At 43.5% G+C, this 144,179-nt stretch overlaps 1 protein-coding gene across 4 annotated transcripts; it reads right to left on the bottom strand.

Annotated features, from left to right (window-relative positions):
* Positions 1–58,751: 58,751 nt before the first annotated feature.
* LHX9 (LIM homeobox 9) lies at positions 58,752–127,399 on the bottom strand. 4 transcript variants are annotated; one of them, XM_086954860.1, is made up of 6 exons: positions 127,244–127,399; positions 109,425–109,704; positions 105,062–105,264; positions 99,907–100,265; positions 67,716–67,912; positions 64,730–66,357 (listed from the first exon to the last, which is right to left on the bottom strand). In XM_086954860.1, the coding sequence occupies exons 2-6, from the start codon at positions 109,599–109,601 to the stop codon at positions 66,094–66,096; spliced, it is 1,200 nt and encodes a 399-aa protein (XP_086810986.1). In that variant the 5' UTR covers positions 109,602–109,704; positions 127,244–127,399; the 3' UTR covers positions 64,730–66,093. The 4 variants fall into 4 exon arrangements, with proteins under 4 accessions (XP_086811003.1, XP_086811013.1, XP_086810986.1 ...); XM_086954877.1 differs by lacking the exons at positions 64,730–66,357; positions 127,244–127,399 and adding an exon at positions 58,752–60,070 and having other exon boundaries at positions 109,425–109,899; XM_086954887.1 differs by lacking the exons at positions 64,730–66,357; positions 127,244–127,399 and adding an exon at positions 58,752–60,070 and having other exon boundaries at positions 99,907–100,262; positions 109,425–109,899.
* Positions 127,400–144,179: the final 16,780 nt, after the last annotated feature.

Here is a 144,179-nt window from a genome sequence, read left to right as displayed (position 1 = left end):
CCAAGAATTTGCAGACTTCCCTTTGGGTTTTCGGAGGATTCATGTTAAGAATCGCTGAAATTCCTTCCTGTGACACTTTTCTCGCTCCTTACTCAAAGTGATGTTCTAAGTACAAGACGTCTGTTCTGCAAAACAGTAACTTAGTCGGTGATAGTTTATGTCTGTTCTCTGCTACGTGGTTCAAAAGTGCAATGGTATCAATTCTGCAAGCTTCTTTTGTCTTTGACACAACCAGTAGGTCGTCAATGTACTGCACTAGCACTGAATGATTTGGTATTACCAAAGACTCAAGATTCTTTTTAAGTATGTGGTTAAAGAGAGGGGCTCTCTACATACCCTTGTGGGACTCAGCACCATGCCAAAACATGACTGCATAACAGAAAACAGAAAGATACTGACTATCTTCATGCAGTGGAATTCATCATCATCATCATCATTTGTAGAGCACGTGGTTACACCAAATGGTGTGTCCCCGCGCTGAAACAAAAAAAACAGGAGGTGAGCGGAACTTGGTAAGAGTGGACGGATTTAAGAGAGGGACCTGAAAAGCCATGCTTTCAAATCTTTGATGAAGGCTCGTTAAGTAGAGCAAGCCTTCAGGGGGAGCAGAAGAGAATCCATGTTTTTGCAGCTACATAGCTGAACGAGCGAGCGCCCATTCTAGCCCTGCAGACTTCAGGGACTCTTGCTTGCAGGGTTCTACATGATCGCAGAGCCCGAGATGGGCAGTAAGGTGTAATGAGAGCTTGCAGGTAGCTGCGTCCCTTGTTCCTGTAATTTTGTGGCAGTAACACATTACCTTAAAAATAACTCTCTTTTCCACTGGAAGCCAATGTAAGTTAGCCAGAGCTTTTGAGACAGACAATTTCTTGGGAAGACCTAAAAGCAGATGAGCTGCAGCGTTCTAAATATGCTGGAGTCTTGTCAGGCTTCCTTTGTTGGCGCCTAAATAAAGGGCATTCCTGTAGTCCAAATGTGCTGTGATCAGAGCATGAACAATGGTCTTTCTGGCAGGTATCGGCAGGAGCTCAATTAATTTCCTTAGCATTTTAAGAATGCCAAAGCACTTTCCAGCAACTACTCTGAGGATCAAAGTAGAGATTTGAATCAAACCAGATCTCAAGATTTATTGTTGTAATTTTGGGCAGGGGGACCTGACCTAATGCATTTGGCCACCATGCTGATGACCATATAGAAGGGGCCCTTCCTACAACCAGTACCTCGTCTCATTGCCATTTAGCTTGAGGCAACGGTTGGCCATCCATGTTGCTAGCTCTTCCAAGCAGGCAGATAATCAGGCTGCAGTGGCTACTCAGTCTTGGGAGAGTGTGACTATAAGTTGCGTGTCATCCGCATATAACACGATAGTCACCTGGTGACATTCCACAATCTCTGCTGTTGGGCCCATGTAGAGATTGAAAGAGGTTGAGCTTAAAATGGAGCCCTGAGGCACGCCTTGTGTTAAAGGCATGCTTTCTGAAAGGAAAGGTTTGTGGGAAACCTGGAAACTCTGTTTGTGTAGGTATGAGCATATCCAGCAGAGTGCTGGGCCTGCAATCCTGCAGCTGCCGAGCCTTTGAGCAAGGAGGTAGTGACAGACGGTGTTCAAGGCCGCACTTAAGTCCAGAAGGACTAGTGCTGCCATCCAAACTGCATCCGCACATTACCTTAGCGTTACAGTGGCTAATGAGAGAGCCCATTCTGTCGAGTAGGATGGGCTGAATCCCGAATGGGTTGAATGATAAAGATCATTTGTGATGATAAAGTCAGTAAGTTGTTTGCTAACCCCCTTCTTAGCTAGTTTGTCAATTGTTAGCAGTAATGAGATCGGATGTAATTTATCAAGAGACATATGATCACTAGAAGGATTTTTTGTAAGGCTATGACAGTGGTATGTTTCCATTTTAATGGAACGTCACCAGAATTAAAAGAGAAAGCAAATAGTTGTTTTAAAGATGGAGTAATCATGTTACATCCTTGTATTAAGGGCTTGGGCGGGGCCGGATCGAAGGGTGAGCCTGATTTAATACTGTGAGCAAATTATTCCAAGCTGGCAGTGTTGGGGACTGTAAATTCTTAAAAGCTGCAGATGTTGTCAGAGTCCATTGGTAAAGCCTCAAGACTCAAAGGGGTTCTAGGCTCCAGGGAAAATGATTCATAGATTTTGGCCAATTATGATGCGAAATAATTCGCAATCAAGTTGCAGTTTTCTTCAGGCGCAGTGGGGGTTCTCTTGTTTGATCTAAGGATGACAGTGATTTCAAAATGGAGTGGAGTTCCTTTGAGGAATTATTGGCCGTTTCTATTTTGCTTGTATAGAAATCACATCTGGTTTTTCTGATTAGAGCATGATATTTTTTGAGTTCGTCTTTGTATATGTTTAAACTGACCGGATTATAGTCTCTTCTCCATATCCGCTCCCGGTGTTTACATGCCTTTTTCACTGCTTGAAGTTGGTCTGTGAACCAGGGGGCTGATTGCTTAGCTCACAGGTTTGGATTCCCTGATGACCATGGTACAGTTTCCTCCACTGCTGATCTAATCCATTCTTCACTTTGGCAGTTAGCTGCGTTAACATTATTGTCTAGTTGATAAGGGCCGTAATAAAGGTTGTGGAATTCATTGAATTCCATTTACTGCTTCTGAGCCCTTGATCCTTTAGGTTGTTTGAAGGTATCCTTGAGCCTGCGATGCTAAAAGGGACAGCGTAATGGTATGACCAAAGGGTCACTTGAGGCTCCTTGACTCTTAGATCGGAAAAATTAGTGCTGTCTTTGGGTCATATTAACTGTCCCAATTCATTGGTAAGTGTTATTGCATGGGGGCACGATTATCCTGAAATGCATACTCAGGTCTCCTAAGACTAATAGTTTAGTGTGGCGTAAAGCTGGTTGAGTAATCTTTTTTTTTTTTTTTTTTTTAAATCTTTTTTATTGAATAGAGCAAAAGGAGAGCCAAAGGTACAAAACATGGCAAATTTTAGAATTCAAAAATCACACATTTCAACTAAATTTCGAATACATTTCTCAAATAGCAAGCAAGAGATAAAAAAAGTTAAAAAGTTAGAAGCAATATACGGAGATAAAAGGAGGGTTCATCGTGATAGAAAAAGTCAGCCCATTGCAGAGTTAAACATTCCCCCCCAACCCCCTCCAGGGCATTAAGTACATCAGCAAAAACGTACAAAGCTGCAATAAAGTGCAAATGCAAAAGTACCAAAAGTACAAAAGAGTACTATCTTTAAAAGTGCAAAGTGCAATCCGATATGGAAAAAGGTGCTAGTACATGTAAATGTCCTGGAAATCAGATAATAGACTGTAAATGAGGAAACATCCCCTCACAATTCTCTTCACGAATCAACCTCCCTTTATTGCTTCTAGAGCCTCAAAATATTTCCAGTTCCTTTCAAATCTCCCAACAGCTCCCACTCTACCCGCATAAGCCCTTTCAAAATAACATATTCTCCTCATTTTAATGAACCATTTTAAGTGTAACGGAATCTCGCTGGACTTCCAGTTTTGAAGAATTAAGGAGCGAGCAACTGCGCAGGAAATAAATATAAATACCTCTTCTGCTTTATTAAACCTACTCCTATCTTTGGATATACCGAACAAGGCTACCTCTGCTGATGGTAAGATAGGTTTCCCAATAGCCTGTTCGATATCAGCAAATATTCCCTTCCAGAAAGTTTCTAACTGGTGGCAAGAAAAAAAAATATGATGCCATCCTCCCTGGCTACTAGCCATACATCTGAAGCATTTATTCTCAGTTCCGGGAAACATCCTTTCCAAAGCCTCCGGTGTATAATATGCTAACCAGCGAGACAGAAAGCACATCCTTTTATAGTTGGCAGCTCGCAATGATCTATTCCCCAACTCACAAATGACCTCCCAATCCTTTATGGAAAAGTTACATTGTGTAGCTAGATTTATTTTCTCAAGATGACTATCTACTAAAACATTTTGATTTGAACAATGAAGCATCTTATACCAGTAACCGATACCTACACTCATTCTATCATACAAGGCTGTTAATATGCTATTAGGGGGATTAAACAGGCCACTTATCTCTTTTCTGATAAAATCAGCAATCTGCATATATTCAAAAAAAGTCGGATGTAATGAACCATTTATTCTAGCGGTTACCTCCTGCCAACTAATTACCCTGTTTTGGATTACAAAATGTCTTAGCTCTCTGAAGCCACAAAGTTCCCAAGATCTAATATGATTCAGGCTTAGAGGGAGGCCTATTTGCATACATTCTTTCAAGCTTAGATAATGAGAGCTATTAGTGCCATATTTTCTGAAAAGGAGCGACATTCTTGAGGCATATTCTCTTAAAGTTTTGTATCTAGACCTCTTTGGGAGCCTTGCAATTTTTAAAAAAACTGGAATTTGAGAGTCTACCTCTTGTAGCATTCTTGTAAGAAAAAAATTATCTCTTGTTTGATTATTCCTCAATAATCCTGCCAATATATCAAGAAATGCAGCTTCATAGTAGGTCCTTAAATGGGGTAGAGCTAAGCCTCCTTGTTCAGCTGGAAGTTGTAATACTGGAAGTTTAACTCTTGAAGTTTTCTTTCCCCATATAAAGCCTCTCAGCATTGTTTCGAGTTCTTTAAAAAATGTTAAATTAATTTTAATGGGCACGTTACTGAACAAAAAAATAAGTAAAGGCAACACCGACATCTTGATTAAAGAGACCCTACCTATAATTGATAGTGGGAGAAGAAGCCAGTGATCTAAAAGGCTCTGAATTTTGTTCTTCGTCCTGATATAATTCATAGAATAGAGCATATCATATTCGGTGGTGACATATATGCCCAGATATCTAATTGGATCATCTCTTACAGCTTGGGCCTGTAGATCATCAGGGAGAAAAAGAGGATCAGTATTTAGTGCAAGAACCTCTGTTTTTTTGGGATTTACTTTATACCCCCCTATCTTTTCATAATTATTGAACTCTCTCATCAAATTTTCAATATTTTCCTTTATGGGTGATAGATATAAAATAATATCGTCAGCAAACAACTTTAATTTGGACATGCCAACTAAAGGGGGCTGAATAGCCACGTTGTCCCTAATCCTAATCACTAAAGGTTCGATAAAAAAAGTAAAAAGCAACGGGGACAACGGGCAGCCCTGCCTTGTGCCCCTGTTTACCTTGATCTTACCAGCCTGTTTCATATTGATTATTACTTGGGCCGATGCTCCCTTATAGATGTTATAAAGCATCTTAATAATTGAGGCTGGAAAACCAAATTGACCGAGAGAGTAGAATAATGCAGCCCAATTCACTAAGTCAAACGCTTTTTCCGCGTCCATCATCAATATACAGGCTGGGGTCGAATTAATATTAAAGTAGTCTAATGCTTGTATTAGGAACTCGGTGTTTGCTGACATATAGCGACCTGCAATAAACCCAGACTGGTCCTGATGAATGACCTCCTGAGCAGCAAAGACAAATCTCTCAGCCCATATCTTCATAAGGATTTTGTAATCCGAATTTAGAAGACTAATCGGTCTGTATGAATTAACATCATACTCATTTTTATCTTTTTTAAGAAAGCATATAATTGTAGATTCCTTAAACTCGGCGGGGACGTACCCGCCTAGCCTAATATAATTATATAACTTTTTTAAGGGAGTTGCTAATTCTCCAAAAAAAACCTTATAAAATTCTATTGGAAATCCGTCCTGACCGGAAGCTTTTCCCCCTGAGGTTGCCTTTATGCAGTTTTGAATTTCAGTGGTATTTATTTCCAGACTAATTTGATTAATCCGACTTTCGGAGATTTTGGGGATTTGTATATCTGCAAAATAGTCCTGAATCATTGTATCCTCTACCTGGTATTCCGTAGAGTAGATTTTCTCAAAATGATCCAGGAAGATGTTTGAGATCTTGTCTCTATCCTCCTCCTCCAGCCCACTCTGGGGATCGCGAATTTTCCCTATCAGTGAGGACTCCTGCTTTTTTCTGGTAGAGTTAGCTAATAGTTTCCCTACCAACTGGCTGTCTTCATAGACCTTTTGTTGAAAGGCTTTCGAGCTGTTAATCTCTTCCACGACAAAATAATCCCGAAGAAGAGTTTTAGCCTGCTCTAGCTTGCTTGAATGATGTTGAAGCTGCAATGCATATTCCCTCTCTACATCTGCTTGAAGCATAGCTATTTTTAACTTTCTTTCATTTGCCTTAGCGCTAGTATATGCAATAATCTGGGCGCGTGCTGAAGCTTTGAATCCGCCCCAAACAGAAAAGGGTTCAGCTGTATTGTCATTTATTACAAAGTATTGTATAATCCAATCTCTGAATTGTGAAACCCAGTCCTGGTTCTGTAAGAGGGTGCGGTCCAGCTGCCACCTGGGGCACGTCTCATCTACTCCTCTCAATTCTAATTCTAATTCAATTCTAGCGTGGTCTGAAAATGGATTGCATCCAATTACAGCTCTTAAAATCAAAAAAGATCTAGATATTAAAAAAAAATCTATTCTGGATGCAGTGCGGAACCGGTTGGAATAGCATGTGAAAGATTCAATTTCAGGATTTCTATAACGCCACGGATCTCTTAATTGATATTCACGTAAGAGTGCTTCAAAAAAACATTTTGTTTTGGGTTTTAGCTGTTTCTTTTTCTTGTTAGAAGTATCTCTTGACAGGTCTTGGATAAAATTAAAATCTCCTCCTAGAATTATCTGTCCTGGAACGCCCCTCAAAGATTCATAAATTTCTGACAGACCGGTAATATCGTCGTGGATGGGGCCATAATAGTTGACAAAATTTATAATTTTATTTTGCAGTTTGGCAGTCACCCAGATCCACCTGCCCTTAACGTCTCTATGGACCTGGAGAATTTCCCAGGCAAGATCCCTTGAGAAGTAAATAGCAACCCCTCTCTGGGCCACCCCTGCTGATGAGAAAAATACTTTAGAAAAGTAACTAGGAATAAACAACTTCGGACTATTAGACTTCAAATGAGTCTCCTGAAAGAAGACCACCTGAGGTCTAATAAAAATTATCCATTTCAGCAATGCCCCATACTTCTGTTTGTTTAACATTCCATTAGCATTGATTGACAGGATATTACAAGTGTTGCTTTTCATCTGAAAGAATATTTTATCACAGCTGCGTACCTATTAGCAAAACTAAGATTAGAGAAGTAACCAATGCTCATATTCTTTTTTAATGCATTTACCCCCTCCCTCCCCCACCCTCCCCAGGAATGTGGAAGACCCCCTCCCTTCCACGCTGGCCACATTCCTCCCACTCCTTCTGAACTGGGTGTCCTTTTGTTACACCCTTAGTAACCCAGGGATCCGTTTCCGCCCCATGCAGATATTATACATTATTCATGCAAGTGGGAAAAGAAAGAAGAAAAAAATATATATATATAAGCAAAATTAGGCCGAGTTAAATTTTCCCCTTTTCCGACCTAGTTCCTGAAGAAATCTCTTCCAGAAAAGAGTGAGCTTCATCTATGTCCGTAAACAGATAGAAATTTCCTTTAACCAGGACCTTCAATTTTGACTGCTGAGCGATTGAGGCTTGAGCACCATTTGCCTTGAATAAGTGTAAGATTTTCACAAATTCTTTTCTTCTTTTTGCCGCTGCTGCAGTCATGTCAGAGAAGATCCTGCATTTTACAGTTTCTGATACTGCAAATTGACGATGTTGGAAAGCTTTTGATAGGATCTTCTCCTTGATCCTGTAATCAGCAAAATTCAAAAGAATAGTTCTTGGAAATGGAGAATTAGGGAAGCGCTGAGCCGGGACCCGATGGGCTCTTGTTATTGTCAGATCTCCCTCGAATTCAGGTAGGACTGTCTGGTGAATAAAAGAATCAACCCACTGAACGGGATCGGAGCCCTCTGTTCCTTCCGGAACCCCTACGATCCTTAGGTTAGACCTTCTAGAATGATTTTCAAGCTCCTCTAACTTGTTTTCAAGGGCATTCTTCTTCTTCGCTGCCTCCTTTGACTCTCCGGCAAACAGGTTCATTTTATCTTCGAGTGTAGAGATCCTTGTCTCTGCCTCCTGCAGTCTTTTTGGGATTCCCAGCATGGATTCCTCAAATTTATCCATTCTTAGTTGAAGGGCAGCTATCTCCACTTGCTGGTTATGTTTGATTTCTCGAATTTCATCTAGAATCAAGTTCAACATTTCACGGATGCCCAGCTGATATCTTGCCTCAGAACTCTCTTCCAAACATACAAAATTATCTCCCCCTACTAAAGGATTTATTGTTGGGCCTGAATTATTCTCGCCAGAACACAACTGTACTTTATTCCCCTCTGTATTTGGGGGTCCCAGTACCTCGCTTTGTTTAGCTAAAGACGGGGAACAGATTTGCGTGTGGCCCGCCCCATTCAGAGACTCTTGTGTATTTCTAGAAGGTTGTAAATCACTTAAAAGAAGAGGCACAGGTATCTTGTCATGACAAATTTCTTTGGACACGTCATTAGATATTGTGGTTGATGAAATGGCTGGAGCTACGGCAACGGAGGGCTGCGTGGAGAGAGACTTTGGAGTGGTTTTTTTCGCAAAAAGAGGATAGTCTTTAACCTCCTTTCCTCCTTTACCATTTTTATTTTTTACCTCTCTTACTTGAGGTGACATTTCCGGTGCTGATTCTACAGTGCCGGCCAGTAATTCTACTTCCATCTCTGGCTCAGGCTCTGGCTCTGGCTCTAGCTCAAGTTCTTGATCTGACTGTACCACTAAGTCATTGCTCTCTTGCGAGACTATCCTAGCCTTTTTTATCTCTTTGGGGTTAGAAGGAGTAGGCAATTCATCCTCTGAAGATTCCGGTAGCGTATCCTCGGTTGAGCTTTCCCCTCCAGCTTTACCTTTGCCTCGATCATTCCCCTTGGCTGCCTTACGAGAGGACTTTTTAGCTTGGGCTAGGCGTGTTCTCGCTTTCTGACGGGCAGCCAGTTCGGCTTTGCTGGTCTTCACAACCTCCTCGCCTTCCCTTTGAGGTTTGCCCATTTTCACGGATATATATATATATATATATATATATATTTTTTTTTGTCCAAGAAAGCCAAAAAAAATTAAAAAAAATAAAAAAAAAAAAAAAACTTTAAAAAAAAAAAAAAAAAAAACACCCCTGTGCAGGCTTCTTTCCCCACCAGACCCGTTTCTACTCCTGGCACAGCGGGTTCGATTCTCTTAACCAGCCACTTAACAAGTCATTGCTCCTGGAAGAGATTTTCACCAGAATCCTTTCTTTTTTTTTATTTTATTTATTTATTTATTTTTTTTTCTCCAACCAGGGGATGTCTTTTTTTCCCCTTCTTCCCAAAAAAGGCTCAAAAGGCTCAAAAAGGCTCAAAAGGCTCAGAACGATAGATTCAGGGATGCTGCATTGACCCAGTAGCTGTAGCTGCAGACCCGACTTACAATCAGCAGGGCAGCGCAAAGCAGTGATTCAGTACATCACTCGGCAGGAATCTGTCTATAGAAAAAAACCCCGAAGAAATCTGCCCCTGGATTCTAGTGGCTTGTAGCTAGAGATACTTTGGAGCCTTGTGACGTGAGCCATCAGCCTCGACCCTCGGGCAAGCAACCTCGAGCAGGTGAGCAGATGAGCAACGAGAAAGGAGGCAGTGTCCGAGGCAGTGTCCGAGACAAGCAGGCAGTTTGGAGCACACTGAGGGAGACAGCAATGCCGGCTGCAGTGCCGGGATCCAGGACCCAGGGGAGCATCAAACAACGAGCAGCAACTCGCAAAAAGAACAAATATACCGCGGCACTCACGGCGGTTTGTAGCAGGCGTCTCACATCCTTAAACGATATGCTGTAATCTTTTCTTTCAGCTCACAAAAGTCGCCAGAGCAGCATCCCCCCGTCTTGGCCGCGGCGTTTCAAAACAGCGATCTTGCAGTCCACCATTCGAGGGGCGGGGTCACAGTCCCTGGGTCACGGGAGGCTATGCGGAGGCGTGGAGCTCCGCAGCCGCCATCCTGAGTAATCTTATCTGCTAGTCTCGCTATAAAATGTGAGGTAGGCCCAGGTCGACGGTAAATTAAGAATCCTGTGATAGCGGTGTTTCCAGCCAAGGTTCGTACAAAAGAGACAACTTCACAGTCGTCGATTTTGGCTTACTTGATAGAGTATCTCAATGATAATTTATAGGCAATGGCTATCTCGCCACCTCTTTTTAAGATTAAAGCCTGTCTTAAAATGTCATAGCCTGCCAGAGGCGTGTCTCGAATATCAGGGGCAGAGGTGTTACTTAGCCACATTTCCATTAAAAAGAGGGAATCAGGTGGTTGCTCCTCAATACGTTCTGCTAGTTCAATCAATCAATCAGGTGTTTTTTTTAAGTCCTCTACTCACCTGTGAGGGTCTCAAGGCGATGGAGGGGGGGCGCAGCTCCGGATCAACGAGGAGCCAGTCTTGAGGCTCTTCCTGAAGGTGTGCAGGGTAGGGGAGCATCTGATGTTGACTGGGAACTTGTTCCAGGCCTTTGCCGTGATGTGGGTGAAGGCTTTTCCCCCTGCTCTGGTTCTGCGATGCGTGGGGTTTCCGCTAGGCTGAGGTCGGCGGAGTGGTGGTTTCTTTTGGTAAATGGAAAGATACTCTTTTGTTGAGTTATTTGGGTCCGATGTTGTGGGGGATTCGTAGGCGTGGGTGAGTAGCTTGAGGGTTACTCTCTTCTCTACAGGGAGCCAGTGGAGGGATCATGTGCTCAAGTCGTGGAGTTCTGAGGATGAGTCGGCCGTGGTGTTCTGGATGGTCAGGAGTTTGTGAAGGAGGGATTTGATGATTCCGACATAGAGGGCATTACCGTAGTCCAGTCTGCTGGTTACGAGTGTGTGGGTGACAGTCTTTCTGACTTCGGGGGGGATCCAATTGAAGGTCCTGAGGAGGATGCGGAGGGAGTTGAAGCAGGTGGAGGCGACAGTGTTGATCTGGCGGGTCATGGTGAGTGAGGAGTCTAGGATGATGCCGAGGTTCCGGGCATGGTCCATTGGGGTGGGTGGGTTTCTGAGGACGGAGGGCTACCAGTTTTTGTCCCAAGCAGAGGGAAAGGGGCAAAGGACGAGGACCTCCAAGTTGAGCTTTAGGCAGCTGTTGCTCATCCAGGCTGAAACGTCCTTCATTCCTTCCTGGAAGCTAAGTCTGGTGTTTCAGGGTTCTTCGTGAGGGAGAGGATGCGCTGGGTCTCATCGGCATAGGATACTATACTGAGCCCATGTTGTTTGACAATGGCGGCGAGGGGGTCCATGTAGATGTTGAAGAGCGTGGGGCTAAGCGATAATCCTTGGGGTACTCCCCAGTTGATCCCTGTATTTTCGGAGAGGAAAGGTGGGAGTCTGATCCTTTGGGTTTTGGGTTATGCGGTCAAAAAAGGAGCGGGTCCAATCGAGGGCGGTACCACGTATGCCGGCATAGTGGAGTCTGGCTGCATAAGTGTGGTGGGAAAAGGTGTTGAAGGCTGCAGAAAGGTCTACCAAGATGAGGGCTACGGTATGGCCGATTAGCATGCGGATGTCGTCAGTGGCCGTGAGAAGGGCAGTCTCGTGCAGTGGTTATTGCGGAATCCGGCCTGGGAGGAGTCGAGGATGGAGTTCTCTATGATGAAGGTGGTTAGCTGGGCATTGATGAATCTCTTGATTTTCAAAATAATACAGATACATAACTAAGAGAGAAATACTCAAATAAAAACAAAAATAAAGGAATAAAAGAAAGACAGTGCATTGTCCATATCGACAATATTACAGGAGCTCTCGCAATAGCAGGAGCCAACAGCATTTCCATATAACAGCATTGTAAACCATATTAAAGAAAGAGCACGTGCATTGGCAAGTAGATACAAGGCCATCAATGCAAGGAACCTACAATAGATGACTGCTATCACATAGTGCTACACAATATCAATACATAACACAATAGCATTGACATTGACCCCGGCTAATATTGCACCTTCAATTTGAGCCAGTATCGTTGACAGCATCAATATCACCTCCAGGCTCACCAGACCATTCCCGAGCACAATCAACAAAGTGCCTCCATATTTCCTTATGCCTAGAGGCAGGCGGCATGAGCTCCCAGAACGTAGCTAATTGCGTCTGGCCATAGGTGACCTCTTTGATCCAACTCACAATAGCGGGTTTTCTCTTCCTACCCCACAGCTGGGCTATTTGGCGCTTGGCGAAAAGTAGCAGTAGCGCATGCAATTTGCGTTTCTTTGCGTGTGTGTCTTTCACGTAGCCTAACAGAGCCAGTAGCGGGGATGGAGATAGTGGCAGCTCCAAGATTTGGTTTATGGCCTCAAATATCGCAAACCAGTATTCAGTGACAAGCAGACAGGCCCACGCCATGTGTAAAAAGGTGGCGGCGGCTGTCCCGCAGCGCCAGCAACAGTCATCCTCCCTCAATCCCATTCTGTGTAGGCTAATGGGTGTCCGGTGTAGAAATGTTAAATGAATTAATCTGAATTTATAGTTAGGTGACAGGTCGGTCATTTGGGCACAGCAGTATGACCACTGGTCATCAGTCAAGAGGGAAGGCATCTCGGCAGACCATTTATGGCGAGCGTTAGAAGTAGTCACAGGGGCATCTTTTTGCATGGACGTGTACAGTCTGGTGATGAGCTAACATGAAGACGGTGTCCGCTAGAGGTTGTCCAGAGCGTTTAGCGGGGCTGACTGGGAGGGGAAATCACTATGTAGTGCCTTGCATGCGGCCCGAAGTTTATGATACAAAATGCCTCAACAAAGGGCACTGTTTGGCCTTCCTCAGCAACTGGGCGTCCCCTGAACATTCCCTCTGTGTATAGGTCAGCAAAGGTATGTAAAGCCAGCTTCTGTGCGACCCTATCACTTAGCTCATCTGTGACATTGGGTAACATAGGATTATGTTCAAATGGAATAAAGGGGGCATATAGAACCCTCGCTCTCGCCTTCTCCGCAGGTCATCCCAAGCCCACCGCAGGGTCTCAGTTGTGTCAATGTCTTCTCTAGGCCGCTTATAGAATTGATAAATATTTACCCTAAGAGGAACAGGTGCCACTGCGTCCGCCTCCACCGCCACGAGAGGCTGAAATGGTGTTGGATGCACCCAATAATGCAGGAATAGCGCCTGCGTACATAATGCGTAAAATTTCATGTTGGGCACACCTAGCCCCCCCTGGCCATTCGCCCAAACCAAAGAGATCAATAGAGATTGTAGGGACTTGAAAAATGGGCTAGTGAGTATCAGTGGCAAGTTTATGAAAAGATACAAAAATTTTGGCAAGATAATCATTTTTACTAGTGCGATTTTACCTGCCAGGGATAGCGGAAGTTTAGACCACAATGCTACCTTTTCTTTCAACCAGACCATAGCCCTCCCAAAATTAAAATTCCAAAGGTCTTGTAGGTCTCAGCTAATCCAGATGCCCAAATACTTCACATGGTCTTGTTCCCATTTTAACAGGAATTCCAACGTCACCGCTTTGGTGTTGTCTGTTAAGGGGAATATCACTGATTTCGCCCAATTTATATTCACTCCAGATAGCCCACCAAATTTAATGAAATCCTGCACCACAATATTGAGATTATGCTCGGGGTTGTGAATATATAATGTTATGTTGTCTGGATAAAGAGAAATCAACAAACTCCGCGCACCGAAGCCTATCCCCTTATCAGTGTGGTGTTGCCGGATGCGCGCAGCCAAAGGCTCCATCGCGATGGCGAACAGCAACGGCGAAAGCAGGCAGCCTTGCCTCATGCCACGCATAAACTTGAAGGGGTCAGACACAATATTATTCACCCGCACCCTGGCCATAGGTTCAATATACAATAATTTAATTCACTGGAGAAACAAGGGGCCGAAACTAATCCGCTCCAAAATTTTGAATAAGAACGACAACTCAAGCGAATTAAAAGCTTTTGTCACATCAAGGAACACCACCGACGCCTGTACATCGGGATGTAAATAAGCAAGACAGAAAACACCGTCCTGAGGTTATGTGAGGTATATCTCCCAGGAATGAATCCCGATTGATCCAGCAGAGCTATTATGGTAAGTAAAGGCTGCAACCTGTTCGCTATCAACCTAGCCAGAATCTTTACATCAATGTTGATGAGCAATAGGGGCCTATATGAGTTCAAATTGGTTTCAAACTTGTCAGGCTTTAGCAAGGTGACAATGATTGCTTTGCACATAGAGCTCGGTAAAATACCAGTATCATGCGCTTCACCATATACTGCTAAGAGTCTGGGGGCTAGTTCCTCCACATACGTTTTATAGAAGGCGGTAGTCAGGCCGTCAGACCCGGGGACCTTGTCAAGGGTAGGCTATTGATAACATCAGTGACAACCTCGACCGTGAAGGGTAAGTGCATGTATTCCCCATAGCGATCATTGAACCATACGAGGGCCAGGGAGTTTAAGCACTCTTGCATGCCTTCGGGGTTTTCAGATTGCATAGCAGTGTACAAATGAGCATGAAAAGAAGAGAACTCCTGTAGAATAGCCAAGGATCCCCTAACCGTTTGTCCATCCTCACCCACTAGTTCAGGTACTTAGGCCATAGAGCGGGGCTCAAAGCATACTGGAAAGGGTACGACCGGGCCTGTCACCTTCGCCATACCGACGAGCCTCCGCATATTTCCCCAAGAATTTCACTTCCCTCTCGGCCTCTTCCTCGTATTCTAACAGTTTAACCTTGAGGTTTGCCAGGAGGCCTGAGTCACCGTCAATAATGATCATACCCTCCATTTCTTTAATCTGTGCCTCCAATTTGGAAATGGTGGTTCTAATAGCTTTAAGTACTCCCGCCTGCCTAGAAATTCACTGCCCCTTAATGACCACCTTAAACGCCTCCCACAGCGAGGCCTTGGTGTCAACAGAGCCCGTGTTAAGCGCAAAGTAGTCAACTATATCAGAGCATATCTCCTCCTTAAATGCCTCATCAAGAAGCGCATGCTGAGGGAGCCTCCAGGAGAATTGTCCACGTGTGGTACCAGGGAGAGACAGTGTCAGCAGACAGGGCGAATGATCAGAAATGGTCATCGGCAAGTGTCTAGAGTCCACCACCCAGCTAGCCACATCCTGAGACATTAACCAGTAATCAAGACAGGACCAGGCACGGTGGTGCCCAGAGAAACACGTTCCCTCTCTGAGCAGTGGGTTGCGGAGGCGCCAGATGTCAACCATGTCCCCGTCGTGAAGGAAGGTGTTCAACACCTTGCTAGATGCAGGGTGGTGCGTTCTCGCCATTCCCTGTCTGTCCAAGTCGTTGTCAAGGATGGCATTAAAGTCGCTCCCCCACAAAACGGTGGTGCAGCCAGTGGCCCTAACCTTTGCCCAGAGTTCTTGAAAAAAATCGGGGGAGTCAGTGTTCGGCCCATATACCACGACAATGGTGAGCAAAAAAAAAACTAGCTGACCCAACATGATGATGTAGCGACCATCTGGGTCAATGTGAAGTTCCCTTTCCCTCCAATCTAAACCTCTCTTTACCAGCGCCGCCACCCCTCTAGAATAATTAGAGTAGACAAATGCATATGTGGCGCCCCAGCGTCTGTGGTGGAGTTAAGCGGAAGACTGGGACCGAAGGTGTGTTTCCTGTAATAAGCAGAGATCCATATTGTGTCTAGTGAGATATGCGTGCACAAGCCTAGATTTTCTACTGTCATTCAGACCACGTATTTTCCATGTCAAGCAATTCACTTGTGTCTCGTGAATAATGAGATCATATGTAAAAAGATGCTACATCTGGACCAGCATGTGTGTGGCTCTGTCACAATTGCAATCAACATCACATTACATGTCAATGCACAGAAGAAACAAAAACCCTCTCCCCTTTTTTGCCCCCCACCCACATCAACCCCCCAATCAGGTTGAAGCATGACCCCCCATAGAACAGAACATAGCATCTGAAAGGAAAATCTCCCATGGGGACGAGAGAAAGCCGGCCTACTCCCCTACCGCAGCAGGGTGGCCGAGATACTGCAAAGGACAAGACCTGCAACATGGCAAACTTTGAGGATGGAGCGGCATACAAACCATGGACAAGAGCATCATAACTTAGCCTGCCGTTACAATCAGACACAGTACCACCCCCCCCCAACCCTCGGATCCCTCTCAACAACAACAGTACCTGGCAAATGCACTACGATGAAAAAGAGTGCGGCTTAAGACGAACGTTGACATATCACAGTGATGATTGCTGGCCGATAGAAGTAAGTCAACACAGCAGAGGTCTGCAACATCATATCTAACCATTTGACCCGATACTTATATGGGCATAGAAGAGGAGGCGCAGCACAAATTGCAAACAGGTAAAAACAGCAATGCTTGTGTAGAAAAAGAACAGCACCAATGTCCAGACAGTACAAAGCAACACAAGCTACATCATCAGTCATTATCACTTAGCTGTAGCGAGATGGCAGCGTCGGATCTGGGGCTGGATTTGCCACGCCTGCCACCAACATGTTTAGTGAACTTCAGGGCAGATTTGGCATCGGTGAAGAAGTGAGCGGAACCCTCATAGGATACTTTAAGTTTGGCAGGGTAGAGAAGGGAGTACGGATCTGCGCCTGGAGAAGAATCTTTTTCACCTGTAAAAATTCTCGTCTAGCTGCTTGTACTGCGGGGTGAAGTCCGGATAAAAGGTGATCTGGTTGCCTTGGTGTGGTATTTGCCCCATGTTGCAAGCTTGATATAGTACCACATCACGGTCTTGGTAATTCAGTAATCTGTCCAATATTGGCTGCGGAGTGGCTCCGACAGGCGGCTTGGCTCCCAAAGTACGATGGGCCCTCTCCACCACGAACACCGGCGAGAGGTGTGCATCAAGCAGATCCAGCAGTAAGTCCATTACGAATACCTCCATCTTCGTGATCGCCATCATCTCCGGGATTCCAGTGATGCGTAGATTGTTCCGACGCGATCTGGCTTCCAAATCCTCGTTTTTGGCTCTAATCACGGATAAGAGATGATCCATTTGCGACAGCTAGTCTTTCGTTTCCACCTGAGAATCATGGAGGTCGGACTGTTTATTTTCAAGGACATCCAGCCGATGTTCGTGGACTCCCACCTGTGTCTTCACTGACTCCATCTGGTACGTCAGGGTATCCAATTTAGCATCAATGGTACGCAGACTGGACCACATTTCCAACATTTTGTACGTATGTCCTCACCCTGATCTCCTTGATGCCCCCCAGTTGCGCCTCCCGTGGACGATTCCAAGTCCAATTCCATATGTCTGGTGGAACGGCGCTCCTCAAAACTTATTTTAAGCTGCTTGGGGTCTAGTTTCCCCATACCTAGGCGGTGCTGTTGCAATATCTACAGGCATACAAGATGGCCAGGCAGGACCATCATTGCAGAAGGCAAACAGGACAGGGCCCCTTCAAATGCACAGTCAATGCTTTCACGCTACAGGCGCCAAACCCGACCGCCACATGGCCGGCAGGAGCTGCGATGAGCCACAAACAGTTGCCTAAACCAACCCACTGTCAGGGTTCCAGTCCAAATGAAGTGGTGAATGCCAGGGGGAACCAGCCAGTGTCACACCACAGGGATGGTGGGGGAGTAGGGAGTCAACGCCAGCCTTTCACAACTCTCCAGTCAAATTACTCGACACTACGCCGTCCCAGCAGGAGCCAGGATAGCATGGGTGGGCAGATGGGTGGTCAGGCACAGCACGATCTCTCCAGGGTCAGCTAGGCCTCTGACTCACAATGCTCTTCCCTTTGATGGCGGTGGAGCTGAAATGGGGGCCAGTCAGAAGCAAAAGGGCCGGTTATGTGGTGCAAGCAGCCCACGCAAAAACTTCACGTCTCCCCCCTACCACATCGCCATCCAGGCCTCCAGCCCACACAATATCAGGTGGCCACGTAACAACCTCAAGTGAGGTGGCTCAGGATTTCCAATGCGGGCACTGTCCTCTGTAAAACGGCAGCCGACGGGCTGAGACGCGCGCCTTCCCCCAACTGGCGCCTAAGAGAGCCACGCGTGTCCATTCCCAAAGTGAAGCTCACTTAACGAGTCATCCGCGCTGCACCTCCCGACATAGCCAAAAGTACAGACCTCCATGTAGGGACTGCCTCCCAGGAATGGGCCGGCACTTTCGTGGCACCTCGTCCGACCGGTCACGGTGTCCTCCACAACAATGGCGCCACAGTAGAGCCGTGTCAGCAAGTAGGAGTTGGGATCACACTCTGCAAGCAAGGATGGCTGCCGAAACCCGACTTCGCATAACACCACAAATCGGTACCGTTGACAGTGCAGGTCGCGTCTCCAGGCCACTGACTGAGCACTGTCCTCAAGTGGAAGGGAGCAGCCGCATTCAAGTTCCACCGCGTGATGTCAGAGCCCGATCGCGGGCCTTCAGAGCAGCCAACTCGGCAGGTAGGCGGATGAGATGGCCAGGATTTCCTGTGCTGATGACCAATGCTAAGATATTCACTGGGTCATGTATAGCGCAGCGTTTTGTCCCCTTAATGTATTCGGATCGATGCAGGATATTGTCTCGGCTGGCAGAGCTCGCTTACAGAGCAGCCAATCCGCAGCACGGCAAGCCATGCCCCCCTCTCTCTCGGTGACTTTGGCTGTGAAGGGAAGGAGAGAAATGGTACGGTAGTTTTTCAGGTCCGCCGGGTCAACCAAGGGTTTCTTGAGAAGGGGCTTGACTCTCTGCCTGCTTTCAGTCGTCTGGGAAAATGCCAGATTCGAAGGAGGCATTGATGGTGAGGCATAGTTTGAGTGCTATGACAGCGTCTGCTCTGTGGTAGATGTGCAGCGGGCAGGGATCCGTGGGGGCTTCAGAGTAGGTGGTCTTCATGGTCATGGTAAAATCTTTTGAGGTGACCGGAGTCCAGGTGGTGATGGTGGGATGGCTGTCCTTGTTGGGGTGGGGGTGGTTTCTGGAGTCTGTTAACTGGAATAGTCATAAAGGGCCTTGATTTTCAGGTGGAAGTAAGAGCTGAGCTTGTTGCAGTGGTCCTAGGATGGAGTGATGTCTGTGGCTTCAGTAGGGGGTCTGGTGAACCGCTGGATGATGTTGAAGAGTTCCTTTGCGTTACTGGCTTCGGTGTGGATTTTGTTCTGGATGAAGGTCCTCTTAGCATCTCTTATGTGTATGTGTTGGTGGTATTCAGTCATGGCATTCTTGTAGGTGTTCTAGTCTCTGGTGGTTTTGCTGTTTCTGTTTGCAGGCACGTCTGGCTTCTTGGAGGTCGGTGGCGAACCTAGTGGCCTTCAGGGGGCGTTGTCTGTTGGGGTGGCAGAGGGGTGATCCAGTGGTTTAGTTCTTTGGCTGTGGAGTTGTCGTCGGTCGTGGCGGTAGGGGGGTCGTGGGTGAGAGTGAAGTTGAGGTGCTCCTCTGTGACCTTGCTCCACTTCCTGCGAGGCAGCCTTGTGTGAGGTGGTGGTATTGAAGGAGAAGTGAATGCAGTGGTGGTCTGACAAGAGGGGCTGCAAGGTGTGGCTGAAGTGGATGTTGGATCCCCCTGCAAAGATGGGGTCGCGGATGTGTCTAGCTTTGTGGGTGGGAGTGGTGATGAGCTGCTTCAGTCGAGTTTGGCAAGGTTGTCCAGGGGGGGCAGTGTATTCGGGGTCGCTGTGGTTGTCAAGGTGGAATTTTAGGTTTCCGATACGTACGTTGTCCATGAAGCTGAAGGTGTGGGGTATGATGAGGTCTATGATGGGGTGGCAAAAGAGGTGCAGGGCCGAGTAGCTGGTCTGGACCTGGAAGTGGAGGTGCTTGGTGTTGGAGAGAGGGTCATTCATGCTGGAGGTAGAGAGTCAGAGGGAGCTCTTGTGTGCAATGGTGAGTCCTTCTCTTGGGCTGTGGGGTCGTTCCCTCCTCTGTATCTTGTTTCCGTCAAGAATGGTGGTGGCGATGTCGGGGGCGGAGGGGGTGTTGGTCCAGGTTTCCATGAAGAAGGCGACGTCTGGCGAGAGGGTGTTGAGGGGGTCCCAGATCTCTATGGCGTGTCTGTGCAGGGAGAGCACATTGAGGAAGATGCACTTCAGGGCTTCGTGTTGCGGGTCTGGCGTGGGTGTGGCGGTCATGCAGGTGCTGTCGATGGTGAAGGGTTGTCTGCAGTGTTGGCAGGCGAATTGGCCGTGTGTGGTGTTCAGCATCGACCATTGTCAGTTGTTGCTTCTTCCGGGGTTTAGTGCGAGGGCAGCTGAGTCGTATCGGTGGATGGTCGGAGAACCAGGGTCCCTCGTGCTGGTCGTGGTCGGGTTGTGGACGGGCGCAGATGGGCTTGCCTTTGGCGCACCCACTGCGTGTGTCCACTGCACGGCCACCATTATGTATGGAAGGTGGGAGGGAGTTGCAGCTGGGAGGCGGAAGTGGGGAATCAGCGGGGGAGGAGCAGCAGCGGGAAGAGAATGGGAAGTAAAAAAACAAGTAGAAAAACACGGCAAACAACAGAAAGAACAGACACAGTACAGTACAGGAAAGAAAAACGGGCACATTACAGCAAACGAAAAAGTAGAGAAAAAAAGGCACAATACAGAAATAGAAAACAAAATACAAGTTCCTGCTTATATTTGCTTAGCGATCTACAATTAAGTAGGATGGCATGGAATACAATTTGTTTAAGCAGGGGCCGCTTGGGCGGTTGAAATTTAAATTTATAATGTGGACACTCCGCTTGGGAAGGTTCCCCAGTTAGATCCCTCATTAGGTCCCTTGAACAGCTAGGTGTTGTCTCCGGTCTTAGGCTTCTAAGAAGTTTAGCGGAGTAAATAATCCTAGGTTGGGTCATGAAACTTGCAAGGTTTGTGGCCCCTGGCACCGGCCGGATGGGGGCAGATGGGCTTGGAGTCCTAGCCTGTTGCGCACGTCCACACCACTTGCATGCAGAAGTAGCTGCCTCCTGTCTCCAGGGGCGTGGCCCAGTCACACCAGTCCGAGAGCAGGGCGGGTGGGGAGAACATATACCAAACCCTCCTCTCGAGGCAGGAACAGGTAAGGGCGGGGAGAAAAGTCAAAACTGAGCCCGGCAACTCCGGCACTAAGTGGTTACAAGGAAAATAAAATGAAAGAGAGACAGGCACTTCCCAGCAAGGAATGCTACAAGGAACATAAAGTTTAAAATCATAGTGAACCACACATTAAAACACTCGACTCCGAGTGGTGCCGTCACTCAGTGGAGAGTGGGATTTCACTTAAGATTACTCCGCTCTTCCCAGTGGTTTTTAAACTTGCCCGATAGAAAACTGATGTGTAAATGTATCCTCTCCTGATGAGTGAGGACTTGTCCATTGAATTGAGAGACACTGTGTTACTGGAAGTCTGGGACCTTACAGTAAAGATATCCGACTAATTAAAACCAATTGAGAAAAATGCCTGACATAAGTTGATAACAGAAAGCCATTCAACTTCGCATGGAATTTGGCACAATTATACCACTGGATTCGGTGCCACGGAACAAAATGGAACAACTATCAAATTCACCCTAGGCAAATCCTGCAAAACACAATACTTGCCATTCAGCTTTTTAAAGCTCATAATGGGAGAGTTACATGGACTTCCTATTATCTCCATTAAGATCCCTTGCTCAATCATGGAATCAATAACAGGAGTAATTCCACAATAGTATCTGGAGTCGAATTGTATTGTGGGATTCTTGGAAATTCAGCATTTCGTTTGACAGTGATTCGGACTGGTTCAACACCCTTGATTAGTCCGATATCTTTACTGTAAGGTCCCAGACTTACGGTAACACGGTGTCCCTCAATTTAATGAACAAATCCTCACTCGTCAGGAGAGGATACATTCACACATCAGTTTTCGGTCCACAACGTCCAAAAACGCCACCCGCATACACCATCAACTGATCCGAAAGGCCAAGAAAACCGCCTTCAAGGAACGACTAGATAACAACGCCCACAACAGCAAGGAACTTTTCAACATCGTCAAGGAATTCACCAATCCCTCGGCCAACTCCAACGACATCACCGCCTCTCAAGCCCTCTCCGACTCCCTAGCCTCATTCTTCCACAACAAAATTGCAGACATCCACAACAGCTTCGACAACCAACCCGGAGACCAACCCACCCAACCATCTGCTGGACCTTCACCACCCTCGAACATCCTTAATGACTGGAACCCAATCTCCACTGAGGACACTATCCGCCTGATGAACTCCATCCACTCAGGATCCCCCACAGACCCATGCCCTCACCACATCTTCAACAAAGCAGACTCCATCATAGCACCACACCTCCGAGACGTCATCAACTGCTCCCTCAACTCCGCCACCTTCCCGGAGAGCTGGAAACACACTGAACTCAGCGCCCTTCTGAAAAAACCCACAGCGGACCCCACCGAACTCAAAAACTACCGTCCCATTTCGCTCCTTCCATTCCCGGCCAAAGTCATCGAGAAAGCTGTCAACAACCAGCTCGCCGCCTTCCTCGAAGCCAACAACTCCCTCGACTCCTCACAGTCCGGCTTCCGAGCCAAACACAGCACTGAAACCGCCCTCATCGCAGCAACAGACGACATTCGAACTCTACTGGACAATGGAGACACAGTCGCCCTCATCCTCCTCGACCTCTCCGCAGCCTTTGACACAGTCTGCCATAACACCCTCCTACAGCGCCTCAGAAACATTGGAATCCAAGGAAAAGCACTAGAATGGATCACCTCGTTCCTCACCGGAAGAACCCAGAGAGTCCGCCTTCCACCATTCAAGTCAGAGGCCACTGAAGTCATCTGCGGCGTACCACAAGGATCTTCACTCAGCCCCACCCTTTTCAACGTATACATAAGCCCCCTCGCGGCCATCGCCCGCCAACACAACCTAAACATCATCTCCTACGCGGATGACACTCAACTGATCCTATCACTCACCAATGACCCTAGCACCGCCAAAACCAACCTACATGAAGGAATGAAAGAAGTAGCCGAATGGATGAAACACAGCCGTCTGAAACTGAACTCTGATAAAACAGAAGTCCTCATCTTAGGTTCCTCCCCCTCCGCTTGGGACGACTCTTGGTGGCCAGAAGCCCTTGGAAAAGCACCCATCCCAACAGACCACGCACGGAACCTAGGCGTCATCCTGGATTCCTCACTTTCAATGAACAGACAAGTCAACGCCGTCTCCTCATCCTGCTTCAACATTCTTCGCATGCTCAAAAAAACATTTTGTTGGATCCCCACCGAAACTAGAAAAACGGTCACCCACGCACTGGTCACGAGCCGCCTGGACTACGGAAACACCCTATACGCCGGGACTACCGCTAAACTTCAGAAAAAACTTCAACGAATCCAAAACGCCTCTGCCAGGCTCATATTAGACATCCCGCGCAAAGAACATATCTCTGGCCACCTGAAAAACCTCCACTGGCTTCCCGTCAATAAGAGGATCACTTTCCGGCTCCTAACCCACGCACACAAAGCACTCTACGAAATCGGACCAGAATGCCTCAACTCACGACTGTCCTTCTACACCCCCTCCCGCCAACTTCGATCTTCCACCCAAGCCCTTGCCACTGTTCCTCGCATCAACAAGACCACCATGGGAGGTAGATCCTTCTCCTACCTGGCATCTAAAACCTGGAACTCTCTTCCCACTTACCTTCGCCTTACCCAGAACCACCTAGCATTCAGAAAGCAACTTAAAACGTGGATATTTGACAAGTAACTCCCCACCCCTTCTTAAGCGCCTTGAGACCCTCTGGGTATGTAGTGCGCTATATAAATTCTTTGACTTGACTTGACTTGACTTCATGTGAGTGAAATTCAATACCTTTTGGTGTGCAGTAAATAGAACAATTTAACTTTGACAGCAAGTCACGTCCAAGCAGATTCACTGGACTTGTATCAAACACCACAAATCGATGTCGATCCTCAAAGGACCCTATTTTAAATGTGACAGGTTCTGAAATTGGGGTGGATAACTTTTGTAACTCCTACAGCTCGGATACTTTCTTCTGAGAGGGGTAGGTTAGGAACCTCTGTTGTTCTTACAGTAGAGTGGGCAGCACCAGTGTCAACAAGTAATGAGACATGATTCCCATCCACTTCTCCATCCACATAGGGCCCATTCTGGTCTTCCTGTAAGGCTGCATCAATCACACAGTCCTCCTCCCCCCTCAGGCACGGTCAGGGTGACAGGCCCTGGTCACAATTGTCTTATGTGAATCATGTACAGTTGTGATACATTCTGGTTCTGGAACACATTTCTTTTTAACTGCTGATTCTGATTTCCATTGTATCTAAGGGCCTATACATTCGATTGAGGCATAGGAGCTTGGGGTATTTGCATTGACTGAGATACATTATTTTGCATTCTGTGACTTTTTTTCTATTGAGCCTGTGTCATGTTATTTCCTTAAGACTGTGTATGTTGTACATTCTGCATCTGATTCCCTACATTATTTACAATTGACTTACACTCCCATTTCCAATGTCCAACTTTTCTGCAAGCATGACATGGATTCGTTTTCTTCAGAAGCAACACATCAATACTGGTTCTTTGATCTACTGGATTACTATGACCTCAACCTTGTGAAGGAAAATTCTATTGCTGTAAACCATTTACACCCTGCATCATTAGAACTTTATTATATCATCCCTTTATATGAGCTGTGTTGTCAAAAGCCATCTAATTCCCACCTTTCTGCATTGCTCTTTTCTGGGCAACCATCAACTTTTTTTAAAGTTTCTTGTGCTTCATCTCAATCTCATCCCCACAAACCTTTGCTCAAAGCAAAATCTTGTCCAATGATTTGCTCTGCCAACAAAGCAATTGCTGTTGAATCACGTTAGAAATCTCAGGTCTCAAACCTTGCACACATCTGTAAACAAAATGTTCCATATCTTTATCAGCTATACTGCCTAAGCCACTGTATTATTTGAAAGCCTGTACTAATCTCTCATAATAGGCATATACTATCTCCTTTAGTTCCTGGTTTGTTCCATCAATCTGTTGCCAATCAATCTCCTTAGGGAAAATCTTAGTCTTCAAGTGATCTATTACCTGCTGGTAGTTCTTCAATATCATTGGAGAAGCTGCTCCTGATCTGGGATCTCTTTCTGGTTCTGTCTCAGGTCAATCCACAGTAACTTTGCATTTGACCCTCAAATCACCTGGAACCACAATGTCAAACAGAGTATTCAAATCAATCAACAAAACCTTAAAAAGTTTCACAAATCTTCTCACTCTGTTTCTACCATTCCACTGGAGTTGCTGTTAATTTCAGGTAATCATTTGTGAAAGACAAAATATCGGGCCTTGTCCATGGTACATGGGCAAAACCTCCCTCAAGTACTTCTGTCATTGGGAACATCTGTATTTCTCCTACACCTCCATCCAAAACATCAGCTGATGACTGAGCCCTCACTCGTTTTGTTTGCTTCTTTTTCGACCATCTACATTCACCTTTCTTACTATCTCACTCCTTTTCTTAATCAATGCCATTATTTCCTTGATCTGCAACTTCATTCCAGGAACTCTCAAGTTCAGAATATCCTTTTCACTAAAGTGTAATCTGTATGACTTTTAGAAACGCTTTGATGTTTGAATGTCTATGTCATATTTTTGAGCCAATTCAGTCAACTTTCCATGTGTTAATCTTGCTCATCTAGTAATGACTTTACAGAGAAACAATAGTTCCTTATCCTGGTATGTATCTAATCATGATGGACTAATTGTTCCCGCAGTAATTTCTTCCAATTCTACCATTTACCTGCTCACATCGATCGCTTTTCTTTTTTCCTGAACTGGATTTTGAATCAAACTTGAATTTGGAACTGAAATCGAAGCTGGAGCTGATAAAGAAACCAGAGCTTGTGCTGGAAATTAATCTAAATTCAGAACTGGAGCTGAAACTGAAATGTTTTCATCATTCTGGTTATTAATTAGGGACTATATCCTTTAAGCCGTTCCTCAAATTCTTGAGGAGTAAATACTAAGTGCTCTCTTAGAGTATTTAAATTAAATATTCCATTGCTTAAATTTGCACTCTTTCCAGGTTGCATATTTAATACAGATGTATCTGAAACTACATTTCTTATTGACACAGCCATATCAGAAGCATGGTATGTGCTATCAGGAGCTTCAGTCGGTCTGGGGCATTAAAAGGGTGGACACCTCTGAAATATTCTGCATTTCGGGTCACATTGAGACTGACTCGGAATGTAACTCACATTTCTAGCATCTGCAGCAGAATTGCTGAGAGTTGGAACCATAAGTGTCTGAAGCAGTGATCTTTTCAGCTCTACTGGACTACTATGTGCAGTTTATTCCCAGAAGGTACATCATTACAATATGACCTTCACCACAGAGGAAAATAGTCCTCTGATGGATGTTTCTCGGCAGATAGGAGAGGTGAGTATCTAAACCACACACATTTGCCACCCAATGAGGACCATTAATTGGTGACTAACTTACAAATGTTTGATCAAGTTCAAATATACCACCCTGAGGACCATGCTATAAAAATACAATATTACAATGGGAAGAACCAGTCTCCTAAAGAAATTCAGTCTAACGAGGATTATACACAAAATAAAAGAAGCAGAACTTTATGTTCTAAAAAGATGCACAGATTTTCCCTACAACACATTTAAAGCTAATAGAATATACAACGCAGTTCAATAAAAGAATATCAGGACACAATAATGGAGTCAGGCAATTTAGATATTTTATTATTGTATTAATGATTCGAAATCCATACATATAAGCAATTTCTTAAATTTCTCAGTCAAGAATAATGCAGAATGTAGTACTAGACTACACATTTAGCCAGAGATTCAAATCCAAAGAGAATGGTTTAAAACAGATATTAGATACGAGATGACAGATTCCTGCCACCATTAAAGGTAGAAGGATAGTTCAGTTTTCTAACAGCATCTAAAATTCTAGAGTCAAAGAGGGTAAAGGATTAAGGTAGAGTCCCTCTAAGGGTGAGTCCATGAACATGGAAAAAAAGGAAAAATAAGCAAAATCAAGAAGTTCAGAAAAAGAAGTATTCCAGATCAACTGCTCATAGCAGTGGTGTCGGCAAAATAGAATATCAAAGGATGGTTATAAATTAATCATAGGAAAGCATTTATCTGTCTCTCATTGAAAGGAAAAATCAAAAATGATGCATTGCAGGGTCCCATATCGTTGTGAATCAGAAATGGTTGTGAGTATTGGTGATGCAAGGGCTGAGAATTTTGATGGTGTAAGCATTGCCTCTCCTTTGGGGTTTCTTCTTTTATAGTCTCTATGACACCTTAGGTAATGTGATATCCCACCACGGTAGACAGTCAATCACATGATTAGTTTACGTATGAAATTACTAAATACATTCTGTTATTCTCACATACTTTCTCATGCTGTACATGAGAGTGACTTGGCTTTCCAGGTCTCACAGTCGAATATATGATTTTTCAACGATTTCAAGTTCCACACATGGCATAACCACGCGAATTTTACATCGCAAGTGGCTTTACCACGCTGGAATTTACAACGAAGGATTGTACCACGTCTTACCTGCACGTCTTTCTCCAGCAGCCCTTACTTCCATCTACCATGGAAACAAGCGTCAAAACACCTCTTCCAAAATAAAAAAAGGACTTCTATTTTGACGTACACTGCACGTCTTTGGGGGAGGCTCTTTCCTTTTACTTCATTAATACCACAGAGCAATTTTTTTTTTAAATCTAACTCGCTCCTTAATTGTTGTTATTTTTTGGGGGGGAGAACCCCCCAACCCCCCTAGCCCCCCTCCCAACCCTCCCCCAGCCTCCCCAGCACGACTGGACAGAATACCACGTCTCCCCCCAACCCACGCTGAACGTACTTTCGTGGTAAAGACGGTCGTGGAAGGCACACACATTGAAAAAACGTTTGCGTGGTAAGTGTACCGTGGTAAACGTTATGCGTGGGGATGCCTTCGTAGTAAATGATGTTTCCCCTCACAGTCTTGTCAACAGTAAGACTAAACAATGTAACTGTCTACGAAGTCGGGTTGGAGTTGACTTTCCAACATAGCCATTCTATGTGAACTTTGAAAGAATGTGCTTTAAACGTTAAGATGAAACATATACAGAACAAATAAAGCAACATTTGCTAAAATGCAGAAGAACTATTATGCTTGCTGACGGAAAATTACAGCTTAGGAAAGAACACGTTTAAAAGGTCTTAAATGCATACATCATCTTTCAATGAATTAAGCTCAATTAGAATCAAATATAATGCATCAAATCATAATTTCATAATAAGAGAAGGATTATAACTGTTTCACCAATGCATTATTACATGAAATTGATAAATGCTAGTTCTGGTCTACAGCCACAATTTTTTCAACATCCGTTCGTGTAATTTTGTCTTAAAAAATAATATTACTAAAATTGTTTCTAACTTGTTATTGCCTCTTCTATCACATCTATAAATTTCAAGTTCCTAACTTTTTTTAACATATTTTTGTTGGCACTTGGAATGGAATGGAAGAGCATTTATAGAGCGCATGGCTTCCCGGAGGCCTCCCAGCGCTAAGTCACCGACACAGGGAGTCAGGGAGTTAGGGAAAGAGTAGGGTCTTGAGTTGCTTCCGGAAAGTCATGTGGTCCGAGATTATGCGAAGGAAGAGGGGCAGGGAATTCCAGAGTCTGGAGGCATTATAGGAGAAGAGTCTGCCCCCACTCCTGGATCTCTTGATTCTAGGAGTCTCTGCCAGGTGAAGATCATCTGATCAAAGGTTCCGACTCTCTTTATACGGATGGATCATGGTGGCGATCATGGGTGGGCTGAGTCCATGCAATGCTTTGTGTACAAGGCACAAAGCCTTAAACCTGATCCGCTCTTGAACCAGGAGCCAGTGGAGGGTGCGGAGTGCCGGTCTGGCCGACAGCCTGTTGGGGGTACCTGTCAGCAGCATTGCTGCACTATTTTGGACGGTTTGAAGTTTCCTGACTGCCGAGATGGGAGCGCCTAAATACAGTGCGTTCCCATAATCCAATATGGAGAGTATAAGGGATTAGACCATTACTTTCTTTGCCATCGGTAGAAGGAGGGACAGGATCTTTCGTGCCATTCTCAGGAGACCGTAGCACAGAGCTGCTGTTTTCCTGACTTGGGTCCTGAGACTGAGATCCTTGTCCAGCCACACTCCAAGACTCTTAATTTCTGATTTTGGGGTGGGGGCAGGGCCCATGCTAGGGGGCCACATCAGACTGGGGATAAAACTAGTGGGATTGCCCAGGATCATAATCTCGGTTTTTCCTCCATTAAGTTTGAGCTGGGACTCATCCATCCAGTTTGAGATGACACTCAGGCAAGAGTAAAGGGTATGGATTCCTTGATCAGATTGATTGATCCCTACCACCAGCTGAGTATCATCAGCGTAGGTGACTATACGAATCCCTTGAGGGTCAATGACATCTGCTAATGGGGACATGTAAATATTAAAAAGGGTAGGGCTAAGCGAGGAGCCCTGAGTCACCCCGCACTGAAGCAGCTTAGGTTTGGAAACAGTGTTTTCATCAAAGACCTGATAAGATTTGCATAGATTCTATCGCACCCCGGTGTATCTTCATCGATTGGGACTGAGTCCGGAGGACTCCTGCAGGCGATGCTCGGCACCTGCCGCGGACTTTGCTTATCTGTCCTGGCTTTGCCTGGGAGTGCAGGGTTTTGGATGGAGGTCTGCTCTACAGTAACTGAAATCACCGGCGCCGCCGTGGACCCGGACCCCCCTCCTTTGTCTCCTCTGATTTGTCAAACCGTGCCCAGACGCTTCTCGTCGGCTAATTGCTATGCTCCTGCTGCTGGCGAGGCGCAGAATTGCGATGTGCTGGGGCTGCCGTCCCGCCCCTGTTGTCGCGGACTGGCTAGCAGATGCATCCCGTTGTCAAACGCTCCTTTCTGAATTCTGGGATCTGATGCCTTCTAAATCGCACCCTGTTGACATTTGGGGTCCCTTGGTTGCCTATCTTCTTTCCCGTTCCTCCTCAAGTGGTGCTGTATCTCATGCGCTCCCCGCCGGCCCTGGGTCCATGGCGGCCGCGGATGTGGCTAACACTTGATCTCCCCTCCTGCTCCCGCCCTAAGCCTGCGCTACTTGCACTCCCCGCCCCGTTGCTGTCTCCCCCGCGCTCCCCACCGGCCCTTAGCCCGCGGCGGCCGCCGGTGCTGGCTGCTGCCTAGCTTCCACCTGTCCCTTGTCTGTCCATCGCTGCACCTTTGATTCTGGAGTTTCCGCCAGGAGTGCGGTCCAGCCCTATGAACTGGATAACCTGGGGACATAGCGGCGCCCTGTCACTGTTTGTTGTGAATGACTGCTGCCTGTCCACCACCCATTGTTATGAATCTGACTGTTATCAGAAGTGATCTAACACCCTGCGTGGTGTCATGTTACGGAGCAAATATTCTTGCCATGTATTCTTGTACTGCGTCTTTGTTCAGAAAATGACAAATAAAGTTTTTTTAAAAAAACCTGATAGATTCTTCCCTCTAGGAAGGAGGATAGCTATTGGAGTGCCGTGCCATCCACTCCTATGTTTCTGAGTCGCTGGATCATAATCGCGTGATTTACCGTATCGAAAGCGGCGCTCAGGTCAAAGAGTACAATGGCAGCCGACCCTCCTGAATCCAGGATTTTCCTGCTCTCCTCTACCACTGCCAGTAGAGCCGTTTCAGTACTTTGGCGTGGTCGAAAACCGGTTTGCGAGGGATGGAGTAGGTTGTGGCTTTCAAGAAATTTGGAGAGAGTTGCATTGACGTGCTTCTCTGTTATCTTATGGCAGGGAGAAGGGAATGGGGCGATAGTTGCCCAGGTCTGCCGGGTCCAGGTTGGGCTTTTTTATTAGGGCTTTGACCCTTGCCTCTTTCCACTTGGGAGGGACCAATCCAGTGGTGAGTGATGCGTTGATCAGATTAGTCAGGATAGGGACTATGATAGGCATAACCTGTTTCAAGATGTTCAAGGGTGCAGGGTCAGAGGGGGAGCCACTTTTTACCATGGTCGACAGAGAGGTGATGGATTCTTGGGTTATCTGTGGGAAGTTCTCCAGGAGGTGTGCAGGGGAGACTATTTGGAGATTCGTAGGGGAGCGAGGGGGAGGGTCGTCCTCGGTCTTAGTTGGGAGGGATTCAAGAATCAGCTGGATTTTTTTATTAAAGTACTCTGCGAGTTTGTTACATCGTAGGCCAAAGGGGTCTGAAACTGATGTCGGAGGTGGGGCTTTAAGTTACTTTTTCATAATGTTGAAATTTTCTTTGGATGAATTGGTTGCAGCTAAGATTCTATTCTCATAGTATAATGCTTACGCTTTCCTTTGCTCTTTCTTATAAGCAAGAATGGTGAGTCTGTAATCAAGTTTTTTTGCAATATGAACAAACCAACAACAGCACTGGGGAGGAAAGAAGGGGAGAGCAGGAGAGAGAGGAGGAAATGGGGCAAGGAGGACGTTAGGAAGAACAATCCGGGAACATGCCACAGTTACACAATCCTAATCAAGAAGGCATATTCATTAAGCTGCTCATAATGTCCAATAGAGGCCCTTTAGGTAACACAGGCCTGGGTTGTTGAGGCAAGAGAGATAGAGGTGCAATATAGGGATTACATAGACATAATAAAGGGGGATTGTTTCAAATGCATTGGAAGACTTGACATTGTGTGTGAAGTAGTCTATCATTTTTTTGCAGATCTCCTCCTAAAATACCGAATCACAAAGTGCTCCTGATGGTAAGCACCAAGTAAAAGTGTGTGAGTCACCTGGGGGACCTGAAGCGTCAGCAAGACTGGAGCATGGCCTTAGAGGGTGGAGGCAGGTGGGATAACTTGAACATCCAGGTCTAGACATTCTTGGAAACTAAATCAGAAATCCATCCTAGACCAAGCATTGTAAAATGCTGAGATACAAGTACCTTCACACACATGGGAGTGTGAAAGGCACTACACATCTCGGAGGCAGTTATCATGTGCTATCATGTTAAGCATTGTCATAGCATGGGGATGTAAGCATCTAGAGGTGCCAGAACGGTCTAGCTGGTCATCCATTACAGTGTTAAAGTCACACCCCTATAGGATGGCACAGGCCCCAAGTCCGGAAATCTTTTCCCAAATACCTGAGAAAAACTTGGTTCACCTGAGCAGGGAGCCCATGAGTATGACATAACATCTGTCTGGATCTCTAAGAGAGAGGGACAATTGCCATGGGAGACACCTACACAGCAGAATCGACACACCCCTGGCATAATTGGAGTAGGCAGAGTAGTAGTCATCACCGCACCATTGGGCAGGCAGAGCAGGGGCTGAGGGATTGTGTATGAGGGTCGCTTGTAGGAAGTAAATTTTGAATTGTGTTGGTTGAAGTAGGCGTGAACAAGACGTGCTTCCTGCAGTCATTGAGACCCCGAATGTTCCAGGTAATACAACTTAGGTTGGCCGTGTTATCTGTGAGAAAGTGGGGATGAACTTGGAGGGCTTATGGAGTGCAATACATAGTAAGCAAGCGGGGAAAAAGGCAAGGAGATTCTATGGCAGTCCCTGAAGGAAAAGTGCTAAACAAGACAACAAAATCATAACCCCAAAAAATTAACCCAAACCACCCCCTCCCACTACAACCCCCAAACAAGGTTGAGATACCCAACAAACCCCACTCCCGGCAAACTGTTTCCAAAAACAGAGCAAGGGCGGGTATCTTCCCTGGGAACGGTGAAACACCAGATGTACAACCCTATCAAAGTCAGCAGGAACAAGGCGGCTGAACAAAGAGTTAAAAGGGCGACGATACAGATGTAGGAGCATGATCACTAGCACAGAGTGAGGGATCATGTACAAAAAATGGAATGTGAGGTTCCCTGAATAATATAGGCAAGTGATAACTACGGAAAAACAAGGCACCCAATACTTCCAGGTAGTGTAAAAGATGACAGTGGCCTAAGGCAGCAACAGCTCAGTCAATATTGCTAAGTTGGTTCTCCTCAGTTGCTGTGGGCGATCTTGTGGGAGACCGATGACTCTAGAGGGCATGTTTGGTGAATTTTAGTCCGCATTTCACAAGAAGTGAGTCTTGCTCTCGAAGGAGACCCTCAGCTTGGCTGGGTGTAGAAGAGCATAGTGTATGTCCACCTTTTGAAAACGTTTCTTGGCAGGCAAGAAGTTGGGGCGAGCAGGTTGTACCAACAAAGTAAAGTTTGGGTAAAAGGAAATATTGTTGCCTTGGTATTCAACTGAGCTGTGTTCCCTCACCAGCCATAGTACCACATTGCAGTTTTGGTAGTTTAACAAGCGGGCTACTGTGGAGTGAGCAGGCACGCACAGGGTCAGCCGAGGCCCAAGTAAGCAATGGGCATGCTCCACTATAAAGACTGCAGACAGACCCTCACCAAAAAGGTCTCAACAAGTGTTCCATCTTGGAGATTACAGTGGATTGCAATGGATTTGTGAGTCCCAGTGATTCAGAGGTTGTTGTGTCTGGACCTTGCCTCCAAATCCAAATTTTTGCCTTTGATGAGGTCAAGAACCCTGCTCATGCATAGCAGGTCTTCCTTGGAGTCTGCCTGAAGGTTGTCCCCATCGGAGACGTGGTTTTCCTGTTGATCATGACTGGTTTCAGGTTTGCAACATATTGCTTTACATGTTCCAACCGGCTGGTGAGCAAATATAGTTTAGCATCTATTGTTTTTAGGCTTGTCTTGTCTTTTGATCTATGAGTAACTCTCAGAGGTCTATTTCCTAGGGGCCATCATTGTCTGGGTGGTCCGCAGCGGGTTCAGAGTTCTGGCCCTGCTCTGCTGGATGCATAAGGTATCTGCTCTCGAAGGGGAGTTTTGTTTGGCCTTGTGTGTCCCCATGACGAGGGCCACAGGTACAGATGATAAAGGCAACCAAGGAGTAGGGTCCTAGTTATGAAGTAAACACATTGTGCACTAAGCCATTTGCAAGGACGTCCAAGGTGAGAGGCCCCCGGCTCCTAGGAGTGGGAGTCCGGAGGTGTATGGTGTGACCCAGTGTAGAGGTCAGCGGAGCCCTGCCATGCCCTGGGAGGATTTGTGCACCAGGGGGTATGAGCAGGCTCAGCCACTGGGACAGGGGGCCGGCCTCCAGGTGAAGGCAAGTAAAATAAATCTTGTAGGACCCTCATCGAACAGGTTACCCCGGTGCAGAGATCCATAGTGCCCCCAACTCACAGGACTGCCGAATGACCAGACGTGGAGTATCAGGGTGTTGATCACGGTCGGGATCGACCAAGGAAGTGTTTGATGCTCGGCATAGGTTAGTAGGCCAGCCAGGCCAATCCTAAAAGTCTTGATAGTATCTGCACTGGGTGGATGGAATAAGGTAGTGCGGCAACACCTTTGGGCAGCAGGCCCCTGCGGTGGGGGCATCACCCAGCACTTGGCCGCACAGTGAGCAGGAGGTCGACAACAGAAAAGGCTGCCATCGACCATGACCTGAAGCAGCAAACTCACCTCTCCCCATAGGGCCCAAGAGTCACACCATTGGGGTCCAGCTGTGCATGAGGTGATAGCCAGTGGGGGGGATGCACGGGTTGCAGCAGGGCACACAGGTGATGTAGAGCATTGAGAAATGAAGGGGTCTCGGACTGACTCACCAGCTCGTCATCAGGGCACGATATATGGTGCACAGTGAGACTTGCCCCCGGAGCCGAGGCAATCACTCTGTGCCCCTCAGTAGCAAAGCAGAGGCTAGATTCATGGCACAGCTACAGGCAGTTCGACTGAAAGCTGGGGCTGCACTCCCACAGTGTGGCCCCCGGTCCTGGCAGCCAACGACAGGCCTGCGACCGCACCCGAGCAGACCCAGGACAGCACCGCTGGATCTGGATATCAAGTGGCACTGGCTGGTACCCCACAAAGGCCGCACCATATATGGGCCACCCACCCACCTCATGGCCGCCAAGCCCGACGTAGGCACTGATAGTCCCTGTGCGGCAATCAGTCACAGCCCGGATAAGCCCTCCGGAGAATGGAGGGCAGCCATCACTAGCGCTCAGGGGCAGAGTTATCCGCAGCAGCCAGCCATCCCAGCACTGGGGATAGCGTACCCTGCCAGTCTCTATCTCACACAGCAAGGTATGCCGAGGCATGCACAGTCCTCCACTTGCCCCACACCACGCCTGCACAGGAGACAGAACGGGGGATTGAGGTGGCACAGGGAGGGTCTCGGGTGTGTGGAGACCCTAAGCAGGTGACAGCTGGTGCAGGAACGCCCTTTATGAGTAGGATGATTGATGGATTAGGAGTCCTGCCAGCAGAGCCAACTCGTTGCTTGGTGAAGCCGCACCCCCAAGTTCCTAACTACGTTTATCACATTTTTGCACCATATTTTGTTCAAAATGCATTTCAATGAAAGGCCACAGAAATGCTAAGCCACACCATTAGATCATTAGTCTCATAAATAAATGAGCAATTAATAAATCATCTTATATATAGTTTGATAACAAAAACCTAAAAATAGGCATTAGAACCATTTAGCAATGCATTTTCTCCTTTTCTAACTCTTTCAAACATGCTTTTACGGTGCTGTCACTTCACACGTCTTTATTGCTGTCTTTTCTCATTTTAGCTGCAAGGTGCACATTCAGTTCTTAATGTCTTAAAATCAGTAAATGTTTCATTTAAGATGTTTTAAAATATTTCGCTTCATCAACATATATACACATAGATATATATATAATACACTTACCTGCAAAATACTTACATTTTTGTGCTAAAGGTATGCATAGTAAAGGCATATTTCTTATACAATTATGTGTGGTAACAACGCATGCGTTGTAAAGCCTGCGTTGTAATGGTATGCATGGTTCCGACCACATTGTTAATGCGGTTTCCCTCAATTTGCAAGTGCTACATTTTTGCTTCACATATTTTCAGTGTTATTCAAATTATTCTCCTGATCATTACATTTGTGAAAAAGAAAAAAAATTGGAGTTGGAAAAAGATGGACCCTGGGTGAAACTGATTGCCTACCTTAACTTGGCTCACCACTGGAACATTTCTTAGATTCTGATAAGTGTAAGACTTTTGGAACTCATTTTTCTATGAGACGGATGTTCATGAGCAAGTCAACGTATCTGTTTCTAAAGCTTTAGGAATTGTGCCCTACATAATCAATTTGTACTTGTCTGATTTGGAATGATTTCAATGAACTATATTTGAAATGGCTCTGTGACAAAGAAGGATGTGTTAATCCAGTTTATAAAATGGCAGCACCCAAGATGTAATGACATTAATCGCAAGGACAAAAGCAATCAGTGCCCGTTCAGACGGAAGGTGGTTGCCATATAACATGAATCATCAGTCCTTGAGCTTTCTTATCCAAAGCCTAAGTATGAAACTAAAAATGTACATATGAAGAATCACAGTGTTCTTAAAATGCAAAGAAAACTATTGTAATAGTATATTTCTATATGTTTTCTTGAATATCAAAATGGTAATTTTATAATCACATTAGTTGAGTTACTATTCTTCTTTTTTTGTAGATTGCCATCATTGAACATTTGGTCCTTCACATTGTGTTCAATAATTTCAAGAATAAGTAAACTATTTACTCTTTTCATTTATAAACACATTTCGAACTTAACACTCCTGCCATTTGATACCTTTTCATTCCATTCATATTTATTTATTTACTTAGTAGTACACAGACAGTGCAAAGAGAGTAACAACCCACCTGCAGATTTTGTTCTAATTTATTTATTTGTATGTTTCAGAGTTTTGTCTCCAGCAATGCCACGTCGCTCTTCAGCAGCTGAGTACAGGTTGGGGACCAAAGAACAGTAATGGGTAGTTGTAAACCAGTTTGGTGTGTGACCTGATCCTCTTGTCGACATTGCTCAGTAACTTTGTTGAGCCAATTAAGAACCAGTGACCATAGGATAACTGTTACATATGAAAGAAGATACCAAGAAACAATATGCACAACATACAACAAGGTGGAAAATGAGGAGTTTATTCAACAAAGAAGTTTCAGGGTGGGTAACAATATGAGCTCCCCTTCCTTCCCCCGGGCCTCTCCACAACTCTCTGCAACTCCCCACTCATATTGATAAGCTGCTCCCCCAGCACTTCAGAACAGATTTATTACAACATGCGCATGAGCCACGCTAATGAGAATGCCCAATAACCACCCCTGCCGTTGATACTTTACAAGAAATATGGTTAGGACTGAGGTTAAAGCCACCTTAGATTGTGATTACCTTCATACTAATGTAATTTCACATTTCAAATCTCACATAACTTTGAAAATGGCAAATATGTATTGTTAGGCAGCAGTGATGGGCTAAAAGCATTGGTTGATCATTAAACATTGAAAAGCTCTTACACTGCAATTTCCCAGCTTGCAAAATTATAAATAAGCATGGAGCTTGACTTATGCCACTACAACCAAGAGTAAATGGAAATATAAGAAAACAACTCATGCAGTAAGCCTTGAAGAAACACCATGAGAGCTATTCACAAAAGCTATTTTGGAGCACATAAAGAAGTACTACTGGGTGGCAGAGATTTCTACACACGCAGGTGTAGGACTTAGTAGTAAATATGGGAGACACAAGGGGGAGTGGTTGGAAAATACAAATAATTGCTTCAAAGTGGTTGGAGTTAAGGGAAATTGAAGCATTGTTAAGGAGGTGCGTGATACAATAAAACAAACATCCACATATGAATAAGACATTTGAAATGTAATCAATACATATTTGAGGCCTCATTACCAGTGGCCCGTTTAATTTTGATAACTCATGTCACCGCACATATCACAATTAAGAGATTGGTGGCTAACACTGCAACCTCACCGTTTTCTCCTACAAAATTTGGCAAGTACAACCTTCCAAGTTTTATCGGGTAAAAAATGCCTTAGAATTATTGAGGCATGTGGATTTTGGAAGATTAAGTATTAAAAGATGCATTCTATTTACCTTTTAGGAGGGGCAACTCCTAACAGGGAGTCATTTTTTGGACCCAATAATTTTCAGCCTTGACGTGTTGGATTTTATCAGGTCTGATAAATATCGACCCACACACTGGTCCTCTCTTAATGAGAAAACGAAATCTACTAAAGTAATAGCACTAACAAAACAGGCTCCATAGTGCTTGACTAACTCGAAACCCAGCCTTTGAATAAGTCCACACAAGGCTAACCACTAGTTCTGCAACACACACCCAAAGAAATCAGTGGAGGCTGGCAATAACATTGACATGAGGGGACATTTAGAATAAATTAAATAACATTTTAAATTAAACTTTATTTAAAAGTTTATTATTTATAACTGAAAAATGGAAATGTTAGCTTTTTTAAAACACAAAATACCATATTAATAAAATACATTGAAATTACATTTTTTATTTTGAATCACAATTAAAATAATACAAAAATGTTATCCAAGATTGTGTCATACTCAACATGATGTTACTTTGCGGGATTGGGGCGATATTGAAAATAAAATAATTTAATTCAGTTAAAATGTATTAATATGTTAAGTTGTAATGCAGTTTGTCAGCCCTTGTTACTGAGGTATTCACAAATGAACAAGAGATAGTGAAATGGGACTTAATATTTTTTTTATTGAAAATAAAAAGTATTTTTTAATGTAAAATTGATTTTCTTAAAATTACCTATTACTTTCCATAGGAGAGTTCAGACTCTGGAGATGGAGATCATCACAAGCAGATGTAAAAATGTTAATATATATATTTTAGGTTGTAAATTTAGATGTAGAAGTCTACATACCCTCATTTAAGGGGGTGGTGACTCATAATACTACACCTAAGAGTAAATGTACACTTCGTAATGTTGAATTCTATCCATGGGGAGATTTACAACAGGTATAGGTGTAAATCTACATGTGAGTAGCTATACGCATGCTAAGTTACCTCTGTGATTACGGCAATATGGCAACAAAAAGCTTAGAACATGGAGAGGAGTGAAAGTATGCTTGCTCACTGTTTGCTTTTGAAAGTCAAATAGAAGTAGTAGACAGGTGGCTGAACATTCAGAAAAATACAGTCAACTTACAAATCCTACAAATGGCACAAGAGAATGGAGTTATGCTGTTATCTCCGTGCGCTCCTAAAGTTTATAGAGATGATAGAACAAGTTCTTAGTGGCGCAGTCCTTGTAACACTGTGTCTTTCAGTGCCTGGTAATGTGATAAGAGTATGTGGTCATATGATCACGAAGGGCGCGCTCCTTTAACGTGAAACCAGCATGGTTTCTTCTTATATTAGAAAATTTGGATTTGTTGATTTTAATTTCACATAAATTGATGAGTCTTCAGGGTTATTGAATCCATAATTTCTTTATTGATTGAATATTTCATACTTTTTTGTTCAAATGTGTTGAGTTATTCATTATACTCATGAATACTTCATAGCGTTACATTATGCCCAATGCATTTCGGGTTTGAACAGAAAAATCCTTCATCAGGGGCCTGCGAATGAAAACGTACAGGACCTTAGCATTCAAAGCGAAACAAATCAAAAAGTTCAAAAGATCGTAGTATGCACAGTTTTAAACATTTAACTGGTTATTTTGATATAACATAACCAGATTATCAGCAACGATTTTTAAGAAATGAAAATACAAAGATTCATGTGCCAGCTCTATGGTGAAGGTGAGTGAGGGATAACTGGCGTCACTACAAATGGGTGTTGTGGAAATATGCTACATGAATTTAAGGTCAAAAAAAGGGCCGAAAGAAGCATAGAGAGTTACATCGATAAATCATACTACATAGTGAACTGTGATCTGAAAAAGCGGTGGAGGAAAGGTGAAGAGTAAGGAAAACTTACTTTGTGTAACGCGGAATGGTCGTGGCAATCCGAACGCGGAAGCGGTGGGATAGCCAGTCAGCCTATCGTACGAGTTCTTCTAGTAATGTCGCCGCGTCACGTGATAGCGGGAAGCATTGAAAAATTAAAGACAATATAGAATGGCATAATGGGATGAAGTTCGGGACTAAAAGAGGATAGCAAACAAAAATAGAACGATAAATAAAGCAAGAAGTAATGCGAAAGTGTACAGTGTTGTCTAGGCAACTACACGGAGTGTTGTGATAGGATGAATGTTCCGATCACGTGATGCTGAATGTGAGAGTCTGAAAAAGAGTGTGAGAAAGGATCGGTCTGTATCTGAAACTATTGCTGTTAGGGTAAATCGGTTAAAAAAGGAACTGAAGAACGATGAGGGAGATTACAACTCAGTATGACGTGAACATGTAATGTTGTAGTTTGAAAGTGAAAACAAAAAATTGCATTGAAATAGAAGAAATACATAGAAGAAATACATAATGTGCAATAATGAAACGGATTAATAATGCGATACAACCATATTACATGACAACGGTGTCGAGTGTTTACAGTCTGTGAAATAACTGAATGATTGAATTTCAGTTAAAGTAGTATGTATTATTAATCTGGCGATGGTAAGGACGGCTTCATGAGCCTGGTGCTGTGCTGAAGTTCATAGTTCTTATAAAAAACATGTAAGTTCAAATCTGCCATTGACCCCTGTTGGTTGAAGGGAATTAGGTTTCTTGATCCAAAAGAATTCTGCTTGTAGGCGCTGTTTTACTGGATCCATATCGCAGCGTTGTGGGAGTATCTCCAGAATGGTAAATTTCAATTAGGCGATTTGATGATTGGATTCAAGCCAATGGGTGGCTACTGCAGATTTCATGTTCTTGGTTCCGATGTTGCTTATGTGTTCCGATATCCTTATTTTTATTTTTCGTTCAGTTTGGCCAACATATATTTTGCCACATGGGCATTTGATGGCGTATATGACATTTTTTGAATCACAGGTTTATGTGTATTGTAGATTTATCTTGTGACCTTGCGTTGGATGCATGAAAGTTTCAATCAACAATAAACAAATCCAAATTTTCTAATGTAAGAAGAAACCATGCTGGTTTCACGTTAAAGGAGCGGGCCCTTTGTGATCATATGACCACATACTCTTATCACAGAGAATGGAGTCCCAGTAACAGCTTGTACAGAGCCTAAACAAAAATCGATATCCTTTCAGTCAAAATTGATAAATACAGATATGTGTATCAACAGAAAGAAAAGAAACAATCTGACAGAAATTCACTGAGAACGTATTAAAAAATGGTAGTCTAAAAATTTGAAACCTAGCTACAGGCACGGAAGTCAGGAGCTATATGGCAAAGTCAAACTTCGCTCATTATCCAGGGGATTTAATGGTGTCTGTTTCATTATTTCAGGTTTGTCTTTTATTAACCCTTTCACTGCGGCGGCAATTCTTCTGCAGCGATAGGGGGCAGGGGGGCCGCGCGGCGCTCCCACACTGGTGACGGAACCGCTCCGTCACGCGCCTCGTGTGGGCTGTGCTTGTGACGGAGTGGTTCCGTCACGGCCCCGCCCGCTCAAAAGAATGGGCGGCACAGGCGCGAAATCAGCGCCGCGCAGGCGTGGTGCGCGGGCTGTGACGGAACCGCTCCGTCACCAGCAAAGCCCACCCGAGGCGCGTGACGGAGCGGTTCCATCACCAGCATGGGAGGGGTTAAGAACAAACGTCTGAGGAAGATGGGTGAGGGCTAAAACCGGATAATAGGTTTCCCAAGAAAAAATAAAGGATCTCTGAGCACACAGCAAAAATCTCTGAAGGCAAGGGGCCTAAAAGAACTTCATATGCAGACAGAGAGTTAGAAAACAGAAGTATTCAACAGGTAATAGATGACCCTGCCTCCATGACGAAAAAACAAATTGCATCTAGTGTTTCTAGTTCTATTGCTCTTCTGTACAATTTGTTAAACTTAAAGTGGTATGGTAGAGGTCATTTCCTTTCCGGATAAAAGTATGGCTAGCCAGAGGACATCCATTTCAGATTTGGTGTGAAAATGACAAAAAAGTGAAAGGGTGCATACTTTTTTTTATCTGTTTATCAGTTTTTCCATAACAAACAATATGAAAACAGCATGTCACCACTATTTTTAATTTAGATACCAATAACAACAGTGTGGCCTCCTTATGTGTTGCTGCATGAAATCTCCTTTTATCTCCCATTCTTTGCTCTCTCACCCATAGGTACGAGTTGTGTTGGGTTTCCATGGTTCCCTAAGATTCCTTCTAACCCTTGGTGTAACCTCCAAGCCCTCCATATCATTTCCCATTTTTTGGGACAGCCCTTCCCCTGACACCCCACTTTTTCTGCCAGCATGCACTAGTTTATGTCTCTCTTCCATTCACCTAGGTCTGCCACTTTTCCAGCCCCCCATTTCCGGGCGATATTACGTTTCACCACAATCAGGCCCAATGCAGCTGATAGTTTGGAGCATTTAGGTGCGTGAAACTCTCCCCAAATTTATTCTACAAACCACTTGGTGGTTCTTTAAATTGCCACTCCTGTCACTTGTGTCATGTATTCCTCAATCTACCTCCAGCAATCCTCTATCTTTGGACAGGCTGAGACTATATGAATGAAGGAACCTTCTTGATTGCAGAAGCTTAGACACTTCAATGAGGTGGTCATCCCAATTTTCTGTAAGAGAATTTGAAAAAAGTATGATTTGTGTAATATGAGGAGCTTTATAAGATCAAACCCCGACCCCTCGATTTCTTGTGCGCCTCATAGTGCCTTTTCCCATTCCACCTTTTCTAGCTCCCCTGCATCTTTTTCCCAATCTGTTTTAGGATTCTGAAGGACACCTGGGGAGTCATCACCTTATGATGGATCAACAACCCTATACCCTTGGTCAGTGGATCTGTCAATAATTTCTTTTCCAGCGGAGTTGATTCTTTCTGCTTTGCCCATGGTCTAATGTGGGAGAGTATTGCATTTTTCATTTGTAGGTATCTTTATTTTTGAGTGTCTGGTAGTTGGTACTCATCTCTCAGGATCTCAAATGGTTTCATGTCACCCTCCTTCCAGAGGTCATCTAGTTTTGAGATACCTATTGTGTCCCACTTTGTGAACCCTTCCAGGTTTTCCACCTCTTGTAACATGTCACTGTCTATAGCGGTGTTTCTTCTTCAGGGTAACTTTCAATCCCAGAAATGCCATTGCCTCTTTCCAGACCATTATGACTCTATCCGTCTGGGATGGCCATTTTCCTTTTGGTTGGTTTTTATATAGTAGAGCTGGGAAGGCCTAGGTCCCATTGTGCATCTCTCTACTCTGAACGCTGGAACACCCATTCATTTACTACCCCTACATGGGCAGCTCAGTAGTATACGTTGACATTTGGTAGGGCTGTACCTCAGTCATAAACCCCCTTCATTAGCTTAAGTAGCGTAAATATGGGGTGGGCCTCCATCTCACAGCAACAGTCTCATTTCCATTTCCAGGTTTTTGAAAAATGCACTAGGGACTGGGAAGGGGGCATTTTCTAAGGTGTGTAGGACACTGGGTATGGTCATCATCCGAACAGGGCTGCTCTGCCTAGCAGTGACTGTGGTAGCACTCTCCAGTATTTTACTTCACCTTTTCTAGAAATCAGTACAGGTTTAGCTCAAGGAACCTTTCCTGATTTGTGGTTACATGTATGCCAAGAGATTAAAACACCTTTTTGACCATGGGTATCCCACAATATGTTGGAAGCTGTGATGGTCACCAGTGAGTTAGAATATTTGGGATTTTCCCTAGTTTATCTTGTGCCCTGAGCACAGATCGAAGGTCTTAAATATTGAAGTATCCTGGAAATTTTCTGATCTGGGTCTGTTACATATAGGTGGACATTATCAGCATAAATCGATATTCTTTTGAAGAGGGCATCCCTGTCTAGTGCCCTTCTTGAGCATAATTGCATGTTTTGGCGCACCATTAACCTTTACTACTGTGAGGAGCTGTTGCTATAGAAGCCTTACCTGTTGCATATAGTGAGATACGAAGCCCAGTGTTTTCCAAGACATCCAACAACTATGGCCAGTCGAGCAAGTCGAATGCCATTGTGGAATCTAGGGATATCAATAATGTTTGTTCCTTTATTCTGTCTGCCAGTCCCAGATCCCCACCCAGGTTTCGTAGATGAACTTTGATCCTCATGTTGAGCATGAAGCCCAATTGTTCTGGATGAGTGAACGTCAATATTACTCTCTTTAATCTCGTTCTAGTACTTTTGCCAGTATTTTTGCCTCTACATTGAACAATGAGATCAGTCTGTGTGATGTGCATTCATTATGTTATTTACCCTCTTTTGGTATATCTACTATTGTAGCCACTCTTCAATCTAGTAGGAGTAAGCCTTCTGTTTTAGCTTCGCTTAACATGTAGAGGACAGGCTGTGACATGTTTTTGTAAAGTTTAATGGGTATGCCATTGAGTCCCTGTGCCTTCCCTGACAGTAGGCCTCTAATGCTCATTGTGATCTCAGTCTGACCTATTTCCACTTCTAAGAATTGTCTGTCTTCTGAGAGAAATGGCCTTTGTGTGTCCTCAAGGAACTCCTGTATTTCTCCTACAGTTTTGTGATGGAGGGCATGTATAGGTTAGAATTGTAGGTGGTAATCGCCACCATTATCTCTATGTTCCTCCTCACCAACTCTCCTTTCATGTTCTTGATTTATAGGACTCATCTTTTAGCTTGCTGTCTGCCCTCTAGCCAGGCAAGTGGTTTCACTGCTTTGTTCCCTACATCATATAGTCTGCGCTGAGTAAATTAAAAAAAAGTCACCCAGGCATTGTTTTCAGAAAGGTCTCAGAATTTCATTTGTTAAGGGTTGCACAAGGTTGGTATACAAAATTCTATATGACCACCATTTGCAAACATGGGGCAGCATGGGTGTTTTTTTGTGGAATAACTACAAATATGCAGTGTGGTACAGGAAAAATGGACAGGCTGCTTCTGCGAAGTGGAAGGACAAACAGGATGTGGATTTTCGACTGCAGAAATACTACAAATGAGTCCAGGCAACCTGCAGCAGAAGGATGGGGAAAAGTAGCAGCCTTCTGATCAAATAAAAGTTACAGTGCAAGGCAGGGATTTTAGGCAGTGCAAGTAAAGTCGCATCAGAGGCAGCAGGGCAAAGAGCAGTAAAGTGGGGGCAGCGTTCAAAGGGCAAGGGATATTCGGCAAACTTAGATTGAATCTGCCAGAAGGACCCTGGAACATGCATTAGTGAAGTAGCAGGACGTCAGTTGCAGAACTTTGTAAAGCAGCCACGAGGATAGAGTAAAGGAAAGTTATGTTTTTTGAAGACAGGTCGGTTATATCCTAGGAAGGACAAATCACTTGCAGGAAATGCCATATAAAGATGACGAGGAGAGAGTAGAAAGGCATGGCTGTGGAAGCCTGCCTGAAGGACTTCAGACAGGCAAAGCATGAGAGAGCACACAGAACGGTGTGCCAAAAGGAAGCAGAACATCTGGTCAGAGGAAGTTTCCAACACTATCTGAATGACTTGTAAGTAGAAATTCAGTCAAGAAGAGAAATCTCACCAAGAAGAATTTCTAGTTGCTTGGCTCAAGGGTCAATTCAGAAAGATAACTGTAAGCAACTGAGAAAGAATTTTGGTTCAAGGGAACAATTAGGATAACACCCAACAAAGAGAAAAGGAAGGCATTTGGGAAAAGCTTGCCAGGTAAAGATAAGGGATCCTATGGTAATGTTGGAGCCTACTATTTACCAGATGCATAACCCCTGGCTACAGGAGAAAAAGTGTCATCCAGAGGAATCACTTGAATCTGTGAAAACACTGAAGAATAAGTACCACCGGTGGGTTGGATTATGTAGGTATTCCATAGCCTCACTATGGAGGAGACAAGTAAAAGCCTGGTTCCTCAACCAAAGAGATCCTTCGAGGAGAAATTAAAACCTCAATTGATCATGCGTGCATTAACAGGTCTGCAGAATGAAAGAAATTATACATTGTATAAACGTCATGTTGCTTGAAAGGGTGTGTTAACTTCTTTAAACAAAACTGAATGAGGTTGAAGAATATGTAAAGGGACATCAAATATACCAGGTCTACAAAAGGACTTACTAAAAATGTAAGAGATAAAACGGAAATGTTCCAATACCCGGTTCCAAGAGACGCCATCCGCCACAGACCCGCACCAGACACAATCGACAGTTCGCGAACCTTGGACACACCCGTCCTGAGGTTTCCTTTTGGATTCTATGCCCAGCTTATCCCGGTCTCTGTGCCACCTGCGCCTACCCTACACCGCCTACAGTTCGTTAACTCCTGCTTTTACTATACCCCCCATCTCTACGGAGAGAACTAAGCCCTGAAGAGTCATATCTTCACACGATGTGACGAAAACGTGTCAGCTTGCATTATTTCGAATGTACTGATCAAGACTGAACTATAAATCTTGCTTCATACACCGCTGGATCTCGACTTTTATTACGCTTTTCTATGAACTGTACCTAACTGTTTGGTTTTTACAGTAGAACATATCACTGTTAACGTGTGCACAGGACCTATGTTTCTAACATTTGATTTATGGGCTGATCATTTCTTGGGAGAATAGGCAGAACATTCAACCACTTAAGGTCAGCAAGAATAAGATGCATAAAAAATAAAGCCAACGGGTGTCCTTGAAACACCACTTTTATGCCTCCAATGTCAACCTATTACATTTTTCGGAATATAATTGGTGGAGAGGAGTTAATGTGGCAGGTTGGAAGTTACATGATAATGGTCAAATAATTTGTATGATAGATAGGAGGGCACACATCTGGTGGGTTAGTGCACTTATGTAGTTTGGTGAGTTCAGTAGAATAATGTGAAATGGTAGGAGTATGGGTGGAGAAATTTGAAAGAAAGGGTCATGACTTTCCTGCAAAGAAGTCCAACGCACTGCTTGATGCTACAAACGGTGCACCATGTATTTAAGAATGTGGTAATTTTTGGGGCGTGGCTTGGTGCCCGATGAGTATGGCAGCACTGGGGTGAGCGCTCCGCCGGCATCGGTGAAATCCGCAGTTGGTGCCACTTTCCAGCTTCTTCGGAGACAGGCTTCAACGTCGGAGGATTGCGGGCATGAGTTGATGCCTTTCTCGACGCTGACTAAGGCTGTTTTCATTCTTTTTCCATCGGAGTAAGTCCGGTCGCGGGTCTTTGCCGGCCGCGACTGCCATCTTGATTTCGATGCGCGTTTATTGAGATTTCTGCTGTTGGCTTGCTTTTACTTTACAACTTGCCGTTCTACAATGCCTCATATAGCATTTTTGTCTCCCTTTTGCTGCATTTTTCACAAGACTGGCTATTTTCAAACTGTCGTTTTTTTCTACTGCTTATTGATGCATTATTTCTCTTCATGAGAGGAAGCCATTTTATGATTCACCTCAGCCAATCTTTATCTCTTCAGGATGCTGCCTCATACATTTAACCAACATGGTTTTTGCTTTTGAATGCCTTTTCCTTATCAATGGTGAGAGATTCCTGTCTTCTGTTTGAAGTTAATATTTAGATTTTTGCATATCGCATACTTCCTTGTTGTGTATGCATTGCGCCTTCAACCACAGTATGACCACTCTGTTCCTACTGTTTGAATCTGCTGCAGCACGGTTTTCTTTTTTCTGCCCTCATACTTTGCTATTAACTTTCAATTTTATCAACATTTGTGGTGTTCAACAGTATATTTACTCGCCCTGCGTGCATTAGGATATTTCCTTCAGTTTGCTGTATGAAGTGCTTTTCCTTTTGCAGACATACCATTGTTTTTTCAACTGTGCTTCTTTCACGGAACTGCTCCTTTCCGTGCTTTGTTGGAGATTTGTTGTGAGTGTACCCTATGGGCAGATTAAAAACAACTTACTCTTTCTTAAAAACTCCAAGTTGTTCTCTGAATTTTCCAAGATTGAAAACTCTCAATCAATCACCTTCTCCTCAGAGTACGCAGCTCATTATGGAATCGTCTTCGACAGCCTCAGGGAAAGCCAATTCCAAGAGACTGAAAAAAGACCCTCCTTCTGCACCCAAGTCAATGTCACCAGCTTCTATGGAGCTTTTATTGGAGGAAATTAGGGCTCTAGGTCCCTTTTTGGAGGAAACCAACACCAAATTGCAAATGTTGACAGATACTTGGTCACAATTGGACACGAGGGTCACATCAGTGGAACAGAGTGTTTCATCTCTCCAAAAAAACTTCTGCTACAGTTTCCCACTTGCACTCGGAGGTCTCTTCTCTTCAGCAGCAAGTGGAGGAGCTTGAGAACCGTAGTAGACACAATAATCTGCGTATTTATGGCCTGGTGGAGGGCTGTGAGGGGAATGACCCCATCACCTTCTTTAAATCTTTTCTCCCCAAACTCTTACACTTACCGGAGGAGACTGTGCTCAACATCCAATGTGCCCATCGACTAGGTCGAGCCCCTTCTTCAACTTCAACTTCGCTAAGAGCAAGGGGAGTTATCTTGTAGTTTTTTAGAATATACAGATCTCCGGAAGGTGCTATCAGCGGCTTAAGCCTCTTCCCGAATCACTTGGTCAGGATCCTCTTTGTTCTTTGTGCAGGACTACGCCAAAGCTACAGCGAATCGTTGCAAAGCTTTTCTGAACATGAGAGCCGATCTGCGGTCCATAGGTGCTCGATATGGACTTTTTCATCTGTGTCTCTTCAAAGTTACCTACAACAGAACAACAACATACGAAAATCCTGTGCATCTTCAAAGTTTCCTGAATTCCTGCAAAACAACCAACATGGACCTCTCTGGTCCTTCTTCTTCATTTCCCACTTGAGTCTCTTTATTTCTCTGTGTGGCTCTCTAAATTTTTGCTCCTTTTTTGCATGTTAAATATTTTATGTTTTATATTTCTCTGCTCTCCATGTTATGCAAGCTTTCTTGGATTTAATATATTATAGTTGTAGTTTCTCATGTTGAATATATACATCATTAATGACTTTTGGTATTGTTAGTTCCTATTGTGGTATTTTCCCTCAATGTTTTCTTCCTGTCTCCGTAGATTATGTGTCCTTGCCTCGTGGTGTTTTCCCGATCGTGTGCCTCGCTGACCCTGGAAGTTATGCCTGCTCCATGTGGTTCCACCCCCACCTCCTTGTGTTCCTGGTTGTGTTCCTTTGCCTTCCCCTTTTTGTAGGTATGTTTCTCCTTTATATGTTTCACATATTTGTTTCCTCAAATGTCTTCCTATCTTCCTTTTCTTCTCTTCGTTCTTCTTTCTCAGTAGGTGTCACTCCCTTTTCTATTCTTTCATTCTTTCTGTTGCTTCCATCTTCTCTTCGGCTTTCTTATTCACTGATGATAAGTTACTTGTTTTCTCATATTTCTTTGCTTTTTCTTACTACACATTTCTCTTCTTCTTCTGATTTGTATATGCTTCTTCACCATGCACTGTGTTTTACTGAAGTTTCCTTTCTTTCTTCACTTTATTTCTGCTACCAATGTTCAATAGATCTGGGCTTACTTTTCTCTGTTTATCTTTGTGGTTTTTCTCAATGTGTTTCTAATATTTTATGTAGTTAAAAGTTATTACTTGGAATGTTAAGGGTTTGATTCTGTCTCACCTAGCCAAACTGCACGTTGATTTTGCATTTTTACAAGAAACTCATATTTCAGATGTTGAATCTTTAAAACGTAAGAGAGACTGGGTGGGTGAAGTCTTCTACTCTCCAGGTGATGGTAAACACAAAGGTGTAATAATTTTAGGCCGTAAATCCCTTACTTACTCTTTAATAACTCAAGAATCAGATTCAAATGGTAGATGGTTGTACGTCAAATTATCTCTAAGGGGTGTTCCAATCTCTCTCCTAAACGTATATGCTCCCACAGGCCGTGTCCCTAATTTTTGGAACACGATGGCTACACACATTACCAAATTTATGGATGATAACTTTATTTTAGCGGGAGATTGCAATCAATCTCTTGACCCCTTTCTTGATAGACATTCCAAAGTTTCATTTATCCCCAACAAATCCCACAAATTTTTTGTTCAGGCAGTTACGCAACATAAACTCACTGATGCTTTGCGCCTTTCTAATCCGACTACTAAAGAGTTTACTTTTTATTTTCCCTCCCATCATTTTAAGTCAAGGATTGATTACATTTTTGTCTCTCACAACATTGCGCAAACTCTCACTAATGCAGAAATTGGTCCCATTTTATTGTCAGATCATGCCCCTGTTTCGATTAATAATGATATTTTACCTAAAATTACGGGACCTAGGAGGTGGCGTTTCAATAATGCCCTTCTTTTAGATCCAATTTTTGATGAGTTTTTTTAGACCAATGACACTCACTCCCTACCCACGCACACCAATTGGGATGCTTTTAAAGCTGCAGCAAGAGACTTTATAATTGGTTTTATCGCTAAAAAGCGAACATTTGCTGGCAAATTTACTGGAGATCTTCTTCAAAAGATTAAGAGATTGGAGTACTCTTATTATACTTCACATTCTTAGGATTGTTTAACAGCTGTTATTGATACTAAGATGCAATTTAACAAAAAATCTACGGAAGATGCTTCTTTGTTTCTGTTAAAATCTAGTGCGAAATTTTATGGGGGCAAGAATAAAGCTGGGAAAATCTTGGCTAAATATTTAAAAGTTAAACACAATAAGTTAAATATAGAATCTATTTATGATGACAATTCTGACCTTAAACATAAGGATATTGACATTTTGAATGAATTTTCTCTCTTTTACAAAACTTTATACTCTTCTGACACTCAGCCCTCTAGCCAATCCTTATCGCATACACAAACCACAACATTTTCCTCTTGATTTAACTCCTTTGGAATCAAATTTAATACAGCAAGAATTACTTACTGCACTCCTTAAAAAGGATAAGGCCCCAGGGTCGGAGGGTTTTACGGATGAATTTTACCTACATTTCTCCAAATTATTATTACCAAAGTTGCATTCCCTAATTGACTCATTTATTAAACTGGATAGCTCCTCAGGCTCCTTTTCTGACGCTCATATCTGCCTTATACCCAAAGAAGGGAAAGACTCTAAATACTATAAAAATTATAGACCCATCTCCCTGGTTAACATCGACTATAAAATATTTACTAAGGAACTTGCAGTACGGTTAGATCTCTATCTACCTGATTTGTTAGGTAAGGAGCAATCCGGATTTGTTAAAGGGAGTTTTATAACAGATAATACTAGACTCCTGTTTTATGTTTTATCCAAATCCTCACCTTTGAAATATCCCCTTGCAGCGATTGCACTGGATGCCGAAAAAGCGTTCAATAGAGTTGAATGGGCCTATCTATTTTCTACCCTTAAATGGTTTGGTTTCGGCCCTAATTTTATTTCTTTAATTTCCCTTCTTTACTCCAATCCATGTGCGGTCTGTGCTAATGGCTAAGTATCTTCTTTTTTTGACCTGGGCAGAGGTGTCCGTCAAGGTTGCCCCCTCTCCCCTTTTCTATTTAATTTGGCCTTGGAACCTTTTCATTCTAAACTTCATCAAAATCCTAATATATATATGGCTTTCAAACACCACATTCCCACATTAAACTTGCCGCTTAAGCTGATATTTAACTTTTTTTGTCGAACCTCAGTGACTCTATACCTGCCTTACTAGAAGAGGTGAGTGAATACTCCAAAATTTCCGGATATAAACTAAATAATGACAAGTGCGAGATTTTACCTTTAACAAAATTTACTTTTAAATCAGATTTCAATGCTTCTACTTTCACTTGGAGACCCACTCACATTAAATACTTGGGATTGCATGTTACCTCCTCAGTTTCGGACAGTTTCACTTTGTTTGAACAAATGTATTCAGAAGATATCGGACTTGACGACCAGATGGCATCCTCTTTATTTGTCATGGTGGGGTCGCCTTGACACCATTAATATGATGTTATCCCCTATAGTTATTTACACTATTTCTGATATTCCAGTCCCTATCCCCACAATTGTTTTAGGAGGATGCATTCCATTCTCTCTTCCTTTTTATGGAATAGCAAAAAACCTCAGATGTCCCTTCTTAGGTTAATACGTCCCAAATCGGAAGGTGGAGTTAATTTTCCATATTTTCCGGCTTATCAAAAGGCATTTCTTCTGCGACAAGCATCTTTTTGGTTACGGGATTCGGTAGAAGACTGTCCTCTGTGGGTTACGATCGAACGCCTCTCTCTGTCCCCCTTCTCCTTTGCCGAATATCTTTCTTTCTCACGTAAGCCACATACATTATCCACTCCCATAGATAAGTTCACTTCCAAATTGCTTTTATCTTTCACCCCCCTCCTCTCACTACAGTAGATGATTTTCTCAACTCCACCATTTGGCACAATAAACATTTACTGATTAAAAATAAGCCTTTCTATTGGAGGACCTGGAGGCAAAAAGGGATAATTTGGATTTCTCAACTATTCGCACAGTCTCCTTTCATACCTTTCTCATAACTCAACCAATCTTTTAACCTACCTGCTTCTTTCATTCATAAGTACCTTTTACTCAAAGAGGCAGAATTGATTACCCACACTCGACTGTTAAATTCTCAAGCTTCTCCTACACCTCTCAACTCTACCTCACAGCTTCACTCCTTTTTACAAACCACATCCAAAGCTTCCGCTATTTACAAGTACCTTCATAACATCGACCCCATTAGGCCAAAATCTAAAGTAGAAGAGTAATGGGAATGTGATTTTGCCACTTTTGGCCAATAACTATGTGGAATAAGATATGGACAAAATTCGCAAGTCATCCAGAGCTGCTACTATAACGCAGTCCTTGTTTTTTTATATATAACAGACTTCTCTTCACACCACATGACTTGAGCAAGAAGTTTTCTACAATTCTGAATGTTTGTTGGCCTGCTCTACCTCGAATGCCACTTTATTTCATATGCTTTTTTCATGTCGGACTGTACATAACTTCTGCAAACAAGTATGGTCCCAAATTAATGTAATTTTTCACACTCAATTTTCTTTTTCGTTCACTCATATTTTCTTGGGTAGTCTTTCTTCCTGTTGGGAAAATATCACACTTAATGTTACAATTATTGACTTGTTGATATCAGTTGCATTCCAACAGATTACAGCTATCTGGAAAAACTTTTCAAATATTTCTTTTAGAGCATGGTGGTACAATATTGGTCATAATCATAGATTGGATACTGTCTTTGTCTTTCCTATTCACGTGGCAGCAAAACGTAGGGATTTGTGGCTCCCTATTACGTTGTATCTTGATGTATGTGCTAGCCGCTCATTTCGTTTACAACCTGACCAATAAGAAGTCTCAAAACCCCCTTAATTACCCTTAACTTTCTTGCTTTCTTTAGTTTTTTAAACTGTCTCAATTTTATGATGTGTTATTTCATTTGCCCTGTCTTCAAGCCCATTTTATATAATGTTCTTGATCCACTGATCGTTTGGGACGCTCTAAAGGCAAGAATCAGGGGGGAGATGCTCCAGTACTCTATTGGAAGGAATAAAAGAGAAAAGGCACAGGTAACTCACCTGCAAGAAAAAATTTCCAAGGCAGACAGCAAACTAATATTAGCTGTCAAAACAGGAGCAGGAGTGGAAGTTGAACAGCTTGCCATAGCCGCTGCTAAAACCGAGATTGGATCTGTATTTGCAGACAGAGCAGCGGCAAAATGTGCAACTGTTCAAGGGAAATTATACTAGTGCAGCAAACTTATTGGCCATCAACTTGCACTTACTATTAGACAGCAGTCAACTGCAAACGCAATCTCTTTGATCCAGACAATCTCAAATGGGGTCACGAATAACCCGGGTAAAATACAAGAGGCCTTTTGGGATTTTTACAAAAAACTCTATACAGAAGAGGATATTAGGCCCTCTGAAATTAGAGGATCAGAAATTGCGAAATATCTTGAGACAATACCGATGGCTGAACTTAGCACTGAGAGTAGGGACCAAATGGAACATCCCCCAACCTGGGAAGAGATTACGACTGCATTAGCAAGCCTTCCGGATGGTAAAGCTACAGGCATGGACTGTATCCCAGTAGAGTTCTATAAACATTTTTCATCACAAATTAAAGATATATTCACAGAAGTGGTTACTTTCATTTTTAATGGCGCTACTCCACCCCCCCTCCTGGTCCTCAGCCAAAATTGTAATTTACGCAAAAAAAGATAAACCGCCACAGGAAATGCCGTCCTATAGGCAAATTACCCTTATAAATACAGACTCAAAATTTTTCTCTAAAATCATGGCTTCAAGAATATCTGCTAACATTGAGTCAGTTGTTTCCAAATGGCAGCATGGGTTCATTCCTAAAAAGGGAACCACAGAGCACATCCGCAGGACCATAACTCTATTTGACACCGCAATTGTGGCAGGAGACCCGATCGCATTAATTCTACTCGATGCTGAAAAAGCCATCGATCGAGTCTCCTGGCAATTCCTCTGGGACATCATGCAGCAAATTGGATTTGGCCCCAAGATAGTACAGGCCATTCGAGCCCTATATAAGAACCCCTCAGCTAGAATATCTATTAATGGGCATCTGACGGAACAAATAGAGATCTCACGAGGGACAAGGCAGGGGTGTCCGTGCTCCCCATTGCTTTTTGCTCTGTTTATCTACCCGCTCATCAATAAAATAGAATATAACCCGGAAATAGTTGCTGTAAGTAGACATGGCATAAACACTAAGATCATGTCCTATGCCGATGGCTTGGCTGTAGTCACTCCTGAACCCAAAGCTGCTATTAAGGCTGTGGACCAGGAGCCACTCGAATTTGGAAAGCTATTGGGTTATGCTCTTAACAAAACAAAAATACAGATCATTTTAAATGAAAAAATAACATGGGTGGATAACAGAATAGTTCAAAAAGCTAAATATTTAGGAGTTAATATAGTTGCAGACTTAGTTCTAATAGTAAAAGAAAATGTGACCCCGCTAGCAGCCAATAAAAAAAATCATTGAAAAAATAGACAATTTACACCTGACTATAGTAGGAAGATGCAACGCCATAAAGATTACCTTTTTTCCCAAACTACTTTATTTGTTTAGAACTATTCCGTTAGAGTTTAATAATAGCATGCTCCATTTGTTTGAACACATTTTTTCACAGTGTATTTGGGCCTATACACAGCCGAGAAGGGCTTTTAAATTACTCTCCTTGCCTAGAAAGAGGAGGGGATGGGCTTTCACCAATATAAAACTATATTATTGGGCAACGGTTTTACAATATTGCTCTGATCTATTACATAAACAACCTGTTTTGAATCCTATGGGATTTCCATCTCCTTTTATACTATTATTAGGAGAGAGTGGTATGGGATGCCTGTGGAAGCAGCTAGAATTTGGCTATTATAAGGGAGTCTGATTCAAAACTTTATTGAATGCATATAGGGTTTTTTCCAATATACGTAGAATATTTGGATTGGGCAGACTAAACTATTATACTCCTATAAGAAATAACGTAAATCTGACATCCATCTTTGAAAAAACATATTTGAAAAATTGGTATAGAGCTGGCATTTTGAAAGTGGGGGATGTTGTGACTTCAACGGGGGTGAGGCCATTTAGTGAGCTGAAAGATTGCTACAATTTAACCGACAATCAGATCTTTCTGTACCACGCCGTTAAAGACTTTTTCCTGCATAAGTCGGGAGGAGTAGGTGGCTTTGTGCAGATAGATCTTATTGATTAGTTAAAGGGGCTAAGACCACCCCGGATTGGCTACATCTATACTGCATTAAATATTAAAATGCGGATGATATTGGAAAAATAGATGAAAAGTGGCAGCAGAAATTGAACATCCCCCCAGATACCCTGTGTCTTGCATTGAGTCTTGCATACAATTATTTGTTGTCATCCAAATTGCAGGCGCAATTTTACAAGACAGGATTCTTCCTAAATATTACCCCTAGCAGGATTGCTAAGTGGGGAACTGGTAGGGGCACAATATGTCCCAGATGCAAAGAGTTTTCGGCGGACTCGATGCATATGTTTGCATCATGCCCAAAACTTAAAACTTTATAGGAAGAAGTGCAGCAGTTCCTGGGGGTAGTATTGATAAAGGATATTCAACTTACCCCAACTGTAATCATGTTAGGGCTATATGCAACGATCAATAGAAAGGCGGGGGTGAATTGATTTTTGTTGCTATGACTATCTTTAGGATATGTATTGCCTCACACTGGAAGGACACAAACCCCCCTTCATTTTCTCAACGGCAAACTCGATTGTTAGCTACATGTAAACTAGAGAGCGATATCTATGCAAAAAAGGGTAGACGCGCACAAAAAAGGGGTCTGGAGATATGGGAACCTTAACTAAGTGGCTCGATATTATGAATGTACAGGACATTTAAACTGAATATTTCTTTAGTCTACTATCTTTCTTCTTCTATTTGTTTATTTGACCTGTCCCCTCGGCCTAATTAGAATTTAAGTTTTATTTACTATTTATTATAGTATCTCCACTGCTGGTTTCTCTTCTGTATTGATTATAGCAAAGGGGTTGGGGAGGGGGTAGAGGGGGATGCTGTAATGAACTATTGTGATTTTGTATATTAATATATTGCATTTTGGAGAATTTTTTTTTTAAAAGAACAATGAAGGAAGCACATAATTGGACAAGAGCCCCAGGGAGCAATGTATTCCCTGTGAATAAGGCTGACACAAATACTGTGCAAAACTGAGTTAATCCCAGGAAAACCTGTACACATGAGATGGTCTATTTACTTGATATTTCCAAAATATATGAGATTTGATATATAGACTTCACCTTACAGGTGTATGTTGCTATTTACACCTTAAAGGTGTATATGAAGTACTATCCTAATTAAGGGAAACTAGAGAACGGTCTGCTACTTGCTTAAATTGATGTGGATTCATCCCAGTGAAGAACACAAAGTTGTACCAAAACATACTCTTTGCAAGATGTGAGAACTTGAAGGATTTCCTGGTAATAGCAAGCTTAAATGTTGAAACAACCCTGATGTCCAATCAGCTGGAAGTTCTTGTTTAACGGGCTAAAATATATATTGTTTTTATCAACCTCTTGCTGATGGAGAGCATAGTAATAAACACGATGATAATTTTACAGTCATTATTATATGTGTGTTAGGGTCCTTCCACAATGTGTTCAGTGAAGGTGGTCATGACAATCAGTTGTTAGGACTGCAGACAACACATATGGTAGTTCTTGAGGCTGCCATAATAACATAGGAGATCTGGATAAATGCCTTTTTAAAAACATGATGTTGCACAGCTCCAGTGAAGCTAATTGGATGAAAGAGAATATCTGAAATGAGATGGCAGATGAGATCATTGGAATGGCACAGGAATTTCTCAATAATTTACTTCTAAAGTTGATGGAAACAATGCCTAGAATAATTGATTCTGCTTTGAAAATGTCATATAGCATGTAGCACAGATACATCAGACATAGTGGGTAAAGAGATGGCGTGTTATATATGGGAAATCTCTTAAACAAGGGTAATTTGTTAAGTTTAGAGCTATATATAGATTAATGGAGTGTCAAGATATGTTATGCCTCAAGATCTATGCAATCCATAAGAAACAGAAACAAACTGCAACAGTTACTTCTATTGTGGGAAAATGGTATAACTGAACAGTTGTGATAAGTACTGTGTTCTGTGTACTGCTGTGGTGTTCCTCAACACCAGGGACAATAATATCTTACGAGGAAATTGCAATAGGGATATAGACCTGAACCTTTCAACAGGCCATTTCCATTTGTGCATAGCAAGGATCTGCAACAACATCACTGTAATCATGTGGACTGTACCGACCCTGCTCCAATTTTGAAAATTCACAATGCATTATTCATTGACTTTATGCTTGTCTGTGACCATGTACAGCACTCCACTGCCCTTTGGCTAGGTTCCCACTATAGAAATACCATGTATATATATATATAAACTTTTCAGATGTGGAATTGGCAAAGTGTTCCTTTACACAAATAAGTTCTCACCTAATAAACATGGTTAGCAGGAATGATTTCAGTGTGCTTGATAGACGCTCTGTCAGCCCTGCACTGATACAAACATTTCACTCAAGGTGTTTGCCAAACTGTCCAAGATTCAGAAAAGATAAATCAGATTTTTATTACTTGTTGACAATATGCTCCAAAATATAGGAGTGGCAAAGGGAGACAGCATTTATCACACTTCAGTGTGGAAACCTCTGTTGTGCCACAATACACATCCTGTGTTTGTAACAAGAGTGATACAGTAATTAGAAACTTTGTGGCAATGCCACTGCTGCTCTATAAGACAATGTATAGGATGTATTGGTTGAAGGAGAGCACCATGAATAATTATGGAGGCACAGAGAATTGATAAGTGGACGATATTGGAAGTCATATTGGTTGCGGGAAGAGTATTAGAATGTGCCAACATGCACAAACAGTATCTGAATTTTTGGAAACCATTAAATGAATAAAACAGAGAACATTTTAGACAGCACAGAGACAGCAATCCAGAGGAGGAAAAAAACGTGAATGAACGGCACATAATAAACTCACCAATTAATAAAGGCAATGAGGTTTGGATAAAAGTGGGACATGGGATCTTGAAAGGTCACTATGAAATGTTGTCAGGAGATGTACCCACTGCTACTTGCTCTTTGGATTGTATGAATATGCTTACGTACATTGATGTGGCTATTTTCTATGTGGAGAACGCCTATGATTGTGTTGAAAATGGAATTAACAGCAGCGTGTTATCATAAGTGATTAGGACTGTTGAAAATGAGCTGATCAATATTGAAATCATTGGGTGCATGAACTTCTTTCCATCAAAATCCCTTAAGAGAACTACACATGAACTTTCAACAGAGACTGACAACTAATTTTACACCACGTACCTGTAATCCATATAGGAACATTAGAAAATTAGTTTCCTCTATATCATTGGATAGTCAAAACAGAACTAATTGAAAACATTCGACATACTAAAATTGCAGGTCCATGTCATTCAAATATTTAATGCTCTTCATCAATATTCATAAATGTTACATAGGTACATATGATTACTTTCGATACAATATAAATGTACTGCTACTGCTAGTATTTTCTGGGAAGTGTTCTATGTTAATGCCTTTAACATATGCTTTGGAGATTTAGCAAAATATGAGTATATTGTTTATTTTTATTTTTAAATCAACAAGACGGCAATGTTTGACTTCTAATTATAAAAGAATTGATACTCTTAATAATACACATTTTTAAATCTTCAATTTACTTTATTGTGCAATAATAAAATCATTTTTCCGGATAGCTTATTTTTCTCTTTTTCATCATCTTTGCTCTTTGCATAGTGAGCAGCACGAAAGCTCATCAAGGAGCCAAAATGTGCATGTTGTTATACTCAAATGATGTTACATTTTACAAACATGCTTTCACGTGACAAGTTCCTGGTACATGTCAGTTTTACACGTAAAGATTAAATTTAGTTAAAATTAGAAAAAAAAGTGAGCAATATCATTGGTACACCCTGCAGCAAGGTTACCAAGGCATGTTCAGTGTTTTAGTTTATGTATATTTCAAATATGTTTTGACACTGTTTTCAACAAGCCTAAAACAGCATGACTAGCAGATGAAGTCAGAAGCTGTGTTTGCATAAAGATAGCAGAATTTTTTTACATGGAAAACAAGTGTTTATAAGTGAAAACTATTTATTTTACACAAAACACAAGGGTATTTCTTCATACAGAAATGCACACGATACATAACAGATGTAAAATTGCATGCAGATTTTTCATAATTTTAAAAAGTAACAGGCAGAAACAATATTTTCTATTTACTGGTTAAGGCCCTACTTCCATTATGAAAGAAAGCTGTCCTCTGAATTTACAAAAATGCTCTTTAACCAATATAACTAGTACACATTTGCAAGCAGAGGCAATGAAAATATGTGGGCATTTTTACAAGTGGTTTTGTTGGGCAAATGTAACTTATTTCAATATTTACTTTTATTTAACAAGGGAAGGGTAAATAAATGCCAGGTTGCTCTGGGTTTTACATAACTTGTCTTTTTTTTAAAAAAGTTTGGTAACACACAATTTCAATTCCATTTCGATTATTCAGATACCAGAAGGAACGTTGCTTGTTAACATTCAGGAAATGCCATTCTGAGTCTTTTTCTATTTTCTATTTTGGCTGGATAGAATTAAAAATGGATGCTTAGCATAACCTAATAATGTCTTTGTCTTCAGTGCAGTGGTTTTCCGATCAAACTTTCCCCGTCTTTTAATACTTTAGGGAATTTTCAAACGCCGGGATGTGTGGCTGTAATGACCCAAGATTTGTTCTCCCTGAAAGAAATCATAGTGACAATTTATTAAACTACAGAGCAACCTGGCTTTTAGGGGTCTGCAATTTCTATTTTGCCTTACATGTATTCATCTACACCCTGTACATCTAATGGTAATGAATGATTCTATGAATATTTAATGGTGAGGTCAATTGTCATGCAATTACTTCACAGTATCTGCTAAGATATGTGTTTTAGGGGCTGCAAGACCAAAAGGGAAATCAATTGCATATTATTGTTAAATATGTATATAATTGTTAAAAACAATAACAATATATGAAGACATCAAAACATGTTTCTGTGCATGTATACATATTTGTGTATATTTGTGCATGTAAATGCATACATACATTCACATAAATAAGGATTTATGTAGATGTGCGTGTGTTTACATACACATATATAGACACATAGACCTATCTCACGATAACTTTCATCACCATTCATTCACATTCTTTTAATCATTCAAGCAAGAAAGGTGTGTTGAGCTATAAATAAATACTAGCAGAAAGTAAAACTCCTTCAAATCAAAATGATTTATTCACACAAATTGAATAGGATATATCACAATTGTTTGGTCCATAAATATTTAGGGGCATTAGTTTCTATACAATGCATCTCAATAAACAAAGAAATTGGACAAATTTGCTAGACAACTTACTGTACTCTAAACACAAAGCTCAATATATAAGATTAGGGAGTTTTCCACAATACTGGAAAGAGTGCACAGCTGCTTTCTATGACATGGTTGTCCCCTCTAACATGGTACACCAGAAGTAGGTTCTTTCCAAAAAAAAGAGGTAAAACAGTACAAAACTATTGAGGTGTCAAAAAGAGTGTATCAAACAATTAAGTTAACAAATAACACATACATCCTGATTTTCACAAAGTAACCCCAAGTTATATCATAAGGCACATAATAGAACTGAGTCATATTTAATTAGTCTACTTAATAAAGTAGGTTCATAAAAGTGTACTGTTCTGTCAAAGAACAATGTTTACCTTTCAATATTCTTTACCTGTAAAAGTGTATTCAAAGGATATCAGCATTAATACATTTGCTTCTATACTGGCCAGTGGTAAATGTCCATTAAGCAAGTAAAATAAGATCTATCAATGTTTTCAGTAAAGAAAGGTTTTCACTTGGCAATAACACATATTCCATGTTTTTAGTCTGCTATTTTAATATGTAGGTGTCAAAATCCCCTGAGCAAAAGTTGCAAAGATGAACTTGGATATTTGAAGTACACTGATAACGTGTAACTAAATATGCATACAAATGGTCATCAGTCTAGGGTGACCAGCAATGTGGTTCATATTGGCAAGTGTGTGATGTTTACATGATCAGGGAGTGTATCACTCATGTAAGGAGGGAAAGGACAACCTGTGGACAGCAGCAGTTTAGCTTGTTATAAACCTTCGGCTGAAATAATTATTTTGGGAAATCATGCAAAGTGCTAACAAACTACCATTTTTTGCTTCCGGTGTAGTGCTCATGGAATTGATTTAGACTTATAAACATACACTAGGTGGACAGAACTGAGGAGTAGGTGTTACCCACTTGACTCCAGTGTCCCAGAAAAAGGAAGAGTTTTCAAATCTAATGAGATGATTGTTTTGTTCAGGTAAATGTAATTTAAACAAAATGGATATTCACCACTGCCCAGCTGCACGTGCAATAAAATAAATAAATAAAACAGTGCTGTTAAAAAGTAAAACATAATTATTTATCAGCATCCACCAGGCTTGTGAGTTTGAATAGTGTTTTTTCGGATGTCAGAGCATATGCAATAGTGCTTTAAAACCCTAATCGTTTAATTTCCTTTGAGAGGCTATGACTTTGGATACATACTTTAGACATATGGTGGTATATTAATAATGGATTGCTCTTTCTAATTATGTGTCTTTTGGATGTTATATATGACTCTACTCTGTTAGTCTGTAACTTTGTTTTGCATTTTAAGTTTCTGGCTACCATAAATACAGTAGCCTATGCACGCAAATTGCAAACATAATATTACCTCTACAGGCAAGGTTTTTGGCCGCATGATAGGAAAGTGTCTCAAAGTGTACAAATTGGTGTGAGATGTTTTAATGTGTAAAGGTCTCCATGCTAAAGGTTTTTCTTGTAATGATCAGTCTTATATTCTTATACTAAAAAGGTAAACATCAGGGGGATTTTTATATCACCATTAACTATCTTAACACTGCTCTCTCTCTCTCTCATTTACAGATCTCATATATTTGTATGGTGTGTAAAATATATGTAAATACTGCAAAATGTCTTACATAGTACACCCACATAGGTGAAATACAGCTTTAAATGCGTATGGCAGCTTCTGAATGTTTTGTGCACACATGTATGCAACAGTGAATTTTGTCTAGAGAATGCATATTGATTGACCATGAAATATGAATCTCCAAAACCAGTAAGGGATTTCAAGTGACATGTTGCTAAATAAGGCGCTGAAAGTCATAACTGTTTGTATATGTTAGCAGAGCCATAAGAGGATATTGTGAGTTTGTGGAAGTGTGTCTTTTGTGTAATTGTGTATTTTATGCTTCATTTTTTGGGCTGTCCTTTAGTTATGTTTGTGCAATTCACAGAAAGTATGTTATTCCTGTAAAATATTTCCAAAAGTTCACTAGTGCAGGTGGGGTCACAACTCACAAGAACACAGACCCGGGGAGATATGCAGTCTGAATCCTCATGAAAAATCATTGAAAATAAAATCTCTGCCTTACAACTCACACATCCTCTTTACTACACCAAGACATTAAAGAGATAGTGATTGAACTTATGTACCAGGAAAGGATTTTTAAAGTATCAAGAACTTTCTTTAAGGTCTCAAGTGACCCTAAAGGCAAACAAGTAAGGAACAGGAGTTTGGTTTCAAGCATGGCCTGTTCATGTGACACGAAAACAGAAATGCCTCCATGTCCTATTGTGTGTGGGACCTTAACTCCTGCTTTCAAAAGCAATTTGTCAACCATGGCAGCTACATTCTAAAACAGACTAGGGATAGACATTACTACACAGAGATATGAATATGAGGTAATTTTTCATGAGACTTATGCAGAATTAAATGGCCTCAGTTATAGGTCATATAAGCATGCACATCAAACAGTTATTTGTGCCAGTGCATAGTACTGCTTTTTGGACCAGGTACTCCAATTGCAAGTTGAGTTTTTTCAGCTTTTTCTTAGCTGAAACGGGTGGCTGATCATAATTAAGGCTCACTACCTGTCAGCGCCTCCATCCCAAATGACATTTGATTGCCATCTGTCTCCTCTTTCTTCATCCCTATTCAATTTTTAGGAATTCATGTTTACAACTCCCTGGTTAAAACTCTGGTTCAAAACACAGCTATGCAACCTTTCATCCCACATGCAAAAAAGGTGTTTCAGTGGTCTCACTGTTCAGTACACCTCATCTTACTACTGACATCTGATAATGCCCATAGCACCACAGTACATTATTTTGATTTATCATGTCTGTTTTTCCTTGTGCCATTGGGTATCATTGGATAGGCCTGGCTGTTTTTTGGTGCTTCACTGTGATTGAAAATCGTACAATTTTCCTTCACAGTGTTTTGCTGTAGAAGTGGGGGAAATACATGTTATGAACTATGCATGATGCATACATGAATAAACGCTTTGGGGACACAGTGCTGAGCTCAATATATTTAACCTACAAGGTAGAGAAATATAACTTATGAGAGATGTTTTTTGTGTTAGAAACAATAAAATAAAACAGACTAACGCTTCTATTATGAAATGTTGCAGCCAATGCAGAATGGCTGCATACCTCCTGGTGTGCAAGTTTCTATCGCACACCAGTAATACCAATTTGAGTGGGCATGCTCTGCATCAGTGTAAAAATGCAATGCATAAATGCAGGAGACATATCCGCATAGGCTCCTGCTCCTGCCCCATGCCATATTTCCTGGCAACCAATGTATGCAAGAGAACAATTTTAGACAAAGATGGAATACACCACACCTGACCGCCCTATTGTTTTCTCAAATTGAGATTTTCAATGGGGCAAGCAGCAGACGGCTGTCATTTGTGGTGTGCTACCAAGCCCAGTGTGACAGTGTGTACTGGTATACAGAACAGGGACAGGGAAAATATGTAATAAGACAATTGGCACAAAGTTGCAACAGATGTAGTGCAAATTGCACTTTGCTCAAACAAGTAATTAGTTGGGCTTGGATGGCAAGGTAAAATTTGATGTACAAATGGAGATGGAAAGCTAAAATTGCTACAACAATTCAGTCTGAGTATACATTTATGTCCTGCATGTTTTTTTACCATTCTGTACTAGTGAGACCCAGATATTAAATTCTTGAGAGAGAGGGGGAGCATATGCATCAGATTATTTTTGTTCTTCTTGGCTTGTAAATGACTTTCTCAGTTTTTCTCTATTCTGTCATTCTTACCTTTGGTGTTTTAGAAATATATGTAATTCTGCCTCTTGGCTACATTACCCATTAGTCCATGTGTTGGTACTTGATGAATGAATACACCTAAATAAATGTATTCCAGAGGTGTGGTGACAAATACACAGACCAGCTCATAGAGCTACTCCACATATTCATCAGTTAGCATTAAGAGAACACATGGCACATTTGTGTAAATATTGATTTTGCCAGCATACTACAAATGGTCTAGCTAGAATAATTTGAAACATTATCTGAATAACATGTTTTATTGAGATCGATGTAACCATATTGATTGCTGCAGAATATTTGCTCCTTCGAACTAAGCTCTGGCTAAAGTTATGTTTCATTGGCAAAGCATCAATTAAAATAATCTAAAAATTTGAAGAAAATGTACTCCAGCAGAGTTCAAAGGAGCTATAACCATTTAGTGTTTGAAAATCTTTACACAATTAATTCAGATTGAATAAGATTCTAACCAGAGGATGGCATTATGGGGCATGGTACAATAAATAATATCTCACTGATTTAACTTGAAAAGTAAATATACATAAAACATTTTAATATACTATTCAGAGACACAAAAAAGATAACATTTAAAAATGGGAAAAATTCCAAACCCCATGAATATGTTAAAAGATTATCTCTAACACCATGTTTTTTTCTTTTGTACAAAAGTAAAAAAAATAAAGAATATATTAGAACTATGTTTGCTCATATGTAAAACAAAATGTCTGATACAATCTTATGTAGCATCCAAAGCAAATTCAGAATAGCAATGAATAAACATTACTAACCATGTTTCCTAAACATCTTATTAAATTATATTTTGCTTATTTCCACGTTCTCTGAAAAAATATATTTTATAGAAAAAATATATTCTGTACTAGAGACTATGCCTAATTTAAGGCTTTTCCCATTACAAAATAAATACTATTAACGAGAGAATGAAAAATCAATTAAATCATTTTTAGTCTGTAGAAAAGAAATAGTCAATTATAAACTGCATTTTGTTCTGCGTCTAGACTACCTGGAACAAATGCTGCCCTGGAAAAATAGCCAAATGTTAAAAGCCAAGTTAGTAAAATTTCTTCCTAATTTCTTATATGTACAACCAACAAAAGAAAAATATGATACATTCATGATTAGTACTAATGATAGAAGTAAAATGACCACATAATGAGCATTATGAGCATTAAATTAATGTATAATGATTACATATCCAGTTTGTGAGTAATTGAGTTCCATTTCTCGTTGGAAAGTATCTCAGTTAAGTAGAATAGTCATGGATTTAAGCTTGAATTTTCAAAACTCTGGAAATAAGGAACATACAATTTTAAGAGGCACTTAGTAGGATAATTTATGTATATTGATAACCAATCAATCAGTAATCTAATGGATTACTAAATCCAATATGATCCTAGAACAATTTATAGACAATATGTGTTTATTTATAGCATAGACATTTTACTTGCAAACTCATTTGCCAAGTGGCTGCAGATGCTACAAACCGAGCTGATTCCAAAATAGGCTGAGGTGGAAAAAGTCTTGTGAATTGTTATTAAAATAGAAAAAAGATCAGTTAGAAAAGGTTCGTTAAGGTAGTTTGTGAGGGGCTCCCAGATTCATGGCTGTCCAAGTGAGGGGTCACTGACGTCACTACAGTGATAGTGGGATTGGTCAAGTCTGTTAAAGTGGTTGCAGTGCCGGGTGGTGGAGGAGACAGAGCGCCGCTGTCTGATGAGGCTGGGGGCGGAAGTGACGTACCATCAGCTTTATCAACACCCCCATTCTCCTGTCGCAAAAGATTCCTTCTGAATTTGGCTCGTGCGTTTTGAAACCAAACCTGCAAACCAATCCCAATTTGTGATTTCTTTACCGAGTTTTTGTTTGGATGTAAAACTGGCAAATCATTTCAGTAACACTACAGTGCCATTGCTACTTTGGTAATTTTGTTAAATTCATGGGCTAGTCAAATCACTATTTCATCAAATTAATTCATGGATATTGACTCTACACTAGAATTTCTTATGGATTGCATTAGAGAGATAGAAGAAAGACTACAACTGCAAGTTCTCATGACTCTCTCTGAGCTGACATCAACACAGTGGCCATCTTGACAAAAGTGAGATTATTCCCTTGAATCAATTAGGAAGGCATTGCAGTTAATCAACAAGTATTAGCATCATCCAAAATAATTATTTATTCAAATACCCTCTTTTCTTAGAAACAGTGGCAATTGAGTTGTCTGTAAACACATTAAATATGCAAGTCTTTCATTTTTCGAATTGGATTCCTCATAGTTGCTACTAAGGAACAACTACAACACTTTTAAGATGGCCACCATGTTTAACATTCCTAAGAAGCCATAGCTGCCAGATGTCCTTGTTTCATATATGCAATCTACAGCCAGGCCTGGCTTTTCAACCCACAGCAGTTTACCTGCTGGTACAAGTAGGCCTACTACTAGAATGAGAATAGCAATGCTACTAGATACATAATGTAAAGTGTTTTTGGCTAAAAGGCCAGGATATGGCACAGCATCACTTGATCTCAAAGAGAGTGATTTGTTAGTTAGTCCTCTTTATAAAAGTATTTATTAGAAGACCAGATTTGCCAAAAAGTGAATCTAGGGCTTATCAACATTTCTTAGTCTATACAGCGTCATGGCATTTAGGCAACATTATATTTCATGTTCCAAACAGGCAATTCTATTCTCAAATATACATATATGATCTGCCAAGAGTGCATGGCTGAATGGAGTGTTGACATAGATCAAGTTACATATTAACAATTACACTTGGTATAAGGTGCACCAAATGATAACTGATTAATATAATTTTGCTAACCACCCAGATTTACATTTAATATGAAGAAAATCTCCCAAGTGAAAATAAAATGCAACTGTGCCATATATTTTCTTTGTTTCACTCTCAACATTAATTATGCACTATCTAATTAAATGTAATATAATGTCTTTGTTCCCCTTGGTAAACATTTTTACATTGGCAGCTATGCTCTACCAGCAAGTCTATGATGTTTTACCATGCAATTAATACATGCATTCATACTACATGTCCTTTCAAGTATATCCAGCTACCAGGACTGCACTATGTAACATGAATTAGACTTCCAGAGCCTCAGAGCTAAAAACATAGTATATTATTAATTAATACATCACAGGAAAGACTAAATGGTGCTCACCTGCAGAACCCTCTTTGTTAATCCTGTTTTTTGGGCAAGCTGTTTCAAATCCTTTGCATCAGGATTGTGATTGATGGCAAAGTAAGACTTCATGGTGCGGAGCTGGTGGTGCTTGAATGACGTGCGCATGCGCTTCGTCTTTTGAGAGGGAGGGTAGGACTGGTCTCGGTCCAGGTCTGTATCATTCTCATTACAACCTGCATCAAAAAGTCAACAATTATTTACTGCAACAATGCATGCCACTGTCTAATCCATACAAATGAAAGATAAATTGCCAAGTTTGGGATATGAGTATGACATGTGACTCTGCATTCACTTTCCTTTGTCCTGTCTCACATGACATTGTTTACAATACCACATGGATTTCATTAGTCTTGTGTTTGCAGAGTAGGATTACTATTATGATAATGAATTATGTTGGATTATAGCATTACCTATTTGCCATTTATTTTTAAATCTCCTTATTCATGTTATAGATGCTGTACAAATGATTGACAACTCATATGGTCAATTCAAATATGGGAACCATGATTAGTCCCTCAAGAAAATTATCGATCTTATACTATTAGTAGATTCAATGAGATAGATGAGATAGATAGTTATAATAGTAGTACTAGTAGTTTTACATATAATATTCAAAACTGTAACACTAGTAACACCAGATCTAATGAATCTGAGGATTCTCAATAGTAAAAGTAATATCATTTAGTAGTTACAGTAGAAGCACCTGTAAACATAGCATCACTACTTATAGGGGTCATAATAGCCTAGCACTAAAAGATCTAGCTGTAGCAATGCTATTAGTGGTATCACTAATACTAATTCTAGTACTGATGTTAGTCCTAGCTTAGTGCCTGTAGTCATAATAACACTTATATTAGCCATCTGAGAACTTGGCAAAATAATGATATTGACACCAGAACCAGTGATAGCTATAGTAATTGTAATAACAATATTGTAGTACAACTATTTGTACCATTAACAGTGCAGGTAAACAAGGGCCACATTCTCTAACCTTTGGCACAAAGTAGTGCAACAACCAAAGTTGCTGCCCTGTGTCACATCAAAGGGGAAGATAAAACAGCACTATATCTACTAAGATATGACGCTGCATTTGTCCCTTCCACCTGCAGTCTTACACGTTTGGCAGCACACACACCCTTGCATAATGCTGCAAGGGTGTGTGTACTCTGGCAAGCATAGGTTTTGTACTGGAAGGATATGTTTTGATATCATTTAATACTTTACCCACTCTGAATGTGTCCTGAAGAGTGCAGCACACGTGCAAACGTCGAAAGGTTTTGTGAGAAGAAAATGTTTTCAAACCTCTTGCCTGCCTCAAGAAGGCGAACATTTTTGGTGAAATCCTGTCAAACTTTTTTATCAGATAAGGCTTTCCGTCAAAACCTATGGATGATTGCATAGAAATGCACATGTACCACCCATGGAACACTTCCTTGATGCAAAGCAGTGCAAATTAGTGAGTATTGCTACTTTGCATTACTTTAGGATACTTTCCAACGGAAATTGGGATTTGTGTTGGAAAGCAAATCCCAAGACAACACTTTGCACTGAGGTTGCGTTCCTTTTGCAATGCGAACCTGGTGCAAAGTGTTTGTAAATGTCCTCCTGAATGACTGATTGTAGTATTTATAACACTAACAAAACCAGACATGTGTGGAGGGTCAAGGGGAATATTTAACGACCTGTCTGCTCGCTCCCCTGTTGTAAGAATGCAAAACACACAACAGAGCAGAACAGGTCTAGAGATGGTGTGTAACTATACTAGTGACTATGAAACAGTAGGATGCATATGTGAACCAATGCTGTTAAAAGTTATTGGTAACACAAAGCTAGAACAGTTCCCATCAGCCCACCCTTATGGTGGAGTTAACGTCACATGGGAATTGTCTGATCAATCCATACCACGTCCGGCCATATAGTGCCGATGTGGAAATATGGATGCCAGGAATCTAGCCATGATGTTTACCATAAAGTTATTTATAACACTGACAGATTATAACAAATGATAACACTGACAGTAATTATAACACTGACACTAAAACGCTAACAGAATGTAGAAGTTGATGTTCTCAAGGTGCAAATCCTTGGTGTATGCTAAGTGTGGAAGACTTTGAGGGACTGTATACCATGAACATAATTAATTAACATTAATACTAATGCATAACCTCGAGAGATTTTACTTTTGATAGGGAATATCTCTTGGATAGGGCCTTTATCGATCATATGCAGGGCTGGGTAAAAGATTTTTTTCAGAACAACAGGCACTCCACAATACGCGGAGTAGTTTTGGATGCATTCAAAGCCTGCTTTAAGGAGAAACTTTGAGCTTTGAACTCTATAAACAGAAACAGGCCAGACTAGCAATGCAGGAGCTACACAACAAACTTAAAGGAGCAGAAGAGAATTTTGCCGGTGGGATAAGGGCTGGTAGCAATAATATTATAGAGCTGCAAGCCAGTCAGGCTAGAAGCAAAGCTAAAATACATTCAGTATGGAGTAAAGAAATTGCATTAAAATTTCAGACTTTAAAAAAAGAATGCTATGAATATGAGAAGGCCATAGGGCGATGTTTAGCCCAGAAGCTACGTACGAAGGAAGCGGGACAAAGAATTACCGGAATACAGAATGCTATGGGGGACATAGCACATGACCCACATAAGATTCTGAGGATTTTCATTGATTTTTATAAAGAACTCTGTTCAGGACAGGAAGCGGGGCAATATCTTATGGACCTAGGACTCCCATGATATTTGTGGGAATGACTGGATAGGAAGGAGGCTGATAGCTTGGATAGCCTTATAACTATTGAGGAATTAGAGCAAGCGATAAACAGCTTAGCGACTGGAAAACAAACTACCGCTAGAAATGTATAAAACCTTTTTTCAAGATCTTAAGACCAATATGCTTGTGACTTTTCAAGCAGCATGAGCAGGGGAGGCGCAGCAATTCTGGGATGAGGCCAGCATTATTATTTTTAAAATGAAAGATAAACCATCAGATCTACCAGGGTCTTACCGCCTGATCTCACTGGACAACTGCAATGGTAAAATGTATGCAAATATTCTTGCCAATTGGTTGGTAAAGGTTATCTCCCCCCTAGTCTCTCCAAGACAACACGGTTTCATTCCTGGAAGGGGGACCGTGAATTATATCAATAGAGTAGTGACTTTACTTGACATTGCTCATGTAGAATCTAGGGACTTGGGATTGATTTTACTAGATGCTGAAAAAGCATTGGATCGTATGGCGTGGGACTTGCTTTGGGGAGTCTTACATCGAATGGGGTTTGGCCGGGGATTTATTCAGGCGAATCGGGTTCTATATTGATCACCCACAGCTAAAATATATTCAATGGGGTGTTTCTCTGAGGCAATTCAGATCTCCAGAGGTACACGACAAGGATGTCCTTGCTCCCCTCTTTTATTTGCGCTTTACTTTAACCCTTTTATAAATATGTTAGAGCGAAGCTCCCAAATTATACCCTTTAAGGTACATCAGGATTGTTTTTGTATTTTGACATAAGCCGATGATATCGCGATCGTAACAGCAAATTTGATCTGGGTGTTACCTGAAATCGAACAACTGGCACAGGAGTTTGGCGACGTTTCAGGTTACAAACTGAATGCATCAAAAACTCAGATCCTATGTACGATTTAAAGGTTGAATAATGACCCTAGAATAATCACAGAAGTCACATACTTGGGTATTAAGATCCGGACCTGCCTAACAGATTTAGTTACGGTTAATTGGGGGGATATTATAGGTAAAGCGAAACTATCACTTGAGAGATGGGAAAGCCTGCATCTTTCTTTGGTTGGCAGAGTTAATGTTCTTAAGATGAACATATTGCCCAGGGTTATGTACTTCTTTAGAGCTGTCCCATTGGAAATACCTTAAGGACAACTCCAATATTTACAATCATTGTGTGCTATATATATGTGGGCTCCTGGGAAACCACGCAGAGCCACCCCTTTTATGACTCTGCCTCGAGAGGGAGGTGCATGGTCGATTACTGACTTCGCCTTATATTATTATGCATGCATTCTATCAAATATACACATTTTACTGAGGGTCCGTCAATCTATCAGATGGTTTTGGGCTCAGAGGTTAATAACTGTTTATTTAGGAGAATTGACAGTGGCTACTATAACGGAACCTGTTTCAAGATATTGGGAGTCGTTTTTAAAGTTTGGAATATTGATCGAAGAACCGCACAGATACCTGGGATATCTGTATATACACCCACTGCAGCTGTGGGATTATTGCCTTAGATCTTCAGGGATTATGTGGCAGCTAACTGGAGATCGAAGGGAATAATTCAAATTGGGGATTTCTATCAACCTGGAGGAGTCTGCCTGTCTTTCTCATGCTTGGCGGATAAACATCATTTACCTAAAACCCAATTCTTCAAATTTCTACAAATAAGGGATTTTTTAGGTAAACATCCAATCACTAGGACATAGTATAAGATTGTAGAATCTGCCAGACGTCAGGAAAGTATTGGTTCTTTGTATAAAAACATGCCATCAGCACGATTAGATGATGTGGAGAAGTATAACTCTAAATGGGGAAATTGGCTGGGGGATTGATCGATTTCCTTGGAGAAATTGATAGATTTAGCAGGGGAGGTACTTTTGGCAGCTAATTTAAAATCCCAACATTATAAAACTTTATTTAATCTCTATCACACCCCTGCGAAGATGGCAAAAATGATGGGACATGCTTTCGGTGTGGGGCAGAAAACGCTGATATCATTCACATATTTTATTAGTGCTCCACTTTGACTCCTTTGATAGGATGCATGGAAAAGTTCTTAGCTGAAGTTACTGTAATATCTGTAAGAATATCAGCCTCTATGATGCTGTTAGGGATATGCGGGAGTCTATGTCAAGGGATGCCAATGTACAAATTTCGCTATTTGATTTTTATTGCCACAGCAGTAGCACAAATATCTATAGCATCCTTCTGGCTACAACATGCGGTTCTATCTTTTGAAATGTGACGGGCTGTTATATAATACTTTTAATATGGAATTTAGTTTGTACTCTTTGAAAAGGCCCAGGAAACAAAAAAATGGTATTTTGGTTTGGGGGGCAATGATTGATTATATGGTGGACTGATACCAATGGGTAACTAAGGGAAGGAGTTGTAAAATGCTTGTGTCATATAGCTTAGCTATTCTCGAGGTCCGGCACTTTGGGTTGCACCAATTGTATATATGATGGATTTATATTAATGTTTATACAGGAAAATGAATTGAATTAGTACTGTGTTAAATCATGAATATATGTTTAAATGTATTTTAGATACTGTGGATTTTTAATAAATAAAAACATTATAATGAAATAAATATAACACCTATTATAAATATTGATTTATGTATCTACTGTGCTGTTTCAATACAGTCTGGAAGAAATTATTTTACCAGACCCTCAAAATGTTAAAAAGGATGAAAAGTATGTGTTACAGAGTCTGTCATTTACTTTCATTAAAACAGCACTGTAAAAGTACTTAAAACTTTTCATTGTAAAAACATTAAAGTGTGATTTGACAGGGTGGTGCAAATGTCTATTCTGGCGTATGTTCCTAACATGCTGTTTCTGGATCCTGAATGTTTGTGAGCTTGTAGACTGTTTTTATTACTATTTCATGCTAGATTTAATGCCACTTAGCTGCATTCAGATAAGGAATAGCCATCAGGATTTTTATTTGCATTTTTGTCACACCTTCAGAGGTTCTCTTGTTTTATAAAATTACTTTCGATTATCCTGAAATTTGTATACTGGTGTTTTTGGCTGCCTTTTGTTCAAACTCTTTTTTCTATAACTAGTATCCTTAAGAATTTGGTTCTTATGAAAGGATTTTTTGCTATCTTGGCTGAAAGGCTGCTGTTAGCCAAAGAACTTCCGTTGTTAAGCTTCTGTAAGGCAAAGACTTTAATTTTCTTATTTCCTGTTTTATATGCTCCCATTTTAAATGTATGCACATTTCAAATATATGCAAATTATTATACATTAGTGGGTCTGAATTTCCTAGGACCTCCTCTACATTTAACTTTATGGGCCTTATTACAAGTCTGGCAGTCCATGGACCTCCAGACTCGCGGGTGTAGTGGTGGCGGTCCAGCCACCGCCTCACGGGTGGTCTGTCTGCCGTATTATAAGTTGGGCGGTAGGACCGCCATTTGACAACCGCAACCGCCAGGTAACAGTGTTCCCTGGTGGTGGCACAGCGGTCAAGGGGTTAGAATATGCTGACAGTGCTGCTGCTGCCAGCATGCCATGCATATTGTGAGTTTCCCAGACACCAGCCTTACATTGTGGTCTACACCACCATGTAAAAGCTGGTGGTGGGGAAACAAAGGGGGCCCTACAGGCCCCGCCTTCTGTAATGCAAGTAGGTGCATGCAGGGTGGAACATGTGTGCAAGCATCCCCCCAGTTCCAGCATGGCATGGTCTTATCAGTTCATGCCTTGCTGGAATGCGCTGTGGCAGTACCTCGGCAGGGCAGTATTAAAGGCTCATTGAGCCTTTTTACTGCACTGCTTCAGGACCGCTACACTGCCCGCCCACCAGACAATAATTTGTATCATAATCTGGTGGGTGGGCAGCGTACAGGCTTGGCGCTGAGGGAGCGGGCGGTAGTGAACCGCCTTGCTCCCACACCGCCAAACTTGTAAGAAAGCCCTATACCTCACTTTATTGAGCATTATGCCTCAACAGAAAATGTACCATTAAAAGTAGAACTCGTTTTTGCATTTCTTTCTGTTATTTCAGTTGATATACACCTTGAAGCCATTATTGTATTTTATTTTTATTTTCTGGTTTTCTTTTCTTCTATAAAGGTGCATGTTTACACATATCTGAGCTGACATAGCTATCACTGTGGGGTCCATTAGAAGGAATAGAAAAAGTTGGATGCTCCTTGTTTAACTGTCAAATTAAGTTCTTTCATTTTTTTGTTCATTGTAGAAATGATGGTTCATTAGGCCAGTCTTTAACAGTCCAGCCAGGTCCATCAAACACAGAGTGATATGAGTGGTTCTCTCCTTGCTCACAACATTTCAAGGAACATAATTAAAACAATGACTTTTTTTGCCCTTTTTGTCCACAATAATATACATGATTTTATTCTTGATTTCATAAATGATGTCACTTTGAGTTTGCTTAGTGTTATTTCATCAGAGATGTCATGAACATTTCCTTTCCTTTAACGTTTTATTATTGGAACCTTAACATTAGTGCTTTTTAGTTAATTTTAATGCGTTTTATCTTTTCTGACATTGATTATTTTTTGAGTTTGAGTTCTTATGTTTTTTGTACCAATCCAGCAAACAGTCACAGCAGACTCAACTGGCTTTCATACATTATTGTGAGACTGGTCTACCAAGAAGAGCGTTGCCTTCAGTAACTAAAGTCCATGTTGTGCATACAGTCCACTAAATAAGGACCCTGACAGCAATCTGTGCTTGTCAGACTGGTGCCCCAAAAGACAGACATTAACTGGATGATAGCTCCGTCTACGTTTTTTCAGAGAACAGTCAGAAACATGGGCAGAAGCTGCAGTCTGGGGGCTGACACTCTTGTTCTTTACGCTTGTTAAACAAATTTGGACCACAACAGTGATACTATCTCATCCTTATATTGGTTAGATAAAATAAAGCATTTGTAAGATTGATCCATGAACCACAGATAGTCAATGTGTGATTAAAATGCCCCCATACATTTTTTAGATTCATTTTCATTTTCAAAAATCAAATTGTTTTTATTCTGCAGCTTCAAAAATAAAAATATTTTAGTACAGCCCATTCACAGAAAAAAATCATATTAAATATTATTCTGTATTTGTTAAAACTGCATTTTGTTTTACCCATACCTACATTTAAGAAGTAATTAACATTTTAGAGGGTACTATACTTTTTTTTAATTAATGTTTTATCTCGGTTTTCAAAAAAATGTTTTGAACTTCTATATATTGCTTGTTTGGTGGACTGGTCAAACCAGCCCATGTCAGAGCCTGCGGCCGCTCGTATGTACAGTGTTGTTATAGAAGATCAAATAGCAAAGCATAGCCATTTGTGGCTATTGTCTTTGTTTTCCAGCCCTAAATAGGAAGCTCAAAACCTAAACTTCTTTCAGATGTAGTCTGAATTCCTCGAACCAGATCACCAAATGAACCCAAATCATAGGAAGTTTAGGAAATTTTGTTATTTGCCAGACTCTGACTTTTTAGAATAGTGAACCAAAGATAGAGCACACCTACTATACAATATCTCAGACTGCCCACTAAACATACATCATGTCTGTAGTATGTTAACTGGGAATGGCTTTGAAACTTAGAGCATGGGCATAAAATGCCAGAGTCCACATCTACCTGAAACATTTGCAAGCACATAACCAGGGCCACTGGAATTAAGCGTTTGCACGGCCGCCGTGTTGTCTGCATATTTATACATTTGCTGCATTTGCCACCTAATTCATCATCTGCTGCATATTCTGCAAATTGTAACAAAAACACATTTTGTTTCTAGCCCAAAAGATTCAAAAGTTTTTTTAAATGCAGCCACATGTGTTGCTGCGCAGTGAATAACTTTCTGCAAAGATTGAATGGCCACCTTTCTGTTGCTTATTGCTGTATTTGGGTGTTAAACTAGTACAGTGTTAAGAAGCATACAAATTACAAAATAACGAAGTAGTACAATCACAAATTGTGCTATATTATGCGGCATAGTTTGCCTTCTCTTGCTGCATAATTTACTCAACCCTGCTACATAATTTGACCCTCCCCTGCGGCATAATTTCAGTGGCCCTGTACATAACATCTGAGGCAACAAAGACCTTAGATCAATGTCAGCATGAACAGAAATTAAATCATTTGAATTGTTTAAAAGTTCAATTATACCAGTGTAAGTAAGAAGTGGCATTAATATAAGTCATTAATCACACTCCTGCAAGTGTGACAATTCAGACTATTTCACACCCCTAAAGCTATAAGAATGGCTTGGGTAGCACGCTGTTATGCTGTTATTTTTTTGTTTACTGAATTAAAAAATAACTGTTGTTGTGCTGATCTCTAAATTATACAGATGATAGTGCCACCATGTAGCAGACTGTCATAAGTGCTGGTGTTACCAATTAAGTGCTGGTGCCGAGCACCGGAAACCACTGGCTCAAATTAAGCACTGCATAGGTTAATGCATACACATTGTTATATTTAATGAGTCTTTGACTGATTGACATATATTTGTAATCTACATAAGTATATTACATGCATAGTGCTTGATATTCACTAATATTAATGGCTTACTCCTCTTTCCATAAACTATAAATGTGTGCATGGTATGAAATAGCAAACAGTACACATGCATAGTGTTAAAAAATGAGTGACATTATGCTTTTTGTTTTGATTGACCTTTTAATTTCAAAATAAAAATTGTATGTTTCTTCTACATGCACCCTGGGAAAATTGGTAATACTGGCATACATCCCACACTTTGTACACTTGCTACACAAATGGGTATTCACCTCATTTCCTTTGCATTTTCCCGATCATTCCATTCCACAGCTGATAAGGGGCTTATTTACAAACCCCTTGTGCCACTAGTGCATCACTTTTTGTGACATACCGGTGGCGCAACCTGCTGCCCCATATTTACAAGGACACATGAAGCCACCCTTCATGGTTTTTCAAGTCCTTGTAAATATGGACCCTGTACAAGCAATACTATGCGTGAAAGGGTTGTGCCATGGGTGTTGCGGTGGGTGTTCCCACGCAACACTCATGGCTTCTGCTGCATTTCCAGACTACAATGCAGCACATAAAAACACATCATCACAAACAAATAACACAGCACGTGATGCCACAACACATTGCAACGAAACAAATACGGACAAACATTACTGTTACATTTTACCACCTTCGCAAATCTGGTTTCATAATTAAGTGGTAACAGGTGCTTCCAGTAAGCCATGGTGGAAGATGCTGAGCACTTGGAAGAATCCCCAATCTATGCCTTAAAAATTCATTTTTGTGGCTTTGGGGTATCCCTGATTAAAAAAAGTTTGTGAGGCAAGTGATTTGTAGGAGTTCAGGGTCATCCAGGCATGAGATCTGTTTGAGAAGCTTGCCTTGTCCTCCACCAAGAAATATGTTTTATGCATTTCCAGACAATTTATATTAAAGTTTTTTAAATTGTATGAATACACATTTAAAAAATACAAAAACAATTATGTTGTGATTAGTTTTTTTGACCAGCTACAATATCAACAAATTACAAATGTTATCCTTTCAATTTGCAGAAGATAGGAATAAGATTGCATACCTGGTGGGGCTGAGTCACAAAGCCCATTGGCTTAAAGTTGTAAATTTGCCTCTGAAGGATTAAGCCTACATTCAGGTCAAATTTCTCACTGTGCCAGAGTTCACAGAAGATTCCCAGTGTACTTTTCCATCATAATAATACATTTTCAGGTGTACTCAAATGTTTTAGATTTAAAAATGTGCATTTTTGATCAGGGAAAAATTCACCATATGTAAAAGTGAAGGAAATATCCTTTAAAAAAAAAGGAAACTTTTTTTCCCTCCACTGAGAAAATCTTTTTCCCCAGTGAGAAGCCTTTCCTTCTATTTCTAGTCTGGCAAAGTTTTAATAACCATCTTTAACAGGAGCAAGCACTGGCAAACTACACACTTTTAATACATTTTACTACCTGTTCTTCAGAGGACTTAACCAAATTCTAACTCTAAAATGTAAATCTATGAATACAATAATTCAGTTTACCATTCCAAATTCGTTGCATTGGGATGCAACATCTGATACTGCACACGAAACTCTAACGAGTATTCAAAGTAGATCCACGAAGACTACACCACCAGATTTCCGGGATCACTTCTCTTGCTCTATTTTTCAGACAGGCTATGCATAGTGGCAACTTAGTAATGTCTTCAAGTTTCAACTGACAGGAAGCAGAATTTAACTAATCATATATGGCCTACACTGGCCAGTCTCCAGCAGGTAGACAATGAAAAGAAAGCAGTCTGGAAGGCTAGATTAATGATGGTAGAACAGAGGAACTTTATGGAGTCAACTAGCTACTAGTTTGTGAATAATCCATGTGTTTTTGATAGGCAAAGTGCGACAAAGTTGTCATTTCAGACAGCAAAGTACTGGCGGCTCACTTTCAGCAAAGTGCCAAAGTTACATGTTCTTCCCTCCCTCTGCAGTATGTTCACCTCTTCCACTGAATACTTTAGACTGCATTACTTATGAAAAATATATATGTTATGTTTGTAAACTTTAACAGTTTGTGTACTTCCTTTATTTTATCGTTAGGTCCTCCATAAGAGACCAGCTAGAGGTGTGGTTATTTTGTATTTTTTGTGCTTTGTATACCATGTGTAGGCCACTTGGATCTTTATAGAACTAACAAACAGATAATCAAGCAAGGGCGAAACAAACACTATTTGTATAATTGCATCATGACACATTTTTTGAGAAAGTCATTCAAGCTGTTGAGGTTTGAAACTATTTTAAATGAGGCAATTTTGCATTACAATTAACCTTATAATAGTAGAATTGAATTCACATCAAACAACTCATAAAATATGCAGAACTACCAGCCAATTTTATAGGATAATACATTACATGATCTCCGTTATTCACTTACATATATTGTATCTCCTGAATGAAAAGAGTAGCACATTTTGTGATATAGTTGAAGGGAAAAGAAGGCAGAGCATGGTGGAGGTTTAACATAATTTAGAGGTGAAAAGGGAAGTGAATAATAGATAAGGGAAAGTAGAAACACATTATCTAAAGAAGGGGAGTAGCTTGCCACAAATGTAAGCATTGGCAAAAATAACGGACAAAACACCAACTTCATGAACATTTGTCAGTGTTTAAAAATGACAAAATAATTAAAAATCTTTCTGTTTTCTGTCTTCTGCCACATTATAATATTTGATAAGATTAATTAGTCAAGTGACTCATTGCACAAGGAAATGATGTGGATATTCTGGAGTAAACCCTAAAATGAGCTTTTCATTGTCTGAATTGTAAAAATTGTAATTACAGGTGAGTGTACTACACCAATCCATACATGGCGGGAAATTTGGACTGGTGTTACTGATCATATGACAGTATATATGCTTTGGGCCATTCTACATATTGGTGAAATTCCAAGGAGAGCAAAAAAAAGGGTTTGATGAACCTATCTTATGTCAGAGAGAGGCCTCATTTAACCACTGGCCAGGAATTTTGTAAGAGAAGATAAATAAATAACACTGACTTGCTTGAAACTAGTATTATTGACTTCAAAGTCATTTAAAAGGAAGACAGAAATGAGTAAAAATAGAATCCAGTATGATGTATCTGAAGGACAAGAATAATGCAAGCGACTGAATGTACAAGTTCCATGTATATTTTAGGCATGATCTTCTCATAAACTGTTAGTTATCACTGACAACTTAAAACATTTAGGTTGGAAGTAATCTGTTTTTAATCTAGGTAATAGAGTGTCTAGGATGGTGTTGTAAAGCTGATGCTCCCCAGCCAGAATCTACGGCTACCATTTTATGAGAGCCATGCTTCCTGTATTATTAATATAGAAACGGATGCAGAGAACAACCAGAAATAACCAGAAATATTTTGATTAAGGCACAAAGAATCTTAAACTGGATGAGGACTTAGTAGGAAGTGGAAGGGCATTGTTATGAGTCGTGGTAATTTGGTTTAGTTCAGTGGATATGCACGCTTGTTTCAATATTTTGTAGGTGAACAAGTGCTACAAAAAAAGTTTAGACTACAAGGAGATCCGAGAGTCAAGGAAGAAAGGTAATGCCTTCTAATAGTTCTCATGTGAAAATTTAACAATGTTACATATGTGATTGATTTGTTAGCCTTCAGAGAGACTATCATCAAAGGAGACAAGTAGATGTTTTGCACATGTATTGGGTGGGGTGGTCATAGGTGTTACATGCCATACCATACAGCATCGAAGAAACATCAAAGTTGCATTTCGTCTGTGTTTTGGGCTCTAAAAGGCGATACAAAGATTAATTTTATCCAGTAGTTTTGTGAGATATATTCCTGAGCAACTTCAAGTTACTTGACCAAATTAAAGAATTTTTGAAAATATGACTTGTGGCCTTTTTTACCTATGAGATTTCTGTGGGAAAATGTTGTTTGTCGTGAGTGATTAAAATGGATATATATTGAATTATGTCATTGATCACTATTTATTCTTCAACAATTTTTTACAGGTTTCATTAATAATATATAAATGGCTGGAAGTCACTAGGATAATCTCTATTTAAAAATATTCTTAATTAAAAGTGGTAAACTTCCATACATATATATATATATATATATATATATATATATATGGTTCTCTTCAGTCAGTCTAAACTGCATTAAATATTTTACGAACTGTTGTAACTCTTTATAAATTGCATAAATAAGGGTATCTCTTTAGACCTCTCATGCCCACAATATATGTAAAATCTGAGAATTGTAAGGTCTATTGGGATGTATGACGTTACAAAAGCACTTGCGTTGTAATAGATTTGTTGTAATGGTAGTGCGTTGTAAAAGTTGCGTTGTGAAGGATGTTTACCGGTCAATTGTATAGACAAAGCTTTAACAGTTGAAAAGTTTTGCTTAAGAATTGCAGCTTACAAGTTCCAAAATACTGGTCTTTAAACTATGTTGCTTCAGGCACCTAAGATAGGTATCACAGCTCTATTAAATAGTGGATTTTTAAAAATCTTTTGTAGCTTTTCTACACGTGATTTTCAGTTTGATTGAGTAATCGTTACTATTGTTTATGAATTGCTTTGTGTGTCTTTGTAAACAACGTATGTCCCTTTTGATTGTCTTAATGGCCTTGTCTCACGCCCCGTGGATTATATGGGGAATAAACACATCACATGCTAGAGTTCATGCGCAGGACTGACTTTATGAACACAGCTATGTGAGGCTCACTGATCACAACACATTCATGTTGTCAGACTTAATCTGCAAGTGAAATATTACCCAAAGCTAAGAAGCTGTGTGTCTCGTACTTTGAAAGCGAACCAGTCTACATATTAGACCTGAGCACGTTGAGCTACCAAAACATTAAAATCCAGGGTACCCACAATGCAAATCTACGAGGAAAAAAACACATATGACTAATTTTGATGATGATTACTGCCATTTTACTTTGGCTACTTTGAAATACTGATATAATATTGCTATTTGGTTGCATTAGTTGCAAGGCACTGATATAATTACTTCTGTGATTAGGTAGAAGAAAAATGTGTTTTGGGGGTATATAATGTGCACAAGGAGCGTAGTATGTACATACTAAGCATGATTCCAAGACACACCACTTCCCAGACAACAGTAAAATGAGTTTCCGTCGAAAACAGAATATGAATGTGGGAGAAGGGGTAAAGGGGAAGAAAGAGGCTATTTGTGAAATAATTTAAGGGGTTCTAAAAAACGAGACAACCTAACAAATTTAACATCCTAAATTGAAATTGTACAGTTTAAGAATCCCCAGAGAATCTGCATTAACTTTCTCATGAAGTCGTGTTATGTAAAATCTGCATAGATAAATATTTATCACAGTACCACAGGACAACAACACAACACAACAGCTACACACAAGGTGCATTCATTATACTAAGGCTACTGGGAATATTAGTCTTTTTTGTGAGGGGCTTAATACAGCAGTTTAGAGAGAGAGATACATCTACATTAAACATGCTTTGAGTTCTATGCAGCATGTTTGTCTTGTTTTGTATGTGTTTCAATGTCAAGAGATATATTTCTGCTGCCTATATGTGTTTTTTTGGAAGTGCAACCTATGCATTACCAAGTTGTCTTGCAAGATGATGTCTGAATATGACACAAAAGAACAAAAACGGAAATTCATGTTCAAGCCTCTAATGAGTGCAATATGAAAAGAATTTGAACATGAACATTTTACGTAAGGGGAAAGAGGTAACAGGTGGGTTTGAAATTTGTTTAAGTAGTAGAATTATATACAAAGGACACAGCCGAGATATATTTTCATAGGAAGCAGAATTTGGGGGCTTGAAGTAAAAAATGATTTTTGAGTACCGCCAACGGAGTTTCCCAAATATAGCAATTTCTATATAGGAAGCTTGTCAAATGCAGGAAGTACTGTGTGCTCGTCACTTTCTGGAAGATATTCACCTGAAGCTGATTAAAGGCATGAAAGGGTATATATGGAAAACACCAGATGCAGGATGAATTGTGTTGGGAACTCATCCGATGCAGGAATGCTGCTTTATAAGATCAGCAAATGCAGAAATTACTGTGTCAGGAGCTCATAAACTGGAGGAAGCAGCACGTTCAAGAAGTACTGAATCAAGACCTCTTCACCTGCAGGAAGTACTCTACAATGAGATCACCAAATGCAGAAAGTCCTATATTTGATGCTCACCTCATTCGGGAAGTTCTACATTGGGAACTCATCAAATACAGGAGCAACTGTATCGAGGCTCGTCAAATACAATGGAGTCCTGTGTCAGGAACACCCACTCGAATCCCATTGGTAATATGTATAGCGCTGATACAGCTGATACCGCTTGCAAAATTCACCCGAGGTGTCGGGGGCTCGTAGTGTAGATTTACCACCTAGTAAACTGCATTAAAGCCGACCAGATTCAGTGCGAGCACGTCGAAAGGAGACAAGCTTCCGGGGACCGGTTTCTGGCATTTCAGCCATCGTCGGCCCGGCTTGCTTGAATCCTGATGGTGCAGTGAGCAAGGGACTCATGTCTCAATGTCAGGAGCCCATCCTTCAGCAGGGTATTGTGCAGTAATCTCTGAAACAATCTACACAAATGCCCACAAGTCCCTAGGGACATTAGAAATCTAAATTAAGAAGGTAACATGAAAAGTTTGTTCACCAGCTAAACAAGACCAATAGAGCTAACCAAGGCCGTATTCAACCCATAACTAGGGCTGTCATGACATCACATACATAAGGCTTCCTAAGAACTAAATCCTAATACTACAGCAAAACAGAGCAAAGTGGCCAAAAGAGTGCTCCTGACTCAAGATTGCAGGCCATATGAACCCCACCCAAAATGACCGTCGCTGGTTCTGTGTAGAGCAAGAAATCAAATTTGAAGTCTTGCATAAAGTCAGCAAGATCTTATGGAGGAAAATGCTTCAGCTACATCCAGAAACTGGCACCCCAATACCAACTCACCAAAAACCTTGGACCTAACTATGCTGCTGTGATCAATCAATAACTCGTAATGAGGAAGAAACTCAGTAGAATAGTCCTAAAGGTCCAGGGAATCTCTCCCTGGATATTTTTGGATTTATATTCATTTCAACTCATCGATTTTCCCTCTTGTGTGTAGATTATTCTTACTGAGTGAGTCTAGAGGCAGATTTAGCCATCATACCATCCTGTTCCCCAGAAATGTCCTACAAAGCATATACTCAGACATATACATGTATACATATACACATACATGCATGCATACAGAGGCTTTCATTAGCCCCCTTCCTTCGTCTGTTCTAGTGTCAATCACATTTTGCTTCTGTCCACCACAGCTACATCATGTGGCAGTGGGTGGTAGTGGGTCTGCCATCTTCACCGCTGCCTGAAAGGAAGTAGACTTTTTTTATACATTTGCCGATTGTTTTAGCTAATTGCTTATGTATGTGTTTTAAAGGAAATATAGAAGTGTAGGTGCTCACTATGCATATACCTGCTTGCTCCTGAGAAGTGCTGATACTCTCCCATTAAAGGTATTGCAGATGTGCTGAGAAATGCAGATATTTTCCCTTTTAAGTTAAAGAAGTACAGGCACTCAGTACTGGACACTACCTGGCCATTGTAAGCACTGTATATATATGAAAAACAACATTTTTGTCTAAGGCAAAGCGTATAGGCAGCCGCGGCCCGTGGAGGGAGTTCCGTGGGGCAGACAGGCAGGGCGGGGGTGGTAAACACCGGAATATGGAGGGGCAGGGTGGGGGTTGGTAAACACCGGAATATGGATGATTGCAGGTAAGTAAACAATTAATTTAATAAAACGAATTTCGTAGCTCGCCCTACATTGCATTTTGTGATGCAGGGCGTGCAACGAAATTCTTTTTTTTCAATTTAACTCCTTCCATGCTCATGACGAGCTGAGCTCATCATGAGCCACGGCGCTCTGGTGCTCATGACGAGCTCAGCTCGTCATGAGCCATGGAACGCTCTCATGGGGGGATAATTCCCCTGATGTGCTGAGCATTCCACAGGAACGGATGTGGTCATGACGAGCTGAGCACAGGAGCGCCGTGCCTCATGACGAGCTCAGCTGTGCGCGCCCCCTCCCGCCAGCATAACGGGAAAATAACCCCCGCAGCGAATGGGTTAATTGTTTACTTATCTGCAATCATCCATATTCCGGTGTTTACCACCACCACCCTGCCCCTCCCCCGCCCCACCTGCCTGCCCCACGGAACTTCCTCCATGGGTCCCAGCAGCATATAGGCTTCGCAACAACTTGTTCCTAAATTATGTCTTACCCAACCTTGCCTTCTGCATAACCCCTTCACTACTCACCCTACTACGACAACTCCTGGCTTGCTTCTTTCCGTCTCAACTACTACCCAGTCTGTAGTTCACTTTCTCATGATATTTCCAACTCTGGCTCACCCATACCAGATTTTCAGACCAACCACACATTTACAAATACTGGATCTAAATGGGATTCATTTGTGTAGCCATTGGTGATACTTAAAATCTGCCTTGGACGTAGGCGTCTACGACTAATGTTGGCCAGCTTTCACTTACTCCATCCCCTGCCACTGGGGTCTGCCCCTTTCCATATTACTGTTGCCACCTCTGTCAGAGAAAACTGCCCACCATTTGATCATAGTGCTCAATTCTGGAAGGGCCAAGGGCTAGTACTTGAATAAGGTTCTTGTAAAATCCTCTGTATTTCTGTTAAGCATGGCAAACCTGCCTCTACTCACTTTAATAATCATTCAGAAATAGTTTGCATAGCTCTAAAATACTACCAGGCGCTTTCGACTTGTGTTTGTTGTTTTAACTTATTTCGAAAAGGGATAAATACATTTTTTTCTGATTTTCCCAATTTTTTGCTGGACTCAAAATAAAAAATACATGCCAATGTTGAGGAATGCTACAACCTTCTAAAGGCAGTGCTGTCTCTGGTCATATAAAAACTAGCTGGAAGAAGCCACGGAAAACAACCCTCCCTTTTCCTGCTCATCACTGACTCCAAATCCCGTTCAGTGTCTGTTCGCCATTTTGCTGCTTAACATTCACAATGCACGGCTGGGCTGCACAATCATCATGATACCTCTGACAAAGGGCAGTCTGAATATTAATAGCGCCATCCTAAATGGAACCTACCATGAAGAATAGTAGGTATATATTTGTACTTTGCTTCACGTCTGCGGTCGTGCTTTAGCGTATTAGCTCGACATGAGGAATGCTCTTGAATGGCCCCTTGTGAACACTTTTGAAAGAAGGAAGTGATTACCCTTTACTATACATTGACGTGGAAATATCACGGAAGGGGCCAATGTAAACGACTGTTTGCACTCCTCAATGCATCACTGGGCAGTTGATGAACTCTACCAAGCTATTCTAACGACTAATCCTTTGGCTAGATACATCCTGTTGACTGAATAGGGAAAGGACTCTGAATACTATTTTTTTGTGCTTATTTTCTGTACATCAGTGTATGTTGCATATACTTGTTTTGGATATATGGAATTATGTTTCCTTTGTAAGTGTTGCTGTGTAACTTTATGTTGTCTTTCCACTCTTTAAATACATGAAATGAGGTGATGGTGAGGAAAAATATAATGGTAATGACAACAAAATGAACTAAGAAATATATTGATTTATATAATACGGGATTAATGTAATGTGGAGTCGATTAATCCATAGCCAGTGGGTGCCTGTTTGCTGCTTTGGTAGATTATTTGTATAAGTTCTTAATACGCTCCAACGCTGATTCAATAAGTTGCATGTATAGAACATATAAAATACACAAGATAGAAGAGAAAGCGCGGTAATGTGTCCGTCCCCCTTTTTATTTGGCTATTGGCTATAGTGTCATCGTAGTGGCAGAAAGCAGCAAAATGCTTTAAGGGGTCTTGTTTGTATGTAATGCTGTAAAATACTGAACCTTATTCTATAACATACTGAGCAGTACGTAGAATAATTAATACGTCTGTGGAGACCAGGTCAGACCAGATAACAGGAATCAGGAAGCGGGGAGAGGGAAGCAAAGAAGTCTGGCAGTACACCTTACATTTTTGTTAATTATTATTCGTTTTTTTCTTAGTTTGTTTACATTGAGTTCATTTACAATTTGAAGCAGACAGAAAGAACTCGCAATTGCACTACATTGGACCGTGTTGGGTCCAAGATATGAACTCATGTGCCATGTCTACTGGTACTTGGGTAAGTATTTTAGCCACTAAAATTCATCTCCTCCATCACATGTTTTCTGTTTTCTGAAAACAAGTTATGCAGCCCTTGAGTCGTTTCAGCGTGGTGATGTGGTACAATAGAGGGATGGTAATTATGTAGGAAAGGAGGGAGCATGGACAGATGGCAGGCGAGTTGCTTAACTTGCTTTTAATACACAACCTGTCATTCGGCTATTTCGAAGTGATAAGGGAACGGAGGGGGCAGCACGGGCTGTTTACTAATCACTACACTGTTTGAAGCTGGTTTGTTTTATGTTCTCGGAGGTGCCTTTACCACTGCAAGCCACTAGAGGTCCCCGGCGCACTCCTATCTACCTTTCCTTTTATGGTTGTTGAAAACAGAGTATATATGCGCTATTTAAAAACAATATCAGGAAAAAAATTATTCTGAAACTGATTTCAAGGATTCGTTTTCCCAAGGATGTTAAAGAGAGCGCACCAAGAAACATATGCAAAGTTAGCAGTACTGACGTGTATTTTAAAGTCCCTTAAATCCACTGCTATATGGTTTCTTGTGAATAAATAAATATATAATTATTTGAACATAATAAAACTGCAGATTAATATTGCAGGGAGAAAGAAGGTCGTGTTTGAATGTCTTCTTAAACTAAAGGCCTTTCCTCCAAAGGCACAAAATTCAGTTGCCAGGCTGGGGTTTAAACCGAGACTCTGAGGGATTACACGAGTCCTGGGCACAGCTTTAAGTCCCCAATTAGTGCATGAAATCCGCACAGCAGTTCCCACCCTGGCTAACCCAGGAAAGTTCCGGCGCGCGGTGCCCGTCAGGACGCCGGGTCACGCACTGCGCCGGCGGGGCGGGGTTAAACGTCGGTTCACAAACGGATTGGGAAAATTGGTCTCCGCGCGCTAATCTGGTTAAAATTGTGTGTTTTTTCGCTGTCCGGCACAACTTGAACATTCAGGTTATTCACTTCAGCGAATAGATGGGGGGCGGGGGGGAGGGGGTCGTTCAGAGATTGGAGTTACAAGGTTTTATTGTCTGTTTACGAGTTGGCTTTGTTATTGTATGCGCACTACGCTCTGCTACTTGCATATGCATAGCATATTTCCTCCGTTAGCATGGCCTCTTATTAATGTATTGTACAAGAGTAAGAGGTGTGCGCGTGCGCACAGAGCCTTAACCAGGGCTTTAAGTGGGATGCCATAAACTGGAGGGGGGGGTCCCCAAAGGGCGAGGCTGATATAATTTGGGCGTGGTTTAACAAGTACGCCAAAAATCTGTGGTTAGCATAGTGTGTCGCGTGACTGGTAATTTGCTGCTTCTGTCACTGCATCCAAATAAATAATACAACAAGTAAAATTAGACCTACAACAAGACAGGACTATTGGCTTTGCCAATAGTTGTTAGTTGCTTAAGATAAATGAGCAATATAATACAAGTAAAATTACACTTACAACAAGCCAGGACTATTGGCTTTGCCAATGGTTGGTAGTTGCATACGATAAATAAGCAACAACGATGGCTTCGTTGTATAGAATATTGACAATGCTTTAGTTCTGAAATAATGAGACAGTGAAGGAACTATAGAGTGTCTCTTTGAAGTTACATTAAAGGCAGTGACTGGAGGTACCTCTGCAGAGTTAAGATTTTTCACCCTGAGGATGAGGGCAAAAATGGAGAGCCTAATAGGGACCCGTCCCGGGTCCTGGCCCACTTGAAGCCCTGACCATAACGCATATGAGCCTCCTTTAGACTGAGTAGTGAGACCCATGACACTCTTATATGTTACAGATATTGATAATCCGTGGGAAATAGGTGCTCTGAAGAATAGGGGCCCACTGCACTGCAGAGGCTGCTGGGTTCTGTGTTATGCCCATGGTCACTGGAATTATGTGATTCTGCGACCACAGTTTTTTTTCGCATGATTTGCATAATTTGAATGTGCCACAATTGTCACTTAATTCATCATCGGCTGTATTATCTTCAGATTTTGATAAAACAAAATTGTTTTAAGCTCGAACAAAGTTACTAAAATAGTGGTGACACATGTTACCACCCAGTGGAAGGCCTTACACAAAAGTTGACTCATCTTTCAGTTGCTTATTACTTTATTAGGATGTTAAACTGGCACTAAAGAGGTGGAATATTTGCACAGGCAGCGTTTACATGAAAAAATGACAAAATTATGCAGTAGTAGTAGTACCACAAAATGTGTCATATAATTTGTCTTTTGTTGCAGCATAATTTGGGTAACTCTAATGCATACTTTGGTCCTTCTTTTCTGCATAATTCCAGTGGCTCTGGTTATGCCCATAGGCATATAGTGTATATGCTGTTTATTACCATTATTTCCATTTTGAGTGCCGGTGAGGGGATATGACTCGCAAGATGTGAAGCCACAAGTGTGTCATGACGCTCCTCCCCTATCTCAACAATGGCGATCAATAAAAGATTATTCTGTGCCAACCGACATATATGGCTTATAGCATGCTGTTTTGTCATGTGCTGTATTTATAAATGAAAGTATTAAATAGAACCAGGATACAAGGGATTAAAACAGCGAATTTAGACACTACCAGGGCCGGACTGGGAACCCAAAGCAGCCCTGGCAATTTTGACGGACCAGACTCCCTTAAGGCTTTTGTTACTGGGGCGATATAGCAGCACCTCTGCAAAACCAGCCCCCAGTAACAAAAAAGGTCCCCATCGCTGCAAAATCGGCCCCCACCCTTCCAACCTCCCAGGGAAATGCCCGATGCCCGCTATGGCCTGTCCGGCCCTGGATACTACCATATGATCAATGAAAACATCTCATGACTTCTAGTAGAGTTACCTTTGCAAGCTGAACTAGACTGTCAGCTTTGCTTTCTCGGTCAGTGACACTGCCTGTGGTACTTGACATTGTCACTTTTGTAATAAATGTGAATTTATTAGTTTACGTGCTCTAAATAACATGTGACATTGGGCCACACCTGTTTTCACTGTAAGGGCATAAACATATTTATGCCATGTCCGTGAAAATAAAAGTGGCAACTTATCACATAATTTAGAGCAACTGTGCTTTCAAACGCACTTTCAGACATTTATTACTGATGTAATGGTTAAAATCCATGTTATTACCATAGGACAGTGAAACTGACATGTTGCCTCATGGATTGCATGTAACAGTGACTTTACACAGGCAAATAACTCTAACCAATCGTCACAAGGCCTCTTCACTGAGACTTTATCTCACTGCATAAATGTAAACCCAGGCACCCTGGTTTTGAGTAAATATTTCAGATTATAAGAAGTATACATGAAAAACACCATGCTATAAACCATACCTGCAGATGAGATGAGTGTAATATGTTAATTAGTGGTTCTATTGTTGGGGAAGATATTTTATGACCTAATCAAGGCTTCACTCCTCACAGGTTAGATCTACCCCTCAAACTCAACATTCATACTATATTATACTCAGCACAAAGAAATAAATGTGCAAATGCATGAGAATGACAAATCACATGTTTTGGGAAATGCATATACATTCACTAGCATGATATATGTATGTGTATTTTTCTGCAAGTGAATTTTTATGAGTGTGTGTGTTTTTTTTATTTTATTTAATGAGATCTTATATAACGCAAACTTTACCCAAAGGTGTCAGAGCCCTTTACAAAAGTACCACTTACGTGTTTGTGTTAGTGTTTGTGTGTGTGTAGATAGAAACATACACTCTCTCTCTCAGTGGAAATAAATGTTTCCCTACAAATATGCTATTTAGTGCAAGTACTGCGACGGGTATGTTCACATTTTTATTACTACAGTGTAAAGGTAACATTTCTTGTTATTTCCATAGTGCCATCTATTTAATGTTATGAAACTATGTTTACTGCCTCACAGATTCCATGTAATTACTTGTTTATTGTATGTATTGTCTTTATGCTACAATCGCTCTGCATTTATAAACTGGGCACACACTCAATAGGGCCTGTTTATGAGATGATATTTCACTGCATGAATGTAATACCTTGGGCGCTGGTTAAATATCTAATGTTATCTATCTATATATATATATATATATATATATATATATATATATATGTTCACACTAGGTGTCCCCCTGCGAGGACGCACTTAAAAAAAACAGCGAATCCTGCACCATTAAGCAGCATTCATTTATTCATCCAAACCGGACATCACAGCGCTCGTTGAAATCCTTTGCCCTACGCGTTTCAGAGCTTCAAGCTCCTTGTTCACGGGCTTCGTGCAAAGTCAGTAGGCAGAGTCAGGTGAAATACCGAGTCAGTTAATTTGCTGGCTTTTGTTCAACTTCCGATGAGTCACGCCCTCTGATGGGTTGGTTAATTAATTCAGCCTTCTGGGACTCGTAGTTTTTCACCTCGATAAACATCCTCCAATGGATTCTGCCGATTTGACAATTCATTTGGCACAATTTTTAACTCTCTGGTGAGTACCAAACTCTGGATTCCGGTTTGATTTTCATTTCTGTTTTTAATCCAAAGGCGCTGAAACAGATAGTCTGTGCGTCGTGGCCTGCCATTATTTCCGGCAGTAGTGCAGTCCTAGCCCGTGAACAAGGAGCTTGAAGCTCTGAAACGCGTAGGGCAAAGGATTTCAACGAGCGCTGTGATGTCCGGTTTGGATGAATAAATGAATGCTGCTTAATGGTGCAGGATTCGCTGTTTTTTTTAAGTGCGTCCTCGCAGGGGGACACCTGGTGTGAACATTTATATCGGCCGGTCCCAGGCCGAGAGGACTGCACTACTGCCGGAAATAATGGCAGGCCACGACGCACAGACTATCTGTTTCAGCGCCTTTGGATTAAAAACAGAAATGAAAATCAAACCGGAATCCAGAGTTTGGTACTCACCAGAGAGTTAAAAATTGTGCCAAATGAATTGTCAAATCGGCAGAATCCATTGGAGGATGTTTATCGAGGTGAAAAACTACGAGTCCCAGAAGGCTGAATTAATTAACCAACCCATCAGAGGGCGTGACTCATCGGAAGTTGAACAAAAGCCAGCAAATTAACTGACTCGGTATTTCACCTGACTCTGCCTACTGACTTTGCACGAAGCCCGTGAACAAGGAGCTTGAAGCTCTGAAACGCGTAGGGCAAAGGATTTCAACGAGCGCTGTGATGTCCGGTTTGGATGAATAAATGAATGCTGCTTAATGGTGCAGGATTCGCTGTTTTTTTTAAGTGCGTCCTCGCAGGGGGACACCTAGTGTGAACATTTATATCGGCCGGTCCCAGGCCGAGAGGACTGCACTACTGCCGGAAATAATGGCAGGCCACGACGCACAGACTATCTGTTTCAGCGCCTTTGGATTAAAAACAGAAATGAAAATCAAACCGGAATCCAGAGTTTGGTACTCACCAGAGAGTTAAAAATTGTGCCAAATGAATTGTCAAATCGGCAGAATCCATTGGAGGATGTTTATCGAGGTGAAAAACTACGAGTCCCAGAAGGCTGAATTAATTAACCAACCCATCAGAGGGCGTGACTCATCGGAAGTTGAACAAAAGCCAGCAAATTAACTGACTCGGTATTTCACCTGACTCTGCCTACTGACTTTGCACGAAGCCCGTGAACAAGGAGCTTGAAGCTCTGAAACGCGTAGGGCAAAGGATTTCAACGAGCGCTGTGATGTCCGGTTTGGATGAATAAATGAATGCTGCTTAATGGTGCAGGATTCGCTGTTTTTTTTAAGTGCGTCCTCGCAGGGGGACACCTAGTGTGAACATATATATATATATATATATATATATATATATATATATATATATATATATATATATATATATATCCAGCGAGTGCAACCTCCCAGGCTCCGACCGCAGCGACCCAGGAAATCACGCAGATCCAATAACTTACTTCAGGCACAAGTTTTATTTAGAGCTGAACCAAACAATCTGACGCGTTTCGGGCATCCGCCCTTGCTCACATATACATATATATATTTTTTTATTTTTTTTTTTGCTTGTTGATGCATACATTCAAAGATGGCCACCATGTGTACTATCGTTTTAAGAGTTACCTTCTTTTATGTTGATGAACTGAGAAGTGACCGGTGAGGTTTAAAATGGCGATCCTATTCAAACACAAACTGACACTGACGAAGCTGGAATAGCGAAACGCTCCTGTCGGGGTGAGGGGTTTGTAATAAATTATCGAAGAACTGGATACCTGTGTGCTTGCCGTTCTTTTGACGAGACTGAGTCAAAGTGTGCATGGGGTGGCATGAAGTATATACCCAGAACCGTTTACAGGAATGTGCTAACATTGCTGGGGTCGAACAGGGGCATCATGAGCCAGTCGAGGATTTTACTATAACAAGTCATGGCTCTCCCAACGCTCATTAAAGGGGCATAATGGTCTAATATCGCCGTTAAGGACTAATGCCACATGATAATAAAATTATGAGGATAATGCTAGTTGAGTTGGGAATGTTACCAGAACTGCAAAATGCACCGCTCAAACAAAATATACACTACTCATTTGTGTAATATTTCATATTCAATTTGATTTAATATGTTATAAAAATAAACATTTTTAAAACAATTTTAAGCGAAATATATATGCTAAAGGCTGTATGGTGCCAATCTCTTCTCAGTACTAACAGAAGTGGAAAAAATATTTGATGCCAATCACAAGTTGGGGTGAGGGGGAGATGTTTACTGCCTAACAAGCATGCTTTGTCTGTGGGAAGAAGGGGTTTTGCTTGCAGCCGCCTTCTGCAAGGTTGGCCTCTGGCTGAAGATGGGCTCATCACTTTGTTTGCCATTGACGAGGAGAAAGCCAGTGACACAAGTAGCAGTGATTACAATGGACTGTGAGTTTTGATGTTTTCATCGTTTAAACACATTGTCATCTTTGAAGACTAATTGGGTGCTAGGAAGAAAATCAGACTAATAAGCTAACTTTCTGTGCTTCCCATTGGATGAAATCAATGATTCATGGGAATGGTCTTAGCTCAGCAAAATGTAGTAAAGCTATTCATGTATAGGACTTATGAAATATGCAGTTTGAAACCACTGTTTTTGTGCAAAAAGGCTAGTGAAATATGTAACGTAAAATATGAGAGTTTCATACATAATTTTACACGATTGCCCATTTGTAAAGTACAGAAAGCAGTTCTTCAGAAAAAAACACAATTTCCTGAAATTATGTATTTTTTACAATTAATAAAAAAATACGTAACATGTAACTTAAGAACACCTTCTCCTGGGTTTTCAAAAAGATCTCTTAGGGAGGTTCTCGCAAGTGTTTAGAACTGGGGCGGGAAAAGATGTGTCTGCTTACAATTTAGAACTATTAAAAGAGTGCTGAATTACGCATACAAATGTGTCCAAGCTAAATACCTTTGCACTGTACCTGTTCTTTAGTACTGAATAAGATTTGAATTGAAAGCCACATACATTTATGTATATGCAGGAATATAACGTATTTTAAGGTTATTAGTACAATTGAAACTACATTATTATTATATATTCATGTTAGCATTTTTGTTCTTAATAGCATTACTAGTGCTGGTGTTCTTATGATTAACATAATTTGTAATCCACTATGTGTTCAAAGTGTGTGAATAACTAATTGTAGTTGGAGCAGCCATGTCCAAGGCCTAACCAACACATTTAAATGTAGGCACCTATTATAATAACTTTATTTTACCCCGGTTTCTATCTTGACTAACCATCTGTCCTAGTGGGGGACGGGTCTGTAGGCGTCCATACACGAATTTGACAAAGAGAGAACTATACCTTGCCTGGTCAATAGTCATACGGCCTCTACAGGTGCATCGTCGTTATAATCCTGTGTACCCTGTATACAGCGTTACCAGTTGTATGAGCCCGGCGATTTATGTTCTCATAAGATGTATGCGACTCTATAGGGTACTAGGTCGCTCTCGGCCCCCGGTCTCTACCAAGCCTATCCCTTCACCTCAGCCTCCCGTTGGCCCCCCTAACCCCCTTATCCACGAGACTAGCGGCCTGGCCACAGTGCTGTCTGAAACTGCCCCTTGGTCTCTCGGGGTCTGCTCGGTGCTCCCCCTCCCCTGTTCCAGCCACCCTCTGTCTCCTCAGGCCAAGATTAGCGGCCTGCTCGGCGTCCTTCACTGCGCCGGGATTAGCCGCCCGGTCGGTGCTCTCTTCCGAGGGTCTGGGTCGCTGGCTGCTCGCGCGCACGTTCTCCCCCTCTCTGGCGGGGGCATCGGAGCCGGCAGCCCTGTTTTAATTGTTCTTTGTTAATTAGACTTGACGTTGGAATCCCTCGGTTTCTGCCCGGCATGTAATCACCCAGCGGCGTCCCATGAAAGACCCCGATTCGGGTCCGCCTCTCCGGGCCTGCAGCCCCAGCGCCAGGGCCTCCTCCAAAGGCCTGCACAAGCCCAGCAGCCCCTGCGCCAGGGCCGAAAACAACCCTCGGCTAGTTCAACTCTCCTCGCTCATCCTGCAGTAAGGGCAACACAAACCCTGGGAACAGCAAATGCCAGAGCCTTGTGCGACACTGTGCAGTCTGTGCTCTTACTCTGAGGCCCGGCTCATACCCTGGTCATGAGGGAATGTGACAAGAGGGACACCAACCCAAGTAAATATGTTCAATGCACTGTGGCGCTATATAGATGGGGCAAATCCGTTACTTTCCTGCGCTGGTACTTGTATAGTGCCTTACTACCGGTATCATGGCGCGGTTTCATGAAGATCAGAGAATGTTATCAATGCTTTTGCTGATGTTTGTTTACTTTTATATAGCGTGTGTTCAAAGTTTTAGTTGGTTTGTGTTAGTGTGATAGTAAAATAAGTATGATATAGGTAAAGATATTTTTACAGTATAATGTGCAGGTTGATGTGCCACAGGAATTCCTTTTTTTTGTTTATTTATGATTGGGTGGTGGGTTGGATTGTATGCTGTGTGTTTGAGGGTGTAATATATTTATGATTGTTACATCTGAGTGACTCGATGTATATATCAGTGTGGTGCCTGAGTGTGGTTGGTGTTGCAGCACTCTGCCAGCTATCTGGCTTTGGTGCTCTGTTGTGCAATTGAAGGTGTGAAGTGTTTATACGTGTTTCATCTGAGTGACTCTAGTGTACATGTTGGTGTGGCGCCTGGGTGTGCTTGATGTGGCAGACCTTTGTAAAATATCTGGCTTTGGAGCGGTGTTGTTGGATTGAGGTTGTCATATGTTTATGATTGTTTATTCTGAGTTGCTCAAGCGATGTTGGTGTGGTGGCACATTGCCAGTTATCTAGCTTTGCTCCTTTGTGTGATTAAGAGTGCTGGATGTTTATTGTTGTTTCATCTGAGGGACTTTACAGTGTGCGCACACCAAATTGGTGTGGCGCGCTAGTGTGGTGATGTGGTAGCATATTACCAGCTACCCGGCTTTGGTGCTGTGTTGTGTGATTGAAGTTGTGATATGTTTATGCTTGTTTATTCTGAGTGGCTCAGTGGTGTGGCGCCAGAGTGTGGTTGGTGTGGTAGCACTCAGCCATTTATCTGGCTTTTTGTGCTTTGTTGTTTGAGAGTGTGATATATTTATGCTTGTATCATCTGAGTGACTTTACAGTGTGCATTGGTGTGGCATGTGAGTGTGGTTGATGTGATAGCATTTTACCAGCTACCTGGCTTTGGTGCTGTGTTGTGTGATTGAAGTTGTGATATGTTTATTCTGAGTGGCTCAGTGGTGTGGCGCCAGAGTGTGGTTGGTGTGGTAGCACTCAGCCATTTATCTGGCTTTTTGTGCTTTGTTGTTTGAGAGTGTGATATATTTATGCTTGTGTCATCTGAGTGACTTTACAGTGTGCATTGGTGTGGCGGGTGAGTGTGGTTGATGTGATAGCATTTTACCAGCTACCTGGCTTTGGTGCTGTGTTGTGTGATTGAAGTTGTGATATGTTTATTCTGAGTGGCTCCATGGTGTGGTGCCAGAGTGTGGTTGGTGTGGTAGCACACATCTATTTATCTGGCTTTGGTGCTTTGTTGTGTTATTGAGAGTGTGCTATATTTGAGCTTGTATCATCTGAGTGACTTTACAGTGTGCATTGGTGTGGCGCGTGAGTGTGGCTGATGTGGTAGCATTTTGCCAGCTACCTGGATTTTGTGCTGTGTTGTCGGATTGAGAGTGTGATATATTTATGCTTGTTTCATCTGTGTGAGTCGAGGGAATGTATTGGTGTGCCACCTAGGTGTGCTTTATGTGGCAGCACGTTTTCAACTATCTGGCTTTGATGCTGGGTGTGAGGGTGAAGAGATTCTGCTAGTGACTGCTAGAAGACCATTAGTAGGTGCGACTGTCACAGTGGTGGGTGGTGCTATAGTTGGGTGTTAAGTGCTATGAGCTGTAGCATGCAGCATCATTTTTGGATAGCAGAAGTTGTCAAAGTACTCATTGTCGAGGTTTTGTGTTGTGTACAGGGTTTAGGTGTTGTGTGCATCATTAAAAAATAGTGATTCTCCAAACCAAAACATCGTTTTACCCAACTTTGATATCAAGTACATGTGACTAATGAGAATGCAACTAGGGGCACACATTTTAGCACTTTAGTGACACGTGTGAGCAATTATGCCTATAATTAGGGACGTATGCACATTAGAACTAGAGATAGGGGGACAGCACATGTAGTTAGGTACAAAGGGTCATACAGGATTACAAGAACATACATTAAGTGGCTTATATACTTCAAAACAATGCAAATGGATATATGCGACTATAAAACACACAACTAGAAGCATGCACACCTAGTGCTAATGCACCTATGTCACTACAGGTAAGGACACCACACAAGTAGAACCTACACCTCGAGAGAGGGCTGCAGCAACGAGGTGGCCATTTTACGAGGGGCAGGCATATAGAGGAGCACTCAGAACGCTTACAGCAATGGCCAAGGCCAACCACTGACACTTTATGGTAGGACCCTAAAAATAAGAGTTACCAACAGTTGTCAGCAAAACAAGTCATCTACAAGTACAAACCTTGTGGAAGGCACAAATAGGAACAAAAGATACCCTTCAACTCACAACGCTGGGAGAACCTACAACTACGGAAAGTGAGCAGTTTAACTATGTAGAAAATGGACACCTCAGCCAGGGACATAAACAGCTAATCAGACCTCCATCCAGAGATACCTACGACCATCAGTGTGCATAACCACATGCATAGCCAGAATTAGGACGCAACCTTCTGAAGAAGGTTCATTTTTCACTTTCCTAAAACGTTTCAGAAGCTATCACTGTAGTGTTCATGCGTACACATTCATTGGTAACATAAAGGGCTAATATGTGTGTGTTTTTTTAACACTCCGTTACGTGTAGCCGATGCTTTATGTATTCATTAACTTAGTAGTTTTGTATAGTGAAGTGTGGTGTCCAAAGTTTAACTTTGCAAGTTTTTGGGGGGAGGCATGGGGGCACCTTATGAGGCTTTTCTCGAGACCATTACCATTAGAAAACTGAAAAAACAATATTTAAAAAAGCATAATTGAGGACGGTATACACAGCACGCCATACACAGCAATGTGTCTTATATTAAGAATAGCATATACTAGTATTACTGGTACCACCCCTTTTGTGGATCGGGGTTAGGAAGGAGAGAAGGCCGAGTTTACACTGTTAGAGTTCAAAACCATGGCCTGCAGGCTGCTCACGAATCTGCAGTAGGCGAAACTAAATGTTTCCTGAGTGGGGAATACTGTCTTTATTGTGATTGCCAACTGGTGGGTGAATGCTGCCTTTATTGTGAAAGCTGGCTGGACATGAGTGAAACTGAAGGGTGAATTTCGATTCGAGTAAATACTGAAAGGAAATACGAAAAGAGGTGCGTACAGGAAGGTGGGAGCTGACAAGACTGGGTGAATGTGGAATGGAGTGAATACTGAAGGGAGGGAGGTTCCTGAACGGAGAGTATGTGCTGACTGGCGGGTGAATCTTGAATCGAGTGAATACTGAAGGGGGGAGGGTGCTGGCAGGTGAGTAGGTGCTGTTTGAAGAGGGGATGTTGAATCGAGTGAATACTGAAGGGGGGGTGCTGACAGTAGAGTAGGTGCTGACTGGCGGGTGAATATTGAATCGAGTAAATATTGAAGGGACAGAGGGTGCTGACAGGTGAGTAGGTGCTGTTTGAAGAGGGGATGTCGAATCGAGTGAATACTGAAGGGGGGGGGTGCTGACAGTAGAGTAGGTGCTGACTGGCGGGTGAATATTGAATCGAGTAAATATTGAAGGGACAGAGGGTCCTGACGGGTGAGTAGGTGCTGTCTAAAGGGCGAGTGCTGACTTTGGGCTGAATGTCGTCTGTAGGTTGCATTGTGACCGGTGGTTAGTGCTGGCTGGGGCTCACTTTTGAATGGGCAGTGCATGCTGACTGACGTTGGGATTATAATGGCTGGAGTAGCTGAAACTGGGGGTGAATGTTGATTCGAAAATGACGGCTCAGTGGGTTGAGTGCTGTGTGAATGGTGAGAATCATTTGATGGATGGATACAGACTAGTGGTCAATGAGTGAAAGTTAAAGGGAGCTTGAGGAAAATGAGGGTTTATGCTGAATAAAGAGTGAGAGCAGAGGGTGAATGTTGACAGTGAGGTGAATACATTGTCAGGGTGAATACTGGCCAGTGCTGAATACTGGCTTGCACTGAATGTCATCCCAACAGAGGATGCTGACTGAAGGTCGCATGCTGATTGGCCAGAAGGAGAAGGCTCACCTGAGTTGTAGCTGACCATGTCCACGCCCAGCGCCGGACTCTTCCGCTTCCGGGGTCGCCCCTTCTGTACAGTGCCCGTGCCGTTGAAGTAGGGCAGGGCCGCCAGCCCCCCTCCCTTGGCCGCTAGCTCTGTGTAGCTGAGTTGCGGATGGAAGTCGCCCTGTACTAGCGCCTCGAAGTGGGCCCGGCAGTACACCAGGCTGTCCTTCATGCCGAAGTGGTCGCCTGTGCTGAGCGTCTTGTTGCAGGAGGTGCAGGTGAAGCAGCTCAAGTGGTACACCGAGTCCCGGGCCCTCATCACCATCTCCGAGGCCGAGATCCCAAGGTGGCAGCGAGCACATCTCTGCACAGAGAACCTTCTGGAAGCAAGACATGCCATCAACACCGGGGCAGGGGCGCGGCCCGGGGGCACACGGCGACAGTCACACAGATTACAAGCGGCTACAGTGCATGCAGCGGGCCATCTGCTCGCCTCACCCACACATTGGCCTAGCCGCGCATCTCACCAGGTCCTCCCGTTTACTCACCTCAGCCTGCTGTAGTCTTTTCATGCCTTCCTATCCATTCACGAGACCAGTCCACCTTATGCGCACACCGTAACTACACACCTGCTCCCTCGCCCTGGCCTCACCTACTCACGTCACCCATTTACCCAGACAGTTTATTTCATCATCTCACTTTTCTGCCTACCTCATCACCTCACGAGCTAAACTCGTTCCCTCCCCGTTCTGCCCACCTCATCGCCTCACCTCATCATCTCACCTCACAGGCTCCCTTCGCCTGCTCACATCAGCCACTCACCTTACAAGCTCAACTCACACCCTCCCCCTTTTTTCACCATATCTCACCTCACATGCTCAGCTCACCCACTCGCCTCACATGGTTCCCTCACCTCACCTGCTTCTCTCGCCTGCGCACTTCACAGACTTCACTCAGCAGCTTACCTCACTTGCTCAACTCACCATTCACCTTGCATGCTTTCCTCACCTGCTCACCTCACAGGCTTCCCTCAGCAGTTTATCTCACAAATGCAACTCACCTATTCACCTCACATGCTTCCCTCACCTCACATGCTTCCCTCACTTGCTCAACTCACCCTTTCACCTCAGGCTTCCCTCACCTGCTCACCTCAAATGGTCAATGGTTCCCTCACTTGACCGCCTCACATGATTCCCTCATGTCACCTCACTTACTTCCCTCACTTGCTCAACTCACCCTTTCACCTCACAGGCTTCCTTCACTTGCTCGACTTACCCTTTCACCTCACACGCTTCCCTCACTTGCTCAACTCACCCTTTCACCTCACAGGCTTCCCTCACCTCACTCACTTCCCTCACTTGCTCTCCTCAACCTTTCACCTCACATGCTTCCTTCACTTGCTTAACTTACCCTTTCACCTCACACGCTTCCCTCACTTGCTCAACTCACCCTTTCACCTCACAGGCTTCCTTCACTTGCTCGACTTACCCTTTCACCTCACACGCTTCCCTCACTTGCTCAACTCACCCTTTCACCTCACAGGCTTCCTTCACTTGCTCGACTTACCCTTTCACCTCACACGCTTCCCTCACTTGCTCAACTCACCCTTTCACCTCACAGGCTTCCCTCACCTCACTCACTTCCCTCACTTGCTCTCCTCAACCTTTCACCTCACATGCTTCCTTCACTTGCTCAACTTACCCTTTCACCTCACACGCTTCCCTCACTTGCTCAACTCACCCTTTCACCTCACAGGCTTCCCTCACCTCATTCACTTCCCTCACTTGCTCAACTCACCCTTTCACCTCACATGCTTCCCTCACCTCACTCACTTCCCTCACTTGCTCAACTCGTCCTGTCACCTCGCATTTTCCCTCACCTGCTGACACCCCCACTCACATCACCAGCTCCACTCACCTCACAGCGGCCTTGCAGCCCTGCAGCGGGGGGGGGGGGGGGGGGGGAAGAGGGGGGCAGTTGTGAAGTGAGTACATGAAATCGGGGGAGCGCACATTTTCTAAAACACCCCTACGCTTTACAATGACAGGTTTATACCCACGTCGTCGCCCTTCAGTACCTCAGAAATGATGCAGAGGCGAGAGTGGGGCTGAGAAGGGGCTTCTCCCCACATAGTTATTTTTTGTTCTTCCTCAAATGTACTAACATCCCACTCAGCAAACAAAAACAAGGCCAGGAGAGCAAGATCTCGAAAATGCGATCTTTCGAATGGAGGAAATTGTATATTTTGGGTTACTTATGACATGTAGCCACATTTTTTCGTTCCTTCTTCTTCTTTGCAAGAACATTTTGTGCAGTCTATTGACAAGGAATGTGTACGAATGCGCACGTCACTTTTAATTTATGTGTTTCTTATTGTTTTTGTAATAAATCAGAAGGGATTTTTGGTGTGCAAAAAAGTCGGAGGGCGAAAGCGCTCACAGACATTATTTAATCCCTGCGTGTAATTTACACAAAAACGAAGAACCGGAAGTGGAATTGTAGTCAACAAACCGTAATAATTGGTCTTCAACAGCAACATTCCAAGCGCACTCGAATTCATAGGTAAATACCTCGATTTATGCTGTCAGCGGCAATACATCTGGTTTTAAAAACCGAAGCTGTCAAAGTTACGGCTGAACGTGAATTTTTGTTCTATTGGCTCATAAAAGTTCGTATTGTAGTAAAACTAAACAACAGCGGGACCCTGCCACTGAAAACAACGGAGCCCCGGTGAATACGTTTTAATCATTTCATATATATAATTCCAGCATGTGTCATGAAGCCATTTCGTAGCGCTAGGTTTCTCTTTGCTATCATTCAGAGGCGGGGGTGACTGAAAGTTCCGGCATCATTAAACACATTATATTTTAGTACAAAAGCGCTGTTATTGACAGAGAACTGAGCAACACTGTGAAACGAAGCGCTGTATAAACCATGTAAATACTGTTGTGTTCCCGTTTCCAATAAAACACAATATTACAGCGGAGTATTAAATCTGGGAATTTTATCTGCGACCTTAAGTTACTCTCACACCTCATACACTTTGTGGGGCTTTTGTGTGCCAATAAAAACGTTTTTAACTCCCGTAAATATAACGGGAAAAGCATTGTTTTAGACTCGAAATATTAGAGTGCCACAATAAAATACTTTTAGGCACTGAAATAGAAGCGAGACGCTGCTGATTATATAGCTAAATACATTTACGATAATTTTCCAGACAGCTTTTTATTTTTTGCAATAAACACAGAGTTAACACAGTGGTTCTTTTTTTGTGAAACGCCTGGCCGTGGGGGATTCCTCTCTCGGGGATTAAAACATTAATATTACTTACATCGAAGGTGATTTATAGCCCAGAACAGGAAGAGCACCCCGTGTTCTGCATTAAATGGGGCTCGGGTCGGTTCCTGCTGTTATAAATCTGAGGCTGTTCAGTAAAAGGCTTCAGAGGCGCGTGAGGTGTGTGAGCCGAGCCCTGTCACGGAAATGTGTGCAAGAGCAGAGCAGAGCGCTTCTGCTCGTTAGAGGCGCTTTATCTTATGAGCAGGGGCCGCTGCTACGTTTTTCAGACGGCAGCTGCGCGCATTTCGATTTCAGGCTTTTAATTGCAAAGTTCGGAATATACTAACAGTGTGGCTTGTAGTGCGTCACACTTGTTTCGCTGTGAACCGACCGAAACGCATAATACTTCCGCAGATTTTAGATGACGAATTCCCTCAGGGGCCTCGTTGCTGTTATAAACATTGTTACCGCAGCTGGGCCCCTCTGTTCTCAGTCATGCCCCCCTTAAGTGGGTCCATCCACCTCTTAAACTGACGTTCCTGTGCTTTAGTTTTTGCTGACGTTGCTTTTGCGGTGCCCGTTGTCACTTGCTGCCGGTCTGTTAAAACCATGGTCCCTCGGACAGATGCCAGATTTGATAAACTGTCCTGTTGACCTGCATCAGGTAAATGGGGCATCACAACAGAGGGGTCTCGGCCAGGCCTGTAGGACAGAGTGCACTTCTAAGAGAAAGGAGCAGGGCTGGGTGTAAGATTAGGCATGGGTCTGTAATCACATGTGGAATGGGTTATGGTTAGTGTTGGGAATAGGCTTGGGATTTTGAGTTAACGTTAGAGATGTGGCTGGAAATGTTATGGTTATGGTTTAAAATAGGGTACATTTAGGGAGAGGGTGGAATTAGGGGAGAGGTCACAGGTGTATTAGGGTGAGGGGCGAGGTCACAGGTGTGTTAGGGTGAGGGGCGAGGTCACAGGTGTGTTAGGGGCGTGGTCACAAGTGTGTTAGGGTGAGGGGCAAGGTCACAGGTGTGTTAGGGTAGGGGGCGAGGTACAGGTGTGTTAGGGTGAGGGGCGAGGTCACAGGTGTGTTAGGGTGAGGGGCGAGGTCACAAGTGTGTTAGGGTAGGGGGCGAGGTACAGGTGTGTTAGGGTGAGGGGCGAGGTCACAGGTGTGTTAGGGTGAGGGGCGAGGTCACAGGTGTGTTAGGGTTAGGGGCGAGGTCACAGGTGTGTTAGGGTGAGGGGCGAGGTCACAGGTGTGTTAGGGGCGAGGTCACAGGTGTGTTAGGGGCGTGGTCACAAGTGTGTTAGGATTAGGCCGCCATATTACGCGGAGTGGACTCAGACAGACCACATCTGTTAAAGACCAGAGTACAGCAGAAACGAGGATTGTCCTCAGTGGTTGGTGCCCCTGAAAGGACAGTTGGGCTGGGACACCAGCAGCCGCGTGCCCTGCAGGCGGAGGAGACAGGGATTGACAGGGCAAGAATCCACCCCTACCCCTTTAAAACAGTGTCTGCCCCTTTCACTGCTTCTAAGCCCCCCCCCCCCCCCCCCCCCCCCGCACACCCTGCCACCACAGTCTGCTATTAGGGCGGCAACCTCACCTCCTGCCTTCACAGGCACTGTTCCTAGACGTGGGATGGATTCTGCAGAACGCTGCGCGTGTTTAGGTAGTTTAAATGGAATAACTACAGCACCCAGAATGCAATAGGTTATCACATGAAAGCCCATGACTGCACATCTCATGCTTGACGACATGCCCTGCAGATGGCCACTCTGCCGGGCCGCACTTCAATCACGCCCCTGCCAGCATAGCCCCCCACACACTACTTTACCACAACTACTCCCACAACGCACCCCCTTTGACCCCCCTCCTCCCCGCCGGGCTGCAGTACCTGTAGTAGTCCTCCTTGCAGTAAATGCTGCCGTCCTTGGCGAAGCAGGTGAGCTCGGACTCTAGCGCCAACTTGCACTCGCAGCACTTGAGACAGCGCAGGTGCCACTGCTTGTCCACGGCCAACAGGTAGTATCTGTCCGCGATCTTCCCCCCACAGCCGGCGCACAGGGCCGGCTTCTCGGGGCTCATGGGGGGCAGGCCCTGTGGAGCAAGCAGGCGAGAGAGACCGTGAGCGGCGGGGCATGCAGGGGGGCACACAGTATGGCGAGGCGCTGCGCCGGGCCTGGCCTCCCCGAGCCCCGCAAATAACTTATTGTGATGTTACATCTGACATGTACTATGCAGGTTCAAGCTGTATTGAATGAGTAAACGCCTAATTAACAAGGAAACTCACAGCAAGGATGCAGACACCAAGAGCTGGAGCTCAGCTTTAAGTTACCAATAAAATATAAACTAGCGATCGAGCAGAAATGGCAAGGGTTGTATTTAATTTTAAGAAAGAAATGAAGGTGTAGGCGCTCCTTTGGAATTTTTCGTGCACTCTAGATTAAAGCACTCGATTGTCAATCCTTTGTGAATAGTGCTTTATTTTAGCTAAGTAGGCCACAGCCCGTTTTACAACCTAACAAAAGTTACATTAGCAAGTGACCAAAACCAGAGACTAAAACATGTAATAAAGGAGTGCTTCCTAGACAAAGGTACATAAAATAATGCACAGGAGTTACAGCATGTGCAGTGACCCGATGTGCTGCATTAAGTGACGTGGTTTTAGTTGCACAGTGGGCTTGCCCCATAAAGGAAGCTGCTGTGTAGTGTCAAATTCTATTCTAACCCAATGAACTTGGAAAAGATCCCCAGCCGGAAGGTAACATTATTACCTGAAACAAACCTTCCCGGTCTTTAACAAAGCATTAACTGCACGTTGTGCGTTAATAGCACAGGGTGCAGTCTGTTAACAAAGACACCTTGGCTGAGTGGCCGTGAGGGGCACTGGCTGGCACTGCTCGGAGGAGAGGTATGAATAACATACTAGAAAGCCTTCCAGGCACCCGTAGAACAAAGGGGCCGAAGCCTCCCTCGACCCTGCGCACTTCTATAGAACAGGAAACAGAGAGAAAGGACCCGGGCGCACCTGGCCGCACAGTAACCAGGTGATTACACTTCCTTCAGATTTATTAATCGCAATCTTTAACGAGCCTTTAACATTATTTAAATGCAGAACTATCTCTGTTCAACAATGCGAGCGTCAGCGTTTTTTTAACATTATTGTTGCAATTACGTTTGTTTTTATTGCCTTTATATTTGCAAGTGTCTTTGATTAATTTGACGAGAATTATTGTTATTAGGATTTCGCTATAATAACAATAATACAAATAAACCTAATAGTGTTTACGTTAGGGTAGTAATATTAACAAGTATCGCCAGGGGCCTCGAACGCTTTCCCTTCACTAATATAATAATACACATTTCTCCCTGAATCCACGCGCTGTCTCCTGCAGGTTTCGAGGGCCTATAATTAAAGGTGTCTGAGCCCCCCACCTCGATGACGTGCCAATTAAACAGCTGGGAGCAGTACAGTGCGGTACCACTGCCCAGCACCCAGGGGTGCCTTGGGAATGAGCCTGGCTTGTCCTTAAAACAGATATTCGGCTGCTCTGTCGTTCCCTCAGGTAATTTCGCACTCCATGTGTCTTTATATTTATTATTGGTGCCCTTCTGTCCGGCCTGGAAGTCTTTCCTTCATTTCAACTAACGAGTAGACCTGTGCAGGCTGGAGTAATGGACACTAAACACCCTCGAGCGCCTTTTTTTATTGTTTAAATTGGACAATGTTATGAATAAAATAATTAGCAAGTGGATTTGAAAATTAAAAAGAATATTAATACGTTTGGAAACCCATCCACGGTGCTAGATCTTATTAACAGTTAGAGTGTGTTTGGACGCCACCGCTATTATTTGCATTGTTTTCTTTGGGTCACCTTCTTAATGACCTGTTTTTTTTCCCCTGAGACTACTATTGTTTTTATGGGCCCCATGGTTGGCTTTGCTTTAGAGCATACTGATATGCGAGACTAAAAGTAAGCAGAAGGACTAGAAAATATTGTTATAAGAAGCCCGAACGCAAAAATGTGAAAACGCTCTACATTGTGACGAGCATAAAACGTTTTCTCGGAAAAAAAGACCAAACGTGTCACTGTCACCTTGTACATGAAGTTCGCCGGGCTCAGCCAAAACAAAACAGACATCACCGTTAACAGACCAGTTATTTCACAGAGATAATTTTACTAATTGCTGTCAAAATCTGCTGCGCGCCTCCGGAATTAGAAAAATTCCGGAGAGGGGTTTTGTGACTGGACTTTGATTTTCTCCCGAGCCTTCACTGGCACGAGGAGGATGGGAACAGGAAAAATGAGTTTTAGGTAAAGGCCTCTCCTTAACTGAAAGGGTTGCTCTGAATGGTATATTGCAAACTAAGTTTATATACGCCACTAATGGGACATCATTTACTGGACTATAAGGGACTTTTAATGTACCCGGCTATAGGAGACGTTAGGTAAACGACTTCAATGTACTATAAGCGACGACAATGTATTGTGCATAATATATATTGAAACACGCGTAATTATAATAACCTCTATGCATTCTTGTATAACGGAATTTGTGTATGCGACTAAAGCACTCTACATGAGCGAAAATAATAAGATGCATGCATATATATATATATATATATATATATATATATATATATATATATATATATATATATATATATATATATATATATATATATATATATTTTTTTTTCCAGATTAAGCCGCTCCTCTGTGTTATTTTTATTTCCCAGAGTAGGTGCTAAGTAGTGCAGTGTCCCTGAAATATCGGCGGAACCCCCCGTTTGGCTCGAGGGACGCGGCTCACAGGCATGGGCTAAACGACCTTGGTTATCGGTGAAAGATTCAAGACCCCAAATTCCATCCAAGGCCACAAAACCCCCAAAACCAAATTGGTATCATAGTTCGTGAAATGTGACGAGAGGGGCAGGTTTTTACAAATGATGAAAACCTGCAAACCCCGTATTGTAGGCCATGGAAAATCACTTTATATTCGGGCTTCTCGAATCTCCAATTTTCCGATTTTCTTATAAGCAGACTTATTTATAAAACGGGACTTTTGCATTTTCATCTGATTACTTTTCGTTAGAAATATGTAATGCGCGTTCCTTGCACTTGTAGCTCAATATCACCTGATTGTATGTTGTCTTTCTCTATAAACTACTTTGAATAGATAAAGAACACGTTATGCGTCCGCCCCCGGATGCGTGGTCCCTGGCAAGTCGCTGTCTCCCTGTGCCTCGCTGCCGTTATCTGCAGATGTGTTTACAAACAGGCATACCTAACCGGAACCCGAAGTGCAAACTGCTCAGCCTTCACTCGATCGGAATGAGGTGAAAGGCAGAGGAGACGACCTTGCCCTGTTGAAGGCACAACGTGTGCCCCGGAGAGGCCATGTCAACTCTCTTTCCCATGTGTATCTGTCATCTGTTGCACCCGGAGCCTCTCTGTAGAGATTGTTAATTCTAGGGTGTGTGTGTTGTGTGTGTGTGTGTTTACGTATATGTACTTAGGGCCTCTGTGTGTAGTTTGCTCCCTAACAGTGATTTCCTACCCCTTCTGGCCGCTTGTATCCCCGCGCCCCTGTGCTTGTGGTTTGGTCCGTGTGTGGTTCTGTTCCGTGAGAGCGTCTGCATGTTTCCTGCCTTCATTGAGTGTTGTTCGTGCACCAGACTCTTTGTGTGTGCGATCGGTTATCTTCCAGTGCCCGTGTATACAATGCGTCGGCATCAAGTACCTGTGTATGTCAGTTGGTACACGGTCACCTGGGTGCCCATGTGCAATCTTTAACCTTTGTGTGTGCAGTGTCGCCTTCAACTGCTTGCGTGTGGTTTGTTGCCCCCTGAGTACCCGCGGGTGTAGTTTGGTGCATTTGTGTGCTGGTATTTGCAGTTTGGCACCTCTGAGTACATATGTGGGCACTTTACTCCCTACAATTGTCTAAATTATGTGTGTTGTTGCTTGTCCTGAATATCTAACTGCGAGTATGATCTGTTTTCCCAGGTGAGGAAGCGAGGGTGTGTGCGCGTCTTAGTTGGAGCATGTGCAGTAAAGTGCCTGTGAGAACTTGTGTGCAATCTGTTGAACTCTGGTGGTGTGCGATCGCTGGCAGGAAGCGTGCTCGGGGGAAGTCTGCCCAGTCTGCCCCTCCACCGGGCCCAGACCTCGGCCCTCCCGCCCACTGCACCCCATCCGTCCCCCCCCCCCCCCCCCCGCCCTCCTTACCTCGCCCCCCAGAGCCCTCCTTACCGCGTCCCGTCCGTTGATCGCCACCCCCTTGGCCAGGCGCGCCTCGGCCGTCTTGGAGCGCCGCTCCATCTCCTCCATGATGCCCTGGATGTGGCCCCCGGAGATGCCGTGGAAGAGCATGGCGGCGGGCCGGAAGGCGCACGAGCTCTCCTCTGCTCGGCACCCCACTATTTCCATACACGGGTCCTCCGGGGTTCCGAAGAGCGGGCGGACGCCCAGGGTGGAGGTGCCCCCGCAGGCCGTCCCAGGCTGAGGGGGGCTCAGGGCGCCGCAGAGCTTCCTGGGGGTGCAGAAAAAACACAAGAAGTGAGGGCCGGCAGCAGGCGCCTGGCAGGGGGCATGTGCGGCGGGCGCTGCGGTGGAAGCAGGTGGGGGCGGTCCGCACCCTGAATCCCGCTCAAGTTCTGGAGTCTGAAAACCCAAGGGGCAGGAGTGGTATCCGGCACGGCTAGCCCGAGAGGTCCCCGCGCCTGTGGATCGCACTCGGGAGTGCTGCCTTCCCCAGAAGTGCCCGGTCTGTTAAGAGGCTAAAGCCAGCCCACTCCCTCCTAATTCAGGAGGAGGAGCCCCCCCTCCCGGAGCTGCCACTGACGGGGCTCTCTTTATCCACACAACAAAGGCCTGTCATGCTCCTCTCAGCCCCCTGCGGATGGACACGCACTGACAGCCCTCGGGGTTGTTGGGGGCTCCTCCAACGCCCCCCCCCCCCCTAAAAATAATTATATTAGATACACAGACTGGACGGGTGCAGGGAAGTCAGATTCGTGCAGTGAACCGCAAAAGTGGAGGGGTACTTGGTCTGGCTCTAGCAAGTGACGGGGGGAGGGGGGTGGATGAGGGGGGGATATAGGGAGTGGGGATGCTTCGCCCTGTCCAGGGACCCCGTGCCCTGCATGACCCCCCTACCCCTTCCATCAAACTACTTGACACGCTTCCCTTCTGTTTTAGCTTTAAAGGAAAGTCAATCCGAGCTTCCTGTTTACGAAAAATATACATTTTAATAATCGTCATACATTTTACTTACACACTTCCAAACTAAGCCCTTGTTTTACCTTTATCTTTTGGAACTCGTCGCCCTTTTTCCACACATAAATACCTTTTTGAGTTCTTTCGATTTTGTGATGGCAAAAGAAAAAAACATGCAGACATTACCCCGTTTGACATTTTCTGCCATTCTACAGAATTGCAAGAGCGCCACTGAGAAACCGGGGAACCAACAAGGCTCCGACTTTGGCGCACGGCACCCAGCGTTTCCAATGCACCGGCGGCTCCTGTCTATATTCCGTCGGACAAACAGACCTGGAGTCTGCACTCTTGTACCGCTGTTTACCAAACAAGCGAAGAGGCAGCCTCCTTAACAGGTCCCAGTGTCACTGGCCGGAAAAAGGACTTAACTTTGAAGCAAATTCGGTTTCTCTTCATTATCCAGGGTCAAGTGCAAACCATGGCGGTATTTAACGCAACCTTTCCATTTACCTCTACCACCACCCCCATGCGTGATATGGACCATTCCGCCTTCCATTACGACTATGCGTTGTCTTTTAAGGCACGTGCAAGGCTTTTTTAGTAGGTTGCAGAAATAGTGTGTGTTCTCTGAAGGGGGCGTGGCCTAAGAAGCATTTCTAGGAATCCTTTCCACAAGGTGTGACATATGTACCTGGGGGCCTAATGTAAACACAAATTCTGTGCTTTCCCTATTAGCCTCAGAATAGTATTGTGGTGACTGCTAACAAGCTTTGTTTTTATAGCACCCAAGCATATCACACATTAAAAGATATGCACCTAAAATATGCCAGACCGATCAGTCTTGCCAATGCCAGCAGTATCAGACAAGTAACAGTGACTTTTAATTATGAATCATTATAATTGAAAATGTTTAAATCCTAAAAAGATGAGACTGTGAATTGAATATTACTGTGGTCTGTGGAAAGACTACTGTTCTTCAGAATGTTGTATTTACCTCACTTCTCCCCTTCACACACTTTCCTCCCTACTGTGTGATACACGCCCTTTTCCCTCCACATCACTTTCTGAAATTCCCACCGGCATAGCCCTCTTCTGCACCATAATTTCACCCTCTCCTGCACACACTTCATTGCACCCCAACACACTAGACACCCACTCACCTGTAACCACTGATTTAAAAAAAAATACTTTTGCTCTGTAAATAATTCGACAGCGGTGTACCCTTTCACACACACTGGCTTAGAACTACAATTGGCATTTATGACCATTGTACTGCATCTGCAGAGAGGCAAAGGACTGCATGGGCAGTAATGTGGTCACCTTTATGCCCACTGGCAGGTACCGCGAGAAACCCCCCCTGTCTGTAGTCTCAACTCTGGAGTTTTCAAACATGGCCAGAAACTTCTCTCTTTCCACTTCTTTAGTTATGGTATAAAAAGGTTTCACTGTTTTTTGTTATTTTCTGGCAATTGTGTAACCTTTCATAGAAACTGTAACGGTTTGTAGAAAAATATACCCTCGGGGGTATGGGGCAAAATCTTGATCAAAGATCGACCTTAATTCAATGCACTATGATACTAAAAAAAATGTACAAATAACACAGCTTTTTTTAAATGTCCACCCACAACCTGACTCACACACAGGCACCTACAGACGAACCAGCTCTCTCTCAGTCGACATTATCAAAGATGAATAGGATGCTTTAAACGAAAACTGCAGAAACACAGCATCTTGGAAAACGTAAATACCCCTGGAAAAGTAGATTACGATACCCATGAAATACAGAAACTACCTCCCCATAAGGGTTTTCTTTATAGTTTGCGCAGTCATTGTTCAAAAATCATGCAACATTTTCCCCGAGAAGCTAAGTGCAGAATATAGCGCCTAACAGGGACCCGTTTCAACGTTTTAAATACTGCCCTCTGGATCCGACGGAACCCGGCCCATTTAAAGCCCAGGGCACGTGCTTTACAAGTCAGGCGCCGATACATTGCGCCTTCTCCGAGGCCCATCACTTTATTCGCGAATGCCCTGTCAGACGCCGGAACGCTGCTGAGGTGAGTGTACCGCCGCCCCAAGCGCGCCTTTTAATGTTATTCCGAAAGCAGCCGTTTCCAGGCGCCAACAAGCGAATTAAAATGCGGCACAACCCTTCTCTCCGTGGCACTCTCCAGGAACTGGGATCGCGGCGTGATCTGCGACGCAATCACCCTTCTCAGAACTTAAAATGTTTTTTATAAAGCCCACATAATTCGTATCTTTCATTAGACAGCTCAACCTGTAACTGCCACTTGGGAATTTGACATTGAAAATGGCAATTTCTGAAACACCATTTTATACGAACGGAGACCTTTTTATTTTGCTTCCAGGTCTGTGCGCGTAAAAATCAGTGCTGAATATTAACAGTAAATTGCAAGTTCGAATTTGAAAAGTAATATGAATTTGTTTTTTTTCTGTGTACATGTGGGTGTCACTAAGATTTGCGCATATATCTTTTTGTGTCTGTGTCTGTATATTGTGGTCTGTTTTCTCTGCGGGTGTGCGGACTTCTGTCTGCATGAGTCTGTCTGTGAAGGTTTATTTACCGTCCAGTTGTACGTTTACAAGTCTCTGCGAGTGTACTGGACGTTTTTACATGTGTATCAGCTTTGTGTCTGCGACGCCACGTGACTGCTTATCCAGCTGGGTTTGTGTATGTTTGTGTCACTGTTACCTGCTTCTGTGTATGTTGAGCAACAGTGATTGTGTATGTGTGTGCGTGTATGTCTGATTACATTTGCGTGTATCTTTGTGTGTAGACCTGTAATCCTGTTTTTGTATTGATCTTGGCGAACATTTCATGTTGGCTTCCCTTGCTGGGTTGTCTGTGCTTGCATAGAAGAAAATTCATATGTGACGATGGGTTTCTGTGTGTAAGTATGTTACTATTTTGTGTCTATATGTTTGTGTGGTTGTATGTGTGGCTATACCCATATGTGCCTGTATATGTATTTCTGTCTGTGTTTCTCTGTGTGTTGCTTAATAATGTTCAAATGAGCACTTCTACACGTGTCTGGGTGGTATGGTGGGGCACACGTTGTGTGTGTGTGTCTATGCATATATGTGTACTTGTGAGTTTTTGTGTCTGTTTATTTACATGTGTGCTTCTGTGTGTCGGAATGTGTACATGTGCTTGTGTGCGCAAGTTTAAGCCTGTGTGTATCTGTGCATCTGCGTGTTTATTCTTTATTCTGTGGTACTGCTGTGGTAAGTACTTCTGAACTGTATGTTTGCATGCTCTTATATGTTAGTTTGGGTGTCGATTTGTGCGTGTTTATGTGCATCGGTTCAGGCAGTGAAGCTGTTAGCCGGTACACATAGAAGTGTGTTTTTTGTGGCAGTCGTTTTCTTTGTTTATCGGTCTGTATGTCCATGCTCGTCAGTATGTGTGTAACTATCGGTCCACCAGACAGGGTTTCTGAGTGCTTGTGTGTCTATGGGTCTGTGTTTTAAGACTCAGCACGTTTCTCTGTTGGTGAAGAGGGTCTTGTGCTAATGGGCTTGAGTGCACATGTGCGCTTATACGTTTGTCAATTTAATGTCTCTCTGGTGGGCATTATCTGTGTTTGTATAACTGTGATAGTCAATCTCTGCATGTTTTTCTGTCAACCCGCCAGTCGGTGAGTGTGTGTGACTGTGTGTAACTATGTACTTCTGTTTGTGCATCTGTCTCTGTGTTTTCCATTCCACGTGTTAGTCCGTCCGTTGGTGTGTCCCTGTGTTAGTTTACTTGCCTGAGTATATGTATACTTGTGTTTATCAGTGTCTGTTACTCAGTCTGCGTGATGTCTGTTTGTTGGTGTGGCTGTGTGTTTGCCTGAGTGTGTGTAAGTATGCTTGTGTTTGCCAGTCTCTGTATCTGTTTGACAGTTTGTATGTTGTCTGTTTGTTAATCTGGGAGTGTGTATGCATGGTTGTGTTTGTCAGTCTGTGTTTGCCAGTCTGTGTGTTGCCTGACTGTATGTGTGCTCGCGTTTACTAGGCTGTGTTAGTCAGTCTATCTTTCTGTTGCCAGTTTGTTGGTGGGGCTGTATGTTTGCCTGAGTGTATGTATGCTTGTGTTTATCAGTCCGCGCTTGTCAGTATGTGTTGCATGAATGCATGTATGCTTGTGATTACTAGTCTGTGCTTGTTAGTCTATGTGGTGCCTGTTAGTGGGTGTGGCTGTGTGTTTGCCTGACTGTATGTATGCTTGAGTTTAGCAGTCGGTGTGCTGTCTGTGTGTATGTCTGCTCGTGATTACCAGTCTATGCTTGTCAGCCTATGTGGTGCCTGTTAGTTGGTATGGCTGTGTGTTTGCCTACGTGTATGTATGCTTGCGTTTACCAGGCTGTGTTTGTCAGTCTATGTGGTGCCTGTTTGTTGGTGTGGCTGTGTGTTTGCCTGCGTGTATATATGCTTGAGTTTATCAGTCTGTGTGTTGCCTGAGTGTATGTATGCTCGCGATTACCAGTCTGTGCTTGTCAGCCTATGTGGTGCTTGTTAGTTGGTGTGGCTGTGTGTTTGCCTGCGTGTATATATGCTTGAGTTTATCAGTCTGTGTGTTGCCTGAGTGTATGTATGCTCGCGATTACCAGTCTGTGCTTGTCAGCCTATGTGGTGCTTGTTAGTTGGTGTGGCTGTATGTTTGCCTGAGTGTATGTATGTTCGCGATTACCAGGCAGTGTTTGTTAGTCTATGTGGTGCCTCTTTGTTGGTGTGGCTGTGTGTTTGCCTGACTGTATATATGCTTGAGTTTATCAGTCGGTGTGCTGTCTGCGTGTATGTTTGCTCGCAATTACCAGGCTGTGTTTTTCAGTCTATGTGGTGCCTGTCAGTTGGTGTGGCTGTGTGTTTGCCTCTGTGTATGTATGCTTGAGTTTATCAGTCTGTGTGTTGCCTGAGTGTATGTATGCTCGCGATTACCAGTCTGTGCTTGTCAGCCTATGTGGTGCTTGTTAGTTGGTGTAGCTGTGTGTTTTCCTGAGTGTATGTATGCTCAAGAGTACCAGGCAGTGTTTGTCAGCCTATGTGGTGCTTGTTAGTTGGTGTGGCTGTGTGCTCGCCTGAGTGCACGCGCCCCTGTGTGTATTGTCAGGCTGTGTGTTTCTCTGTCAGTCCATCAGTCAATGTGTGGAATCAGGGTGTAATGTTTAATCTTTCCTTCTTCCTCACTCTTCACACTCCTCTGCGGTTGAACAGCTGGCGGCTGTTTCCTGACACCTCAATCCCCACCGAGGGATCTTCCCGGCGGCGGAGGAGCTGCTCCCGGGCCCCCAGGGATGCCCTCGCTAAACCCAACACAGTTCGTCAAAAAAGCACCAGGCAGGGCCCCGTTTCCTCTCCATGCCTTGTAGCTCACTACCTCCTCCTCCGGGGGATTACACGGCATCTGCAGCCTCCTCTCCCCCACACCCACGCCCCTTTTTTCTGTTTAAAGTCCCCTGTAATGTTATTTGCAGCTTGAATGTTGCTGCATTCCTCTCGGTGCCAGAATACAGCTCATAAAACACAATTTCACACAAAGATGGAGCCAATCAAGTGAAATAAACCGGTCTTTTTCCTCTTGGCACACTAGATCCTGGACAGCAGGGCTGCTATTTACTGTAAGTAATGTAATTAGCCCCCTTTGGACGGAAATCAATGATTTCTTGAAGTAAAGCAGCCATAGCTGTGCAAACATCAAAATATCAAAGACAATCTCCCATTTGTTTCAAAATGTTGGCTGCGCCAAAAAATGGTGTGAGTCTTTGGCAAGTAAACATGCAGGCAGGTTTCAGGCGCAGCGAATGTCCTGGGAGAAAACAAGCCAATTAACACAACAAGCAAGCAAGATAAACAGGGAAAGTGAAACCTTGCTGCTGCCTGCCATGTTTCTAGCCAACTTCCAGCGTGTGTGTGTGTTTGTGTGTGTGAGACAGAGATTGAATCTGTGTGCGTGAGACAAAGATAAAGCAATAGCGAGATTACATGTGTATGTGTGAGAGAAAGACAGAGAGATTGAATCAGTGTATGTGAGAGATAAAGCAAGAGAGACTGACTGCGTGTGTGTGCATGTGTGTGAGAGAGAAAGACAGATTGAATCAGTGTGTGAGTGAGAGAGAGAGTTAAAGCAAGAGGGAGATTGACTGTGTGTGTGCATGTGTGTGAGAGAGAAAGACAGATTGAATCAGTGTGTGAGCGAGAGAGAGTTAAAGCAAGAGGGAGATTGACTGTGTGTGTGCATGTGTGTGAGAGAGAAAGACAGATTGAATCAGTGTGTGTGAGAGAGAGAGATAAAGCAAGAGAGACTGACTGTGTGTGTGTGTGCATGTGTGTGAGAGAGAAAGACAGATTGAATCAGTGTGTGAGAGAGAGAGAGTTAAAGCAAGAGGGAGATTGACTGTGTGTGTGCATGTGTGTGAGAGAAAGAGAGTGGGAGAGAGAGAGAGACAGATTTAATTCGTGTGAGTGTTTTTTTAGTCAGTTGGTGTTTATGTGCTTCTTTGTGGGAGTGTGTCTGGGTGTGTATTTATGAGAGAGGCTGTTTGAGCTGTGTTGGTTTTCCATAACTTGTATTTATGTACTGCTTCATACTGCACGTGTTGTTTTTAGGCACTCTTACAAATAGATATCACTCATCAAATTTGATTGCACTCAGTGTATCTACAGAAGGATGAAAGACACATTGGGCCTGGCTGGGATTCAAATGTGGCCTGCAGATGGCAGAAGATATCAGAGTTGAGTAAAACAGAATCATTTCAACGACAGAAGAGGGTGATGGATGTGTAACAAGACTGTTCCCTCCACTAAACATTAAGATTCGATTTTGTAAAATTTCATTATTAACTTTTCTGAATTTTTAAAGAAAACAGGAGAGTGGATTTTATTTTGCAGTATTTCAGTTCCCGTCTAAGTTTGCATGTGGAAAGACTTGATCACAAATTATAGCAAGTCTGCAACGTTCAATACTTGGGCCTAGATGTACTAATGTTCAGGCAAGACAGGGCAGCAAGCAAAGTTACTGCACGGCGTTGCATGAAATGGAGAGAACAGAATGCACAATATCTGTTGACATATATCACACTTCTACTCCCTCGTAGCGCTGGCATCCTGTGCGCTGCCTAGCGCCAATGCACGCACCCTTGCACCATGCTGCAAGGTTCCTGCTTTATGAACATGACTGTTTTTGGGCAGACTGCAGCAGTATAGAAGCAGGTAGTAATGAGAAATAAAGACATTTCTCCTCATTATGCCTCTTGGAGGTAGGTGCAGGATTTTGGTGCAATCCCATGTGGAGTATATAGATTGCGTTTTTTTGTAATATTAGGAACCAAGGCAATGCAGCACAAGAGTTGGTGTTGCAGTCTTCTTACAACTTTTCTTTTTTTGATGCTGAAATTAGGCCATTTATTAACTGTTTATTAGATTATCTAGTCTGGGTTTATATCTATATATATCTATATCTATATATATATACACACATATATATAGCTGTATGTATAGGTGGCTAGATAGATAGATAGATTAGATAGACAGACAGACAGATAGATAGATAGATGGATAGACAGATAGATAGATAGATAGATAGATAGATAGATAGATAGATAGATAGATAGATAGATAGATAGATAGATAGATAGATAGATAGATAGATAGATAGATAGATAGATAGATAGATAGATAGATAGATAGATAGATAGATAGAGGTGATGTAAATACAGATTATGGAACATTTACATGCCTTCAAGAACGTTGATGCAAAGATGCAAATTATCTGATGGTGTTATACTATGCCGAGAAATATGATAATGATCCCTGGAACTATATATAAAGAAACAAGTACAAGTACGGAAATAGGATGAAACGTGGAGCTGCACCTATGATGGCTGGAAGCTAGGATGATTTTGATACGATAAAGTCCCCCAAGGGCCTTAATACAGAAGAAGAGCTTGGTGTTTTAGGATGTGTACACTCCATAGTAAGAACAAGGAACATGTAAAATTGGGATACATTTCTATGTTTATTGCTATGACTTTGATGGAAAGTGGGTAGAAAATGTAACATTGGTATACAATCAGTACAATGGGCTTCCTGTTTTCCATTATAATCACAGGACAATCATTATGTGAACTCTCTTTCGTCATTTTCCTTTGAGAAAGGCCTAAAAATGTTGGGTTCCTTCTTTATCATATAGCACTTTGACCTATGTACAGTTGCAAGTGTTAAAAGGAGCTCCATTTTACCTCATCTTCTTTATAGGGAGTTTAATAATTCTATTTTAATGTCTACTTCTCCTACATGTGCTCTGTGGGATGTGCTGTTCTGCATTATTGCAATTTTATTGTGAAACTTTTTGAAGCTGAACTGCCATTGTTGCACTTATTGGAGCTTGTTGATGAAGGCATTTGGAACCGCCAGGTGTGACCCGCTCCTTTTGCCATGGCTTAGCTATCACTTGTGAAGCATGTGCAGTGGCACCAGAGCCTAGTGAGGCAAAGAAACATTTGTGCCCCAATTTTGGTTGTCTTTTACTAACCAACAGGGGAGTACGGAGCATTTTCCTTCCTTGCATTAGGTCCCAGGTGCCTTTGCTTCCCTTCTCCCGACAATTTGAAGGCACAGTGGGGTCCACACCCAAGGCCATAAAAGGCTACACAAAGAGAACGGTTTTCAGAAACAAAGGCCGCTGGAGCCACCTACAGGATCAAAGACAAAACATCTTCAACCAGAACACTCTGGGCTTGGAGGCCACAGGGGCGTTTGGTGAAGTCTGGAGGCAGCAGTCAATAACACAGTGTGGTCTCACTGCTCATGAATGAGGGTCATGTAAGATTCAATTTAGAGCTGTGTCCATTCCTCCGAGGGTACAGTCTTTGAAGATAAACAGAATATATGACGTAGATGGACATTGGAAAGTCTACTGTGAGCTTGATGTTTCACATGCATACAAAAAACAAACCAAAGGGTCTGATGTTTGATGTAAGTACAAAGAATAGAAGAATGTGAGGGACTCAGTTGTATAGTGGTCTCCCGTGATAACGCAATGAACTGTGTGTTTGAAGTTGTTCCTAGTCAAACAGAGAAGAAGCAAGTCTGCCCATTACTTCTAATCCCCAGTATGCGCAGTGGGTTCAGAAAAAGCTGATGGAATGGCTGTCAAAGGCAGATCTAATGTTTTCAGGACACTGGCCCTCCAAGCGTCCTATGAGCAGACAGCGTATCCCGCTAGTCCATGCTCTGACAACGGGTCTCGGAAACATTTAATGAAACCAGAAACAGGCCCTGCAAGCTTCCTGTGACCCGACAAACTGACCACGCCAGGAAAAGACCTGATGAAGAAAGCAATTTGGCGTTGCCAATGTCCTGTACACTGACTTGAGACTCCACTGGTGAAGAAAGCTTCCAATACACTGAGGACGCGCCCTATCTCAAAAAGATCTAATGAAATCAGTAAACTGACACTCCAAGTGACCCTTGACCTGCCAGTGGACCCTGTCACAAAAAGATCCAATGGAAAAGGTCAACTGGCACTGAAAGTTCCCTCTTAACTGACTGCAGGCCCTACTGGCCCTGCAAGCCTTCAATGTACTGAAGACTCAAAAGAGATCTAATGAAGCCAGTTAATTGGCACTGCAGGCGTCCAATGAACTGACCGCGGACCCCGTCACAAAAAGATCTAATAAATAATAAAAGCTGGCACTGAAAGTGCAATGTGAACTCTCTAAAAGCCCTGGTGGTGCTGCACACTCCCCATTCACTGTGGACCAGCCCTGTCTCATAAAGATTTAATCCAACCAGTAAACTGGCCCTGTGGATATCCCATGGGAGGACCCCGTAAGTTCTACAGGCTGCCCATAAACTGACAGCTCACCCTGTCAGAAAAAGAACCAATAAAATCAGTAAACTGGCTCTGTCAGTGTGCCACCTCGTTCCAGTTGGCCACAGCACAGAAAGTCGTGGACCATGGCACTGGAAGCATGACATGTACTCACTGAGGGCCCTGGCACAGAGGGATTCAATGAGACCAAGGCACCGGCACTGCTGGCATCACACGTACTGACAGCGGACCATGTCATGGTATTCTATACTGAAACTCTGACAGAAGACGCTGTCACAGAAAAAGTGAATGAGTCCTAAACATTGGCATTGACCAATGGTCCGTGTACTGACCGAGGAGTCTGGCTGCAATGCCACATTGGGATGGGCTGGTAAAATTCTGGGCAAAAGGAAAAGAATTCCCTGTTGAATCGTGCGTATGAGGCAGAGTCAAGGATGTTTACAGGTCACATAACTGCATGAAGCAAACACAAAGAGATGATGAACTGAGCGCTGAAACCTTTCAGACAATCACCCCAAGTCACAGATCTGAGTTGAATCCATCATCGTTCTTTAGCTCACTTCCCCACCTCAGTTCAGACCCTGCTATATGCAAATTAGTCTTGACCCTGTGCCTCAAGGTTACAGACCAGACCGAACTGCCAAGCCAGGTCTTCCCTGAACCAGAGGGAAGCATCCTGGGAACAGTTTCGGTGTAACACCCCTTATCAGCCAGGCTAGCTTGAATCCAGTGGCAAAGTGAGCAAGGGACCCTACAAAATTGCATGGGCATCAGAGGTGGGGCCCTGCTTGGAGGTAAACTTTCTACACTTGGCCGTGCAACACAGCACAGGCACACAGAGCGACACAGTGCGTTTGGGTGAGTGCTGTTAACGACAGAGGAACTCTCCTTAGCTCCCAGCTCTTCCCACAACTACAGCAACCTAGGAGCTGAGGGAAAGCGGTGCGTTCTAGATTAACTAATCCGGCTCTTCTCTTCCTCGTCCACTCTGTCTGTTGTTGCTCTGATTCACTGCGCATGTGCGAAAGGGCCTCCCCCGGCCAGGTTCTTTAGAAAATGGGAAACCTGCACCGTATGCTCTTTGCTTTTAATGAAATGATTGCATCATGGCACAAAGTTATCAGTACTCTCCAACCAAACGTGCTGTATGTTGAGATGTCTGTGTACCATCCCTTCAGAAGTATTGCACATGTATTTAAATGTTGCATCCACTCATCAGGCCAAAGAGCGCACCTCCAGACGGGGTCGGACTAGGACAGAATATAGGCCACGGCACTAATCTCAAAGTGGACCCCATGAGTGAACTAGATAGGTAAAAAGGTGGCCCACGTTTGCACATTGGGGCAGTTTTGAACTTGTAAAGAAATGTTTAAGTATAGGTGTATAAGTGTTCTGTATACGTATGCCTGTATACGTGTTTTGTATGCCTATAAGTGTGTAAGTGTTTTGTATACGTATAAATGTATAAGTATAGGTGCATAAATGTTTTCCAAGGTATAGGAGATTGCATGCATTTGTGCTTGCAGCAAGCAATGTTTGTGGTAATCTATATGAAATCAACATCATAACCCACACACCAGACCATAAAACAGGCCCACTAACAGGCAAATATCTGCCCCACACACTGACCTGTCAGACCAGCCCTCTGACCCCGTCTGATTTCCTTGTAGACCAGTCCGGCCCTGCTTCCAGTTAAGAGTGAGAAGACCATGCACTTTCCAACACAGCCTTCTCTTTTTCGATAGTATATATCACCTGACGCGGTGGAATGGATGGCAGGTTGTTTCCTCGAATAAGTATCTTCTTGCAGAGTATGACGACTAAGTAGGCCTACTTCAGGGGCATGCAGTCTTGTGCCGTCTGCCCCTTCACAGCTGCGTACAAGGGGCGTCGCCATGCTGCCCATATGCAAATGATTCCACAAATATCTAATGCGACAGCGACACGTGACAGGGTCGAGCTGCTCAATGCACAGAAGTATTTGTGAAGCATATGTAGTTGTAAGGTTGACCAACTGGCATGGGTGCAAATTCAGGGCGGTGAGTAAAAATTCAGGACAGGAGGTCCAAATTCAGGACAAAATGTAAGTTTTACAGACACATCAGAAGAAGCCCAGTAATAGTATATAAGTAAGTAAATAGACAACCATTTAAGTACAAGTGAAAAGAAGTTTATATTAGATTGAGACAATTGTGCACACCACTACTAGAAGCATAACATGGGAAGGCGAGGGAGGGGCCGGCGCAGCGCCCTCACCGGACAATCGAAGGGGTTTGTGGCGCCCTAAGGGCAGCTGACGTTTGGTGGAAGCTGAAATAGCTTATTTACTAACTCCTTCCCCAGAATAAACGGGGAAAGTGCCCCCTTTCCCCAAAAATAGTCCAGAGGCGTGTTTAGTATTTTAATTCCAGACCTGGAATATTTTGGTGAAATGTAACAATTCCCCAAACCCAAAGAAATGTTGTGAATGATCCTCTCAGTGGAAGCTAGGGGGCAGCCAGTCTGAGGAGGCCGTTGAAGGCATAAAACTAGGACTTCCCTGACCCTAAGCTTTGTGAGGCTGAGCAAAGGTGCTGAGATAACACAGGTCTCGGTGTGAGCCTCACGTGGGCATCGAGCAGTCCAGGCACAGAAACCTCGTCCCCATGGTTAGAAACGTCCATAGGTAGTGCCAGGATCCCAGAGGTCATGGATGTCTCGGCCACAGTGGCAGGCTCCCAGGGGGTAAGAACAGGGCTTTAAGTGGGCCGGGTCTCACCGGTGCTGAGCACCAGCAGTTTTTTAAAGGTAGCCTCGAAACGGGTCTATATCCGGCTCTCTTTTGTGCCCTGGCACAGGCGGTCAGTTTTTCCCGGTCTGCAGTGAGTGCAGGGACATTAATGTGCGCTGCTCACACTGCTCACTTCTCACTAGAGGAGAAGTTACTGCATGACGTCATACCAGGTGAGCGTTGTAGGGGAAGGGAAATCCTTTAAAGATTTTCTCACTGGATTCCCCTTCTCTTTTTTAAACTCAGCAGCAGCATTGTTCTGATGTCACCAGGACTTTAAGTGGAAGCTTTTTTAATATTACATACAAGCCATAGTTGTTGCTTATTTATCTTATGAAACTAACAACCATTGACAAAGCCAAAAATCCTGACTTCGTGTAGGTATGATGTTACTTGTATCATATATCTAGATGCAATGATAGAAAAAGCAAAATACAAGTTGGGCGGCACACTATGCTAAACACAGATTTTTAGCATACGTCTTTTTAAGCCACGCCCTTAATTATATTGGCCACGCCCCTTTGAAAGACCCCCGCCCCAATGTTTTCATCCCACTTACAGCCCTGGGTAAAAATGTCTTAGATGCAGCGCCAGGCCCTGGGGATTGAGTGACTCATACACAGTGCCAGGCCTCTAGGGAATCAGTGACTCATACACAGTGCCAGGCCTCTAGGGAATCAGTGACTCAGACGCAGTGCCAGGCCCCTAGGGATTGAGTGACTCAGACGCAGTGCCAGGCCCCTAGGAATCGAGTCTCAGACACAGTGCGAGGCTCCTAGGGATTGAGTAACTCAGGCACAGTTTTAGGCCCCTAGGGGGTTCCCGACTCAAACGCTGTGCCAGGCCCCTGGAGATTGCCTTTCTCAAACACAGTGCCAGGCACCTGGAGATTGCCTTACTCAAACACAGTGCCAGGCCCCTAGGGATTGTGTGACCCAGACACAGTGCCAGGCCCCTAGGGATTGAGTGACTCAGACGCAGTGCCAGGCCCCTAGGGATTGAGTGACTCAGACACAGTTAACGTTACACACATCTTTCGTTTGCCATCAATCTGTTCACTCCTGATTTGCACTATTTATTTTTAACGACGAATTCTTAGTACAGTCTTAATTTTTTCATACTTTGGAGTTATATTCCCTTGCTGCATGACCCAAGCTATTTCCCCGCCCAGTTTATATCGAATTTTTGGGCATGATGCATGATCACGTTTTAGCATCCACGTATTTTGTTCACATATCTCACGCACATGTTTATAGATTTTTTTGATTGAAGTCCTTCCTGTAAGGATTGCATACATTTGTTTCATCTTTCAAAACATTCCCCTGACGAAGGGCACAGTCGATGCCCGAAATGCATTGGGATGGATGCCAATATTGGGTGGATGTTAATTTGATTCTTTGATGTTTTGGTTGTCAAGCCACCAAAGACTTTCACGATGAACTATATCTTGAATATGTATCGACATGAAAAGAGAATGTCAGACTCGTGACACTTAACGGTCATTAAATAGATGCTTACAAATTGCTGCATAAGTTTCTAGGATTTCTAATTTGATTTATAAGACTGAACCTTTTTATGGTCCTTTGCGCCGTGCACTGGGGGCAGCCCCTCTGTAGGAGCTGCAACGTTATTGATGACTCAGGCACGGTGCCAGGCCCCTACGGATTGAGTGACAGACGCAGTGCCAGACCCCTGGGGGTTGAATGACTCAGGCACGGTGCCAGGCCCCTACGGATTGAGTGACAGGCGCAGTGCCAGACCCCTGGGGGTTGAATGGCTCGGATGCAGTGCTAGGCCTCTTGGGTTTGAGTAACTCAGACGCAGTGCCAGCCTCCTAGAGCTTGAGGCTGTCTCGGGCACAATGACAAGCCCCCGGGAATTATGGGTGTCCTAAACGCAGTGTCCGGCTCACTTGAGCCTAGACAACCAGGAATCAGTACCAGGCTCCCAGGTGTGGGTGCATGAACAGACCAGAAGGGCGGGTGCGGAAACTAGACATACACAAGGCAGGTCCGTGGACAGTGAGTCCAGTCAAGGCAGGTGCTAAGGAAAGCATGGGCATTGTGTCAGGCGTGCCAGGGCCAGGCGCTGAGTTCAGCAGTAGAGCGATGACCAGCTCCAATCAGCTATGAGCAGGCCAGGCGCAGGCTGAGGTCGTTAAATATTCTATGCCAGTCTTCTCTGGGCAGGCCTGTTGCTGTTACAACCGCACTCAAGTGCCTGCCTCGGGATAATGGCAGACTCTCGAGGGGAGGGGGGGGGGGGGCTCTTTCAAGGTGGGTGCTGTGTTCAGCCGGGGGTCAATGCCAGCCTGCCACTGCCGAGTGCTCAGTTGAGCTCGGACTCTGTGCCAGGCGTCCATGGACTGGACATGGGCACGGAGACCAGCGCACACTTAACGACATGTTTCAATGCGAATGCGCTGAGGCCGGCTCACACCCAGTGCCAGTCCACCCAGCGCTCAGTGCCAGGCTCCCAGGGGCTGGTACTGAGACTACCCTAGACTCGGTGCCAGGACCCCCGATAGTTCAGCCGGACCAGCACTACAGGGCATCTCGAAGGGGCCAAAGTGCAGTCCAGCGCGGACTCAATGCCAGGCTCACGTCAGCTGGGCAAGGAGACACTTTCAGGCCCAGTGCCAGGCTCCCCGTGCTGGCACACAGCAGGAAGTAGCACAAGCCTCTGCCACCAATGCCAAGGCTGTGACAGAATCAGGGAGGAATACAAGATACGTGTCTGGGTGCATTCACCACCCCTTCTGCAGTCGCTGCTCGTGTGAGCAGGTCACGCTGTTCACTATTTACAACAACAACCAACATGTCCAACCAACCTTTGCTCTTCGTATATACGTAATAATGCTTTGTGTGTGTCATAACAAATAAACCCGTGTGTGCGTTTGCAGTTGTTCTTTTGATTCAGTTAGTAATTCATAGATTTGCATTAGCCTCACTGAGATGTCATTTTATATTTCACAATTCACTAGCCATGCACAAGTGTGTGTTTGCATAGATGCGACATGAGTCCCGGAAATGGCAGAAGTGCGCTATGCAAATGCTGTTGACAGAACACAGACAAACATAAACATATATGTGAACATATATAAACATATGTGTGTGCGTGTGTGCGCTTGTGTCTTATATAGAGAGAGAGAGAGAGAGATTGTAAGCATTTGGTCAATGTGCAAAATGTTTTTCTGAATACGTATAAACGTTTGGAAAAATATAATTGCCAGATCCAAATATTAATTTTATTTTAAATATTGCCTACAAAAATGTAGACTTTTCATCAAACGAAACCCGCTGTAGAATTTTGAATAACGCTGTTACATTCCTGTTAGTTGCAATATCTATATACCTATATCTAGCTATAACTATATGTATGTGTGTGTGCCTAGATATATATCGTGTACGCTTAAATCATACGCGAAAACACGTGTTCAAATCCTCCAGTGAAAAGTCACATTTTAAATAAGGAAGATAGACTCAGACTATGTGTAAAGATGCGTAAGGTCGCCCGTGACCATCCGTGATAGCACGCACACCTTTGTGGCGTGCACGGGAATTATTATTTTTTATTGACAGCTATTATTACTGGCCCGCCTGTTCCCGCAGGTACAGCCGTCCATCTGCCGTCCTCCGTCCTGAAGGGGGATTAAAAAAAACTACAAAGTGAGGCGCCTGGAGCCGCCAGCGGGGGCAAGCAGCCGGCGGGAACCCCCAACACCCGAGTAAAGAGGCAAGGCACGGGGTGACTGCCCCGAGAATCACCCTGGCCCCAATCTTCTGTTTGTGTGCCACTGTGATAGGGTTATTTTATTCCAGAAGTCTACGATATTATCCTAAAAAAAATGTAGAAAATAAAAAACAAAACCCGGCATTTTTGCAGTAAAACACACAGGCCAAAGAAGCGTTGGCGACACCCCCTCGAGCCTGGATTTAGCTATAATAAGATGAATGGATTTCTCACACTGAGAGCGGGTTCTGTCTTGAAATCAGCAGCCTGTAGGAAGAGACTGCACACATGGGGTACCAGGGCGCATCCTAGGAAGGTGGCACCGGTCGTTACTTTGGGCAAAAACGTGCCAGTTGGTGATGGTGCTATCTCAGGGACGGAGGCAGGTGAACGAATTCAAACGAGTTCGAGAGAATAGCCCGGAAATTGTGCGATTTAAAAACGAAAAGGAACTGGTGCTCCCCTCAGGGAATGATGCCCGGGGCGCGCAGGGGCAGCGGGGGGCGTTCTTACCTTGGCACCGGCGGCTTCCAGGAGCGCGCGGACGGGGCTCTGGTGGAGAGGGGATGCAGCGCTCCTGCGACAGGGTGGACGGCTCCGTGTGCTGCTGGCAGACAGCCTCGGCGGTAATTAAAATAAACAGGCTGCAATGTGCAACCCCTCCTACCAGCCCCCTCTCTCGCCTTCCGCACTCTCTGCCACTATACGTGCCCAACTCTCCTCCCACCCCCTCTCTTCAAGTCATCGGATGATCTGCTCCCCCTCCTTTCTATACCTCTGCATGTCTCTCTCTCTCTCTCTAGGTGTGCCCCCAGCTTCATTCATTGCCCACCGACCACGCCTCCCTTCCCCCATCACCACCCCCACATGCACGTAAGGTTTGGAGGAGAGTCAGAGACAAACACAGAACTCTGTCTGCAGCGGGCTCCTCGGCCGCCGGGGGCATGGAATGGGTTACAGGCAAGGGCTGCCCCTGGAGAGCTGGGCTCCGGCCTCGGGATGCAAGGGATGAATAAAGGATAGGTAAGGGCTGCCCCTGGAGAGCTGGGCTCCGGCCACAGGAAGCAAGGGATGAATACAGGGTAGGTAAGGTCTGCCCCTGGAGAGCTGGGCTCCGGCCTCGGGATGCAAGGGATGAATAAGGATAGGTAAGGGCTGCCCCTGGAGAGCTGGGCTCCGGCCTCGGGATGCAAGGGATGAATAAAGGATAGGTAAGGGCTGCCCCTGGAGAGCTGTGCCCCGGCCTCGGGATGCAAGGGATGAATACAGGATAGGTAAGGGCCGCCCCTGGAGAGCTGGCCTCCTGCCTCAGGATGCAGGGGATGAGTGAGAGGCAAGGGCTGCCCCTGGAGAGCTGGCCTCCTGCCTCAGGATGCAAGGGATGAGTGAGAGGCAAGGGCTGCCCCTGGAGAACTGGGCTCCGGCCTCGGGATGCAAGGGATAAATACAGGATAGGTAAGGGCTGCCCCTGGAGAGCTGGCCTCCTGCCTCAGGATGCAGGGGATGAGTGAGAGGCAAGGGCTGCCCCTGGAGAGCTGACCTCCTGCCTCAGGATGCAGGGTATGAGTGAGAGGCAAGGGCTGCCCCTGGAGAGCTGGCCTCCTGCCTCAGGATGCAAGGGATGAGTGAGAGGCAAGGGCTGCCCCTGGAGAGCTGACCTCCTGCCTCAGGATGCAGGGGATGAGTGAGAGGCAAGGGCTGCCCCTGGAGAGCTGACCTCCTGCCTCAGGATGCAAGGGATGAGTGAGAGGCAAGGGCTGCCCCTGGAGCGCTGACCTCCTGCCTCAGGATGCAGGGGATGAGTGAGAGGCAAGGGCTGCCCCTGGAGAGCTGGCCTCCTGCCTCAGGATGCAGGGGATGAGTGAGAGGCAAGGGCTGCCCCTGGAGAGCTGACCTCCTGCCTCAGGATGCAGGGGATGAGTGAGAGGCAAGGGCTGCCCCTGGAGAGCTGGGCTCTGGCCTCGGGATGCAAGGGATGAATACAGGATAGGTAAGGGCTGCCCCTGGAGAGCTGGCCTCCTGCCTCAGGATGCAGGGGATGAGTGAGAGGCAAGGGCTGCCCCTGGAGAGCTGGGCTCCGGCCTCGGGATGCAAGGGATGAATACAGGATAGGTAAGGGCTGCCCCTGGAGAGCTGGCCTCCTGCCTCAGGATGCAAGGGATGAGTGAGAGGCAAGGGCTGCCCCTGGAGAGATGGTCGCTGGCCTCGGGATGCAGGGGATAGGGTATAACTATAAGCAAGGGCTGCCCCTGGGGAGCTGGGCTCCGGCCTCGGGATGCAAGGGATGAATAAAGGATAGGTAAGGGCTGCCCCTGGAGAGCTGGGCTCCGGCCTCGGGATGCAAGGGATAAATAAAGGATAGGTAAGGGCTGCCCCTGGAGAGCTGGCCTCCTGCCTCAGGATGCTAGGGATGAGTGAAAGGCAAGGGCTGCCCCTGGAGAGCTGGGCTCCGGCCTCGGGATGCAAGGGATGAATAAAGGATAGATAAGGGCTGCCCCTGGAGAGCTGGCCTCCTGCCTCAGGATGCAACAGAATCAAGAAAGATTGATTGTTCATGTGATATGTACACATTGGATGTTTAGAAAATTCTGAAAAAGAAAGGATTTATTTACAATTAAAAGAATTTTGAAAGTACATGCAAGCATTAGTAAATTTGTAGGTTACATAGGCAGATGGATTTCTGCCACTGGTAGTGCGAGCAGGGCCCAATGACTTCTGTCACTAGTGTTCTTTTCCATTCCAATTTCTGTGGAGGGTGGCTCCTCCTTCCCTCTCAGCACACCCATTCAAAATTGTGAAGTAAAAACTTGAGTATCTACAGACAATCATTGATAAAGGAGTGCACTACTCAACCCCCATTTTGATCTTATTCTGACCTCCGGAGGCAGGGGATAGGGTACAAGCAAGGGCTGTCCCTGGAGAGATGGCCTCCGCCCTGGGATGCAAGGGATGAAGAAGAGGCAAGGACTACCCAGGAGCGATCACCTTCAGCCTCAGGATGCAGGGGATGGGAAACAAGCACGGGCTGCCCCTGGGGAGATGTCCTCCAGCCTCGGGATGCAGGGGATGAGGGAGAGGCAGGGGCCTACCCTGGAGAGATATCCTCCGGCCTCGGGATACGGGAGATGAGGGAGAGGCAAGGTCTGCCCCTGGAGAGATGGCCACTGGCCTCGGGATGCAGGGAATGCGATACAAGCAAGTGATGCCCCTGGAGAGATATCTTCCAACCTCGGGATGCAGGGGATGAGAGAGAGGCAAAGGCTGCCCCTGGAGAGATGGCTTCGGGATGCAGGGGATGCGGTACAACAATGCTTTATCATTCCTAGGCAATTATGAATGCAACACGGTGTACCAATCAAATGTAGAGTCAGACAACACAATTAAACAGTTCCTATATATGGTGACCAATAAACATATAATTACTACTGTCAATGAATAAAAAAGATTGAAAAAATCAAAATGAGTCGTTTTAATTTATGTGAAAAGTAAAAAAATCCTCACGAAAGGATTCACATACTATCATACATAAATTGTTTTCATAATCAATTGTATTCTTCATCAAATTAACAGAACATTACAATCAGAAATAACACAATACTGTAATGCGGTACAAGCAAAGGCTGTCCCTGCAGAACACAAAATGCTGACCCCACTTTGCGGAATAACGTAAGGGGCCCACAGCCCCCCATATCTCACAGATATTCACATACATTGGGCTGAATTGGGGCTCCCAGTAGGGAGCCTGGGCACCCCCCACCCCCCTCCAGTGTAGCAGGAGCTGCAGGGGCCTGGATTACGCCCCTGTATTTGCCCTCACTGTGCGGGGCCGGGGAGAGCTAAGCCCTGGCCCTTGGGGGGCTTTCCCTGGTGCCAGGGTGCGGGAAGGAGAGGCGAGGAAAGGCGCTGGGCCCCTCGGAGGAATGAGGGCGCCTCAAGGGTCGCGACGAAGAGGAAATGGCTGCTCCTGAAGGGACGAGTCTCTAGCCCGTGCTCACGGAGCTCATGTAACCATAGTGTGTGCACACCGCACGTGCCTGTAACCACCACCTTAGGAAACGAGCTTAGAAGACGGCGACACCACAAATACCTGTGAGAAGCTCCGAACGTAACATAAACCCAGAGTAGGCCTAAAGTTAGAGCTCTGAAGGCCCCGTGCCCTTTTGAGTTGTTAACTGGGCCTGCCAACAGGGTAGTAGAGTCCAATGAGGCAGCAGGTGCAGCGGCGCCGGGGCCCAATGGCCTGCGAAGCCCACTCAACCCTAATTATTGCTGCATGCTATAATACTTCACACAGCCGCTTAGGGCCGCTTTGCACCAGGGCCCATGACGCACTGGCTAGCACTTACTACCTGCCATGGTCCCAGGATGCCCCCAACAGGTGTGCATTGGGAAGCAGGAGTTTGGATTGGACACGGCACAGGATTGGAAGGCCGAAGGAGGGAGGGGCACATAGGTTCAGGAGGTTATACGGCGCGCCTTGTACCTGCACATGCGGGTTGCACTAACCTGTTAGCACGAGAGGCAGTTTATTCACTTAGAGTGAACATCAATTAGGAAAAGCACTGATGCGCGAGTTACAAGAGGAGAGCGAGGGAAATACGAAACGGAGACTTGGGGGCGGGTAGAAAGCTAGAGATGGGAGGATAGCAAGTGGCAACAGACGAACTACGCTGGTAGCAACAATTAGTGAACGTGGGGTCCCCGACAATGACACTTGTGCCATTTATAGAGCGACTTGTGTTAGGTTGTTTTCCTCAGAGGCGTTCCTGAATATATTTTATTTTTTTGTCCGAGTTTATCAGAGTGCACAGCTTTGACGACCACAGACGGACTGTTAAATAGAGTCCGAAAAGTGCGTGACGTCACAGCGGCCTGGTACTCTGCTGCGCCTGACGCCAGGCACACTGCACCAGCAGGCCCAGGCCCATCTCCCATAGGGCTTGCTGAGGCAGCCCCTGGTAGCTGCCAAGTCCACAAAGACCAACTGCAGACCGCTGTTTATTAGGGCTCCTGCTGCGGCATATTGGTTACTAGAGTGCCCCCTGCAGGTGACCCTCAAGCGCGACGAGTAGCATCGGAACGACGGCCTTGTGCGGGCAGGAATTAGCTACTATAATTTTTTTTATTATATTACCTACATGGCAAGATCCCGATGCATTATTACAAAAACAGGGAACCAAGCAAATTATGCAGTAAATTACCCTCACATTATAAAATTCATTGTCAAATCGTATGTATCCGAGATATACAGGCTATATAAGGACTATGTGGCATTGTCAATCAAATCCAGAGAAAAATATGAAAACAAACAAAACAATGAGAAAAATCAAAAACCGCCCTGAAATACCCCAATCTATAAATGGCTATCGAAATATAAACAGTGCTTAATGTAAACTGGGGTCAGATTCGACACAAATCCTGCACAAAAGCTGGTGTTAGCATGTCCCACCCTATCGTTTGGCTAGAGCGTGTTCAGATACATGCTTGTCACACATTTCTCCATTAAAGGGTGTATAGATATATAGGTGGTGGGGTGGTTTGAGACTCTTCTAGTCAGGCGCCCCTCGAAGACGTGCTAATTAAGGCGCCTGCCACCGCGGCGAGGTGAGCACAGCGCCCCCTGCAGCGCTCACCTCTCCCACCCTCAGGCGGACCTGCGAGGGCACCGGGCCGCAGACACGCACCTTCTGCCGCCCCTACCGCCCCAGGGAGGCAGCATTTGAACCGCGGTCTGGCGCGGGCTGCGACTTAGCCACCATAATGACTGTCAGGGCTGCTAGCAGATGGCTCCCCGCGCCTCCAGGAGCAGCTGAATCCTGAACAGAAGTCCGCGAAACGAGCCCCGAGCAGTTAGATTTTGTGCTTTCTCTGGTTTTTCTTGGTATTTCAGCAATTACCGTGCTCTATATCAACATGAAGAGATGTGCTTCTCGAACACCGCTATCCCAAATGTAAACCCTGGTAATGGGTTGGCATAGGTGGCACGATGAGGGGCAGGTTCAGTGCTGGAGTCAGCAAAACGCCAACTTACCCGGAGAATCAGCCTCCAGCTTGGGGCACAGCCCCTGGCATTCATTCGCCGAACTTACCACCTGCATCTCTAGCAGCAGCACGTTTACAACGCATACAAAACATACAAAGCATGAGCTCCCTGTCACGTCCATCACATACTTTAAATAGCGCTATCTTTTCTGCTGGAATTGGTATTTAATTACTGAATTATTGCATTCGACCCCCATAATGAGTTATTTTTTATTTAGGCGCTTTGCAAAGCACCGCTTGTCCTGAGAGAGCGCAATTTGAATGAAAAGTATATCTGTACCATATTTACAAGCATATCGCATAACGTAGCACTTGTAATGTAAAGTTAGAACCTATAGCGTAATGTAACTTGAATAATAGGAAATGTACTTGTATTTACATTGGAATACATTAGTATTAGAAAGGCCCGTATATATATATAGGATGGGCTAAAGTAGAAATGCTTAAGAACAGTAGAACGTGCTAAACAGAGAATGTACGTATGTAATTATAAAACGGAGAAAGAAGATGAAATGTAAAGTGAAGAACTGTGCAGAATATATAGCACTGTGTAAGAAACGAGAGTATAACATTGTATTTTATGTAATAAGGATTCACTTATAATCAAATGGTTTGCTAATTTGATTATATATATATATGTGTGTTAAAAGTCATACTGTGTAGAAGAGTTTGTAGGAATGTTAGCATGGTGTGGTCATGTGTGATTTTAACCTAACTGACCAAGGGTTCGCAGGAGTGTAGTCCGCTCCATGTAATTTAGTGGGCTCACAGGAATAGGGGATGGCTTTGATCTGAACGTGCGAGCCAAGAGTCAAAGGTCTTGTTAAATTTAGAGTGACAATGCTGGACAAAGTTTATGGCCTAAAGTGAGATAAGAGACACTTGGAATTTGGGGTCTTGTTTAGAAGTGACCGTTCACAGGACCAAAGGAGGTTATAATCACAACTGTAATGAACAGAGTTCTGTTGAGGTGATAGACTTTGGACTGAAAGTGTCAACTGGAATGTCATGAGGTTACCAGCACAATGACGAAGATGGCGCCTAAGAAGCAAGGTCAACTTAACGGACGACGCGAAGAGACGAAGCTATGGAAAGAACTAGAATGAGATCATGTGAATGTGTATGTGGTGGGCGTCAAAGGGGCGTTCCACCTATACTGTGATTGTGTATTTAGGGACAGCACCCAGGGGAGAGGTTAGCTCAGAGCAGATGGCCTGAAGACATAGCGCAGAACAGAAGATCAGAGAGCAGAGCGCAAGAGAGCAGTAGGCAGAGGACCCTTAGAGAGCGGATGGGTAGGCAGAGAGGGTACTGCTTCTCGACATAGGTTACCATCAGAGGCTAAGAAAGTTTGAACTTCTTTTGGAAGTCAAACTGCTGACACCTTTTTAGGTAAAGGACTTGCTAGTAGGGATGTCACCTAGCATAGAGTAGGGACAGATTTAACTTGTTTATTCTCTTCTGTAGATGACGCAACAGATCCACTTTGTGTCTATGCTTTTTAATCTATTGATTCTGGAATTGATTTTAATCGTTTTCTTTTGTAGACTTAGATTCTTTAGGGAATTTATGTTCCTTTTAGTTCCTGTATACTTGTTGAATCTTATCCTGAGAGGATTGTATATGCAATTGATTCTGATTTTATATTAAACTTTTAAACTTTATCAGTCGTAAGTGGTTCTTCAGAGTTGCGTCAGTCTATGGGGTTGATTTAACTCATGTGGGGTTTGCCTTTTACTCAATGACAGATAATAATCGATCCAAAATTGGAAGAATGAGATAGGTATCTAGGTGATCAGAAAAGGTATCAAAATCTCATTCCCCGCAGTTGGTAGCAGAGGATGGTTTTCTTCTTGAGGAAGGCAACCTAGGTCAGGTCTAGATTACCCCAAGGTCCCTAGTCATCGACGACCAGAAGAAGAATCCCTGCCGAAGAAGGTGCTGACGGTGCGAGAGAAAAGCAGCAGAGTCGGTCGAGAGTGAGTATAAGGGTCATGCGTTGCCAGATTGCGGTGTTTTATGTTGTACTTGTGTTGTAATGTCAAGCGGAGTTGAATGCCTGTAGTGTGATTGTGGGAAGGTTGTGAGCGCGTGCAACCGGATAAAATCTTAAGTCCAGAGAAGGGCTTAAGTGGTTCGGGTGTATCGAACACCCAGAGTAATTGTCTACCATTGAAAAGGGGGTCATGAGGTACCATTGATCGCCCGCAGGACCGATGATAGGGGGAATGTTTGAGTGAGTGTATGAGTAACGGACGCTGGTCGTACGTTTACTGTGTGTAAGTAACCTATCAGTTAAGGCGAGCGTCTGAAGTGAGAGGAAGACGTCTCGTCAGTTGAGGTGACAATTACAGTTAGACTGTGGACGTACAGTCAAGAAAAGTGATCGCTTGGACGGAAGTAGTCATTTTTCGGTGTATGAATGAAACGCATGCAAGACCGCGAGACAAGCTGAGAAAGGAGGGGAACTGCTGCAGAGGGGACGAGTGACGTCAGCGTAGAACCGCGCTGAGATTGGCCGGTTGGTGTAGAACCGCGCTGGGATAGGCTGGTCAGCGAGAGCCGCGCAGGGATTGGTGGTTTGTCATCGGGAAGTAAACAAGGAAGAGTAATTAAGGAAAATCGTAGATTCTTGAAAATGAAGTGTTTTAAACGTTTAAGGGCGATCTTTAAGAGAGATCGAGGAAACTTGTATGCAGGGGAAGAAGCCCCACCAAAAGGCACACCAGCTTATTATATGGCTGTGAATGTAGGCTTACACTCAATACTATGGATATCCGAGTGGAGTAAGCTAACAGAAGGAAATGAGGAACTGACGTTCCCGAGATACGGGACGTTTAGGGTAGAAGCATTGAACCAACTGAAAGCGGTAATGCTCGCAACAAGACCTCTACCGAGGCCAACACAGTTCGAAGCCCTTAGTGCGTGGTTTAGAGCGGCACATGATAAGAGCTTGAATAGGCGCCAAGAAAGAGTGAGACGATCGGTAAAAGCAGTGCAGGATGCTAAATGGGACGATGAAGCTAAAAAGTGGAGGGTGCAAAAGATAGAAGCAGACAAACTGTACCCAATGCTAGAGGCTACGGGAGAAAAGAAACCTCTAGAAGAAGATGAGGATAGCGAGCCGGATGAGGATCTGACAGAGAGGCTATTATTAGATAGACCACCTCCGTACAACAGAGAAGCCGAAAGTCCTGAACTACAGCAAGGGGATGGGGCTAGATGGGGGGAATATAAACCGCTCCCCACATCAGAGTGGGACCCCAAGAAAGGTGAGGAAATATCCCAATCTAGTCCCGTACAGAGAGTAGTAGGAAGATTCGTGGTCCAGAAGGTGCCAGAAACGGAGCATGCAAGGTCGTATCAACTGCCCGATGCTCTACAAGTACCTGTTACCATAGGTCCTATAGTGTCAATCTACAACCCGGAGGGAGCCCAGCAGGAGGAACAGGCACGGTGGGACAGGGAAAGGGCAGAGATGGAAAGTAGGAATAATACGATCAATTCCCAAAGGCAGTTGCTAGCACCAAAGAGTCGGAGTACCCCATTGGATTCAGCAACGGGTCCCTGGATAGAACAGGGGGGTCAGAGAGGACAGATGGATTTGAGGGGACCGAAACCGAAATCCTTTAAGGAATTAAGGGAGTACTTGAAAGAATGGGATGCTGCCGTAGAGACTCAGAATAAAAGAATAGAAACAGTAACAGAATGGAGAGATCAGGATAACAGGATCCTCTCTCACTGCGGAGCTGGCGAAAGCAGCCCGGAGTGGGAGGGAGGGAGTCAAGGAAGCAAAGGAGATACTTGCCATACCACCAGTAGCAATAGACAAATGTGTGAAGACAAGAGTACAGGGTGTGGGGGAGTGCCTCGCCTCATCCTTAGTGAGGGAGAACGAAAGACGCAGGAGTACCAAGATAGTTTCAGGTGCACTCACCATGCCCCGGGCGAAAATGTGCGACATTGGAGTCACGAGAATATAGGGAGTCGCGAAGGGTCTCGCCATACATCCGGTGATCACGGACGGGATCGCGGGAACATGGAGGACCGTGAAGGACCCTATCGTTTATTGAGCGACACCAGACAGCAAGGGAGTTGCAGTGATATAGAACAGAACAGGGGATCCTATCTCGCACCTAAAGAGTCCGAGCCGAACAGACAGGATGCAGTGATGGGGAATAGATCATTGTTCCACCATACCCCAAGGGAGGATGGGAAAGCTTGGGATCTAGAGAGGTGGGAACAAAGAGAAGCAAGAAGGACGCCTCATAACTCACCTGTGCCCAGACGTAGGACTCGTAGTGGGGGTGAAAGGGATGTAAAGGAACCACCTAGGAGTGAGGTACTGAGAGCTGAGATAAAAGCGAAACGGCTCGATGTAATGAGTTTAAAATCAGATTTGGAGGAAATAATAGACGGCACATTGCCAATGGAAAGGATCGATCTGTATGAACAGGATGAAATACTGTTTATGTCTAAGGACGTTACTCGGAAAGCGAGGTCAGTTCATGAAAAATTATCTGAGTTGGCAAACAGATATATGATAGACCTATCACAAACTAAAGCTTTACAGGGTAACCATAGGCTAAATTGCACGGATCAGGATCTAGATGAGCGTAGGACGATTGGGCTGAAAATACACATAAAGGAACTGATCCTGAGTATCAGATTGTGGAGGAATTTGGATAAATGGGAGGAAAGATGGTCTAAGAGGGGATCCGTCAGAAGGAGTACACTTACGAGGTCCCCGGATGGAGAGCTAATGCGAATGGAGGCTTTCCCTTTGCGAGAAATCGCGAACGGAAGCTACGTGCATGTGCCCTGGAGTAGGGGGGATTTAGCGGCATTTACCAATTCCTTTCCAAAGTTAAGGGAGAATCCCGTCGAGTGGTACAAACAGGTAGAGAGGTTCGTGAAGATCTCTAAGGTGCTGTGGGTCGACTTGAACACCCTGTTTGACATTGTAGTACCCGGAGATTTGTGGACGGCATGTAAGCTTAGTATCGAATGGCCCACTTGTGAACCCGAGAGGGATGCCCGGACAAATGGACCATCAGAGAGAGTAATGGAAAAGTACGAGAGGGTAATTGCATGGTTAAAAGAGAAGGTGCCGTTGCAGGACATAGACTGGGTTAAGATAGATCGAACCACTCAGGTACCTAAAGAGACCGTTCACGAGTTCTATGAGAGATTGCTGAAAGCATTCAAACAGTATAGTGGATTGGATGTGATGGACCCCAAAGACATAGGACAGTTTGTGTCGAAGTTCGTCCTGGGATTGAGACCAGACATAAGCTTAATGATTCAACAGCATTTGATCTGTTGGCAAAACAAACCTTTAGATGAGATACTGAGGTACGCGAGGTACTGTAGCGATGAAATAGATTCGAAAGCAAAGAAACTTAAGGAGAAGCTGATGCTGGTGCAGATGCAATCAGCTGGAAAGGGTGGACAGCGACAACAGGGAACAGGAACACTAGGAAAGAAACAAAATAATCAAAGCAGAGATGAGGAGGAAAGACCGAGACCGAGGATAGATATAGCGACACTGAAAAAGACAACGAGGTGCCATCAGTGTAACGAGGTAGGACATTGGAGACGTGAGTGTCCCTATAATGTCGAGACGGGGGAATTAGAACAGGAGGAGGATGAGGTTCAGAACAGCATGGTAAAGGGAACAGTGGTTCCGAAGGGAAAGTTTGTCAAAGGGGGGACTCAGACTCCTCGAGCCCAGTTCCCTCAACCGCCTCGCATTGCAAATGGAGGAAAAACTTATAGACAACTGCCACTGTTCGTAGGTGGAGAAGAATGTTACTACGTTGATCCCCTTACGGGACAACGAGTGAATAGGGAAGAAGATTGTACCCTAGGAGCAGCCCTGGAGGTAGATCAGAGAGGACCATACGTGGAAGCTGAAGTAGCTGGATGTCCTACGACCTTTTTGGTGGATACGGGGGCCACTCGATCCACTTTGAGATCAGCGGTAGTCCCAGGTCTGCCAATGTCGGGAGAGACGATCCAGGTGGTAGGAGTCGCAAATAGGAGAATGACGAATCCTCTGACAGAACCAGTGTCAGTGAAGATAGGGAATTACAGTGATGAACATCAGTTTGTGATCTGTGATTCTAGCCCTGTGTGTCTGCTAGGAAGAGATCTGTTGTGTAAACTAAATTGCACAATATATTGCACACCTGAAGGAGTAGAAGTGCAGACTAACGACGATGATGCCAATTTTAAGGTTGTAAACTCGCAGGGATGTGTGGAACTATACCCTACCTTAACGGTGGAGGAGCTTCCACAGGATTTGAAGGAGACTGTGTCAGCTGAGGTGTGGGATTTTACTGGAGAAGAAATAGGACTGATCAAAGGAGTAGAACCGGTAAAGATTATGGTAAAGCCCAATGCCGAGTATCCAAGAACACCACAATATAAGTTGACACCGGAGACGATTGCAGGAATAAAGCCTGTGATCGAATCCATGATTAAACAGGGAATACTGAAGGAGATCGTGGGAAGTCCATGTAACTCCCCGATTATGGGTTTGCAGAAGCCTAGTGGGAAATACAGAATAGTGCAGGACCTTCGAAAGATTAATAATATCGTTGTTTCATGTTGTCCAGTGGTACCGAATCCATCAGTGATATTGTTTCAGATACCGTTCCAAGCTGAATGGTTCACAGTGATAGACTTGTGCCAGGCTTTCTTTTCAATTCCTTTAGATGAGGAGAGCCAGTATCTGTTCGCTTTTAAGCTGGAAAATCACGTTTTAACATGGTGTCGTATTCCCCAGGGGTATACAGAAAGCCCATCGATTTTTAACCAGCTGTTGAAGAAAAATCTTGAAAGTCTAGTACTGCCTATGAACTCGGTTCTGGTCCAGTACATAGACGACCTACTTGTGGCGTCAGAAACTGAGGAAGCTTGCAAAACAGACACCATCACCTTACTAAATCACTTGGCCGAGAACGGACACAAGGTGTCTCCAAGTAAATTGCAGTATTGTCTGACCGAAGTGCAATACTTGGGCCACAGGATTGAAAAGGGAAAATGGAAGGTGTCTCCAGACAGAATAGAGGCGATCATGAAAATGAACGCGCCTAAAACACAAAGAGAAGTCAGGATGTTTCTAGGCATGGTTGGTTATTGTCGGCAGTGGATAGCCAACTTTTCACTGAAGGCAAAACCTTTACTAAAACTGACGTACAAGGGGGTGAGTGATCCGGTACCATGGGACAAAGATTGGTTGATGGCATTTTTGCAGCTGAGGGAGGACTTGTGTCGTGCCCCGGCTTTGGGAATGCCTGACTATGAAAAACCATTCTTGCTTTACTGCTGCGAGAGAGAAGGTTGCGCTTTAGCAGTTTTGGCCCAGATACACGGAAATGCGCGTAGGCCAGTTGCGTATTTTTCGGCTACATTAGATCCAGTAGCCGCAGCGTTGCCCGGATGTCTCAAATCCGTTGCTGCAACGGGTGTCAGCATTGAAAGGTGTGAAAATGTGGTTATGGGACATCAGTTAGTGGTGTACGTACCGCATTCTGTGGAATTGTTAATGACCAGGACCAAGACTCAGCATCTGACGAATAGCAGGCTCACACGCTACGAGCAAGTCATATTGGCTGCTGAGAATGTGACCCTGAAGAGATGCTCTGTTTTGAATCCTGCTACTTTGATGCCACTTCCAAATGATATTGATGATGAAATTTGTACAGATCATGACTGCCTTGATGTGACTGAACTATGCACCAAACCGAGACCAGATATCGTAGATGAGCCATTGACCGACCCGGATGAGATATTCTTTGTTGATGGTTCATGCGTAAGAGACGATATCGGTCAGCTGAGAGCAGCATATGCAGTTTGTACAATTACCGGAGTAGTGGAAGCCGCCTGCCTGGAAGGAGTACATTCCGCTCAGGTAGCTGAAATCATTGCTTTGACCCGTGCCTGTTTGGCAGGCAACAAAATTCGAGTCACCATATACACCGATAGCCAGTATGGTTTCGGGGTAGTTCATGACTATGGGCAGTTGTGGTCTCAAAGAGGTTACATGACCTCCTCGGGTTCTCCTATTAGGAATGGAGAATTCGTGAGATTATTGTTAGAAGCATTACAAGGTCCAACAGCTATCGCGGTTGTCAAATGCGCCGCGCACACAAAAAATACAGATTTTGTGTCGCAAGGAAACCGATATGCAGATGAAGTTGCACGTTATTGTGCGGAACAGGGGTATTCTCACACCAATGTAGAAGTGGGGGGAATACAAGAAAGAACTGATTTGACTATGTTGTTAGACACTGTAGATACGTGGGATGAACTGAAGTGTGTCCAAGAGAATGCGCCTGATTTTGAGAAGAAGGCATGGGAAACAGCAGGATGTACCAAAAGTGAAATGAATATTTGGATTTCTGCAGATGGGAGAGCAGTTTTACCAAACGAACTTGTTAGTCCAATGGCAAGGAAATTGCATGGACCAGCACACATAGGTAGAGATGCTATGGTGGGAGTATTCAGACAAACGTGGTACGAGGAAAAAGAACACCAGTCACATTGAGTCACATAGGGAGGTCTGGGGGGCCTTTCAATAGAATGCAGCTGGATTTTATTGAAATGCCTAAGTGCAATCGACTCAGATACGTCTTAGTGATTGTCTGTATATTTTCCAGATGGGTTGAGGCGTATCCTACACGTAGGTGCGATACACTCACAGTAGCAAAATTATTATTATTATTATTATTAAATGGGTTTTATTAAGCGCAGACAACCCGGAGGCCTCGTAGCGCTGAGATGACTGGAGGAAAGGTAAAGGCGGTGTGGTTTATTTAAAAAGGAGGGTTTTCAATTCCTTCCGGAATTTTAGAAGATTAGGTTCCCTGCGCAGGGAGACTGGCAGGGAATTCCATGCCCTAGCTGCATTCCAGGAGAAGGAGCGGCCTCCCCACCTGGCCCGTTTGATTTTGGTTTCGGTGGCCAGAAAGGCTGTGCTGGAGCGCAGCGATCTGTGGGGAAGATATGGCGTGGCCAGCGAACAAATCATTGCTGGCGCTTCCTTCCACATAGCCCTATGCATAAAGCACATTGATTTAAACATTGTTCTAGCTTTGATAGGTAACCAATGGAGTTTTCTTAGGGCAGCAGTCCCTGAGTCCCGCCTATTTAGGCCCAGCAGGAGGCGGGCTGCTGCATTTTGCGTGACCTGGAGCTTCTTTGTAGTAGTAGCTGGGGCCCCTAGGTACAGCGCGTTCCCGTAATCTAAACGGGACAGGATGATAGCTTGCACCATGATCCTGCGGGCTTGTGGGGGGAGAAGTGGAAGTGTTGCTTAGAGAGTTAATACCGAGGTTTGGGGTGCCAGCCTCTTTGGAATCGGACAGAGGAACTCATTTCAACAGTGAAATAGTGAAGATGTTATGTTCAGCCTTGAGCATAGACCAGAAGCTCCATTGTAGTTATCGACCAGAAGCTTCGGGGATTGTAGAACAAATCAACAGCACAATAAAGTCCAGACTTGCCAAAGTTTGTTCATCGACATCCCTGAGTTGGCCTGATGCACTTCCATTGGTTCTTATGAGCATACGTAGCACACCAGATAGAAGAACAGGTCTCTCTCCACACGAAGTGCTAATGGGGAGAGCTATGAGACTGCCATCGGTTCCGACTGCAGCATTGTTAAACATCACAGACGATTTGATCTTGGACTACTGCAAGGGACTATCTGATGCCATTCATTCTGTGTCCCTCCAGGTCCAGGCTGCAGAGGTTCCATCAGCTCAAGATCTGTGTCATGACCTGTGTCTAGGGGACTGGGTCCTGGTGAAGAAGCATGTCAGGAAGAACTGTCTAGACGTGCGCTGGCGTGGACCATTTCAAGTCATACTAGTTACGAACACTGCAGTAAAGTGTGGAGGCTTGCCCAACTGGATACATGCCTCACACACCCGAAGAGTTCCAGCACCTCTGGAAGAAACAGCTCCTCTCTCGGATGAAAATCCAGCAGAAAGTGGAGAAGCCACGGAGAGGGAAAGTCAAGCTGTAGAGGTGATTGAAGAGGTTGAACCTGTATCGGAACAGGCTGATGATGGTCAAGACACCAATGAGACCGAAGCTGTCTCAGAAGAGGAAAGTAGCTGGGAGTTCGAGTCAGACATCGAACAAGCTATAAGTGATCAAGAGACGAGTCCAAGAACAAGGAGCAGGAGGACAAGGAATGGAGAAGCTAGTTGGCCGGAAAGAAGGAGAAGGTCAACCTTGAGAGCAAATCCAGAGAGCACCCTTGTCCCGATCGCTGAAGATTCAGATCAAGACGAAGAAGCTACGGACTCAGGCTCTGAGAGTCTGAGAAGATCAAGGAGAGTACGTGTGCCCTGCAGAAGATACGCCACCCCAGAGTGGACTTATCTAGCAGATGTCTTGGGGACAGAGATCTGGGAGAGTGAGAGAAGTGCAGGTGATCAATCTCGATCCGATTGTGGCAGTGGAGATATGGATGTTGACGCCTGGAATCGAGACTGAGGGGTTACTGACTTTCACGCTTCCCATTCCCCTTTACCTAAGTCGGATCAAAGACCTAGTGCTAAATCGATTAGAGTTTCCGACTTTTGGTCATCAAATACCAGCACAAGAAGAAAAAGTCATTCGTTTGGAACTATTGGAATATGTTATTAAAGCTGCAGGTATGAGAATCATTGTAGATGCATAAAGACTTTTGTGTTTAAGCTATAAAGAAGAAGATAACCTAGCGCCGAGTGGAAAGAAGAATACAATTAGGGATTACATTTAGAGGACGGAGAAGGGTTAGGGTTGTCTGTTGCTGAAGATAAAAAGACATTGTTGTGAAAAAGAGACTTTTTGTTGATTAAGAGCGTTCACAGACTGAGAAGAAGAAAAATAAAGCAATAAAGACTTGAAAAGGAAAACTTTTCCACGAGAAGGAAAGAGCTACGTTGTTTGATAACATGGAGAATGGCAACCCAAACCGAAAAGCCAAATGCATAATAGGTACACTAATAGCAGTAGTAATTTTTCTCATTATTACAGTAGTTACCATATCATATATAGTAGGACATACAAGTGTAAAGGAGACAACAGATGTAAAGCCTGTAACGACCTTGAAACCTGCTCTTGTTGGGAAGAAGGAGGAGAGCAATGTAATCCGTGAAAAGGCGTTACTGGCAAATGAAGCTCGTAGGTTACACATAGACGAGTCGCAGGGAAATTTTAAATCAAATGCATATGCCAAACTATTGTATGAGTATATCGATGCCATGGAGGCCAAAGATTGTTATGTTTGTATGCAATTGCCGGCTTCTGTAGATGAAGGTATCAGATATCATCATCTCCCACTGACATATGGGATAACATGTAGTTTATTGCTCAGTATATTTTATGGTAGAGAAGGGTTTGAGTA

The sequence above is a fragment of the Lissotriton vulgaris genome, chromosome 1_1 (assembly GCF_964263255.1).
Source record: "Lissotriton vulgaris chromosome 1_1, aLisVul1.2, whole genome shotgun sequence".
In the NCBI taxonomy this organism is placed as follows: domain Eukaryota; kingdom Metazoa; phylum Chordata; class Amphibia; order Caudata; family Salamandridae; genus Lissotriton; species Lissotriton vulgaris.
The sequence above is the reverse complement of the archived record's forward strand: the minus strand, read 5'-3'. Positions and strand labels throughout refer to the sequence as shown.

Bases quoted from the DNA above. Each gene is read 5' to 3' on its own strand.
- LHX9 (XM_086954860.1), bottom strand. From the start codon at position 109,601: ATGGAAATAGTGGGGTGCCGAGCAGAGGAGAGCTCGTGCGCCTTCCGG. The intron at 100,266-105,061 runs GTACTGCAGCCC...TCTTGCTTCCAG, and splicing joins TGCAAGGAGGACTACTACAG to AAGGTTCTCTGTGCAGAGAT. The intron at 66,358-67,715 runs GTGAGCACCATT...ATTGGTTTGCAG, and splicing joins TAACAAAGAGGGTTCTGCAG to GTTTGGTTTCAAAACGCACG.